The sequence below is a fragment of the Leopardus geoffroyi genome, chromosome E2 (assembly GCF_018350155.1).
Source record: "Leopardus geoffroyi isolate Oge1 chromosome E2, O.geoffroyi_Oge1_pat1.0, whole genome shotgun sequence".
NCBI lineage: Eukaryota > Metazoa > Chordata > Mammalia > Carnivora > Felidae > Leopardus > Leopardus geoffroyi.
The window spans coordinates 17,024,408-17,148,221 of NC_059335.1; the positions used below are offsets into that span (position 1 = coordinate 17,024,408).

The 123,814-nt window shown below is 37.6% G+C and overlaps 2 protein-coding genes and 1 long non-coding RNA gene across 14 annotated transcripts; 1 reads left to right on the forward strand and 2 right to left on the reverse strand.

Annotated features, from left to right (window-relative positions):
- Positions 1-2,899: 2,899 nt before the first annotated feature.
- Positions 2,900-30,767, reverse strand: ZFP14 (ZFP14 zinc finger protein). 8 transcript variants are annotated; one of them, XR_006702272.1, is made up of 6 exons: positions 27,947-28,693; positions 25,108-25,193; positions 21,491-21,617; positions 20,344-20,442; positions 3,553-8,245; positions 2,900-3,202 (listed from the first exon to the last, which is right to left on the reverse strand). XR_006702272.1 is itself a non-coding variant. In XM_045441069.1 (5 exons), exons 2-5 carry the CDS (start codon positions 25,114-25,116, stop codon positions 6,879-6,881), a joined length of 1,599 nt encoding a protein of 532 aa, XP_045297025.1. In that variant the 5' UTR covers positions 25,117-25,193; positions 30,720-30,767; the 3' UTR covers positions 2,900-6,878. The 8 variants fall into 8 exon arrangements, 7 of the variants coding, with proteins under 7 accessions (XP_045297025.1, XP_045297024.1, XP_045297022.1 ...); XM_045441069.1 differs by lacking the exon at positions 27,947-28,693 and adding an exon at positions 30,720-30,767 and having other exon boundaries at positions 2,900-8,245; positions 20,344-20,439; XM_045441068.1 differs by lacking the exon at positions 27,947-28,693 and adding an exon at positions 30,720-30,767 and having other exon boundaries at positions 2,900-8,245.
- A 21-nt stretch (positions 30,768-30,788) lies between these two features.
- Positions 30,789-42,217, forward strand: LOC123578324. The gene is made up of 3 exons (XR_006702313.1): positions 30,789-31,032; positions 31,320-31,375; positions 41,615-42,217. It is a non-coding gene; the product is annotated as an uncharacterized LOC123578324 (long non-coding RNA).
- Positions 42,218-46,953: 4,736 nt separating this feature from the next.
- Positions 46,954-116,868, reverse strand: ZFP82 (ZFP82 zinc finger protein). 5 transcript variants are annotated; one of them, XM_045441122.1, is made up of 6 exons: positions 116,450-116,598; positions 102,850-102,920; positions 99,840-99,966; positions 99,455-99,553; positions 88,160-89,174; positions 46,954-48,868 (listed from the first exon to the last, which is right to left on the reverse strand). In XM_045441122.1, exons 2-6 carry the CDS (start codon positions 102,856-102,858, stop codon positions 47,755-47,757), a joined length of 2,364 nt encoding a protein of 787 aa, XP_045297078.1. In that variant the 5' UTR covers positions 102,859-102,920; positions 116,450-116,598; the 3' UTR covers positions 46,954-47,754. The 5 variants fall into 5 exon arrangements, with proteins under 5 accessions (XP_045297078.1, XP_045297075.1, XP_045297074.1 ...); XM_045441119.1 differs by lacking the exons at positions 88,160-89,174; positions 99,455-99,553; positions 99,840-99,966; positions 102,850-102,920; positions 116,450-116,598 and adding exons at positions 59,730-59,822; positions 61,410-61,536; positions 61,696-61,774; positions 62,850-62,929; positions 70,326-71,162 and having other exon boundaries at positions 46,954-49,112; XM_045441118.1 differs by lacking the exons at positions 88,160-89,174; positions 99,455-99,553; positions 99,840-99,966; positions 102,850-102,920; positions 116,450-116,598 and adding exons at positions 59,730-59,822; positions 61,410-61,536; positions 62,850-62,929; positions 70,326-71,162 and having other exon boundaries at positions 46,954-49,112.
- Between the last annotated feature and the right edge of the window lie 6,946 nt (positions 116,869-123,814).

Sequence of the window (123,814 nt, forward strand, 5' to 3'; positions counted from 1 at the left end):
GCTCTGGCGACTCCGTTCTGCTAATCCTCTGGCGGTTTTCTGAGTTATTTAGGCAGATGTAGGTGGAATCTAAGTGATCAGCAGGACGCGCGGTGAGCCCAGCGTCCTCCTACGCCGCCATCTTCCCTCCTCCCTCCACGATGAGGACTTTAAAAGCCAAGACTGAAGGTTTTTGTTGCAGGTCAGTATTTACCTCAAAAAACCAAATAGGGACCAGAGAATGTATTGGTTCTGAATGTATTGGTTACTGCAGAGAAATAGTAACATTTGGGATACTGAAGAGGTAGAAGTCTTAAGACTATACACCTGAATAATGGAAAGGTAGAAGAACCTATTGTCTTAAAAAATGTGATCTAAAAGACAAGATTTTTAGAGAGGAGGGACATCTTTCCTGTAGTTGAGATTTGACCTTAAGACTTGCTTCAATAGAGACACAAGAACTTAGGGAATTGATAAGAATCAATTAAAAAAAAAAAAAAAACCTGAATATGGGAGGCACCAGGGGCTCAAGTAGATTGAGCATCCAACTTTGGCTCAGGTCATGAGTTCGGCTCATGAGTTCGACTCATAGTTCATGAGTTCAAGCCCTGCATCAAGCTCTCTGCTGTCAGCGCAGAGCCCACTTTGGATCCTCTGTTTACCTCTCTCTGCCCCTCCCCCGCTGTACTCTCTCAAAAATAAACACTAAAAAAAAAAAAAAAAAAAAAAAAAAGAAATCTGAATATTGAATATTTAATAAGTGCTTCCAGATAGTTGGTTTTCATTTCTTTTCAAATGTCTTTATCAAAATCTCCTGCTCCTCCTACTTCAGATGAAACATAGAGTAAGAAGATAACCACCAAAATACTCTGGGATATATAGTTTGTAGCTTAGCAAATAAGTCTGGCTTAAATTTTGTGTATTGTGTGTGCACCAAAACCCAGGATGATGGCTTAAATCTGAAGTGGGCACTGGATAATAAAATGCTCAACTGTTGAGAGAGACAAGCTGGGCACAGCCATATGAAACAAACAAAACACTTCCCATAACAGTATAATAATGACATGTTTGTTTCTATCCTTTGGTGTAATAGGATATTTTCACTTGTTTCCTTTTCCAATAATACTTTTGAACTGCTTTAGACATTATCTTTCTTATATTTTGGTAAAACAGAATACAGGCAAAACATAAAATTCATTTTGACTTATAGCTCTGCTCTTATCAAGCCCATATTCTTGGTGCCAGGCCAATGTGATGACATCAAATACCCACTCAACAAAAAATCTTTTGAGCATGGACTGTATAGGACTTTACTTGCAAGCAACAGCACATTTTCAGACTTGTAGATGATCTCTGGGACCCTGGAATGTCCTGCCTGAGAGGAGTTTCTTTGTTTGCTTGGGAGCTTTGGCCACCAGATAGTCTAGCAGTGTGAGTTACGATGGGGCTTTGGGACACATCACATCAGTTGTGACCTCTGAAGGAACTGGAGACTAAAGGTATGAGCTCAAACCTTCAGAAGGAGCTGGAGACTAAAGATCAGCCTCATGGGAAGAATGTAATTGAGCCCCAGGAAAAACTCTGGCAACCAAAGGCTCAGGCAAGCTTTCCTGTGGGAATTATCATGTCATAACCAGGAAGAGGTAATGCCATCTCTGACTCCACAGGGAGAGGATGACTGGAAGCTCCACATTTGGATCCCTCCCACAGTTTTCCCTGCACGTCTCTTCCTGCACATCATATTAGCTGATTCTAATTTGTACCTTTTCACTGTAAGAAAAATCATAAGTGCACTGTTTTCCTGAGTTCTGTGAGTTGTTCTACTGAATTACTGAACCTAAGAGTGGTCATAGGAAGCCCTGAATTTGTCAGGAAATTTGTATAATTCATCACATCAGAAAATTAAAGAAGAAACACATGTTCACACCAATGGATATTTAATGGCTTCTGGCAATGGCAGGGATTAAGTAAAAGAGGGACTGAGTGAAATTAGTTATGTATAACAAAGACTATTTATATCAAGAAGCATTACACTAAATGTTTAAATAGATACATGGTTTCCATTAAATTGAAAAAATGAGAGAATGTATCCCCCCACTAATACTCAACTTTATTCTGAAAATACCAGCTACTGCTATGAGAAATGTAAATAAAATAAATATAAATATTGAGGGGACTTATTTCTATTTGCAAATACCATGACCACATGGCAGAAAACATAAGACTAAATATAAATAAAAAGAGTAAGATTATCTGGTAAGGTTGAAAATAAAACTATATCTAAATTTAAAATGTTAGCAAAATAATGAATGCCATAACATAGTTATAACACAAGACACCTTGGTAGAAAACAATTCCAATATTTGTAAATGTGTAGTACCTGGAATATCTTACAAATCATGAAAAATCAATGAGATAATCCCAAAGAAATAGAAAAAAACGCATGAATAAAAAAAGCACTGTAAGAAAAACGATTGGCCAATAAACATATATGAAAAAGATGCTCAACTCACTTAAAAATTTTTTTTGTGTTCACTTTTGATAGCGAGAGAGACAGAGCACAAGCTGGGAGGGACAGAGAGAGGGAGACACAAAATCCAAAGCAAGCTCCAGGCTCTGAGCTGTCAGCAGAGCCCAGCACAGGGTTTGAACTCATGGACCATGAGATCATGACCTGAGCCAAAGTCGGACGCTTAACCATCTGAGCCACCCAGGTGCCCAACTCATTTGTAATCAGAGAATTAAATGTTGAAACCAGTAACAGAAGAAAATATGGATGCCCATTTCAATGATCAGAGGGATTCAAAATTAGTGCAGTGTTGGAGAATAATAAGAATGTATGGCTGACAGTGAACAATTTCACTTCTAGATACGCACCTTAGATTCCTACACCCATTAAAGAAATCAGAAAATACACAAATGATATTCAATATAGCATTTTTATTACAACTGAAAATGGTTTATGTCCTAATCACTATTTAACAGACTATTTAATCATGTTTAATATATACATATCAAGGACCAAGCTATAATCTTCTACATTCTACAGAAAAGCACTAATCCTCAATTCAAGCAGGAAGCTTTTCAGAATATGATGTGAGCTGCAAAGAAAAGTGTCCTTCCTTACCTCCTCCCGACACAATCACTCACCATAATGTCTGAAATGATGTCCTTGAAGACATTCATTGTGGTAATGGAAGCATCTACCAAAGTGGTTCACATTCTAAAGATGGTAAGAGATACTGGGAATGAGAATTCTACAATGAATTAAGTTTGAGATACCCTGTGTTAAATAATCATCTCTTTACTATATCTTTTGACAAACTGATAATGTGTATTTGGATTTCCCCAAAGGTAGATTTTTTAATGCCTTGCTGAATTTACACATTTTCCCGAGAAATTGTTTTTTTCTCCAAATACCAAGGACTACTATTCCCCAAAACAAGCTTATGGAGAATGTTGGATTAAGACCCTACACTCTGTTAAACATTGGTCCCCTGGAGATATCAGATACTTGGGAAAGGCAACACATGGATTAGTCAAGACAGATTTTGTAATAAATTCTAAATATACCTTATTTAGAATTAAGATGGGTAGAATCTTCATAAACGAAGTTGGTCTAGATTTTGCTTTTTAGGAGCGATCTTCATCTAGGTTTGTTATCAGGATTAACTGTGCGGAATTAATTGGTAGAATTTTGTGAAAGATTATCTATTCTTTAAAGCTTTTACCTATACAACTACCAGAGTTTTTTCTTAAACAGGGTGTTCATATACACACATTTGCTTGTTGGTCTATTTGAGTCAACTGTCCTAACAGAATCCTACAGCAAAAAATAAGTAACCCTTTTGTATTTATGTACTAGAATACATATAGCACATATATACAGTATTACCTTTATAATTAAAACAAATTTTTCTTGATAATCTGTAGCTATGCCACCTTTGTTAATATTCTAAATGTATTATCTTTCATTTTTTCTTAATTAGATCCTCCAGAACCTAGTCATTATTAACATTGGTTAAAATCTACTATTGTCTAATCCTTAATTTCTATTTTTAGTTGTGCTCTGCTTCTCTTGTGTAGGTTTTATTTTTTTCTGTTTCTGGTTTCTTGACATAAATACTTACTCATTCCCTTAACACATTTACTTATCTGACAGGCGTAGATAAGGTGAAAATGATGAAGACTGGCCCCACAAACGAAATTTCCTTAATGAATTAAAGGGGACGAATTTCTCACCAAACAGAATTCTGGTGACATCTGACAAGTTTAGATACACACATCTCATCAACAATCATTTCTAAGTCTATAAATTTCGGTTTTGATTTTAAACATTTTATTATGGAAGTTTTCAAACACATTAAAGAAGTAGAAAATAGAAAATATTAGAACAATGACCCCCTCCCCCCCCCAAAAAAAAACAAACCACTACCCTTCAGTAATTAACATTTTACTACTCTACTTCCCAACTCTCTGTGCCAATTCTTTTTCTTTTGCTGGAGTCTTCTAATGCAAATGCAGTATCTTACCATTTCATAAATATAGAAGTATGTATCTCTAACACTTAGAACCTTTTATTTTTTAATAACCACAATAACATTATCCCTAACAAAATGAGTATTTCTAAATATTATCTAATACTCAGTGTGTGTCCACATTTTCCCCAGTGTCTCCAAAATGTCTTTTTACATTTTGTGTAAACTAGGTCCAAGTAATGCCCATGTACTGAATTTAGTTGATAGGTCTCTTAGGTCTCTTTTAATCAATTAACAGTTGCCCTTACCTTTTCTTTTTCATATCACTCATTAAGTTGAAGAAATCAGATCATTTATTTTGTAGAATTTTACAGTTCTGGGTCTGCTTGGCTGCTTCCTTCTGGTGCCATTTACTTTGTTCAGCTATTCCCCAAATTCTTGTTTTAAAGAATTTGATTTAAAGGTTTGCTTTCTTCAGTTCATTGTTTTGGCAGTAAGGCTTTGTAGGTGGTGGTGTGTACTTCCTATTGCATTTTATCAGGAGGTGGATATTGTCTGATGGTCCCACTTTTATAGAGGTTAAAATTGATCAAAGGGCTCAGAGGTGGTCAGCTTGATAAATCCATTGTAAAGTTCTCACTATAAAATATTTCACTCAATAGTGTTAATATCCACTGAAGATCATTTTCTGGACCCATTATTCTACTAGGGAACTAGAAAATAGTGATTTTTCTAATCCTATCATTCTGTTTATTTGTAATGATTATTTAAAAAAACAAACAAACCCTTTTAATTTGATGAGCTTTTGGTGGCCCTGAAACTTGGTCCACATGGAAAAAGCAAAAGAAGTGCTCATTTTTCTCCTTATCAATTTTCAGGATGAGTTGGTACCCAAGCATCTTCCATTGCTGACCAAACTGTGTAGCTGTAACCAAGTAAACTATCAAACTACTAGGGGGATCGTGTCAAAAGACCCAACTCCCACTGGTTGAAGATGGGGCAATTTGATCAAACAGAAAACTGACTACAAAGGAAATGTTTTTTCTTTTATACAAGAGTTTTACACACACACATGCACACACGATATTAAACTTCCAACTGGTGAGTTTCCTGCCATCTTTTTAATAATTTCAAATTCATCTTTAACAGTGGTCAAACAACAGGGATCGCAAAACATTTACTTTCTGGAATTTATTATGGGAAACTAATTTCGTATTTTTTCTGATCCTTCAACAGTTGTAATCTTAACCTCACCTTCATGAAATTCATAAGGTTTCTTTTAAGCATGAAATTACTGATGCAGCTCAAATGCTCAAATGATGAAGAACTTCTCACTTTCCATATAACGTCCTAGATTTTATCTGGAATAAATTATCTTAAGTTTAATTAAGTGCTGAGCAGTGACATGAGGCATTTCTACATTTACTACTTGTATAGTATATTTTTTCATATGAATTCACTAATACTAATGATAACGACTATAGATAATATTTACAGAAAACATGCTATGTGGCTGCTATTTTTCCAAGCATTAACTAATTAATCCTCAAGACAATCCTGTCACACAATGTTGGCAGGCTGACTCTGAAATGGTTCCCACATTGTGGTATTCATACTCTTGTGTAATCCTCTATGATCTCTACCCTTGAGTGTGGGGTAGCCTAGTAACTTGGTTCTAATCAGTAGAGGACAGCAAAGGTGTCATTTTGGTGATTAGATCACATACGATTATAGCTTCTGTGATGCTAGCAGGCTCTACCACATTCTTGACTTGCACACTTAAATAGCAGCCATTTGAAGAAGCCCATGTAGCATGGAACTAAGGTCAGCCTTCAACCAACAGCCAACTAGAAACTGTGGACCTCAGTGCAATAGCTGACAACCATGTGAGGCTGAAAGTGGATCCCTTCCCCTGTTAGACCTTCAGATGAGACCCAACCCTGGCTAAACCTTTAGTTTAGCTTTGTGAGACCCTAAAGGAGAAGCCCCAACTAAGTTATGTCCAGACACCTGACCTATAGAAATTGTGAGATAATAAGTATTATTTTAAGCTACTAGGTTTGTGGTAATTTATTATACAGCAATAAATAACTAATATACATAGGTACTATTATCACCATTTTACAAGTGAGCAAAATGAGGCACAGAAGTTTAAGTACCTTGTCCAATAACACACTGGTAATAAAGTGGTGAAATGGGATAATGACAGATAAGGCTAAAGTTTTTCCTACATTCATTGTATTATTCCCTCAAATGAATTTGCCAAAGATAAACATCTGAAAGGTGATGGAAGGCTTTTAAAGCAACATTTTTTTCCCAATAATATAAAATTTCTTACACTTAGTTGAAGCATGAAACAAATTTCTCAAAAATGAATTTTCTGATATTGTTACATAATGTACAATTGAAGGCCTTCTTGTTTTAAACTCCATTATGAATTTTCTGATGTTGAGTAAGGTGTGAATGTTGTCTAAAGGCCTTCTTACATTCCTTACATTTGTAGGGTTTCTCCCCAGTATGAATTCTCTGGTGTTGAGTAAGGAATGAATAAAGTCTAAAAGCCTTACCACATTCCTTACATTCATAAGGTTTCTCACCCGTATGAATACTCTGATGCTGAGTAAGTTGTGAGAGCAGTCTAAAAGGTTTTCTACATTCCTTACATTCATAGGGTTTCTCACCGGTATGAATACTCTGATGTTGGGTAAGTTGTGAGAGCAATCTAAAGGCCTTCCCACACTCTTCACATTCATACGGTCTCTCACCAATATGAATGCTCTGATGTGAAATAAGTTGTGAGTAACTACTAAAGGTCTTCCAGCATTCCATACATTCATAGGGTTTCTCACGAGTATGGATTCTCTGATGGCGAACAAGTTGCTGCCTTAGTCTAAAAGTCTTTCCACATTCCTTACATTCATAGGGTTTCTCACCAGTATGAATACTCTGATGGACAGTAAGTTGTTGGCATATTCTAAAAGCCTTTCCACATTCCTTACATTCATAAGGTTTCTCACCAAAATGAATTTTCTGATGTACTCTAAGGTCTGGACCACATACAAAGGCTTTCCCACATTCCTTACACTCATAGAGCTTCTCAGCAGTATGAAGTCTCTGATGTCGAGTAAGATGTGTACACTGCCTAAACGTCTTCCCACATGCCTTACATTCATAGGGTTTCTCACCAGTGTGAATTCTCTGATGTCGAGCAAGTTGCTGATGCACTCTGAAGGCTTTTCCACACTCCTTACATTCATAGGGCTTTTCACCAGTGTGAAGCCTCTGATGTTGAGTAAGTTCTTGGAGCACTGTAAAGGCCTTCCCACATTCCTTACATTCATACGGCTTCTCACCAGTATGAAGTTTGTGATGTCGGATAAGGTGTGCACGCTGTCTAAATGCCTGCCCGCATTCCTTACATTTATAAGGTTTCTCACCAGTATGAATTCTCAGGTGTTGACTAAGTGTTGAGCGGCGAATAAAGGTCTTCCTACATTCCTTACATTCATACAACTTTTCTCCATTTTGAATTCTCTGATATTCAGCAAGAAAATTATGCTTTTTGTAAGTGGTCATTTTTTCAGAAGTAATTTTCACTTGCCCAAAATATCCCTCTTGTGGTTCCTTTTGCCCCTCAATCTTGCCTTTGCATTCCCAATCATTTCTAAAAAGGGAGTCCTGAAGACTGTAACTTTTAATTCTTTCCATTATCTCCCACTGGAATGAATATATTTCATAAATGTCCTTTTCTGGAGATAAAGTATTGGTCCTGTATCTGGACTCCAAATCTGAAAGAAAACAAGAAAGCAAACATACACTGTTTTCTTGTGACAGAAGAAAGCAAGCTTCTATAGAGAAATAAAAGGCACCTAAAATAACGCCTATTACAAGTGAATGGATTAGATATCTCTCAAACAGGCATTTCTGCTACAATACCACATATGTGTACTGAAAAAACCCCTTATCTTCTGCAAAATTACACACCAAAAAGTTAAGAGCTTATGAAGAAAACAGGGCTGGAGAAGACCACTCAAGCCTATGCAACTTTATTGGCAGAGCACCAACAAATATAATAATTGATATCTTAAGAGATAACTCAAAAGGCAGCTCAACATGGCTGAAGGCCACTTCATGGATACTAAAATGCCCCAAAATAAAGTGGAAATGCTGGATTTCAAGTGCTGAGACATTGCAGTGGGGGGGGGGGGGGGGGGGGGGGGGAGGGGGGAGGGGAGCCCTGAGCCAGTGAGGCTACCATTGAGGTGGGAATAAAGTAAAATGTAACCTGTCTTCACCTAGAAGCCATGCAAGATTGATGGTATGTATCTCTGGGGAGACAGCCCTTGGTGCAGACACTTACTAATATTCTTCATGTAGAGGTGAAAGGGCATCCAAAAATAAAGCATCAAGTTGAAGGCTTTTGCCTTTCCTGCTGAATGCTGTAAGTCTACTTCTATTCTGGCTTCATTCAAGTAGGAAAATTGCCTGTGAACCAACTAACTTTCATATTATACTGTTATTCCCTATTTCATATCACTATTAAGCTAATTTGTATTGTGCGTTATTAATTATATTGTGGAACAGACTGTATTCTCCTACATTTAAAAAAAAAAATGGTAAAGGAAACACAGAGAACAGAGTCCAGGATTGGAGGTAAGCCTGGTGATTAGGGACACAAGTTAAATCAGAGTAAGAATCACCTGAAGATTTCTTAAAACTATACATACAGAGGTATTTTTTTAATATATATATTTTTAACATTTATTTATTTTTGAGAGACAGAGACAGACCCTGAGTGGGGGAGGGGCAGAAAGAGGGAGACACAGAATCTGAAGTAGGCTCCAGGCTCAGAGCTGGCAGCACAGAGCCTGACACGGGGCTCAAATTCACAAACCGTGAGATCATGACCTGAGCTGATGTCGGATGCCTAACCGATTGAGCCACCCAGGCACCCCTCACAGGTATTTTTAAAGGAATGAAACCTAATCTGCAGGATTGAGTCCTGGGAATGTTTTGCTTTGTACTTATTTATATTCTCCAGCAAATGATTCAAATGCTCATCAATATTTGAGTCTCTCTACTTAAATGTTTTTAATGACTTCTCTTTAGAATTAGAATCAAATATAAATACCTGAGCAGAAATAATAAGACTTCTGCTATCAAAACTCCTCTCTCATTTGGCTGTTCATGCCACAAGCCTCTTTTCAGCTCACAAAAGGTACTACCACTGTCCCCATTGAATAGGACCATTCACAGGTTGTTCCCAACTGCATGGTTGGCTTCCCTTCATCATCAGGTCTCAATCAACAATCACTTCAGAAAAGCTATTCCTGCTGATCCTGTTTAAAACTATGCACTTTACACTCTATCCCAGCAAAGCGTTGCTCTTCTTTTTCCCAATTTTGGAATATTTATTAATTTTCTCATTTGTTATTCCATTAGTTTCTTACCCCTAAGCTTCCTTAGCGGTAGAAGTAATCTCTAAGTTCATTTACCATTAAATAACAAACCCCATTCAAGAAACAAAACAGATGAACATATGGGAAGGGAGAAAAAAAGAGGAGAGGGAAACAAACCACGAGAGACTCTTAACGACAGAGAACAAACTGAGGGGTGATGGAGGGAGCTGGGGGATGGACTAGATGGGTGATAGGTATTAAAGAGGGTACTTGTTATGATGAGAACTGGGTGTAGTATGCAAGTGATGAATCACACTGAATTCTACTTCCAAAACCAATATTGCACTGTATGTTAACTAAAATTTAAATAAAAAGTAAAAGATATATAAATAAATAACCCCAAATACACAATAAATGTTACTCATTTAATTCCCATAACTACATAATCACTAACAGATATGTGTATCTGTTTCTAATCTTTTATTTATGTATTATCTTTTTGATGTTTATTTATTTTGGTAGAGGGAAAGGGTGAGCAAGGGAGGGGCAGAGAGAGAGGGAAATAGAGAGAATCCCAAGCAGGCTCTGCACTGACAGATGCAGGGCTCGAACCTACGAACTATAAGATGATGACCTGAGCAGAAATCAAGAGTCGGACACTTAACCTACTAAGCCACACAGGCGCCCCTCTAATCTTTTAAAATGTACTACAATAGGGGTGCCTGGCTGGCTCAGTTGGTGGAGCATGTGACTCTTGATCTCAGAGTTGTGAATTTGAGACCCATGTCGGGAAGAGAGTTTACTTAAAAAAAAAAGTACAATGATTTACTTATCTCTGCTAGAGTTTATACTATTATCAATGCTACATTTGCTCAAATTTTTGTTTCTTCATACCTCTTCTAGGTGCTCCTTCCCATTCCTACATACCCAAAGCAATTTTTGTACTTCCTAGAAAACTATCTCAAATATTAAAAAAAAAATTTTTTTTAATGTTTATTTATTTCTGAGACAGAGAGAGACAGAGCATGAGTGGGGGAGGGGCAGACAGAGAGGGAGACACAGAATCTGAAGCAGGCTCCAGGCTCTGAGTTGTCAGCACAGAGCACGATGCAGGGCTCAAACTCACAAACCGTGAGATCATGACCTGAGCTGAAGTCGGGGTCAGGGCTCAACCGACTGAGCCACCCAGGCGCCACTCAAATATTTTTTAATCACACTAACAGTGAAAGGCTTATGAATTCCTGAACAAAAAGGCATGGGCAGATATTGAGTATAGCAGAATGACTGTCAAATATGGAATGGTACCTGGGATCACCTGAGTGCAAAAGAGTAAAAAATAAAGGCTATGTTGGATAAAGGTCCAAAGACAGTGATCCAGATGGGGGACTTGCATGAGAAAATCTAAATGTTGAATGAAGTAAGCAAAGATATGGGGAGATGTGGGATAGGAGAGATAAGAAACTTTTTTTCTGTGACTACAGTACAAATCTATAAAACTGCTGGGATGGCTCAAACAAAAGTCTGATCACTGTGAACCAAAATAAGAAATAATACAATCATAAAACCAAGAGTCATCTTCACACTTCAAGTTAAAAAAAAACAAAACAAAACCCTTTACCAAGTAAAGAAAATTGTAGACTATCTAGAAAATAATATTGAAAATACTAGATTACCAAGAATCTACAAAATATACTATAGATCTTAGAAGAATTCATCAATGCATTTAGATTCTTAGAATAAAGAAAAGAAATATGAGTATCCCAGTCAAAAGTTAGAAAAAGAACAAAAAAGTATACGAAGGAACTCAGAGGAGGAAATACAATAAAAGCAAAATTTCATTGATTAGATAACAGAAAAAAATGAAATTAACACAAATTAAAAACCTAGGTTGTTTGAAAAAAGTCAGTGAAACCTATTAACCATTTGCTAAAAAAAAAATTTTTTTAAATGAAGCCACTCAAACAAAGTAAAAAACAGCAACTAGGTATTCAGGAACAACTCAGCATGGGTGTCTCTCATTTTTGCACATCGTGCAAGAAGTATTAACTGCCTTTGTTCTGGACTATCTTTTTTTTTTTAATTTTTTTTTTTTCAACGTTTATTTATTTTTGGGACAGAGAGAGACAGAGCATGAACGGGGGAGGGGCAGAGAGAGAGGGAGACACAGAATCGGAAACAGGCTCCAGGCTCTAAGCCATCAGCCCAGAGCCTGACGTGGGGCTCGAACTCACGGACCGCGAGATCGTGACCTGGCTGAAGTCGGTCGCTTAACCGACTGCGCCACCCAGGCGCCCCTGGACTATCTTTTAAAGAATGTTTGTATAACCAACAACCTTGGAAGGTAGGGATAGTATTTCTCTCTGGATCAATAGGCAGGTTTGCTAACTGTTCAATATAATAAAGGTAGTGTCTCCCTCAGAGCAAAGGTCACTCATGCTTATCGCCCATTATTAAAGATTTGGGTTCTCTACCTTCAGGGTTCTTCTCTTATGCAGCTCACTGCATGTTCAAGTATCCTTCTAGACCCATGCACATCACTCCCATGGGGTTTGTGGGCAAAATAGGAATGATGCAAATATGTTGATGTTCATGCCATTTGTTGTGCTGTTTTATTGTTGAGCAATAAAATCCTCATCTTTGGTTTAGGACTCTTGTATCTTTTGCCAGCATCCATGACACTGCAGCAGGCTAACTTGTTAGCTTGCATGTAGGGTAAAATTGTAGATGCTTCACAGTTCTTGACACTAACAAATAATTAACAAAACAGAATATTTTGAAAATCATAAGGAACTACCATGCCAATAAAGGGTAATTTTCTTTCAAAATGTTTTTAAGTTTTTATTTATTTATTTGAGAGAGAGAGAGAGAGACAGCATGAACAGGGGAGGAGCAGAGAGAGGGAGAGAAAGAATATCAAGCAGGCTCTGCCCTGTCAGTGCAGAGCTTGACACAGGGCTCGAACCCACAAACTGCGAGATCATGACCTGAGCCAAAATCAAGAGCTCAACACTCAACCAACTGAGTCATTCAGGTGCCCTTAAAGGATAATTTTCTAAGGCAATATAAAGCAATCAAAGACCTAAAAACTACTCTGAAAATTATAAAAACTTTAGAAAGCACAGAGCCCAATTATAAAATGGCCCAGAACATTACAAAAAAGAATAAATTCCAAGTTATTTTAAAGTGAGTTTAAAAATGAAACAAAAACCTAGTAAACTATATGTCAATATCACTTACAAAAATTCATTCAAAAACACCTACAGCACATGAAAGAAAATACAGAACTAACTGTGGCTTATTTTAGGAATGCAAGGGCAGTTCAATACTAGGAAATCTAAAATAATTTATCATAATAATTATTCTAAGGATAAAAAATCATGTAATTGTTTCTACAGACAATGGAAAGGTATCTCACATAATTCAGCACTCATTCCTTATTTTTAAAGCACTCAAAATAACAGGAACGTATAGTTACTTCCTTAACATGATAAAATATATTTCTTTACCAGAAAGCTAGATTTAGCTTAGTGAGGAAACACTGGGGACATGAAGAGACTTTGAAACTATTCTTTTTTTTTTTTTTAAAGTAGGTTTCCATAATTTGGCTATTGTTGAATGGATAAAGAAATTGTCATTTATATACACAATGGAATACTATGTGGCAATGAGAAAGAATGAAATATGGCCTTTTGTAGCAACGTGGATGGAACTAGAGAGTGTTAGGCTAAGTAAAATAAGTCATACGGAGAAAGACAGATACCATATGTTTTCACTCTTATGTGGATCCTGAGAAACTTAACAGAAGACCATGGGGGAGGGGAAGGAAAAAAAAAAAAAGGGTTAGAGAGGGAGGGAGCCAAAACGTAAGAGACTCTTAAAAACTGAGAACTGAGGGTTGATGGGGGGTGGGGGGGGGGGTGGGTGATGGGTATTGAGGAGGGCACCTGTTGGGATGAGCCCTGGGTGTTGTATGGAAACCAATTTGACAATAAATTTCATATTTAAAATAAATAAATAAATAGATAAATAGATAAATAAATAAATAAATAAAATTAAAAATTAAAAATTAAAAAAAAAAGTCATCTGTCTTAACTTTGGATAATCATCCTAATCATCCTGGCCTTCTTGCTTTTCCTCAAACACAAAACTTCCAACTCCCAACCCAAGGCTGTTACATTTGCTGTTCTATCAGAACTTTTTTTTTTTTAATGTTTGTTTATTTTTGAGAGAGGGTGAAAGAGAGACAGAGCGTTAAGTGGTGGAGGGGCAAAGAGAGAGAGGAAGAGTCAGAATCCGAAGCAGGCTCTAGGCTCTGAGTTGTTAGCACAGAGCCTGACGTGACGTGGGGCTCGAACTCACAACTGTGAGATCATGACCTGAACCAAAGTCAGACGCCGAACTGACTGAGCCACCCAGATGCCCCTAGATCTGCTTTTGCTTTAGATATTCCTATAACCTGAGTTCTTTTTCATGTCTCCACTCAACTATTGCCTCCTCAAAAAGCCTAACCAGCCTAAAATAAACCTGTCTACACCTGCTAATTTCTATTCCCTTACTCTTCTCACTTTTTTAAGCTTGAGAGAGAGAGAGCACATGCACACAGGCGGTGGAGGGGAGGGGAGAGAGAGAATCCTAAGTAGCCTCTGTGCTGTCAGTGCAGAGCCTGATGCACGGCTCCATCTCCAGAGTGAGACACTTAACCAACTGAGTCTCCCAAGAGCCCCTCACTTTTCTTAATAATACTTGTCACCACCTAATATTATTTATTCATTTACTTGTTTACTTAATGTCCTACTCCTGTTAAAACATAAACTGACTGCTGGAACCTATCATTCTTGTTCACAATTGTTCCACTGGTGTCCAGCACAGTGCTAAATTGGGTACTCAATGAACGAATACATTTTTAGGCAACCAAAGACATTTAAACTAATCAAAACAGAACCTGGAAAGAAACTGGATCCTATATAGATAGATATTGCTATGGACTGAATTGTGTCCTTCTAAAGTTATACACTAAAGCCCTAACCAGCCAATGTGACTGTATTTGGCAATAGTGCTTTTAGAGGTAATTAAGGTTAAATGAAGTCATCAGGCTCCTAATCCAATAGGACTGGTGGCCTTGTTAAGAGATCTGTCTCTCTCTCTCTCTCTCTCTCTGGCATATGAGGACAATATGAGAAGGGATGATCTGCAAGCCGGGAAGACAGCCCTTACTGGAGCACCCAAATGCTAATCTCAGATTTCCAGCCTCCACAACTATAGGAAAGCAAGTTTCTGTTGTTTAAATCACCCCATCTATTGTATTTTGTTATGGCAGCTGAAGTTAATACAACAGATTCAGATATAAATGAATTATAATCACTGATCATAAAAAAGAGTAGCCCCTCTCTTTGTTTAAATCTTTTACTCATCATCCCTAATGGGACATTTTTGTTTACTTCTTAGTTTAAAATAACTGTAGATTCTTAGGAGGCTACAAAGAAATAACAGCAAAGTCTCACGCAACCTTCACCCAGCCTCTCTCAATGTTAACGTTTTACATAACTATAGAATAATAGTCAAACCAAGAATTAACACTGGTATAATCCATAGAGCTCATTTAGATTTCACCAGTTATACACGCCCTTGTGTGTATGTAGAGTTGACCCCTGAATAATGCCGGGTTAGGGATGCCAACTCCCCATGCAATTGAAAATCTGAGTAAACTTTTGACTCCCCAGAAACAACTAATAGCCTAGTGTTGACCAGAAGCCTTACTGATACAGTAAACATTTGATTAACACATATTTTATATGTGATAGTATATACCGTATTCTTATGATAAAATGAGCTAGAAAATGTTAAGAGAAACATAAGGGGGGCGCCTGGGTGGCGCAGTCGGTTAAGCGTCCGACTTCAGCCAGGTCACGATCTCGCGGTCCGTGAGTTCGAGCCCCGCGTCAGGCTCTGGGCTGATGGCTCAGAGCCTGGAGCCTGTTTCCGATTCTGTGTCTCCCTCTCTCTCTGCCCCTCCCCTGTTCATGCTCTGTCTCTCTCTGTCCCAAAAATAAATAAATGTTGGAAAAAAAAAAAAGAGAAACATAAGGAAGAAAAACATGGAAGAGAAAATCCATTTATAATATTGTACTATATTTATTGGAAAAAATCCATGTATAAGTGGACCCACACAGTTCAAATGCATATTGTTCAAGGCTCAACTGTATATGGTCCTATGCAATTTAAAAATTTTATCATGAAGGGTGGGTGCCTGGGTGGCACAGTTAAATGTCTGCCTTCAACTCAGGTCATGACCTCACAGTTTGTGAGTTGGAGCCCCGTGTCGGGTTCTCTGCTGTCCTAGGAGAGTCTGCTTCAGATCCTTTGTCCCCCTCTCTCTTTGCCCCTTCCCCACCACCCACCAATAAAAAAAAAAAACTTAAAAAATTTATCATACATAAACTTGAATAATCACCATCACAAACAAGATACTCACTGTACCATAACCACAAGACTCCCTTGTGTTACTCCTTTATGGCCCTAAACACCCCTTCACTTTTCTATATCCTAACCCTTGGCAATGATTAATTCATTTTCATCTCTACAATTTAAAACAAAATTTTTTTTAAATGTTTATTCATATTTATTTTTGACAGAGAGAGAGAGACAAAGCATGAGTGGGGGAGGGGCAGAGAGAGAGGAAGACACAGAATCAGAAGCAGGCTCCAGACTCTGAGCTGTCAGCACAGAGCCTGACACGGGGCTTGAACTCACAGAACACGAGATCATGACCTGAGCCGAAGTTGGACACTCAACCGACTGAGCCACCCAGGCGCCCCTCTACAATTTTGATATTTCATAAATGTTACATAATTAAGGTCATGTGGTATATAAGTTTTTGTGATTGGTTTTTCTCACTCAGCATAATTACCTTGAGATTCACAATTACCTTGAGGTTCACTTAAGCTATCGCGTCTATCAATAGTTTCTTTTTATTGCTGAGCATTATTCCATGGTATAGATGTAACTTTTACCCATTCTTATTTGGGTTATCATTATGGTGTTGAATTGTAGTATATATTGTTCCTTTGTTGGATATGTTTTCTCGTTATTTTCTCTCAGTCTGTGACTTATCTATTTTTATTGGTATAATTTTTTTACTGGTATATTAAAGTTTTCAATTTGGATAAGGTCTGATTTGTCAATTTTTTATTTTTATGGTTATTGCCTTTACCTAAGAAGCCTTTGCTTACTACTAAGTCATTCTCCTAGTTTTCCTCTAAAAGTTTTCCTCTAAAAGCTTTATATTTAGCTTTCATATATGTTTTAAAGGTGATTTTTAATTTTTTCTACTAATTCCTACACCCAACATGGGGCTCAAATCCCAAGATCAAGAGTCACATGCTTCTCCAACTGAACTAGCCAGGCACCCTTAGCTTTCATATTTTTTATATAAAATTTATATTTAGTTTTAAAACTTTTTATTTTTTATATTTAACTTTTTTTGAGAGAGACAGTGAGCGAGCATGTGAAATTTGGGGAGAGGAGCAGAAGGAGAGAGAAAGAGAATTTCAAGCAGGCTCCACGCTTAGCACAAACAATGATGCGGGGTTCAATTCCACGACCCTGGGATCATGACCTGAGCTGAAATCAATGGTCAGATGCTCAACCGACTGAGCCACCTGGCACCCGTATAGTTAACTTCTATATCTGGCTTTTCTTTTAAAAAATTTTTTTTAACATTTATTTATTTTTGAGAGACAGAGAGAGACAGAGCATGAGCAGAGGACAGGCAGAGAGAGAGGGAGACACAGAATCCAAAGCAGGTTCCAGGCTCCAAGCTGTCAGCACAGAGCCCAACATGGGGCTCGAACCCACAAACCATGAGATCATGACCTGAGCTGAAGTCCTGAGCTGAAGTTGGACGCTTAACCGACGGCACCCTATATCTGGCTTTTTATATTTTTTATGTTTAGTTTTTACATTTAAGTCTAAAATGCATCCTAAATTAATTTTTTTAAGTTTATTTCTTTATTTTGAGAGAGAGAGAGTGCATGAGCTGGGAAGGGACAGAGAGAGATGGAGACAGAGAAACACAAGCAGGCCCTGTGCTGTCAGCACACAGCCTGATGCAGGGCTCAAACTCAAAACTGCGAGATCATGACCTGAACTGAAATCAAGAGTCAGACGCTTAATAGACTGAGCCACTCAGGCACCCCCATCTTAAATTAATTTTCGAATGAAGTAGGGGTCAAGACTTGTTTTCCTGGTTATTCCAGCACAATTTGTTGAAAAAAAATTTCCTTTCCTCAAAAGGAAAAAAATAAATGGTCTTTTAAGTATGTGTCAGTTCCACCTCTAGGATCTCTGTTCTGTCCTGTTTGTTGATCTAATACTTATCTTCTACTTATACCTTATCTAATACTCAATGTCTTGATTACCATAGTTATATAATAAATCTTAAAGTATCTTGAAGTCATGTAGTCTAAGTCCTATAACATATTCCTCCTTTTCCAAGATTACTTTAGAAATGCTAAGTCCATTGTTTTGCCATATAGATTTTGGAATCAGATTCTTAAAATCTATAAAATTGACATTTTAACAATACTGAGTTTTCTCATCCCCAAAAAGGTCTCTCTTCATTTCAGGTCTTTCTCTTAGGAATGTTCCATGACTTTTAGCATAGAGGTCTTACATGTTTTATCAAATTTATTCCCTAGTATTTTGGTTGACACTATTGTAAACTGACTTAATTTGCTTGCAATTTTTTAATTGACTTAATTTACCTTACTTTCCTAATTTTTTCACTACCAGCATATAAAAATATAATTGATTTTTGTATATTAACCTTGCATCTTGTGATCTTACTGTGATCATTTATTACTTTGAGTACTTGTTTTGATTCGTTAGGATTTTCTATGTATACAATCATGCAATATCCAAAGAGAGTTTAACTTCTTTTTTATTTTATGTCTCTTATTTTTCTTGTTGTATTGCAATGCTAGGACCTTCAATACAGTGTTAAGCAGATATGGGAAACGTAGGCACTCTTGCCTTGCTCCCAATCTTAGGTGGGAATTCTTTAATCAAGTATGATGAAGTTTATAATGTAGTAATTTTTTTTAGCAGTATTTTTTGAGGAAGATCCCTTCAGTTTTTGGTTTCCTGAGAATTTTTATCATGAATGGATGTTGAATTTTGTTATATACTATTTTTACATCTATGGACACGATCACATGGTTTCCTTCATTTCTGTTAATACAGCGAATTACACATAATTTTTTTTACATTAATTCTAGAATGTTAAACCAAGCTTGCATTCCTGGAATAAACCGTACTTGATCATTTTTATATATTACTGAATATGATTTACTAATATTTTCTTATGATTTTACATCTATGTTCATGAAGGATAATAAGTCTGCAATTTTTCCCCCCTTAGTGATTTCCTTGTCAGGACACACTGTAACATTTATGCTATTCTCAGAAAATGAGTTGAGAGCTCTTTCCTCTTATGAAGGACTTTGTTAACATTGCTGGTACTTCTTCCTTAAATATTTAATAGAATTCACCAGTGAAGCCATGTGAGCCTGGTGTTTTCTTTGTGGAAAGATTTCTGATTATGAATTAAATTATTTTAATAGATATAAAGTTACTTGTATTTTTTTTCTTGTGTCAGTTCTGGTAATTACGTTTTTCAAGGAATTTTTCCATTTCACTTAAGATGTCCATTTTATTGGCATAAAATTATTCATGGTATTCTTTTATTATTCTTTTAATGGCTACAGGATGTGAAGCAACAACTATTACTCTTTCATTCCTAGTGTTAAAAACTGATGTTGTGTTTCTTTTTTTCTTTTTTTTAGAACATGTGTTGCCAAAGTGAGCACTTTGTTTCTAAATGAGTCAAGCTAGGTATTTACCAATTTTGTTGATCTTTTCAAGAAATCAACTTTTGGCTTTATTAATTTTCTTCTACTTTTTCTATCTTATTGATTTCACCTCATATTTATTATCATCTTTTTTTCTTCCATTGAGAATAGCTGCTCTCTTTGTAGTAGGAGAAAAATATGAGAGATGAGAAGAGTTGTAATACAGGTCAACAGGCAGCTCCTTTGGAGTCTAGTCTTAAAAGATTTTCATTTGGGAGCGCCTGGATAGCTCAGTTCGTTAAGCGTCCGACTTCAGCTCAAGTCATGATCTCATGGTTCACGAGTTTGAGCCCCATGTTGGGCTCTGTGCTGACAGCTCAGAGCCTGGAGCTTGCTTTGGATTTTGTGTCTCCCTCTCTCTCTGCCCTCCCCTGCGTGTACTCTGTCTCTCTCTTTCTCTCTCAAAAATAAATAAACATAAAAAAAAAAAAAAAGATTTTAATTTGTTTCCCAGGTCTCAGGTCTTTTCTCCATAGGCCATGGGCTCTCAAAGAGAGATTTCCAACAACCTCTCAAGGCTAACAGGTTTAGCTATTACCTGTAATAATTAATTCCCCATCCTGCTCAGCCCTCACTCACCAGGGTAGTGTCTTCTGGTCCCTTCCCTTATAACCATCCAGGGCTCCTTCCCTTCATCCAATAAGGTAATCACATCTGGTTTAGAAATGGAAGGTTCTGCTTAAAAGGTAATGTGACATGAAACTGTAAGTCCAAAAGTCAGGTTCAAATTTGGTTAAATTTGTCATTAATTACAGATCAAAATGGTACTTTATAGAGCCTAAGAGCGAAGAAATGCAAGGGAGTTGAAGAACACTCATATTAGGGTAACCTTAGGAATAGATGGTTAAGAACAGGCCTTAATATCATTTAAACTCATACAAACTCTCTTGAGAGGCAGTAAGAATCTGGATCCAGACTGCCTGAATTCAAATCCTGCCTTTGTTACTGTGTTACCTCAGCAAATTATTAACCTCTTATGCCTAAGCCTTCTCATCTGAAATGAGGATAATGATAGTATATTTCTTACAGAGTTGTGATAATTAATTAATAATGCACAATACTAAGAATAGTATCTAAGCACAAGTATATGCAGTTATATGTGTATATACATATAATATGTGAGTGTATTAACTTTTTTATCATTATCAATTTGCTGAAAGGAGAGTATCTTCCTGACACATCTTCTGATCCTTTACAGGATTATCCATTCAATGTTAAGTGCAAAGTTCTTAGATTTTAAATTTCAACCACAAAGCATGTAGAACTGAATATCTCTGTTACAAGAAACAGAATGCATTTACTCGAAGTTTGTGAATCCATTTCGTGCTGTATAAGTTCTAAGGCTCCCCTGGTTTTTAGACAGACTCCAAACCCCTGTGTTTAGGTATTCTTCTTGCAGGTGGATTAGGAAAGAGTGTTGAGCATTTGTATCAAATCTGGGCTCAAATATAATATAAAATCTGATTTCTTGGACAATGCTTCTGTTGCAAGCAATCCAGAATTCAAACCCAGTCCCTTGGATATCAGTGAAACAAGGAAATTACAGAGACTGGAGAAAATATGAAGGATATAGCAGGATGAAAGCGATGAAGTGGCCTATTTCCAAACTAACAAAGCTGAAACCATTCCTTTGGAACACAGAGAAAAAAAATGTCTTGTTTCTCAAATCATAGTCCTGAAATTGGCAGAAGAGAAAATCAACGTAATTTGGGATAAATAGCCTTACCTAGTGAGATGAAATTACTATAATTCTCCCACATCACATCCCTATATAAGTCTCTTTGAGCCGAGTCCAGGAATTCCCATTCTTCCTGTGAGAAGTCTATGGCCACATCCCTGAATGTCACTGAACCCTGAAAAAAACACAAACAGAAACAAAAAACACCTCATGTATTACCTGTGAAAATAAATGAAATATTTCTTAAAAGAAAAGAGGACTTAAAAGATCGAGGACTGCAATGCAGAGAAGGGGCCACATAACAAGCAAATAGTGTAGGGCTAAAAATGTATGTATAGGGAACAGTAAGAAAATTGGTATCACTGAAGCACAGTGCTATGTGTCTTGAATAGTCCTGTGGTTGAAGATAAGATTAATTTTCTACCCCAAAATATCTGGAAATGAATAAAATGACCCAAAAAAAGTCCCAATTAAATGAAACAGTATACACAAGCCTTCAGCAAGCTATGTGTCTCCACCACAAATTCATGGAAAATATGTCTTCCACCTTCTTTGCCCTTTAATGATCATGAAAAAAATATTGATAAAAACTGCTCCCAAACGTACAACAATACCTCTTCTAAGAAAACAGACTCAAGTTAATCATAAAGTCAGATTTTCCCTATAAGGACCAATTCTTTTTTTTTTTTAATGTTTTTATTTATTTTTGAGACAGAGAGAGACAGAGCATGAGCAGCGGAGGGGCAGAGAGAGAGGGAGACACAGAATCTGAAGCAGGCTCCAGGCTCTGAGCTGTCAGCACAGAGCCCAACGCAGGGCTCGAACTCATGGAGTGTGAGATCATGACCTGAGCTAAAGCTGGACGCTCAACCGACTGAGCCACCCAGGTGCCCCAAGGACCAATTCTTTAGTAAACTTTAAAATAATTGCTACATGTCAGTCCACATTTTTAATATATCAGATTCAACCATTCTCTTTTCCTATTCAGATATTTTATTTCAATACAATTTCAAAAATCTTCCTTAGCTCTCACAGCCTACATTGTCTATTACTTATGCACCTAGATGACCTTACTCTTTATCATCTACCACCCCTCACCGAACACCCTTCCTCATTCCTAGTTAGAGGACACTGAACCATGATGATATCACCCTGGACCAGTGTTTTCACTAAGGCATGATTTTACTCCCCAGAAGACAACTGACCATGTATGGAGGCAGTTTTGGTCATCACAACTGGGGGGAAAGGGTGTGAGTGTTACAGGCATCTAGTTGGTAAAGGCCAGGGATACTCTGAGACAGCCCCCACAATAAAAGATTCTCTGGCTCAAAATATTAATAGTCCCAAGGTTGAGAAACCTTGATCTAAACCAGTACATCCTATAAAACTACACAAGGAACTTTGCTCCTGGTATTCTTCTCTCAGGGTTTACAGGAGATGATTCTTGATCTCTCTATTCGCAGTTCTGCTGATTACTTCTGAATCACAGGCACTGGCGAGGGAGAGATCCCTTGCCCTAATCAGTATGAGGTGGCTCAATACCGGATGCTGGACAGATGAGATTGACAGCATTTATTAGACATGTATACTCACAGCCTGGGGTAGGAGGGCACCACACATCATGCAGGGCCACACAGGGGTTGTACTCAGGAATGGAGTGAACAAGCAGGGTGTGCGGGAGGCAGGCTTTGTAGTAAAAAAGAGGGTAAGGTGTCCCTGATTCCCACAGAATGTGATTGGCTTGTCTGAATAATTCTGTGTGCTGGCAGGAAGGTGAAACCCTTTACAGTGAGAACCAGGAAGGGTTTAGGTCATCTGCCTGATAGGAAAACTAGCTGTGGGGAGTCTTTTCTGCTCTGACAAGAGCAGGGAACTCACATTTAGGCCTCTGGAGCCCTGATAAAGGTATCAGGTCGGCACATGAAATTTTATGCCTTACAATACAAGGCCCCAATTACAGCCCTGACCTAATCCACCCAATCCGAAAAGCCTTTCATACCATAAGATCTCAACACATACAGAGACTGAGACCAATCAATGCTAAGCCTCATCATATGTACTTGGAAAACAACTCTGTGGAGAAATCTGGAGTTTTCCCTGTAAACAAATAGGACCAAATTCTCTTTCATCAAACCACAGATCTTCAGAGAAAATTCAAAACAAGGATCTCTCACTTAATATCAATAACCCATCCCTGAATATCAGACATTCTAATACTACATCATCAAACAGGTGCCTATTTTCCCATCACTTAGAAGCAAAGAATTACACTGCATTATAAATCAATTCCAAGTCTCCAACTAGCCTCCATTTCCCTCCAGTATAGAATTATAGTACACATGGGTTACTGAGCACACATCTTTTGTATTTTGTCTCTTTTACTGAATTCACTTTTCTCACTTGCTTTGTTTCTTTCCCCACAATTTCTTCAATACTTTCCCAACTTTTTAGAAACTCATTTTATACTACACAGGGGCTACATGTTAAGTGCACTATGAAAATGCATTTCTTTTTTTTTTTTTAATTTTTTTTTTTAATGTTTTATTCATTTTTGAGACAGAGAGAGACACAGCATGAACGGGGGAGGGGCAGAGAGAGAGGGAGACACAGAATCAGAAACAGGCTCCAGGCTCTGAGCCATCAGCCCAGAGCCCGACGCGGGGCTCGAACTCACGGACCGCGAGATCGTGACCTGGCTGAAGTCGGACGCTTAACCGACTGCGCCACCCAGGCGCCCCTGAAAATGCATTTCTAACAAGAACATAACAACGGGATGTCTCACACTCAGTATGCTGTTCTGACACCTCCTTTATCACCAGCAGCACCAGATACACACATCCTCTTTAATGATATCTGTATGCATCTCAAAACATCTGCAGATGGTTCTAACAGTCTAGCAACTATGTTTGAAATATAACGAGACTCTCCTACACATTATTTTTCGTTAAAAAAAAGGCGGCACTGAACTATATAATTTCACTTACACAAAGTTCTAAAAATGGCAAATTCATTTACGGTGTTAGAAGTCAGGACAGTGGTTGTATCTGAGCTGGGTGGGTAGGGAGTGACTGAAGGAGGGGGCATCTGAGTTACTTGTAATATTCTCTTTCTCAACCTGAGTGCTGACAGCATAGATGTGCTCAATTTATGATAATTCATTCAGCTACACACTTATGATTCATGCACTTTCCTCTATGTATGTTATATGCCAATAAAAAGTTCAAAAAACTTTGAAAAGATGTCAAATTGTGTATTGGGGACACAAATTTTTCCTACATAAAACCAGACTAAAAATCATTGTATTCAGAGAAATAAACTTACTCTGAAGTTTAAATATTAAAATCAAAAGCTGTTTATTGGGAAATGTTAACAAGGGGACATTCTGCAGAGAATGCCTGCATTTTTCTCAAGGCATTTCACTTTTGCTTGCTCATGGCTCTTGACAGATTTTGTAGTAGCTAGGAGACAGTTCACATCAGTGGAAAAAATGGAAGGGCATATAGAAAGGACACTGGGCTGTCGGTCCCCAATCCTCACAGGAATGACAGCACGTTCTTGGATGGAGTTCTTTAAATAAGAAGTTTCAAGATAAGGAACAAGTGTGTACACATGACCTAGAGATCAACAATATTTCAAAAAGGAAAAAAAAAAAAAACATAACTTACATGGGCCATGGTTTCAAAATGCAAGAACTGGTCAGTCCTTTTCAAGATTTCTCTTTGGAGAACCGCAGAGTCCAGATAAGCCAGATCTGGAAGAAAAAGAGGCCATGAAACCAAATGTACCTCAGAGATTCCAAAAGGACTTAATGTTAATGTGAGCTTTTTCCTTTCCATTCCTACTTCTTAACTACTCCCCACTAGTCTACTCACCCTGATCCCATACCCACAAAACCTGGAGGAGAGTAGAAGTCTGAAGAAATCCAAGCCCTGAAGGAACCCAGCTGAACAATAATGGATTTGATGTAAAAGCCCAAACACTTCTGAGGACTTGTGACCAGTTTCCTATCTAGTAATGTGGATCTGGTCCTGACATCGGACTCCTCCTCCCTCCAGTACAAATTTTCAGGGCTGAGAAAACGCGATACCATCCATATACGGCCTCTTGAGCCCTCCAGGATCCTGTCTGAACTTCCTAAATACGAAGACTGAAAACCACAGACTGAGCCTGGCAGCTGCCACCACTGTAAAACTGCACTGGCCTTTCCCCAGCCAAGACCACTCACTACTCTGTTTCCCAATCAGGACCTCTCATACCATGACAGCCTGTGCACGTTCCCCCTCTCTTTCAGTATCCAAGGTGGAGACAAGGGGATCCCTGATCACTGCAGTCAGTCAACCACCACCATTCATTGAGAACTGTTACGTGCTGGGTGCTTCATATATATCACCTGATGACCCTCAGCACTGCTCTGCAATGTAGTCTCATCTCTCAAGAGATGAGGAAACTAATGCTCAGGGGGAAATCGTTTGCCCAAAGTCACAGCTATCAAGTGGCAAAGCTTTGTTTTGAGTCCACATTTCTCTAACTAAAACACTACCTTTCAACTTTAGGTTTTTGCCTCTCAAGACTAGATTTCTATTTCATTGAGAGGAACCTGACCAAGGGCAACTCAATAAAAAATAGAAATAACCTTTCAAAAGATATTAAACCTCACTACTAATTACGAAGATGTATATAAAACAAAAAACAATTTATTTTTACAGTGACATGACTGGAAGGTCTCAAAGACTGATGATGTCCCTTATTAGCAAGGTCATGAGAAAAATGGACACTACCTTGGCCCAAATTTAGAACTATGTGAGGCAGCATTTAAATGTTATAACTATATAAACCCTGTGAACCAGTTCCCAGAGCTTCACTTAAGACTACAGGAACTACTCCTAGAGTGCCTGGGTGGCTCAGTTGGTTGAGCGTCTAACTTCGGCTCAGGTCATGATCTCATGGTTCATGAGTTTGAGTCCCACATCGGGCTCTGCACTGGCAGTGTGGAGCCTGCCTAGGATTGGGCACCTGGGTGGCTCAATCAGTTAAGCGTTCAACTTCGGCACAGGTCATTATCTCACAGTTTCGTGAATTCGAGCCCCACGTTGGGCTTTGTGCTGACAGCGTGGAGCCTGGAGCCTGCTTCGAATTCTGTGTATCCCTCACTCTCTGCTCCTCCCCCGCTTGCACTCTCTCTCTCTCAAATATAAATAAACATTACCCAAAAAATAAAGGAACTACTCACACATGTACATGAAGATGTCTGCAGAGATATGCTGACAGATAAGGTTTACAATGAATAAAAGCTGAAAAGAATCTAACTGGGAAAATTATTAAACAGTAGTGCATCTACACCACTGAAAACTAGGCAAATATTAAAGAGTGATGATGTTGGGTGCCTGGGTGGCTCAATCAGTTAAGCGTCCAACTTTGGCTCAGGTCATGATCTTGCGGTCTGTGAGTTCAAGCCCTGCGTCGGGCTCTGTGCTGACAGCCTGGAGCCTGCCTCAGATTCTGTATCCCTCTCTCTCTGCCCTTCCCCCGCTCATGCTCTGTCTCTCTCTCTGTCAAAAATAAACCTTAAAAAAAAATTTTTTTAAAGTGATAATGTTGCCCTAATTTTGATGAAATGGGTGAAACCAGTGTGTTTATAAAAAAATTCCAACATCTGTAGTATTACACTATTTTGACAGAAAAAATCACATGTATGCCTAGGAGAAACACTTAAAATGTTTACAGTAAGAGCCAGCAACACACACCACCACATTAAACATATTAAAGCACATAAATACTCCAAATAAGGAAAAGATTTTCTCATTTCAAGGTTTTCTTTCAGTCTTCTGTTGACCTGAGAAAAAAAAACTCAGGATATTCTAAGAACAGCTGTTTTTCCTGAGTGACTTCTTTTTTACTTCACCTTTTAATTCATGAACCAAGTCTATGACTGAATTTGCCCATGTATGCTGGAGTACTATCTAGAAATCAATGGTAAGAAGTCCCTGACTGATGTATTTTAAGTACTGACAGCTGTCTCATCACTGCTTCCTTTCATATCTTAGAAATGACTTCATTTTGCTTCTGAGCCAATCCACTAGGCTAAGATGCCTATGAAGCCTCCAACAACTATTGTATTTCCTTGCCCTACTAGTCTGACTTTGCATAAATCATCATTAAAATAAAAACTGTGAGACATTAACTACACTGGAATTAAAATAAAATTTTAAAAAAACCTATGTGACAAATCTTTTTTTTATAAATTCTTTTTTTTCATGTTTCAGTTTTTTTTTTAAGTTTGTTTATTTTTGAGGAAGAAGGGGGGAGAGAGAGAGAGAGAGACAGCACAAGCAGGAGAGACACAGAATTCGAAGCAGACTCCAGGCTCTGAGCTGTTAGCACTGAGCCCAACTCGGGGCTGAAAGCCACACACCATGAGACCATGACCTGAACCAAAGTCAGACACTCAACCAAATAAGCCACCCAGGCGCCCCAGCATAAATCTTACTGTAGGAAATCCATTACCTCCAGACCTCATAGCTTCAGTATAATCTGGACAAAACTTGATGATTCTGGCTGTCATCAGATTAATATCTCTTCCTTCAATCATGAAAGGTTACTGAGTAAGGCAGGAAGAATTTTTTTAAGTATGCATAATGATGAGACTTGGTATACTGTTATAATTACTAAAATGGGCTTTGGTGTGACACTTCCAGGATATAAATCTCAGCTCTGATAGTTATTAACTGTGTGATCTTGGACATGTTACTTAACTTTTCAGCCTTAGTCGCCTCCTATAAAAAAAAAAGTTGATAATTATAAATTCTATCTCAAAGGGTCATTATAAGAATTAAATAAGACACTACATATAAGAAAGCACTTAAAGTAGCAAATAAACATTAAATAAAAGTCAGCTATAGCACTGAAGATGAAGAATACTATATACTCTTCTTTCCCTAATTATTAAAGAAAATTATCTTCTGCTCTTTTCTTCTTCCATAAAAAATTTGAGCTTCTCAGCCTTGCTCTTTCTTACAACGCTAGCTAATAAATTTCAAACTTCATATTGATAAGCAATTCCTCTTGATTAACAACAATTTACAAAAGGGGAGTATGTGGATGGATGAAGCAAATGTGAAAAAAATGGAATTACAACATAATAGTAACTATTAAATCTACTGAACACTTTTTATGTGTCAAGCATTATCTGAGGACTTTATTTTTTATTTTTGTAATTTTTATTTATTTTTGAGAGAGAGAGACAGAGTGCGAGGGGGGGGAAGGGCAGAGAGAGAGACGGAGACACAGAATTTTTTTTAAACGTCTCATCCGAGCTGTCAGCACAGACCCTGATGAGGGGCTGGAACTCACGAACTGATGATGACCTGAGCCGAAGTTGGACACCCAAAGACTGAGCCACCCAGGTGCCCCCTTAGGACTTTATACATATTAATTCACCTATTCAAAGCAATCCTATACAGTAGGTTCTGTCATTATCCTCTTAAAGATGAAAGAACTGTAGCACAAAGAAATGAAATAAATTACTCCGATTCACCCAGCTCTGACAGTTTTAGGACTAGAACACTGGTAATTTAGTACCATAACTAAACTGCCTCTCATAAAACCACATAAATATATGGCCTGAAACAACTCATGTTGTCAAAAACTTCAAACCATTTCTCAAATTTCTACCAGCATCTTCTGTTCCCTTCCCTTGTTAACACAGTACTCTCCCTTAAAAACCCTGTCACATTGCAACTCCTTACAAGCCTCAAAAGCGGAAAACCCTGTCACCAATTAAACCATCTCCAAACTTTCCCTGCTTGTGAATTCAGGGCAGAGGTGAAGATCAAAGACACCTAGCATATGATTCCAACTGAACTGTAATCCTCTCAACAAATCAAAGCCTAAAATAAAGCTCTGCAGTTGGCCTCCCTTCAGGAGGTTTACTTGCAAGCCATTTAAATGATTAGAAAGCAACAGCTCACAGGAGGAATTAAATGACTGCCAAATGTTCATGTGAATACCCACAGGAGAGGAGGCAGGAAGTAACCTCATCACCCCTATCATTCACTGGGAAAGAAGAGCAAAGCTCCAGGTCTACGGATAGGATATTTCCCGTGTTAAAGCCTAACCAGTTAAAGACTACCTGGAACAAGCCTGTAGAGTCCCACAAAATCAGATTTATTGATTTAAGAGAGAGAGGAAATTCCACAGGATGGGTTGGAATGCAATGGACGAGGAGAAGAAAAGCTCTTTTGTAAAGGGTTGAGTTCCAACTGAAGGACTTTGAAGAGAATGTATGGGAAGCGGGGAACAATTTCAGAATGGTTGCAGTTTCTGAGGTAAGTCTAGGAAAGGCTGGGATTAATTGGAGACTAAGTGCTATCTTGAAGGGAGGGTAGTTTAGCAATTGGGTATCTCCAGTAATAAAAATAAAAAATAGCAAAGCAAGTGTGGAGCTTCACTGTAAAACAGCTGTAATCTCTCAAAGAGGGAGTTGTGATCGCATTTTACAGTTGCTGCATGAAATAATAATTTCTATTTTGCAGCTGGCTTTATCTGTCTCCTATCTCCCAGCCTGTTTAATGCAAATGCTTTTTCTCTTTTCAGTCCGCACTGATTTTTATTCTTTCTCAGGAGACTCAAAGGTTTTAAACCATGCACAGAAAAATAAAAGTTACATTTCACGGAACAAAGAAATACAAATTCGTCCTGATATACTTTAGATAGACAAATAGATATAGACATAAAAATGGTTATTTCCTCTTTCTCTCCTTCCTAAAGATCAGCAGGATTGGGGGAAAAAAGACGGGGAATCTTGAGACACTGAGCCTTTTTGGAACTCAGCCCGACCTGGCTAACTCAGAACACACCCCCGCTATCACACTTGCTCCCACCATCACCACGCACATAACCCGATGGAAATTAAAGAGGGAGCCGGGAGGTAAAGCTCAGCCTTCAGAGAAAGGCCGAGTACAAAGGCCACGTATGGAATCCGTCTCCGAATTTCCTTTACGAGGGAGCTCTGATTAAGCTGTGGTTCTGAGAGCAGCAGTTCTCGAAACCGTCTTTTTGTTGGGGGCCTTCACTCTGGGGTTCATGCATCTAACTCGAAGCCATTCTGGGCCGAGAAATCTGTGCGGCCCTTAAGCGGAAAGGGAAAGGACGCCTCAGGGCACCCAATGCCCAGTAGCGTCACAAATTCCACAGTCACTGCAACCCAGTTCACACAGAAGCCCGCGCCACCCCCGCGCCGCCCCCGCGCCCATTTCCTCAATGCACGCGACCAACTCACCTCTCGGAGCCGACACCAGCAAGAAAGCCGGAAGGAAACTACGAGCAGAGGCCTGTGGGAAATGTAGTCTTCGGTAGGGAGGGGAGGGCCCGCCCCCGCCCCAACTTGTTGCTCGGAGTGCGCAAGCGCGAATGCCTGCGGGAGAGCGCTAGATCGCGGGGCGGCATTTAGGGTTTGACGGTGGGCTACTAGGGGAGGGGCTTCAAGGCTGCCCAGGAATGGACGAAGCGAGTTCTGCGAGCCCGTTTTGTGTTTGTAGCTGAGGAAGCCCTAGTATGGCTTAGAATGCACTTGGCACCAACAAGCACATAATGTATGTACTAGGGGCGCAGCAGATGCTTAGTATATATGCTCAAATATATATGCATCAAGTACTCAATAAAAATATCCCAGAACTAAAACAGAACCAGGATATAACAGAACCGGGAGCAGGACGACACGGAATGGTCCCCCGTGCTAGCTCGCTCTCCCGCCTTCCATTCCTTCCTCCTCTCGGTTTTTCGCCTTCCTGCAGTTGTGAAGATGTTGTTCTATAAATTGTTAGGTTAAGATGGTTGATAAAATTGTTCCCCACCTTATCGGCCGTTTCTTTTTCTCCAGCTTCAGTTGCCAGCCATCAGTTGCCTTCCCGAAGCAGACAATCCTTCTTTGGTGAGGTCAGTAGTAGTCTAATGCTGTGTCAGAATGTGTAAATCATTCACCTCACTTCATTTCATTACTAGGCATTTTATCAAATCAGATCATAAGAAGATGGGTGAGTACAGTACAATAAGATAGTTTAAGAGAAAATGACACATCCACGTAACTTTTATTACACCATATTGTTATAATTGTTCTATTTCATTATTGTTGTTAATCTCTTACTGTGCCTAAATTATAAATTAAGCTTTATTATAGGTATGTATGTATAGAAAAAAAGCAGTCTATATGGGGCTTACTATCCACCCTTTTGGTCATCACCTGAGGGTCTTGAAATGTGTCCTCTGAGGATAAGGGTGGGGAGACTATAAGGTGTGTCTATTACTGTTTTCCCTTTAGTTCTATCAAGTTTTGCTTCAAGTATTTTTGAGCTATGTATATGTGTGTGTGTGTATATATATATATATATATATATATATATATACATATATACGTATATATATATATATACATATATACATATATATATAGTCTTCCTGATGAAGAAGACTGAAAAGTGAACATTAGGAAAAGTATCTTCAGATGTGTTTCTCAGGTGACTAATAATTGAATTTGTTACGTCCTGGGTTTGGTTCAGGAAATAAATGGAATAAGCCCACCAGGATTTATCCATCATTGTAGCATCCTCCCATTTCAAATGTTTTGATACAGTAGTTCTCTCAAGAATATAAGACTTGGGACGCCTGGGTGGCTCAGTTGGTTAAGTGTCCAACTTCAGCTCAGGTCATGGTCTCATGGTCCGTGGGTTCAAGCTCCTCTTTGGGCTTTGTGCTGATAGCTCAGAGCCTGGAGCCTGCTTCTGATTCTGTGTCTCCCTCTCTTCTCTGTCTCTCCCGCTCGTGCTCTATCTCTGTCTCTCTCAAAAATAAATAAATGTTAAAAAAAAAAAAGAATATAAGACTTTACAAATTATTTGACAATGTCAAGGCCAATCTTATTAAGTCCCACTTTGCAAATAGGAAAATATATGTGAAGTAGAAGATACATGAAAATACAAATTCTATTTCTCCCTTTAGTTCATTCAGTTTTTATCATGTATTTTTAAGCCTGTTAAATAGTGTATACACATTTATGATTGTGTGTGTTCCCAATGAATTGACCCTTCTATTATGAAATATTTCTCTATGTCTCTTGTCTTTAAAAAAATTTTTTTTAACGTTTATTCCTTTTTGAGAGACAGAGACATAGCATGAACGGCGGGAGGATCAGAGAGAGGGAGACACAGAATCTGAAGCAGGCTCCAGGCCCTGAGCTGTCAGCACAGGTCTTAAACCCAGAGACTGTGAGATCATGACCTGAGCCTCAGTCAGACATTGTACTGACTGAGCCACCCAGGTGTCTCTCTGTATCTCTTGTCTTAATGTCTATTTTGTCTAGTATCAGTCAGTCACTATAGTTTTCTTATGCTTACTGTTTGGCTAATATATCTTTTTCCATTTTTTTTCTTGAACCTACCTGTGATTTTATATTTAATATACATTTCTGATAGATATCATGTAATTTGGGTTTTACATTTGTTACCCAGTATGACAGTCTCTTGGATTTTCATTGAAATACTTAGTCCATTTATATTTATGTTATTATTAACTTGGTTGGATTTATGTTTACTATTTGGTTGATACCTATTTACCACATTTTTTTATTAACTACTTTCCTGTCTTTTTTGGAGAATTGATCATTTTTTCTGATAGATTTGAATTCTTCTGTTGGCACTCAGCTATACCTTTATGCATCTTGTTAGAGGTTGCTCTAGGGATTAAAATATGCATTCTTATTTAAACATAGTTTACCTAGAATTAATATTGTACCACTCCATGTAAAATATGAGAACCTTGTAAACAATATCATTTCATTTATACTTCTTATTCTTTGTCCTACTGTTGGCATACATATTTCAGCTACATACATTCCATTATTTTGGTTTAAACAGTTATATATTTTAATAACTTATAAAGAAGGAAGCATATGTTATATTTATCCACATATTGACTATATCTGATGTTCTTCCTTCCTGTTGAGACTGTATTTTCATCTGAAGTCAGTTTTCTTTAACCTGAAGAGTTTCCTTTACCAGAACTGCAGTTCTGCTAGTTAAAATCTAAATATCCATTTATCTGAAAATGTCTTTATTTCATCTTCATTATAAAAGCATATTTTCTCTGGAAATAGAATTCTGAGTTGACCTATTTTTCTTTAGTTTTTCCAGATGTTATTCTATTGTCTTTTGGCTACTATTGTTTCGTCTTTTTTTTACATTATCAGAATTTTATTTTATTTTTTAATTTCAGGAATAGAGTGTAATGATTCATGACTTACATATAACACCCAGTGTACATCCCAACAAGTGTCCTCCTTAATGTCCCTCACCTCTTTAGCCTTTACCCAACCCAACATCCTGTCAGCAACCCTGTTTGTTCTCTGTATTTGAGAGTATCTTATGGTTTGTCTCCCCCTCTGTTTTTATATTATTTTTGTTTCCTTTCCCTGATCTTCATTTGTTCTGTCTTAAATTCCACATATGAGTGAAATCATATGGTATTTGTCTTTCTCTGACTGACTTATTTTGCTCAACATAATACACTCTAGTTCCAGCCACATTGTTGCAAATGGCAAGATTTCATTCTTTTTGATAGCAGAGTAATATTCCATTACACATACACACACACATACACACACACACACACGCACGCACGCACACACGCACACACACCACATCTTCTTTATCCATTCATCAGTCAATGGATATTTGGGCTCTTTCCATACTTTGGCTATTGTCAATAGTGCTTCTATAAACATTGGGGTGCCATGTGCCCCTTCAAATCAGCATTTATGTATCCTTTGGATAATAGTAGTGCAATTGCTGGGTCATAGGGTAGTTCTATTTTTAATTTTTTGAGGAACCTGCATACTTTTTTCCAAAGTGGATGCACCAGTTTGCATTCCTACCAGCAATGCAAAAGGATTCCTTTTTTCTCCACATCCTTGCCAACATCTGTTGTTGCCTGAGTTGTTAATGTTAGCCATTCTGACAAGTGTGCAGTGGTATCTCATTGTGGTTTTCATTAGTATTTCTCTGATGATGAGTGTTGTTGAGCATTTTTTCTTGTGTCTGTTAGCCATCTGGATGTCTTCTTTGGAAAAGTGTCTATTCATGTCTTTTGCCCATTTCTTCACTGGATTATTTGTTTTTTGGGTGTTGAGTGTGATACGTTCTTTATAGATTTTGGATACTAACCCTGTATCTGATATGTCCTTTGCGAATATCTTCTCCCATTCTGTTGTTTGCCTTTTAGTTTTGCTGATTGTTTCCTTCACTGTGCAGAAGATTTTTATTTTGATGAAGTCTCAGTAGTTCATTTTTGCTTCTGTTTCCCTTGCCTCTGGAGACATGTCAAGTAAGAAGTTGCTGCAGCCAAGATCAAGGAGGTTGTTGCCTATTTTCTCCTCTAGGATTTAAAAAAAATGTTTTTTAATGTTTATTTATTTTTAAGAGAGAGAGAGAGAGACAAAGTGCAAGCAGGGGAGGGGCAGAGAGAGAGGGAGACACAGAATCCAAAGCAGCCTCCAGGCTCTGAGCTGTCAGCTCCAACCCATGAAATATGAGATCATGACCTGAGGCAAAGTCAGATACTTAACTGACTGAGCCACGCACGTGCCCCTCTCCTCTAGGATTTTAATGGCTTCCCGTCGTATGTTTAGGTCTTTTATCCATTTTGAGTTTATTTTTGCGTATGGTGTAAGAAAGTGGCCCAGGTTCATTCTTCTGCATCTCACTGTCCAGTTTTCCAAACACCATTTGTGAAAGAGACTGTCTTTTTCCATTGGATATTCTTTTCTGCTTTGTCAAAGATTAGTTGACTATACATTTCTGAGTCCATTTCTGGGTTCTCTATTTTGTTTCATTGATCTATATGTCTGATCTTGTGCCAGTACCATAATGTCTTGATGATTACAGCTTTGTAATACAGCTTGAAGTCCAGAATTGTGATGCCTCCAGCTTTGGTTTTCTTTTTCAGGATTGCTTTGGCTACTCATGGTCTTTTGTGGTTCCATACATATTTTAGGATTGTTTCCTCTAGCTCAGTGAAGAATGCTGGTGTTATTTTGATAGGGATTGCTGGCTACTATTGTTTCTAATTAAGTCAGCATTATTCATGTTTTTGGTCCCCAATATTTTATGTATTATTTTTCTCTGTCTGATTATAAGATTTTCTATTTATTGAATTTTGGTGGTTTTGGTCATAGTTTTGTTCTACCACACTCTGTCAGTACTCTCATTCTAGAACTCTAGTTATGAGTATTGTTCCATAGGTACCTCTGTATTTTTTCAATGTTTTTACTTTTTTGTATTTCAGATTGGATTATTATTGACCTATCATGGTGATCACTGACTGTTTCTTCTGATGCCTCCCATCTGTTCTTATGCTTATTCAGTGAAATTTTCATTTCAGTTTTTTTCAGTTATAAAACTTGCATTTTCAGTTCTATTTTATACATACTGATTTTCTGCTGAGGTTCCAGTTGTTGACTCAAAATGAACAAATCTTTTAGAATCTCTAAGAAAGACAGTTTTTTAACATTTATTTATTTTTGAGAGACAGAGAGGGGGGAGGGGCAGGGAAAGAAGGAGATACAGAATCCAAGGCAGGCTCCAGGCTCTGAGCAAGCTATCAGCATGGAGCCCAACATGGGGCTTGAACCCACAAACATGAGATCATGACCTGAGTCACAGTTGGATACTGAACAGACTGAGCCACCCAGGAACACCTGTGGAGAGATGTTTTTAAGATGCTGTAAACATCTGTTTTTCATCAGGTTTTCACTGCTACTTTTAGCATCCATTGATGATTCTTACCAGATCAATTATTATTGTGATGGTTGATTATTGGTGATAATCTAATTCCGCCATTCCTTCCACATTAGTAATTTGGTGTTTTACTATAAAGCATGTTTCATGGGTTCCTATTTTAGCCACTGGGTTATTAAATGGTTTTACTTAATCTGTTACTATTATGACATATTGTTATACTCAGATTATCCCATATTTGGCCAGTGGGAACTCCTTCAGACTGCCACTGTGATCTTTTGACATTGCAATCACTTTTCGAGCACTTCCCTACTTTCTGTCTCCACACAATGTTCCAAAACCATCATGTGTTTTCTCTGCTCAGTGCTTGTATATGCTATTTCCCCAAGTTCCTTGGATCTGGGTGCTGGATATTCTCACTGGTACTGGGATGTCATTTCTTTTTTGTCCTCTCTGCTAGAAAACACACACACACACACACACACACACACACACACACACCTCTGTATGTATTTCTATATTTATCTATTTAAAAATATCATGGGGGCAACCTGGCTGGCTCAGTTGGTAGAGCATCTGACTCTACATTGATCTTGGGGTGGTAAGTTGGAGTCCCATTTTGGGTGTAGGGATTACTTTAAAAATGCACAAAAATATGACTTTATAGTGATACCTCCAATTTCAACCCAACACCTCAGGGTTCATCTAGCCTCCTTCTTTCCATATTGCAATTACCTTCTCCAGCAGTGATAAGCTTTTCTCCCGTTATATTAGCTTAATCCCATAATATATTTACTTTTTTGCTTGTTTCTACAATATATGAAGTAGTAGTTTCAGAATTGCTAATCTATATCATTGTGCAAATCAATCCTACTAGCTAGTTATTTGTTTATGGTTGTTTTTTGTTTTGTTTTGTTTCTGTTTTGGGCTGAGCGAATAGGGTCAAGTTGTCGTTCAAAAATTGCTTGGGTTAGGAGCACCTGACTGGCTCATTTGGTAGAGCATGTGGCTCTTGATCTTGGGGTCATTAGTTCAAGCCCCTGTTGGGCTTTAAAAAAAGAGCTTACTTTTTAAAAAAGCTGCTTTGGGCACCTGGGTGGCTCGGTTGAGTGTCAGACTTTGGCTCACGTCGTGATCTCAATTCATGAGTTTGAGCCCTGCATGAGGCTCGCCGCTGTCAGGGCAAAGCCCACTTTGGATCCTCTGTCCTCCCCTCTTTTCTTTTTTTTTTTTTTTTTTTCAATTTTTTTTTTCAACGTTTATTTATTTTTGGGACAGAGAGAGACAGAGCATGAACGGGGGAGGGGCAGAGAGAGAGGGAGACACAGAATCGGAAACAGGCTCCAGGCTCTGAGCCATCAGCCCAGAGCCTGACGCGGAGCTGGAACTCACGGACCGCGAGATCGTGACCTGGCCGAAGTCAGACGCTTAACCGACTGCGCCACCCAGGCGCCCCTCCTCCCCCCTTTTCTATTCCTCCCCCCGCTCATGTTATCTCTCTCAAAAATAAACATTAAAAAATAAAGCTTTAAAAAAAGTTTCTTGGGTTAGCTTTTTCCCCTGTAGTGTGGGGAAATATTTGTTTCTGCTTATATTCCAATGTAGGGTCTGTCTTCTCTTTATGTAAACATATACAACATTAACATGGTTCCCAAAGTGAAAAATATATAGAAAGGTATACTTAGAGAAGTGTTACTTCCTCATCCCTTCATGTATTAAAATTTCCTATATTTTTGGGTCCCTTATAGACTTTCTGTTCTATTCCACTGGTCTGTTCCTGCATGAGTACCACATCATTTTGATTATTTAGGGACGTTTTAGTACTTTTAAATATCTGGTAGGACTAGGACACCTTGGTAGCTTTTCTTTCTCAGTCTTAACCTGGCTATTCTTGCATAAAATCTGTACTGCTACCACTACAGATACTGTATATATGTCAGATGAAATGACCAACTGAATTGTCTCCCTCTAGTAATTCTCCTTCCCAATATCTTTTCTCTTCATGGCCCTTATCAGAATCTGAAGTTTTCTTAGTTAGGTACTTACTGGTTTTCTGCTTCCCAGATTTTCCTGAAGATTGGGGATCTTGTCTTCAGTATCCACTAGCATATTGTCAAAGGCTTGAGCACTCCATGGCATTATGCACAAGCACTTTGTACATATTTTTTCCATTTAGCTATTCTGGAGGGTGTATACTTACCACATTGTGCCTTTAATTTTTCCACTTTCTTAATAATGAACTTGAGCAACTTTTGATATCTTTATTGGCCATTTGGATACACACTTTTTTTGAAGTGCTTATATGAGTTTTTTTTTCCCATTTCCTATTTTATTTTCTGTCGTTTATTGATCTATAGGGATTCTTTATATATTGTGGATGAGTCAGTCAAATATATTATATATATATTTATTTAATATTTTATTAACATTTTGTCTATATATGATTAAATATTTTACATTTATGACATAAATGTATATATTCATATTAACATATATTAACATATACTATATTGTATATTATATATATATATAATATATTCTCTGTGACTTTTTTCACTTTCTTGTGTTTTTTGATGAAATAGATTCTTAAATTTAATACAGTAAAATTTATCATTTTTCCCCATATGGTTAATGCTTTTTGTATTCTGTTTAAGAACTCTTTACTATCTCAGCATTATCAACAATAGCCAAATTATGGAGAGAGCCTAAATGCCCATTGACTGATGAATAGATGAGGAAGATGTGGTATTTGTATGCGATGGAATATTACTCAGTCATCAACAAGAATGAAATCTTGCCATTTGCAACCATGTGGATGGAGCTAGAGTATATTATGCCAAGCGAAATAAGTCAGTCAGAAAAAGACAAATACCATATGATTTCATTCATATGTGGAATTTAAGAAACAAAACAGATGAACGTATGGAAAGGGGAAAAGAAGAAAAAAGAGAAAGATAGGGGAACAAACCACAGGAGACTCTTAATGACAGAGAACAAACTGAGGGTTTGATGGAGGGAGGTGGGTAGGGGATGGGCTAGATGGGTGATGGGTAATAAGGAGGACACTAGTTGTGATGAGCCCTGGTGAACTGAGTAATTCAGCAATTACTCAGTTCTACTCAATTCTACTCCTGAAGCCAATATTGCACTGTATGTTAACTGACTAGAATTTAAATTAAAAAAAAAAAAAAAAGAAAAGAAATCTTTGCTACCTCAAGCCCAGAAAGATATTTTATATTTCTTTTGCTTTACATTTTACAATTAGGTCACTATTGTATCTGGAATTTATGTTTGTAGTGTGATGTAAGGGCCAAGATTCATTTTTTATGAATATAGCTATGCAGTTGACCCAGTGCTACTTATTGAAAAGACCACTATGTCCCAACCATAATGCAGAGGAACCTTTGTCGTAAATCAGATGACCACATATATGTAGGTGTATTTCAAGGCCATTTATTTTGTTCCATTGGTCTGTTTGTTCATTCTTGTGCCAAAACCATACTGCCTTAATGACCAAAGTACTACTTTCACATTAACAAATTCAAGGACAAAAATATTATATCAATGTGTCAAAATAGCATCTGATAATATTCAGCAGGCATTTCTAAACTTTTTAAAAATGTTTTTTTATTTATTTTGAGAGACAGCGAGTAGGGGAGGGGGAGAGAGAGAGGAGAGAATTCCAAGCAGCGCAGAGCTCTTTGTGGGGCTTGAACTCACGAACCATGAGATCATGACTTGAGCCGAAATCAAGAACCAGACGCTCAACCTACTGAGCCACTCAGGTGTTCCATGTTCTCCACTTATTTAAAAAAAAAAAAATTTAATCTTTATTTTTTGAGAGAGAGAGAGAGAGAGAGAGAGAGAGAGAAAGCATGAGTGGAGGAGGGGCAGAGAGAGAGGGAGACATAGAATCCAAGGCAGGCTGCAGGATCTGAGCTGTCAGCACAGAGCCCAATGCGGGGCTCGAACCCACGAACTGTGAGATCATGACCTGAGCCAAAGTTGGACGCTCAACTGACTGAGCCACCAAGGCACCCCTCTCAGCAGGCATTTCTAATAAAGAAGTTAATAAGGAACTGAAGGAAACAATTGAGCCACAACAAAGTCTGTTTACCTCCAAACTAAAACAAACATTATACTAAGAGATTTCCATTAAATAGGTGAAAACAACTATATCCCTATCACCACTAATCCTAAATCCTATTTTGGAGATTCTTTCTATTAGATTAATAAAATAATCGCTAAAAATATTCAGAAAAAACCCAAAATTATATCTATTTGCAGTTGACATAACTGATAGCCTAGAAAACCAAGGGTCTTGTAAAAAATTAAGATTATTGGGTAATAATGAAAGCTATGATTGCATCCACATTTAAATTTTTTAAATTTTAATATGATAGTATCACCATAAATACACATACAGCCACAATCTGGGGAGGCTAAGGTTCGTTATTTATAATACTAGGTAAAGGATTATTATCTAGAATATTATTTTTAAGAATCCCACAATTCTTTTATATTTTTTTAACAAAGGAACAGGACATGAATTGGTAAATTATAATGTTTAACAATAAACAGATGTGAAAAGATGCTCAACTCACTATAAAGCACATACCAGAAGTAGGATTACAAGGAAATAATACTTTATTGGGTGAAGGGGTTGTAAATTGGCAAGACAATGATGTTCTCACTTCTTTTTTTTAGAAAGAGAGAGAGAGAGAGCATGCGTGAACAGGGGAGAGGGGCAGAGGGAGAGAATCTTAAGCAGATGGAGCCTGACATGGGGCTCAATCCCACAACCCTGGAATCATAACCTGAGCTGAAATCGAGTCAGATGCTCAACCCACTGAGCCACTCAGGTGTCCCATGTTCTCCACTTCTTTAAAACAATGTTTTTTAATGTTTTTGAGAGAGAGAGAGCATGAGTAGGGGAGGGGCAGAGAGACAGGGAGACACAGAATCTGAAGCAGGCTCCAGGCTCTGAGCTGTCAGCACAGAGCCCGACATGGGGCTGGAACTCATGCACCGCAAGATCATGACCTGAGCTGAAGTCAGACACTCAACCAACTGAGCCACCCAGGTGCCTCTTCCCATGTTCTCCACTTCTATGGCACTATCTAGTGAAGTTGAAAATGAATATAACCTTTGACTGAGCAGTCCCACTTTTTGATAAATACCTCAGAGAAATTCTTGTTTATGGATAGCAAGAAACACACAGGTAAGTCAGTAGGATTTTTCAGCAAGAAATTATAGTCTATACATATATTTATAGAAAGAATAGGGGGAAGGATTTTCTATTCTATTGAAAAGTATCATTTTAAATTAAAAAAAAAGAGCGAGCAGCTGACTGGATAACATAATTTGAATTGCTTTCCTTGCCAAACAGATAACTGTACACCTGTCATAATGCTGACATTTCCATCCTTGAGCCACTCCTTCTGGTTATAGCAGCATCTGCCAAAGTGGAATTACATCCGCAGTAGGTATTCAGAATGGGAGTTCTGTATACTAAAGTTTGAGATACACTGGTCAGATAAAATGAAACTTTTTGGATAGTCTTTTGTTAGGCACTTAATGTGAATTTTTTTCCCCCTCAAGAAATATAGTATACAGAGTTCCCAGCCTTGTTTGGCTATACAATAATTTTCCCATTATCATTAAAGTACTAGTGTTTCGTGGAACATACTTTCAGAAATTTTGAGTTAATGTACAGTCTCCAGAAGACCCCTGTTAGCATGAAAACGATACCAGGCAGGAGAAACATACTGACCCATTAGCAAAAACTAATTTTGTTATAGCACTTAAAATACTTTTTGTGTTAAAATATTGTGTGTATTGTTTGAAATCATGAGTGGGTCTATTCTAGGTGAGTGATTATCCAATGATATCTGCCCAATCTGAACAAAATGTACCTGGAAGTACAAGTCTTAATTTATAACTATAGTGACATTACAGAGGTTTGGTAGAAAATAAAGTGTAATAATACTCATTTTTGTTTTGTGGAAGGTAATAATTTTTGTGTTGAATCCCCATTTTTCATATCTGTTGTTCACTCCTTTTTTAAAGCTGATGAAGCTAAGATGAATTAGAATATGAGAAACAACCTAAAAGATATTGAGGTAAATAATGCCATTTTTTTCCAACATTGTTACATTGCTCAAGTTAGAAACCTAAAATCTGGATACTTAATTAAATCACAACAGGTCAGGTTCCTGGATATTCCTGGTAAATTGTTTTATGTTTTATAATTTTTTTAATTAAAAAAAAGTTTATTTTTTTATTTTTGAGAGAGAGAGAGACAGAGTGTGAGCAGGGGAGGGGCAGAGAGAGAGGGAGACAGAGAATCTGAAGCAGGCTCCAGGCTCTGAGCTGTCAGCAAAGCCCGACACGGGGCTTGAACTCACAAACTGTGAGATCATGACCTGAGCTGAAGTCAGACGCCTAACTGACTAAGCCACCCAGGTGCTCCTATAATTGTTTGAACAGACCATTAAGTTCGCTGAACTTTATTTGGGATGTTTGTATGTGTCTTAAGTGATACTGGTCCAGATTTTGCTTTCTAGGGGCTATTCGCATTTTATTATTGGGATGTTAGCCTTATAGAATGATCTAGCAAAATTTTGTTAGAGGCTCTCTATTCTTTAAAACTTTTTATTGCCTGCAAAACTGTTGATTCTAGTTTTTAAAAACAATCATAACTACAATATTTTTCTTTGCTTATATATCTGTTTGGGTTTTCTATAGTATCTTGAGTCAACTTTAATGATTTAGTTTTCTCCAGATAATTCATTCTCTGTATTTTTATAGATATTGAAATATATGTATATGGTAATACATATAACTTTAAAATTTTTAATTCTCCTTGATATATATAGCTGTTTAACCTTTCTCATATATAAAGTTGAAACGGAGTCTTTTTTTCCTCAATAACTGCCAATTCTGTATTAATGGCCTTTTCAAAGACAACATCCTTGGATAAGGATTTTATTAGCTATTTCATTAATTTCTACTTTAGTGTATGAATTACTTTGTGGTACTTAGTTTAAAAAAATTATTAAAAAACTATTTTATGGTTCAAGCTAATGTGTTTTTCCCCCCAATTTTAAAAATCAACTGTTAGGGGCACCTAGGTGGCTCAGTTGGTTAATAAGCATCCGTCTCATGATCTCACGGGTTGTGAGTTCAAGCCCCACATGGGGCTCTGCACTGACACTGTGCAGCCTGCTTGGGATTCTCTCTCTCTCCCACTGCCCCTCTCCCCCCTCTCTCAAAAATAAATAAACAAAAATCAACTGCCTGTTATACAACAGGTACTATAAGTGTGGGGACAGAATGGTAAAGAAGACAAACACTAGTTCCTCAGTACAAGTTTTCTTTTTTTTTAATATATGAAATTTATTGTCAAATTGGTTTCCATACAACACCCAGTGCTCATCCCAAAAGGTGCCCTCTTCAATACCCATCACCTACCCTCCCCTCCCTCCCACCCCCATCAACCCTCAGTTTGTTCTCAGTTTTTTTTTTTTTTAATGTTTATTTATTTTTGAGAGAGAGAGAGACAGAGCATGGACAGGGGAGGGGCAGAGAGAGAGGGAGACACACAGAATCTGAAGCGGGCTCCAGGCTCCGAGCTGTCAGCACAGAGCCTAACACGGGGCTCGAACTCATGGACCGTGAGATCATGACCTGAGCCGAAGTCGGACGCTTAACCGACTGAGCCACCCAGGCACCCCTGTTCTCAGTTTTTAAGAGTCTCTTATGCTTTGGCTCTCTCCCACTCTAACCTCTTTTTTTTTTTTTTTTCCTTCCCCTCCCCCATGGGTTTCTGTTAAGTTTCTCAGGATCCACATAAGAGTGAAAACATATGGTATCTGTCTTTCTCTGTATGGCTTATTTCACTTAGCATCACATTCTCCAGTTCCATCCACGTTGCTACAAAGGGCCATATTTCGTTCTTTCTCATTGCCACGTAGTACTCCATTGTGTATATAAACCACAATTTCTTTATCCATTCATCAGTTGATGGACATTTAGGCTCTTTCCATAATTTGGCTATTGTTGAGAGTGCTGCTATAAACATTGGGGTACAAGTGCCCCTATGCATCAGCACTCCTGTATCCCTTGGGTAAATTCCTAGCAGTGCTACTGCTGGGTCATAGGGTAGCTCTATTTTTAATTTTCTGAGGAACCTCCACACTGCTTTCCAGAGTGGCTGCACCAGTTTGCATTCCCACCAACAGTGCAAGAGGGTTCCCTCAGTCCAAGTTTTCTAAATGCATTAAGGTTATTTCTTAACAAGTAGACTTTTGGTGATTTCCCAAAAACTTTTATTTGTAGGCATCATTATCATTTATCACTAAGTGGTCTAAAATTTCAGATTTGATTTTCTACTTAGGGAAAGCTTTATTATGGATATTTTCAAATATATGCAAAGGTAGTAAGAATAGCACAACGACTCAATGTACCCATTATCCAGCTTCAACATTTAGCAGTTGCCCATCTTATTTCATCTGTTCCTGCCACCCTCCCTCCCTCCATTTACTTATTTAGTTATTTATTTATGAGAGTGAGTGAGCAGGGGTGGAGGGACAGAATCCTAAGCAGGCTCAAGTCAAACTCAAGAGACATCTGACTAAGCCATCAAAGCACCCTTTTCCTGAAGTATTTTAAAGCAAGGCATAGACATGATGTGATTTCACCCTTGAATACTTCAGTATGAATCTCTAATGTATAAGGACTTACACATAATAATTGGTGATGATGCCATCATCATGCCTAAAAAATGAATAATTGCTTAATATAACTTAATATCCACTTAGATTTACATTTTCAAAACAATGTAAACAATGTTTTCATTTGTCCAAATCAGGATTGTATTTAATGTATTTTATTTTCTGTAATTATGCTCTGGCATTTGGAGACTTGGTCCTGGAGAGACTGCCCTTCCCAGGGGTAGCAAATTCCTAGAGATAGCAAACAACTCTTTTGATCAAACCCACCAAGCCAAAGCCCCAACTGTTTCATCAAACTCTCACACACCAAGCCAATATTCCTCCTGCACAAATCACCCCAGGGCCAGATACCAGACAACTAGGGACCACTCATATACCTCAGAACCTCCAAAATTATTAAGACCATCCAGGGGCACCTGGATGGTTCAGTCTGTGAAGCATCTGACTTGATTTTGGCTCAGGTCATGATCTCACAGGTTCATGAGTTCGAGCCCTGCCATCAGGCTCCTCACACTAATATTGTGGAGCCAGCTTAGGATTCTCCCTCTCCCCCTCCTGCACACACACTCTCTCAAAATAAATAAACTTAAAAAAAAAAAAAAAAAGAAATGTTAAAAAAAAACAACACTATCCATTCCATTCCCAAACTTCCTCAGTGTACTTACCCAGTGTCACCCATTCTTTGGAGAAAACCTCAGCAAAGGCTCTGTGCCATGCTCTGCCCTTTCCCCACTTCTGCCTTCCAACATAACTGGGTATTTCCCTATGTGGCCCTGTGGGCATGCTGTTGCCTCCTGTTTTTAGAGATCTTTGAGTCTAAACTTCTTCCTTCATGACAATCATTTCTATATCTGCATGTTGTACCATAATTGATTAAAACAAATCCTGGGTACATTTTAAAACAAGGATTCCAATACATTCCATACACTGTATTTAATTGATATGTCTCTTAAGTCTCTTTTAATTTGCAACATTGTTTTGTCTTAACCTATATTGGTTAAGAACCAAGACCATTTATTCTGTGGAATTTTGTACATTCTGGGTTTGGTTGTTTGCTTCTTTGTGTCATTAATTTGTTCCTTTATTCCCCAAGTTTCCTGTAACCTGGTAATTAGATTTAGAGACCCACTTTTACTTCTGAGTTAACATTTGGGGTAAGAACACTTAACAGATGATACTACATATAGCCACTGCACAAGCAAGATGCACATAGCGGGGCTGATCTAATTGAGATGTTGATGTAATGTAATGTAAATGTAGGTTCTGTCATTCTGATCCATTAAAAAATTCCTATCAATCTTTTTCACTAATGATCTTTGCTTCCATTGATATCACCCCCAAGATCCAGTATTTCAGAAATTAAAGAGTGATTTTTCAAATTCTGTCATTCCTTCAATCTTTATTAACTAGGGTTCTCTAATAATAATAAAGAACTTTACTTCACCAACTTTTGGTTGTCTTATATAGGTCATAAAGGAAAGACAAAATAAATGCTCCACTTTTCCCCTTTATTTATCAATAAGTACCCTAATATGCTTCATAACTGACCAGTGCATTTGGTCAGGAAAAAAGGAAGCTATTAAAAGCTTTTGTCATGACAAAAGGACATAGGAACCAATTTGAGGGGATTCTCACTAATGAAAGACAGGACAACCAGAACACAAAAAAAGGCTACAATGTATTTTTAAAAATCATCACAGAAGTTATAATACAAGTAATTTTTAATTTCCAAAGTTTCTTTTTACATTATTCTTTGTTAATTTTAAGTTAAATTTAGACTTGGGCCAGAGAATGTAGACTGTAGAATATCTGCTTTTTTATGAACAAATTGAAAAACAATTTCTCACTTCCACTATTTTAAAAAGAGTAAGTTATCTGAAGTTAAATAAGGGTGAGTGTTGGTGGAAGGCATTTCTATATTCTTTGTGCCCATAGTCTTTCATATGAATTTTCAAAGGAGTAATACTAATGATAATAATAAAACAAAATTTAGTGGCTTAAAACAACAATCATTTTATTATATCTCATGATCTTGTGGGTCAGGAATTTGGGCAGGGACTCAGTTGATAGATTCTTCTGTTTTATATGGTATCAACTGAAGTCACTCAGTGGGTACTCAGCTGCTGGGTGGTCTGGAGGATCCAACACTATTTCACTTAAATGTCTGGCGTCTTGGTAGGCATGTGTGGAAGACTGGGCTCAGAAGGGTGCCTCTTCCTTTCTTTGTGGTCTTAGGGCTTCTCTATGTGGTCTCCTCAGCAGAGCAGACAGACTTTTTAACAGAATTCAGAGCCTAAGCTTAAAGGAGCACTCCAAGAGATGAAGTAAAATCTACCAGTAAAGCCTGGAAACTGGCACAGCAGTACTTCTACTAGTCAAAGTAGTCTTGGTCTGCCCATCCTCAAGGAGAACGGATGTGGATTCCAGATTTTGATGGGGGGAAAGGGGGAATGTGAAACAATTTGCAACAATTTTTATTCTGCCACAGTATTGTATTACCATTTTACAAATGAAAAAATTATAGCACAGAGCAGTTAAGCATCTTGTCAATATAATACAAGTAGGAAAGTGATGGGACAGAGATAAGTGTCTCCCACATTTGTCACACTGATTAGGATTAGTTTTTAGAGTAAGTGTAAAGTTTATCAGGTTTAAGTGATGGTGGAATACATTAAATTAACATATTCTTTTAATGATATAAAACCTCTTAAGTCAATTGCCTGTATGAAGGAAGCAAAAAGGATTAATTACTATATTCATAGAGAATTCTATAATACAGGATTGAAAAACTATCTTATATTTTTACATTATGAATTTTTAGATGATGGGTAAGGTGTGAATGTTGTCTAAAGGCCTTCTTACATTCCTTACATTCATAAGGTTTCTCACCAGAATGAATTCTCAGATGCTGAATAAGGGATGAATTAAGTCTAAAGGCCTTCCTACATTCCTTACATTCAAAGGGTTTTTCACCAGTATGAATGCTCTGATGTAAAGTAAGTTTTTGGCGCAATCTAAAGGCCTTCCCACATTCCTTACATTTATAGGGTTTCTCACCAATATGAATACTCTGATGTTGTGTAAGTTGTGAGAGCAATCTAAAAGCCTTCCCACATTCCTTGCAGTCATAAGGTTTAACACCAATATGGATACTTTGGTGTGAAATAAGTTGTGAGTAACGACTAAAGGCCTTCCAACATTCCTTACATTCATAAGGTTTCTCACCAGTATGAATTCTGTGATGAAGAATAAGATGATAACCACGACTGAAGGTCTTTCCACATTCCTTACATTCATAGGGTTTCTCACCAGTATGAATTCTCTGGTGCAGTGTTAGTTGCTGTCTCACTCTGAAAGCTTTCCCACATTCCTTACATTCATAGGGTTTCTCACCAGTATGAAGTTTGTGATGTACTCTAAGGCCAGAGCCACACAAAAAGGCCTTCCCACATTCTTTACATTCGTAGAGTTTGTCAGCAATATTAAGCTTCTGATGTCGAGTGAGATGTGCATACTGTCTAAAGGCTTTTCCACATTCTGTGCATACATAGGGTTTCTCACCAGTATGAATCCTCTGATGGAGAGTAAGTTGTCCTCGCACTCTGAAGGCTTTCCCGCATTCTTTACATTCATAGGGCTTTTCGCCAATATGAATTTTCTGATGTACTCTAAGGTCTGGGCCACATATAAAAGATTCTCCACATTCTTTACATTCATAGAGTTTTTCACCAGAATGAAGTCTCTGATGTCGAGTAAGGTGTGCAGTCTGTCTAAAGGCCATTCCACACTCCTTACATTCATAGGGTTTTTCACCAGTATGAATTCTGTGATGAAAAGTAAGCTGTTGGCGTACTCTAAAGGCCTTTCCACATTCTTTGCATTCATAGGGTTTCTCCACAAAATGAATTCTCTGATGTGAAGTTAGAGATGTACGTTTTTGATAAGAGGACACTTTTTGAGATGTAATTTTCACTTGACTGAAATATTCCTCCTGTCCTTCAAATTTTCTTTTAGACTCCCAGTCACTTTTTAAAATTAGGCCCTTAAGGCCATGATTTTTAATTCTTTCCATTATCTTCCACTGAGGTAAGTTTATTTCATAAATGTCATTTTCTGAAGATAACTTCTTGGTCTCATACCTGGTCTCTAAATCTGAAAGAAAATAAGAGAGCAAACACATAGTTTCCTTTTTTAAAAGAAGTAAAATTTCTACAGTAGAAATAATAGACAACTAAAGTAATACTCAATGAAATTCTGAAAATATGCAAGTTGAAAAAAAAGCATACAGTAACACTAGGGAAAATGAAAGTTCATGTTAAGAAAGTAAGACTGGTGGGGTGCATGGGTGGCTCTGTCGATTAAGCGTTCGACTCTTGGTTTTGGCTCAGGTCATGATCTCATGGTTTGTGAGATTGAGCCCTGCATGGGGCTCTGTGCTGACAGTGGAGCCTGCTTGGGATTCTCTCACTCTCTCTCTCTCTCTCTCTCTCTCTCTCTCTCAAAATAAACAAATAAATAAACTAAAAAAGAAGAAACAAAGTGAGGCTGGTGATTAGTAAGTCAGTGGGTATCAAGCTGAGATGTGGAGTAGAAGTCACAGGAACTTGTTATAAATATTGAGGTTTAGACACTACCTAAACCACCTGGATCAGATTCTACAGTCCTGGTCAGTCCAATGTTTAATATTCTCCACACAGTTCTGATGGAAATGAAAGGTTAAGAATTCATCCTTAACTTTTTTCAACAACTTCTCTTTATTCTTAGAATAAAATCAAACTTGCTGTGGTTAAAAGACCTCCACTTACCTATAACACATCATCTCAGTCTCCTCTATTTTCCACAAATCTGCTTGGGCTCTTTGAATAGCTGGTTACTTCTCATCCTGAGGTCTTAGTTTAAAAGTTATTCCTTTAAGGCTGACTCTAAACCTATGTTGTTGGGGCACCCAGGTTGCTCAGTCAGTTAAGCATCTGAGTCTTAATTTGGCTCGGGTCATGATCTCCCAGTTCATGAGTTCGAGCCCCGCATCGGGCTATGCACTGACATATAATATATGTGTATTACATATCAACATATATCTGGGTTGAAATTATATATTTATTAATTTTTCCAATTGTTTCTCTGCTTTTCTTACCCCTAAACTTCTTCAACGGCAGAAACAATTTCTACTCTCTGTTAAATAATACATGCATAGCACATAATGAGTTTTACTCTTTCAATTCCCACGGTTATATACTCATTTGGAACATATTTCTGTCTCTAATCTCTCACATATTATAACAATGATTAAATATTCCCTTTATTAATCCAAGCTAGTCTAGTTAAACATATAAATGGAAAATGATGGTTATATATTCCTATATATCCTTTTATTGCTTAAAGCCCTTATCTATGTCCATTCCTTACTTCATGTAGCTGTGAGTTATTTTTTGTCTCCACAACACAATAAAAGTGCTGAAGAGTTCTATTCACTTAATTTCTCTTTAAGCTTATTCTGTTATTCATCCATTTTATAAATGCTCAACTAGTTTTGTTCCTTCATCCCCTTACTCAAGTCTCCTTTCCGTTCCTTCAGAGGCAAAGCTATTCCTTTATTTCCTAGAAATGTGTACCAGTGATTTTCCAAACAGGAAAACATGTTTATACCTTACTGAAGTTCTTATGAAATACTTAGCAAAGAAAAAGATGTGAGGGGCGCCTGGGTGGCTCAGTCGGTTAAGCGGCCGACTTCAGCTCAGGTCACGATCTCGCGGTCCGTGAGTTCGAGCCCCGCGTCGGGCTCTGGGCTGATGGCTCAGAGTCTGGAGCCTGCTTCCGATTCTGTGTCTCCCTCTCTCTCTGCCCCTCCCCCGTTCATGCTCTGTCTCTCTCTGTCTCAAAAATAAATAAAACGTTAAAAAATAAAAATAAAAATAAAAAAAGAAAAAGATGTGATATGTAAGAAACTCACTAAAAGGGTGAGTCACAATGGGTCTTGCAGTCACTTGAGTATGAAAAATTTGCTAACAAAGTTCATGTTGGATATAGAGAGAAGATGGTAAACCAGTGGGAGAAATAGCCAGAGAAATATTTAAGTGCTGAATGAGTTATGTATGAGAGAGAAAAAGGAGGATGTTTCAGTTATTATAATATGGTCTGTGTAAAAAAGTTGAAATCATATCAACATTTTCTATTGAAGCTAGAAATAATAAAATTTTAAAAAGCCAAAAATAAACCCACTTGAAATTTTAAAGTCTATATTAAATAACTTTTAGATCAATAGGGAAATAAGTTCCAAAACGTATTTTTGTAGTTTAGAAAATGGTAATAATTTAAAAATCAACATTAAATTAGTATCTATAAAATATAAGCACAGCGCTTAGAAAAAAATTTGAAAACTTTACATATTTACAACAATAAACATGAGAGAAAAAATTAATTAAAAATCAAAGAAATTGGAAAAAGAATAAAGTAAACTGAAGCAAAGCAGAAGGAATAAATTAATCAGTATAAATGCATAACTAGTCAGAAAACAGAAAAAAAGAACTAATACATAAAGCAAAAGCCTTCTTTAAAAAAACAAATCAGGGGTGTCTGCTTGGCTCGGTTAGTTAAGCGACTGACTCTTGATTTAGGCTTAGGTCATGATCTCATGGTTGGTGGGTTTTAGCTCTGTGTCAGGCTCTGTGCTGACAGTATGGAGCCTGCTTGGGATTCTCTCTCTCTGTCCCTTCTCCACTTGCATGCTCTGTTTCTCTCTCTCTCAAAATAAATAAATAAACTTAAAAAAATCAGCAAAACAGCTAAAGCGTTAGTTAATATAAAGAAAACAGCAAGGGGATGCCTGTGTGGCTCAAGTCAGTTAAGTGTCAGACTTCAGCTCAGGTCAAGATCTCAAGGCTCGTGGATTAGAGCCCCAAGTTGGGCTCTGTGCTGACAGCTCAAAGTCTGGAGCCTGCTTCAGAGTCTGTGTGTGTCTCTCTCTCTGCTCCTCCCCTGCTCATGCTCTCTCTCTCTCTTTCTCTCTCTCTCTCAAAAATAAACATTAAACAAATTAAAAAAAAAAAAGAAAACAGCAATAAACCACATAGAAATAAGAAATGGCAAAGTGAAAATAACCACGAAAACAGAGGCCAGCTGAAAAAAGATTATTTTGCTAATAAATTTTAAAACATACCTAAAATGAATAATTTTCTAGGAAAATATAATTTACCAAAACTGACCACAGAAGAGATACAATGTTTAAACATGAATTTCCAGGGGGCCTGGGGGGCTCAGTCAGTTAAGCGTCCGACTTCGGCTCAGGTCATGATCTCGCGGTCCGTGAGTTCGAGCCCCGCCTCAGGCTCTGTGCTGACAGCTCAGAGCCTGGAGCCTGTTTCAGATTCTGTGTCTCCCTCTCTCTATGACCCTCTCTCTGTTCATGCTCTCTCTCTGTCTCAAAAATAAATAAATGTTAAAAAAAAAAATTTAAACATTAATTTCCATAGAGCAAATAGAGAATGGGGTGAGACTTACCACTCCTTCTCCTAGGAAAGAAGCTTTAAAGAATAGACCATCTAAATTCTATTAAGAGTAGACTATCTAATTTGCAAATGACATATCAAAGGGCTAGTATCCAAAATCTATAAAGAGCTCACCAAACTCCACACCCGAAAAACAAATAACCCAGTGAAGAAATGGGCAGAAAACATGAATAGGCACTTCTCTAAAGAAGACATCCAGATGGCCAACAGGCACATGAAAAGATGTTCAAAGTCGCTCCTTATCAGGGAAATACAAATCAAAACCACACTCAGATATCACCTCACGCCAGTCAGGGTGGCCAAAATAAACAAATCAGGAGACTATAGATGCTGGAGAGGATGTGGAGAAACGGGAACCTCTTGCACTGTTGGTGGGAATGCAAATTGGTGCAGCCGCTCTGGAAAGCAGTGTGGAGGTTCCTCAGAAAATTAAAAATAGACCTACCCTATGACCCAGCAATAGCACTGCTAGGAATTTACCCAAGGGATACAGGAGTACTGATGCATAGGGACACTTGTACCCCAATGTTTATAGCAGCACTCTCAACAATAGCCAAATTGTGGAAAGAGCCTAAATGTCCATCAACTGATGAATGGATAAAGAAATTGTGGTTTATATACACAATGGAATACTACGTGGCAATGAGAAAGAATGAAATATGGCCTTTTGTAGCAACGTGGATGGAACTGGAGAGTGTGATGCTAAGTGAAATAAGCCATACAGAGAAAGACAGATACCATATGGTTTCACTCTTATGTGGATCTTGAGAAACTTAACAGAATCCCATGGGGGAGGGCAAGGGAAAAAAAAAAAAGAAGAGGTTAGAGTGGGAGAGAGCCAAAGCATAAGAGACTGTTAAAAACTGAGAACAAACTGAGGGTTGATGGGGGGTGGGAGGGAGGGTGGGTGATGGGTATTGAGGAGGGCACCTTTTGGGATGAGCACTGGGTGTTGTATGGAAACCAATTTGACAATAAATTTCATATATTGAAAAAAAAAAAAAGAGTAGACTATCTAAATTCTATTAAGACTGAGAACTAAGAAAAAGGAGGACTTCCAAACTATTTTCATAGAGTAATACTGTACTAAATAAAGATCACTCGTAAAAAGAAAACTACATACCAATTTTTTGAAAACTGATATAAAAATTCTAAAACATCTAATAAAACAGCATATTGAAAACCTAGTGTTATTTATTCAAAGAATGTTAGAGTGGTCCAATATGAAGAAATATATTAAGACAAATCAACACACAGGAGTGCCTGAATGGCTCAGTAGGTTAAGCATCCAACTCTTGATTTTGGCACAGGTCCTGATCTCAGGCCCTGGGGTCAGGCTTGTGGGGTCAGCCTCTGCACTGACAGCGCAGAGCTGGCTTGGGATTCTCTCTCCCTCTCTCCCCTTCCTGCGTGCATGCTCTTTCTCTCTCTCTCTCAAAATAAACTTAAAAAATAAATAAATAAACGTATTAATAGGGCTGCGGGGTTTGGGGGGAACCACAAGATCAACTTCAGAGATTCTGAAAGGCAACTAAAATAGGAACCATTCCTGATTTAAAGGAATAGCACAATAAAATAGAAATGATTACTTCCCTAAAATGATAAAATATATATTAAAGGCAGCTTTTGAGTTATTAGCCAATACACTTAAATATCAGAAAAAAGCTAGAAGTAGAAAAATTTAAGAGGAGGTAAAATTGTATTTCCAGATGATATGATTACATAATTGGAACACTTAAAAGGTTTAAATAATATAAATGGTAACAGAATTTAGGTAGGGTAGTAGGATATAAAATCAAAATACAAAAACTAATAGCTTTAATATATATGTTTAACAATAAAATATAATGCAGAAAAGAAGATTCTAGTCAGGTAGTAAACTGAAAATATATACATAACCTTTATGAAGGAAAACTCTGAAATACGAAGCATTTGGCATTAGATTTTCTAAAGAAATGACATGCAAAATCACAAGATGGAGATTACTCTGTACAAGGTGAGAATGGCCTACCAAGTTTATGTTCATGCTGAGAAGCTGAGCAGGTATGGATGACAATGGGTGACAACAGGATAAATACTATCTTCAAAGTGGCCATGTATATTGAATCCTGCAGATTTTCTCAGGCCAGATAGCAACTACTCCTGTCTGCCTCCACAGCAGGCAATGGACATGGGGGCTAGGGCATGAGAGAGAAAATAGTGGCTAGTCATGTCCTGGGGATATAGTCACATCCCTAGGTCTAGGTGACAAAGTACTTCTGCTTCACAAGGGAGTGTTTATTCCAAACAAGTTTAGGCCAGTTTCACTTTTTCCCTTAAGGTATCTAATTTAATTAAATAATAAACTCATGAACAACTATGAGAAGAGACTGACTCTATGAAAATGAAATTGAACACTTTGGAAAAACTGATCATAAATACATATTGTTAAAAAATCACAGCTTTCAAAAATTGTTGGCGGAGTTAGAGTAAAAGATGGGGGAAAACATGACAATCAAGAAATAGTCTGCACTCACACTTCAAGTCTGGCTCTTGTTCTATTTAAAAAAAATTAAAACTAGGACACCTGGAGGCTCAGTCAGTTAAGCGTCCAACTTCAGCTCAGGTCATGATCTCAGAGTTTGTGAGTTTGAGCCTTACATCGGGCTCTGCCTTGAGAGTCTCTTACTGTCTCTCTGCTCCTCCCCTACTCATGCTTTCTCTCTCAAAATAAATAAATAAAGTTAAAAAAAAAAGTCTATCCTCCAGAAAGCTCTTTTGTACTCTTCCCTAGTTGATCCCACCCCACACTCTTGAAGTGACCACTGATTTAATTTCAATTACAATATATTAGATTTGTTTAAAAAAATTCTTTTTAACTAGAAATAATAAACTATGCATTATGTATGTGGTTTAGATGAAAAATTAAATATGATGAGACACATTAGAAAGGCAGGCTTAGACATATCTCAACTGAATTAACAAAGATACATTTTCATGTTGAGAGTTAAAATACTTTTATGATATATATATATAAAATCTCTAGGGGCATCTTAGCAGATCATTTGGTTGAGGATCTATCTGACCAGCTTAGGTCAAGATCTCACGGTTCACGGGTTTAAGCACCACATCGTGCTCTCTGCTGTCAGCACAGAGCCTGCTTCAGATCCTCTGTCCCTATTCTCTCTGTCCCTCCTTACCCTGCACTCTCTTTTTCTCTCTCAAAAATAAATAAACATTAAAAAAATAAAATATCTAACCCATTTTTATGAATTAACAAACCAAATACCAGTCCCAATTCTATTCAACCAAAGGATTTCTATTCAATATATTAAAGACTGTTAATGAGAATACAGAAAAATATAAGAACTTTCTCTCTCTATATATAATAATTACATTTAAGTTTAATAAAAGCCTGACATCCAAGAAACTGTACTTCTGAGAATCAATTTTAAACACATTCTGAATAAGTCCACACTGAATGCTAATATTGAATAATCTTCACATTCTATTCATGACTATCTTCTTTCTTCACTGAGAAAATAGCAACAACAGAATATGCTATCTTCTCTCCACCACCTCTGACCAACCTGCCTTCATAACTACATTGTTTTCTTTTTTATACCTTATTCTCTGGATCTTATGCCCTTTCCTCCGCTCCCACCTCAAGGACACAGCTTCCACAATTATCTTCTTTCTCTATTGCATCAGTTTCCCCCACCTACAGAATCATTCTCATGAACACACAAACATGTTCTAATATATCACAAAATACACTGCTTATAACTCATATCCCCAGTGTAACTATGAATGTCATTTCCCAACTTCCTTTCATACACAATTCCTCCCAAGAATTCTTATACTGATTCTCATCACTGCCTCACCTACCCTTCTCTCGTTATGTCATTTCAATCATGTTTTCACCCAGACTTCACTGAAATCACTTGCCAGAACCTGGGATGAATTCTCCATCTCCACTGTCTACTCTCATTTTGAAACATTTTGTTTTTATGTCAGTGGCTGTTCCTTCTCTATCTCCTTTGCTATCCCTCTTTCAAAGGTCTAAATGGTGAAGTGCCCCATGAATCAATCCTCAGGCCAGTTTCCCTTGTCTGCTTTCTTCCTTCAAGCATGTCTTCCTTAAATGATCCAGTTCAGACCCATGGATTTAAATTTGAACCACAGACTCCCAGATGTACAATAGACCATAATTTCTCCCTGAGCTCCAGGTTATTCAGCTGCCTAATCAACATCTCAAAGAGAAACATATCTCAGAGTTAAAAATATCCAAAACAGAAATTCAATGTCCACCTTCCAACCTGCTCTTCTTATCTTCCCCACTTCAGTAAATTGTGCTTCTATTTACCCAGCTAACACCCTTATCTCTTCCTTTGATAGATCTTTCCCACTTAATCCACTTATGATCCTATCAGCATGTTCTTTTTGGCATTACCTTCAAACATATCACAAGTCTAAGAGCTTCTTATTACCTCCTACTGTTGCCATTGTTTTTTTGTTTTTTCTTACTGTTGCCATTCTTATCCAAACCACCATTACTTCTAGTCCAAACAGCTGAAATTGCCTCCATACTGGTCCTTCCTGCTTACATACTCAACCAGAGGGATTATTTTATTTTATTTTATTTTTAATTTAAATATATTAAATTTATTGTCAAATTGGTTTCCATACAACACCCAGTGCTCATCCCAAAAGATGCCCTCTTCAATACCCATCACCCCCCCCCCCCCCTCCTTCCCACCCCCCATCAGCCCTCAGTTTGTTCTCAGTTTTTAAGTCTCTTATGCTTTGGCTTTCTCCCACTCTAACCTCTCTCTCTCTCTCTCTTTTTTTTTTCCTTCCCCTCCCCCATGGGTTCCTGTTAAGTTTCTCAGGATCCACATAAGAATGAAAACATACGGTATCTGTCTTTCTCTGTATGGCTTATTTCACTTAGCATAACACTCTCCAGTTCTATCCATGTTGCTACAAAGGGCCATATTTCATTCTCTCTCATTGCCATGTAGTACTGCATTGTGTATATAAACCACAATTTCTTTATCCATTCATTAGTTGATGGACATTTAGGCTCTTTCCATAATTTGGCTATTGTTGAGAGTGCTTCTATAAACATTGGGGTACAAGTGCCCCTATGCATCAGTACTCCTGTATCCCTTGGGTAAATTCCTAGCAATGCCACTGCTGGGTCATAGGGTAGGTCTATTTTTAATTTTTTGAGGAACCTCCACACTGTTTTCCAGAGCGGCTGCACCAGTTTGCATTCCAGAGGGATCATTTTAGATTATATAGCAGGCTATAGCTTCCAATTTCTCTTAATGATTATATTACTTGACCTTTGCCTAACTCTGATCTCATCTTTTGTTACTTTCTTTTCCCTTCCTCCTCCTCTAGCCATAATGGTCTTCTTTTTACTCCTCAAACATGCAAAGCTATCTTCCTCCTTAGGCCTTTTCTGTTGGCTCAGAATGCTCTTGCCCTAGAGAATCACATGGCTTGAGGCTCACATCTCTCCTCAAATACCACCTCCTCAAAAAAGCCTTCTCTCATTTATCTGCTCTTCTGTATGCAAGTTATACTTCAATAAAAGTTACTTGAAGGAAGAAAGAAACAAAGCAAGAAAAGAAAATGAAAGAAAAAAATGATCTTGTTTAAGATGTCTAATTTTGAGTCAAGAGTTGTCATTTTGGCTGAATACTTCCTGATTAAACTTACATTATCTTACTCATTTGGAAACTCTGCATTTCATTGTTTTTTTTTTTTTTCAGCATTAATAACTGTAAATGTCATTTAATTACCTAAGTATGAAAAAGAAAGTAAGTTAGGATTGGGACAAAAAGCATGTTTTTCCTTCCTGTGGTGGAGAGTGAGTCAGAACATATAACATTATAGATAGTGTAGGCACTGAAATGGCCCTGTTACAACAAGAACTTTTAGCCTAAAATGAGTCTCCTCAGCCAGACCTGAATGTACAGACAGCAAAATACAGAATGACAACATATACCTCTCTATATAAAGAATGTTGAGGATCTTTTTTAAAGACATTCAAAGAGAGATTAAAATAGCACAGAGGTGGAAGCTAAACCAAGGGATCATTCTTCCTATAGTCTATCACATTCATGTTTCTTCCTGATATGAAGGTAGATATATATATACACAGGGAAAAAAGCAGAGAATGAAATTCTACGATCTAAGGATCTATCTTCGAGTAATTCATATAAAACTGTGATTGCTGATAAAACATATATGTATTCTTAGAATGTCAAGTATATTCTTTTTATAGTCTTTTATTTCCCCAAAAAAGTTTTCTCAGACCATTCCTAAAGTAGCTTTCCATCCTACACCATTTTCTATTCTCTTACTTTGCTTACTTTACTTCATAGTACTCTCTTATTACCTGAAGTTATCTATCTTTATTATTTTTTTAAAGTTTATTTATTTATTTTGAGAGAGACTGGACATGTGTACGCAAGTGGGGGAGGGGCAGAAAGAATCCCAAGCAGGCTCTGTGTTGGCAGATACGGGGCTCAAACCCATGAACCGTGAGATCATGACCTGAGGCTGAAACCAAGAGTCGGACACTTAACTGAGCCGCCCTGGTGCCCCCTAAAATTGTATTTCCTATTTATTTATAGTTACTATGTGTCTCTTATTACAAGGTAAATTCCATGGGGGACAGAGACTCTATTGGCTTTATTTACTACTATATTGATAGTGTCTAGCACAGTGCCCAGCTCAGAGGTAGGTAGATAAGTCAATCAGTCAGTTAGTCTAACTATCTACTATTTATAAATACAAAAGAAGAAAGCAGCTGAATCAAAATATAGATAGAATGGTTGTCATCAGGGAACAAAGAGAGCACCTCTCCACCCATGCCCCCTTCAAAGAGGAGGAAAATTTGAAAGAACAACAGCAACAACAACAAAAGAGTGGTAAATGGATAAATAAATAGTTCTATATGTATCCCCTGCTAAGACCTTAACTTGTTCCTCAGGTCTTAGACCTTTTTCTTTCAGGCCCTAGACCTTAATTTTTTAATTTTTTTAAAGACTTTATTTTTAAGTAATCTCTACACCCAACGTGGGGCTCAAACTTACAACTGCAAGATCAAGAGTCATATGCTCTACCGACTAAGCCAGCCAGGCACCCCAGGCCTTGGATCTTTAAAGAGGACTTTCTAAACAACAGCAGTAGAGTGTGCCTCTTCCCTAACTAGTTGTGTGGTTTCCTCTGGTGATGGCTTCCCCCTGCTTAATTGGGGCTCACTCACCTGCATATCGTCTCCTTCCTTTCCTCACAACTTTCCAGGGCTCCTTTCCTTGCTCCAACAAGGAAATCACCTCTGGCTTAGAAATGAAGCATCCTGATTAGAAGAAATGAAATGTAAGGTGATATGGAAATAAAAAATAAATTCAAAGTTACTTTGATTCAATCTTGGCTAACTTCTTAATAAACTACAGGTCAGATGGTAATTGATAAAGCCTTTAGAACAAAGAAGGGCAAGATAGCTAGAAAACATTCATATTAAGGTTACATAATAAATAGATTAATTTATATTCATACAAATAATCCTTCTTGAGGCAAGTGGTTGAGAGCACAGACTGCCCAAGTTCAAATCCTGTCTCTGCCACACATCCTAGTTTTAAGAATAGTAATTGTACCCTTCATACACAATTGTTGTGACAGTTATATTAACATACACCTATATCTAAACACTGCCTAGGCTACATACTAAGCACTATATACACCCTTGTCCCTTGAACAATGCAGGTTTGAACTGCAACAGTCCACGTATATGTGGATTTTTTTTGATAAATAAGTACTGTAAATGTATTTTCTCTTCTTTATGCTTTTCTTAACATTTTTTTTCCTCTAGCTTACTTTATTTTAAGAATACAGTATACAATACATATAACATACAAAATATGTGTTAATCAACTTTATGTTATCAGTAAAACTTGTGATCAATAGTAGGCTATTAGTTAAGCTTTGGGGAGTCAAAAGTTACATGCAGATTTTTGACTGCATAGGGGATTGGCATCCCTAACTCCTATGTTGTTCAAGGGTCGAATGTATTTTATTAGCTATTATTATTTATTGTCATTGTTATTTTGCTGAGGGGAAAACAAGAAGTTTCCAGAAGCATTTATTGTTATTTCTTATGATATTAATATAATGTTAAATGCAAAGTTCTTGGATTTTTAATTTTTAATCATGAAAGTAGGTAAAAGTGAATATGTTTATTAACAAAAGGAATGAGTTGTCTTGAATTGTAAATAAATCCTGTTGATCCAACTTAACACTACAAAGATTATCTGTTCTTTTGGTAGATTAAAACCAAGATACATGGTCTAGCTATTTTCCTAATAGGTATACCAACAAATAACAAAACACCTATAGCAATTCTGAGTTCACATACAAAGTGAAACCTGATTTCTTTTTTTTTTTCAGTTTATTTATTTATTTTGGAAGAGAGACAGCATGCATACACAAGCGGGGTGGGGGTGGGGGGCAGAGAGAGAAACGGAGAGAGAGAATCCCAAGCAGGCTCCGCGATAACAGCATGGGGCTTGAACTCACGAACCGTGATATCATGACCTGAGCAGAAATCAAGAGTAAGACACTTGAATGACTCAGCCACCCAGGTACCCTGGAAACCTGATTTCTTTGACACTAGTAAGACTGTATTCAAATCCACCCTTTTTTCATCAATAAGGAAGGCCTAAAGGCCACTTAAGAATGAGGAAGATGGCACATTAAAAAAAAAAAAAAAGAATAAGGAAGATGAATATGCCTAACAGAGGTGTTCACTTTCAAACAAATAAAGTTCAAACCATTTACCTGAGAATAGGGAGCAGAAATTTAGATAGCTTCTTGAAAGATATTACTGAAATTTCCAGAGAAAAAAGCAGAAATTACAGAAAACATGTCTACAGGCGGATGACCTTACCCAGTGAGACCAAGTTGCTGTAATTCTCCAACATTACATCTCTGTACAAGTCCCTCTGTTCCAGGTCCAGGTATTCCCACTCCTCCTGAGAGAAGACTATGGACACATCACTGAACATCAGTGATCTCTGCAATGACAAACCATATAATACAATTGAAATTAAAGAAAATTTGTTTTAAGATGGAAGAGATACTGCAGGAAATGGACCATATGGCAAACAAAAAGGCTTGGGCTGGAAGCCTTTAATATAGTGAGTTAGGAAATGAGTGTGCCTGAAGCAGCATGCCTATGTGCTCTTGAAGAATCCTGTTGCTATAGGTGCAGCCTCTTGAATACTCTGGCGTATCTTGATCATCCAAACATGTCTGGGAAAGAAAAAAATCAGTTTTCCAATTAAATGAAATATTGTATATAAGCCTGTGCCTGTTACATGTCTCCCTCATAAAGTCTCAAGAAATGTAGTTCTTCCACCCTTTCCCTTTAAAGAACAGATTTTTAAAAAGTTTCCTTATAATATTTCTATGTTAGAAAAGGATATGAATAATTTATTCCAAGTTCATCATTGAATCAGATCATATCATAAGCATTTTTCCATTTATGACAGATTCTTTAATGAAGTCTAAAAAATTGTATAATAGTCTGTGTGAGGGCTATATGAGACTTTATCATTCTTCCATTTTGGTCTATACAAAATATTTAAGGTTCTCCTCAGTTGTAAAGGTCTATAAACTATGTATCTGCATGATTTTCCTACTTATCATTTTCCATCACTCACTGTATACATTCCTTGTTCCTGACTTAGAGGATATGGATGTAGATTCTGGATACTGGTGATCCAGAATCACAGAGATGTCATTCTAGACCAGCATATCCTGTTCAACTACAAATGGAACCCTGATCCTAGTATATAACTCTTAGGGATTCCTAGGGAAGGTCCTTGATCTCTTTGCATGCAAGACCCAATTATATCTGTACCCCATCCTAAAAGCCTCACAAAGCAAGTGAGCTCACCATATGTTGAGGCTGAGGCCAACCAACAGCAAATCTTATCTTACATACTTGGAAAACTCAAATCCAGAAACATTCAGTTTCCCCATGAGTAGTCAAATGCGCTCATCCTCTTTCATCAACTCACAAAGATGGTCAAACATCCCCCTCAAGCGATTTCACTTCTGCCCCACTGCAGCTCTTAGCAAAAGATTGAGCACACATAGGAGATGCTAAATGATTTTTTTTTTCAATGAATACACGAATAATGACTGGCAAAAAGAGGACTCATAGGACAGGTGTTGTGCTAAATAGCCTCATCCCTCACTGGATTTGGAGGACTGGGAGAAGATTCCTAGATGGGACTCTGATAGGTAGGAAGTTTCAGGATAAAGAAATGTTCATAGGACATTAACATGACTGTATTTTCAGGAGAAAGAAACAGTAACTTACATGGGCCATGGTTTAGAAACTCAAGAACTGGTCAGTCTTCCTTGGAGTTTACTTGCCTGGAGGGTTCACAGAGGCCAGAGCTAGGGGGAAGAAAAGAAAGCCATGAGATGAGATAGTCCTCAGAACTCACAAAATGGCTGGAGTTAATGTCCTTTTCCCCTCCCTTGAACTTCTCTCTCTCTCTCTCTCTCTCTCTCACACACACACACACACACACACACTGAGGGAGATTTGAGGGCATCTGGAAAATCTAATCCCTCCTCGAAAATTCCAGGGCTGATAAAGGGCCACATCATCTAAACAAGAATATCTTTCAAAGCTTTGCAGGCTTGCTTGGATTCATCAGATACAAAGAGAGAAATTCCTAAGTCCCAACCCTGGCAGTCATTAACCACTGTCAAACTGCTGCACTGGCAACCCTACCAGCCTGCCAGGCTGTACAATAACTTCCAGAATCTTCTGGGCTCATCACTTTTTCAATCAGAATCAACCACACTGCTTTCCTACATGTCTTTATTTACCATTCTCTTTCTTACAACCTAGGCTGAAAAGGTGTGGATACATGCTCTCAACAGGTAGACAACACATAACTATTTCAAAGACTTCCATAGGATAGGCATTTTATATACAGTAAGTGGATCCTTAGGATTGCTATGTAGTATAATAATTATCTATGCAATGGACCAGAATATTTACAATAAAAGTAAAACCACTTGCAGAAATTCAGTTAAGTAGCAAAGCTGAATTTGGATTCCTCATTTTTCTAACCAAAGTCAGCTCTTAATCAACTCTAGTTCTGGTCTCTGAAACCCAGAATTTCTTGTTCCAATGGGAGAAACATGAGCATGCAGGACTCATTAAAAAATAGAAATAACGGGGCTCCTGGGTGGCTCAGTGGGTTAAGCATCCAGCTCTTGATTTTGTTTGGTTCAGGCCATGATCTCACGGTTTGTGAGTTCCAGCCCCAAGTTGGACTCTGCGCTGACAGTGCCGAGCCTGCTTGAGATTCCTTCTCTTTCCCTCTCTCTCTGCCTCTCCCCCGCTCATGCTTTTTCTCTCTCTTTCCTTCTCTCTCAAAATAAATAAATAAACCTAAAAAAATAGAAATAACATGTGAAACCACCAAAAGACATTAAATCTCACTTTGGGAGTACTTATGCCCATATTAGCAAGTTTGTAAGGAAATGAATACTCTAACCTGCAGATTGTGTAAATTTAAAATTATGTCCAAGCAGGGAGCACCTGGGTGGCTCAGTAGGTTAAGCATCTGACTTCAGCTCAGGTCATGATCTTGTGGTTTGTGAGTTCGAGCCCCGCATCTGGCTCTGTGCTGGCAGCTCAGAGCCTGGAGCCTGCTTCAGATTCTGTGTCTCCCTCTCTCTCTGTCCCTCCCCAACTCATGCTCTATCTCTCTTAAAAATAAACATTCATTAAAAAAAATTATGTCCCAGCAGCATTTAAAACATGCAAATCTTCTGACTCAGAAATTCTACTCTGGGGATTAAAGAAAATAATTGTATATATGTACAAGATGTAAGAATGTAGTGACAGACATTATTTATAATGGAAAAAAGCTGGAAAGAATCTAAAAATCCTTCAGTAGAAAATAGATTAAATAAATTATAAAGCACCCACAGAATGAAAAAGCTTGTCACTTAAAAAATGATAATACAGACTTTTAATTGGAAAGATGGAAATATGTTTACTACATGCTGCTGAGTGAAGAATGCAGGTGACAACAGTTGTGAGTACTGTGATCCTGTTATAGCAGGGCAAAAAAGATATATATATATTTGTGCATGTGCATGATAATCACAAAATCTAAGCTTTTAAAAATATATAAGGACATACAAAATATTCAAGATAAAATATTCTTCAATAAAATAAAATAAAATGGACATTATGAATACATTAGTAAAGTATAATTAAGCATCTGACTCTTGATTTCGGGTCAGGTCATGATCCAAGGGTCGTGAGATCAATCCTGTTGGACTCCGTGCTGAGCATGGAGCCTGCTTAAGATTCTCTTTCTTTCCCGTTGCCTCCCTCTCCCCTGCTTGTGTTCACACACTCTCTCTCTAAAATTAAAAAAAAAAAAAAAGATCTGCAAAGATTGCTAATTTCCCCATTTTGATCTTAGTTTTCTTCTTTTTGCTTATATTTACTTTATAATTTTATATGGCAATATATACTCTGGAAAGATATTTTTGAAATTTTGTAAATGGGAAGCTTTTCTTCAAATAGGTGAAAAAGACTCACTTCTGAAGCAGTCACCTCTTGAACTTGGAGGAAAAAGGCTACTATATATTTTTCTTCTAGCTCCCAATAGCTGACCCAACTCTATGATTTTTAAGTTTGTTCATGTATGTTGAAGTTTTGCCTAGAAAAAAATGGTTAAACACCCCCATCTAATGCCTTGTTTCTCTGCTGCTGCCTTTCTTAACTTCTGTACTAATGCATTGATCTTGCTTCTGAACCAGTCATTTTAGCCATGATGCCCTCCAAAGAGGTGCTGAATCTTTTGCCCTGTTGGTCTCACTTTGCATCAACATCATGAGAATAAAAACCATAAGGCATAACACCTCTTACATACAGTCCATTTACCTATACAGAAATCCTCTGGATTTGGCATTTTTTGGTTACAACCTGATAAAGCTTGCTATAATCAGATAATGTATCTTCTTCCCAGGAATTCCCAAGCTAACTTCTTCAGTGACCTTTATCACACTTAGTCTAATTCCTATACAGTTTTATCTATGTTGATAGATAATATTTTTTTTTTATTTTTATTTAAAAAAAAATTTTTTTTTCAACGTTTATTTATTTTTGGGACAGAGAGAGACAGAGCATGAACGGGGGAGGGGCAGAGAGAGAGGGAGACACAGAATCGGAAACAGGCTCCAGGCTCTGAGCCATCAGCCCAGAGCCCGACGCGGGGCTCGAACTCACGGACCGCGAGATCGTGACCTGGTCGAAGTCGGACGCCTAACCGACTGCGCCACCCAGGCGCCCCGATAGATAATAATTTAAGAATCAACCCTGTTATGTGGATCCTGAGAAACTTAACAGAAGACCATGAGGGAGGGGAAGGGGAAAAAAAAAAAAAAAAAAAAAGGTTAGAGAGGGAGGGAGCCAAAACATAAGAGACAATTAAAAACTGAGAACTGAAAGTTGATGGGGGGTGGGAGGGAGAGGAGGGTGGGTGATGGGTACTGAGGAGGACACCTGTTGGGATGAGCACTGGGTGTTGTATGGAAACCAATTTGACAATAAATTTCATATTAAAAAAAAAAATCAACTTGTCATTTTAGTCAGTCTTTCACCCTCAGAGTACTAGCATAGGATCAAGCATATTGTGAGTACTTTATAAAATGTCTAATAATTCAACCTAGAAATTCCATTTCTAGGAATTTATCCCTGGAAAATTTTTATAGAAGTATACAAGGAGATATATACAAGGAAGTTCATCAAGGAATACTTTCTAACCAAAAGTCAGAAAACCTAACAGTAAGGCAACCAGCTAAATAAATTAGGTTCTACAATATGATGGCATATTATGTAATTATTAATAATAATGGTACTGGTTCATATTAATTCATGAAGAAAGATATCCATGATAAACTTCCAAGTGCAATAGGCAGACCAAAAAGAATATCCACAATGGTGGGAAGTGACTGACTCTCACATATGAAGAACACAGGCTTTGTTGTCAGGATCCAGAATATGAATCTGAGGTTTGATGTTATCAACTGGGAGACTTCAGGCATGTTAGTTTTCAGTGCCACTGCTTCCTCTTAGATAAACTGGAGAATAGTAACAGTGTATACCTTATAAGGTTATTGTAAAGGTTAAGTAATATAATACATATAAAGCACTTAAAATACTTTATTACAAGCAATAAATAAAATGAAAAAATTACATGCCCGTTATTCCATGTGTTTAAAAAAGTATCTTTAGTAAAAGCATTTTAATTATTTGGTAAATTATCTTTAATAATTTTACTTTTAATTTAATTTTATTTTTGAGAGTGAGCATGAACAAGGGAGGGGCAGAGAGAGAGGGAGACAGAGAATCCCAAGCAGGCTCCACACTGTGAGCGCAGAGCCTGATGCAGGGCTTGAACCCATGAACCATGAGATCATGACCTGAGCCGAAATTGAGAGTTGGATGCTTAACCAACTGAGCCACCCAAGCGTCCCTTTAATAATTTTAATACTAGGATGCCCTTTCTCCTTTCTCTTATAGTGAGATTTTCAGGACTCCTCTTTCTTACAACATTAGTAAATTTTAGAACTGTTTGAGAATGTAATTCTTCTTAATAAATAATATTAGCAAAAAAGATTCATAAAAATCAAGAAGTAGAACAAAGTCCCTTTTGCTCTCTAGTCCTAGCAGTTCCAAAGAAACACCACTTGGCATCATAAAACTCAAGAAATTTGATAAGGTATCATATTGAACACATTAACACATTAAAAACATTTGATCAAGTTCTTCTGTATAACATGCCTGAATTATTTATCATTACTACCACGTTCCACTGTTATTATAAATCTCTACTTAGGAGCAACCTTGAACCACAAAAAAAAAAAAAAAAAAAAAAAAAAAAAACACACAACACCTCAATTCTGAAAAGATATCTTACTTGATATTTGTTGCCCTGATAAATGTTTCCATAATCCTAAAAGGTATAAAGTCTTGAAAAAAATTTCAGATTAGAGGGAAACCACTGTACTCTCCTTTACTCTGTACAAACAGCAATATAATAAATCTTATGACTGTGCTGGATTTCTTTTCAAAATGTTGGAGAGTATCTCCTTAAATAATCAATTTTTGTAATTCTATTTTACGAAATAAACATATGTACACAAGCGCACAGAAAAAAGATTTGGAAAAACAAACATCAAAGTACCAATATTCATTAACTCTGTATGATGGGACTATGAACAAATTAAATGTTCTTCTTTATAAGTTCCTTAGGTCTGCATATTTTTCTTGTTTATAATAAACCTGCATTAATTCTATCATCAGAAACAAAAACTATTTTCAAACAAAATAAAAAAGAGTTGAGGAGAGGAACTACCTTTTAGTTGTTAAGAGAAAGGAGTCTATAGGACTGTGAAATGAGTAAGTTCCTCAAAAAAAAAAAAATCAGTATGGCAGAAATAAATAACACTCATCAGTTTTTTTTTACTGTTCTTCACCAAAACAAGGTGCTGCCTTCACCTTATTCTGTGACTGAACACAATCAAGGTAAGCAGCATTCTTTTTTATTTTTTTTAACATTTATTTATTTTTGAGAGACAGAGAGAGACAGAGTATGAGCAGGGGAGGGACAGAGAGAGAGGGAAACACAGAATTCGAAGCAGGCTGCAGGCTCCAAGCTGTCAGCACAGAGCCGGACACGGGGCTCAAACACACAAACCTCAAGATCATGACCTGAGCAGAAGTCAGAAGTTTAACCAACTGAGCCACCCAGGCACCCCACGGTAAGCAGCATTCTTAAATTCAGTAAAAATACACCAAAGCAGACAGGAGTATTTGGTACACAATAGAGGCTTTCTCTCTGTGTTTCTCCACTGCATAACTAATTATAGTTTCACATTAGATATAATCCTTGCAAAATTTCTACAAATCCCTAGTTTACTAAAAGGGATTCATCTGTAATTAAAATTTTCCTGAGTCATCTTGTTCAAAACTATGACTATTGCTTAAAATTTATCATTTACAGGGCACCTGGGTGGCTCAGTAAGTTGGGCATCCAACTCTTGACTTCAGCTCAGGTCATGATCTCATGGTTCGGAAGCACCATGTCAGGCTCCACTGCTTGTGATTCTCTCTCTCCATTCTCTCTCTCTTTCAAAAATAAATAAATAGACTTTAAAAATTTTTTTTAATTTTTTCCTTCTCATGATTCACATGTTTAATGACATAAAATTGCATCACAGGGATGGAGTGTGACTTAAGAATTTCCTATTGTTAGACACTAATTTTATTTGTTATCTCAAAGTACATTCTCAGATATTAGCCTTTGACTCTAGGCCAGTAGATCTAAATCTTTTTAGGATCATGTTTGAAAATCTCATTAAATTATGGACTTCCTCCCCATAAAAATGACATATTAACAAATATCTACAACAACTTAAATACAACTTCAAGGAGTTTCTGGTTCCCTGAAAGCTCCAAATGTATTTAAATTACCTCTGGTTAAGAATTTCTGTTCTAGACCATTTGAGCATCTCATTTTTTTTTTTTTTAAACCAAGAAATCCCCATCACAGTTAGCTTGGTATTTTCATTTTTCCTGATCTATTGGAGGTGGGTGGGGAATTGCCCAAAATCACATTAACAAATAGCTAATGTTTATTAAATACTTATCAAGTGTCAGGAGCTGTTCTAAGAGCTTTACACTTAAAAAGAAAGCTCATAGAAGTAATGGGAAGTATCTGTCAAATGGACAAGTGCATATAGGCACTAGGTAGGTAGCCTAAGTATTAACTCAATCGACAGGAAATTTAAAAAGGAAGCAAATGTTCCCATGCCCTAAAAAATAAAAATGCATTTCATATTATATGAGGAAATACCCACTCACCTTGACCTTAACTTTTTAAAATGGACAAGAGCATTCCTTCTCCTCCTCCTCCTCAGAGCCCTTTCCTTAGGGTTTGACAAGATTGAGGAAGAAGGGAATCTTAGGACAACAGGCCTTTCTTGGAGCCCAGCCCAGCAATTAGGGCACGCCACGACCCCATCTGTCCCCACCAACCACCCACACATAAACCGAGTAAAGAGGGAGAATATTGTTGACCCTTCCTAGTATTAGAAAAAGGCCAAAGTCACGGTTGTGGGAGGCAGGCGGCGGGAATCGGACTTCTGGGCAGTTTCCCGGAAGAAACTCGGTGGTTCTGAAACCTGCAGCTGGACCCCTCAGAGCTGTGTGTGTGTGTGTGTGTGTGCGCGCGCGTGTGTCCGCGCGCGCATCCGAAGATGTAGTGGGTGGGGGCACCCCCAGGAACCTGCCTGCGAGGCACGTTCTTTTCTAACATTCTCATCCCAAGATCGGGTATGAGCCTTTTCGCTGGCGCTCAGCTATCTGTCTGGGAGCTTTTTCTCTGCCGCCGGGCGCGTGCGGCTAGAGGGCAGAAGATCAGCTGCGACGCCAGGGTCGGAGTCACATAGTCCACGGTCACGCAACCTTCCGTCACACAAGAGGATCTGCATCCAATTCAGCCACACAAATGCCATCACTCACTAGTTCCGACCTCACAGCCACACACAGTCCTGATGCCACACTCGGGCCCCGTCACGCCCACGGTCACCCAGATACACAACCACACACACCACTGCCGTTCTCACGCACACTCGGGCCTGAGGTGAGAGGCTCGCCACACTCTGCGGTACTGCAGCGCCTCCCTTCTGTCTCCTAATCTCCAGGCCAGGCGGCAACGCCTTTCCGACCCTCTGAACCGGGACTGCTCACCTTGGGTGTCGCACCTGCCTCACGGTGATGCTCAGTGTAAGCGAGAATGGGACGGAACCTGCAAGTACACAGCCCCCGGGGCTTAACGGGCCGCGCGCGGAGGCTGCTGGGAGCTCGCTCTGTAGGCACTGAGTGCGCCGGCGCCGCCAGCCTCGGGGAGCGGAGCTTCCACCCCGCCCGCTCGCCGCGTGAGGCGGAGATCTAGGCGAGCTCCTGAGCGGGCGGCGTTCCCGGCTCTTTGTCCCAAGAAAGTCCCGGCAGGTCCTGGAGCGTGGCGGGAACCAACAACCGGCGTATTAAAGGGGGGATATGCATAAATGTGACTCTCCCTACCGCCTACTCGATGGCACTGTGTGTCTATCTTTGGAGTGGTTCTGGGTACGACTTTCTCATTGGGTGTGGCTGGTTTGTGTTTGTGAAGTGCTACTTCGAGGACCGGAATGTGGTTTGTGAGGGAGATTTTGACTGGATTGTGTGTCAGACTGTACAGGACTAAGAATGTTGTGTTGGCCTGCGAGGTAATGGGTCTGTGAACGTGTCTGTAATTGACTCTGAACATTTAGGTGGCACGGTTCTGATAGATACGTTTTCCCCAGGCCTTCCCTGCAGACCTTGGATGGGAGTCCCTCAGTGTGTGCCTGATTGTGGCGTGTGTGTGTGTGTGTGTGTGTGTGTGTGTGTGTGCGCGCGCGCGCGCGCGCTTCTGGTGTGTTCCTGCGGGACTGTGACGATGTGGAATGATTGGATGAGACCAAAAGCCTCACTCGCCTCAATTTTGAAATGAGAAAGGAATGTTGCATTTTCAAGAAGCATCATCTTTACTGAAGCATTTGGTGAAAAAAACTGATTTTTCTGGAAAATTGTGTATTTACATTTAATCACAGGTTTATTATGGAGAATATAAATAAACATAGCTTTAAACATAAGATTTCAAAGGAAAATCCTGTCCTGGAATAGTTTATTTGCTCCTTCCCCAGATTTCCAGAATAGGCTGTTCCTCTTAATGTTAAGGGGACTTTGTTGGGAGGATTTAAGAAGGCCCAGACTAAGAAAAAACATCTTGGGGCCCCTGAGTGGCTCAGTTAAGCATCTGACTCTTGATGCAGGTCATGATCTCTCGGTTTGTGAGATGGAGCCCCACACTGGGCTCTGTGCTGACAGTGCTGAGCCTGCTTGGGATTCTCTGTCTCTTCCTCTCTCTCTCTCTGCCCCTCCCCTGCTCATGCTTGATCTCTCTCAAAAATAAATGTTAAAAGAAAAAAACATCTTTACCTAAAAGAGAAGCACTATGGCTAGAGCAGACAACCCAGGATTAGGGAGTCAAATATCTTGGGTTCTAGATCAGACACTCTTCTCTTTGTTAAAGGAAGGCAAGAAACTTAAGACTCAAAGCATTCATTCATGCTGACATTACTAATTCAAATGTAATGTTACAAGGTTTTATTCTTACCTTTTATATTTGTTTTTTTCCTCTAATAATCTCTCTCTAGAAATCCTGGTTCCTAGTAATATTAACATATTTATATAGTTGCAGTAGTCTAGAATGGCCATAAAATAGTTTAAAATTGTGATGCCAATATTATTATTACTAAAAATAAAACTAGTAAATAAAATTTTAGATTGTAGTTATTCTAAAGCAGGGGTTGACAAATTACAAATCTGGCCTGCCACGTATATGGCTAGTGAGTAAAGAATGATATCTTTAAAATGGTTTTAAAAAATCGAAAAAGAAGAATATTTTGTGACGTGTAAAAAATCATGCATTTCAAACTTCAGTGTCTATAAATAGTTTTACTGGAACATAGCCATGTTCATTTATTCATTGTCTATGGCTGCATTTAAGCTACAAGGGCAGGATTGACTAGTTATGCAGACTGGCTTGCAGAGCTTAAAATACAGTCAATTCCCATTATTCGCAGTAGTTCTATAAAGTTATTGCAAACACTGAATTAGCAAACCATTTCTCCTAAAGGAAATACGGGGTTTCCTGCAAGTATCAGATGACATTTTCTTCAACCAACCAATACATACCTTGTTTTATGTGCTTCAACACATAAGTAGAAAATTTGTGTTTTCTTGTGAGCCTAGAAGATAAATCCAACTTACCTTATGAAAGAATTTTCCTATTTTTCTGTTCAGGAAACCAGCTGCTTTTTTTTTTCTTTAACATTTATTTATTTATTTTTTGAGACACAGAGAGAGAGAGAGCACAAGTGAGGTACAGGCAGAGAGAGAGGGAGACACAGAATCCAAAGCAGACTCCAGGTTCTGAGCTGTCAGCACAGAGCCCAATGCAGGGCCTCAAACCCACGAACTGTGAGATCATGACCTGAGCCGAAATAAGATCCTTAACTGACTGAGCCACCCAGGTGCCCCTAGGAAACCAGCTGCTTTCTTACCTGTGTTTCTCCTCTGATGGAGGTATACCAATATGAATAAAAAATAATTTGATACCTCTGCTCTTATAAGGACCAGCTATTTTTCCTCTGATAAAACTGATTTCTCAACCTAAGTACCATTCCTGGCCAAGTGATTCATAAACAAACACGTAATCTCAATCTACTCAGGAATATGAGTGCAGAGTAAAGTTCTGTATATATGTAACCACGCATGGGTGGTATGATGTCACTGAGGAAGATAGAAAATTCTTTAGCCTGGGACTGGGGATTTTAGGTTGATGGTGGTGGATTTCAGCAATTGATTTCTGAGCTAACATAGCATACTGTCCATTTAGAGCTATTTAAATCATCCTCCCTTCTTTGGAGATTCACTGGAGAGGGCTGACAACTGGCCATACTTTGTGTTCAATCATAAATATTGTTACCACTCTGCTTCCCATATATTTTAATACTAAGAGAAACCACATTTCTTATCTTATAGATGAGGTTTGTGATCAAAATTCCTGTGTCCCTCCAAGAGGTGCAGGTACCCAATCAAGACTGAAAGAGCCACATTCAGGAACATAATGAGGTGTGTGTGATGGGTACAATCTCTGTCTTCTTTATAACTAAATTATCAATAGATTTTGGTTGAAACATATATTTAAAAAAAACAACAACTTGGCTTAGGAAACCCTAAAGCAAGCCTTCAAATTCATTGTTTTTTGTTTTTATTCTCTTAGAACACTTCTGCACATTTTCTTTCTATCCTCTGTATTTAATTCTTTGTGGAGTGCCTCCTTTGTTAAAATGATAGCTTTGAAGAGGTACTTATGCATTGTAACTTGGTGGGATAGAAAACACTTAAAGCCACTCAAAAGAAACTTTATAGGAATGTCACATAGATTTCAGAAATGTGGTATTGCTAAATTCCATCTTTCCTCCTGTTACTCTTCTGTGATAATAATTTGGGGTTCTCCTTGTCACAATCTATACAAATTCAGAAATTCTGAACTGGGCATTGAAAGAAGATAACACAGAAAAGGATTTTTTTTTTTTTTTAATGTCATAATCTACATGAGGGAAGAGGGCTGGTAGCAGTCCTTTGGCGTTTAGCTCCCGTTGGTTTGCATTCATTATCAAACATTTAATGTTTATGAAAGATCTATCCCTACGTGCAAAGGTGTTTTTTATTAGTTTGGCAACACTGAGCTTGTGTTTATTCATTTTTTTATTAAAAAAATATTTTTAATGTTTATTTATTTTTGAAAGAGGGAGAGACAGGGCGTGAGCAGGGCAGAGACAGAGGGAGACACAGATCCAAAGCAGGCTCCAGGCTCTGAGCTGTCAGCACAGAGCCCTACTACGTGGGACTCGAACTCATGAACAACAAAATCATGACCTGAGCTGAAGTCAGACGCTTAACCGACTGTGCCACCCAGGCGCCCTGCAGCCACTTTAAAAAACAGTCTGGAAGTCCCCCACACTGTTAAAGGTATAAAACGTATAACCCAGCAATTTCACTCTTAGCTATATATGCCCAAGAGAAAGAGAAATATATGTCCACAGAAACATTTCATGAATGTTCAGAGCAACATTAATAACCATAGCCAAAAAGTGGAAATGACCTAGATGTCCAGCAACAAATGTGTGGATAAATTAAGCATGGTATATCCATACAACAGGGTATTTATTATTCAGCCATAAAAAGGATGAAGTACTGACACATGCAAGGGATGAGCCTTGAAAACATGCTATGTGAAAGAAACCAGACACAAAAGACAACATATTATATAATTACATTTATATTAAATGTATAGAACAGGCGAATTCATAAAGACAGAAAATAGGTAAATGGTTGCCTAGTGTTGGAAGGTATGGGGAAAACAATCCCAAGTAGTTAAAGAACTGTCTTTGAAGTCTCAAAAAAAAAAAGGTAGGTGTAAACACAGAATACAGTAGTAAATATGGTATAAACATAGGATATAATAGTACTTCCTTATCTGGGGGGGGGGGTATACTTCCAAGACCCTTCCCAGTGGATACCTAAACCTACAGATAGTACCAAATCCTATGTAGACTATGTTTTTTTCTATACAGACATAGTTATGATAAAATGTAATTTATACATTAGACTCAGTAAGAGATTAACAATAACAACTAATAATAAAATAGAACAATTAGAACAATATACTCTAATAAAAGTTATATGAATGTGGTCTCTCTCAAAATATCTATTATACTGTACTCACCCTTCTTGTGATGATGTGAAATGATAAAATCTCTACATGAGGAGATGCAGTAAGGTGACTGACATAGGCATTATGATGCAGTGTCTGGCTAACACTGACCTTCTGACCATACATCAGGAGGAGGATCATCTACTTCTGGACCACAGTTGACCACAGATGACTGAAACCATGGAAAGCAAAACTGTGGATAAGGTGGGGGGGGGGGGGGAGGGACTATTTTATCACAGAATAGTCAAAATGAATGGACTGTATTGAACAATAATATGGATGAACCCTGGCAATCTAATGTTAAAAGAAAAAAATTTATATTCCTTAAGGTTCTATGGAACATGAAAGCCATTTCATAAAGTGAAATTTAACAAGAAAATAAAAATGGATTAAAGTAATCTTATCCTAGAGTTCTTAAGTTCCCAAATCATAAATTCTTCTAAAATAAGGAATTTTAATAATTTAAACTTTATGGATTATAAGGGAATATGATTTATCACTGTAGATTCCATATACAACTGATTATACTATAAGAACCTGAGCTAAATGGATATCTTTTTCCAAAGGAAATTTAAACTGCATGATAGTATGCAACAACAGAATTAAGTTCCTTGTATTCCTTATTATGGATTCTTTACAATTTCTACTTATGTGACCATGTTAAAAGTTAGAAAGTTTATGAAAATAGTCTATTTCACTTTTAATGTTAATTTTTCTCCCTAAATTTTGACGTGAGGTAGTTTGAAGCCAACCTGGAATAGTGATGCTTAATGAGATTATAAATTTTGACCATGACCAAAAGGAATATTCATTAAAATAGTATGTGTATCTCAAATATCACAATCTATGGGAGAAGCAAATAAAATTTAATTTACTCTTACCTCTGAGATGGTTTTATATATATATAAACTACTTTTCAAAAAATGTTTATTTAAAAATTTTTTTTAAGTTTATTTATTTATTTTTGAGAGAGAGACAGAGAGAGTGAGCAGGGGAAGGGCAGAGAGAGAGAGAGAGAGGGAGAGAGAATCCCAAGCAGGCTCCACGCTGTCAGCATAGAGCCCAATGTGAGGCTCAAACTCACAAACTGAGATCGTGACCTGAGGCCAAAACCAAGAGTTGGACACTTAACCAACTGGGCCACCAAGGCACCCCTACTTATTTATTTCATTTTTAGAGACAGAGATAATCCAAGTGGGGGAAGGGCAGAGAGGGAAACAGAGAATCCCAAGCAGGCTTTGCACTGTTAGTGTGAGGGGCCTTATGCAGGGCTCAAACTCATGAACCCCTGAGATCACTACCTAAGCTGAAATCAAGAGTCAGATGCTTAACCTACTGGGCCCCTCAGAAGCCCCCCACTTTTTTTTAAGTTTATTTATCTATTTTGAGAGAGACAGAAAGAACACCAATGAGGGAAGAGCAGAGAGAGAGGGAGAGAGAGAATCCCAAGCAAGTTTCGTACTGTCAGCACAGAGATTGATGCAGGGTTTGATCTCACAAGTGTTAGGTTATGACCTGAACCAAAATCAAGAGTTGGATGCTCAACTGACTGAGCCACCCAGGCACCCGAGCATCTTTTTTATTCACGGCTCAACCCTGAATTCTTTCCATTCATTTCTTAAAAATGTTTTATTCATTTTTGAGACAGAGAGAGACAGGGGCGGGACAGAGAGAGAGCGAGACACAGAATCCAAAGCAGGCTCCAGGCTCTGAGCTGTCAGCCCAGAGCCTGACGTGGGGCTCGAACTCACAAACCACGAGATCATGACCTGAGCCGAAGTTGGATGCTCAGCCTACTGAGCCACCCAGGTGCCCCTCTTTCCATTCATTTAAAAACCAAAGAGGGGCGCCTGGGTGGCGCAGTCGGTTAAGCGTCCGACTTCAGCCAGGTCACGATCTCGCGGTCCGTGAGTTCAAGCCCCGCGTCAGGCTCTGGGCTGATGGCTCAGAGCCTGGAGCCTGTTTCCGATTCTGTGTCTCCCTCTCTCTCTGCCCCTCCCCCGTTCATGCTCTGTCTCTCTCTGTCCCAAAAATAAATAAACGTTGAAAAAAAAAAGTTTAAAAACCAAAGAGATAAAATTTTCTGACCCTGACTTAGGAAATATTTTTCAGGCAGGATGCAAAAAGCATGAACTGTGAAAGAAGGAAAATAATTTGGATTTTATCAAAACTAAAACATTTTGATCCAGATGGCCAACCGACACATGAAAAAATGTTCAACTTCACTCATCATCAGGGAAATACAAATCAAAACCACAATGAGGAGTGCCTGGGTGGCTCAGTCAGTTAAGCATCTGACTTCAGCTCAGCTCATGATCTCACAGCTTGTGAGTTCAAGCCCCGCATCAGGTTCTGTGCTGATAGCTCGGAGCCTGGAGCCTGCTTCGGATTCTGTGTCTCCCTCTCTCTCTCTCTGCCCCTCCCCTGCTCACACTCTGTCTGTTTCTCTCTCTCAAAAAACAAATAAACATTAAAAAAAACTAAAAAAAAACAAAAATAAATCAAAACCACAATGAGATACCACCTTACACCTGTCAGAATGGCTAACATTAACAACTCAGGCCAAAACATGTTGGCGAGGATGTGGAGAAAGAGTATTTCTTTTGCATTGTTGGTGGGAATGCAAGCTGGTGCAGCCACTCTGGAAAACAGAATGGAGGTTCCTAAAAAAACTAAAAATAGAACTACCCTACGACCCAGCAATTGCACTACTAGGCATTTATCCAAGGGATACAGGTATGCTGTTTCAAAGGGGCACATGCACCCCAATGTTTATAGCAGCACTATCAACAATAGCCAAAGTGTGGAAAGAGCCCAAATGTCCATCAATGAATGAACGGATAAAGAAGATGTGGTATATATATATACAATGGAGTATCACTCGGCAATCAAAAAGAATGAAATCTTGCTATTTGCAACTACATGGATGGAACTGGAGGGTATTATGCTAAGTGAAATTAGTCAGAGAAAGACAAAAATCATATGAATTCACTCCTATGATGACTTTAAGAGACAAAACAGATGAACATAAGGGAAGGGAAACAAAAATAATATAAAAACAGGGAGGGGGACAAAACATAAGAGACTCATAAATATGGAGAACAAACTGAGGGTTACTGGAGGGGGTGTGGGAGGGGGGATGGGCTAAATGGGTAAGGGACATTAAGGAATCTACTTCTGAAATCATTGTTGTACTATATGCTAACTAATTTGGATGTAAATTAAAAAAAAACACAAAAAACACAAAAAACAAAACTAAAACATTTTGGAGCACCTGGGTGGCTCAGTCAGTTAAGCATCCGACTCTTGATTTCAGCTCAGGTCAAGATCTCTCAGTTGGTGGGTTCAAGCCCCGCACTGGGCTCTGTGCTGAGAGTGCGGAGCCTGCTTGGGATTCTTTCTCTACCCCTCTCTGCCCCTCCCCTACTCAAGCTTGCACTCTCTTTCTCTCAAAATAAATAAATAAACTTAAAAAAAACAAACAAACTAAAACCTTTTGCTGTTCAAAAACCATTGTTAAGAAAATGAAAAGGCAAAGCATAGATTGGCAGAAAATATTTGCAACACATATACCTAATAAAGGAGTTATATGTTGAATAAACAAATAATTATTTTTCTAATTTTTAATTTTATTATTATTTTTTAAAATTTACATCCAAATTAGTTAGCCTTTAGTGCAACAGCGATTTCAGGAGTAGATTCCATGTATATGTATATATATGTAGTTTGGATAACAAGCATGTTTCCAGAACGAATTATGCTCGCAAACCAAGGTTTTACTGTATTTGAAGTGATGGAAATGTTTTATATCATGATTATGGTAACAGTTACATGATTGTATACACTTGTCAAAACTCATAAAATTGTACACTTAAATATTGGTGAATTTATAAATTTTACCTCAATAAAGCTGGGTAAACAAAAAACAAAAGGAGTAACAAAGATTCCAGAAAAATAATGACTGCAGCAACACAAGTTTTGAATCATAAGATGGAGCAATCAGATAGCAAAACCAAAAACCTGTTGACAACATTTAAGCAGAACCCCAGTACCTCAGAATGTGACTATATTTGGAGGTGGGGCCTTTAAAGAGGTAATAAAATTAGAATGATGGGATTTGGGTGGCACATAATCCAAGGAGAGATGCCTCCGGAAAAGACTGGTTGACATCTTGATGTTGGACTAACAGCCTCCAGAACCAGGAGAAAATAAATTTCTATTACTTAAGCCATCCAGTCTGTTATGACATTCTAACAAACCCATACAGATAAACCCCCAAACATAAGCAAATGGGGGAAAAATAAAAAACAACACATTACCCTGTATGGTGAATCTGTGACTAAAGGAGAGATCAAAAGAAATTACTAGAATCTTATCACAGAGAGGCAAAGGAATAAAAAACAATATAGGAATTATGGGGAGAAATGTAAAAAAAAAAAAAAAACCAAACATTGACTATTGAAAAAAATTTTTTAATGTTTATTTTTGAGAGACAGAAAGAGTGAGAGTTGGGGAGGGGCAGAGAAAGAGGGAGACACAATCCAAAGCAGGCTCTAGGCTCTGAGCTATCAGCACAGAGCCAGATGTGGGGTTTGAATTCAAGGACCATGAGATCATGACCTGAGACGAAGTCGGTTACTTAACTGACTGAGCCATCCAGGTGCCCCAAACATTGACTATTTAAAATAGTAATGTCCATCAGGTTAAAAAAAAGATAATAAAAATATAAAGAACAATAATTTACACTGGGAGGTGGGTGGATAAATGTAGCTAAAGAACCCAAAGTAATTTCTATTGGTACAGGAATGAGTAAAGATGTGAACTGTTTTGGACCTTAATAGGTTTTAGTATGTATGGTATTTTCTGAGGTAATACTTAGAAAGGCTCAGAAATAGTATATAGAATTTCCAAACTAGTAGAGGTAAGAAACAAAATGGTAATTTTTTTAAATCCTGAAGAAAACCAGTTAGAAAGGAACATAGAACTGGCAAGATCAACTGAAAAGCACAAATGAGAATGGCAGATTTATAGCCAAATAGATTAGTAATTACACCGAATAAAAATGGACCTAGTACTCTATTTGAAACACAAATAGATTGTCAGGTTGGGTTAAAATATTTTATATTGTGTTTACAAAGCACATCTATAGTTTAAGGACACAAAAAGATTAAAATTAAACATGGGAAAATTACATCATGTAGACAATAAACAAGAAAGTTCATGTAATTGTACTATTAGCACACAATAGAAATTTTAAGACAGGATGCATTATTAGACATGCCTTTCTTGAAGTTCTTATAATTACCTTGTCTGAGGTAGTTATCTTGCAAGTGTTACTTTTTCATGCTCCTCTCCCCTTATATTCATACCATAAACTATAAGCAAGTTTCAGCATACTCTGAAAAGAACAATTATAAAGTCAAGCCTAAATATCAAGAACATCACCAAATTTTGACACTTTGATGAAGAATAATGTAGAGAATAAATGAAGGGATGTTTTCACCAGTGGACATAACAGTGATTCTAATAAAATGTAAAGTGAGACTATAACTTGGCTATTTGGAGTTCCTCATGACCATGGGCAGCAGACCAAAGGCTGGGGTGAGAGGAAGCGTTAATGTCTGCTGGGCTGATTGATCCTGGCTATCAAGGGATGTGAAATTTCCAAATGAAACATGAATAATACTCAAAGATTTCCTAGGGTCAACTCTTATCCCTATCATTTCCCGTTGTAAAAACAAGCAAATAAACACTCCCCCCCCCCAAACCAGAAAACCTATAAAGAAAACTATAACCAACAAAGATTCTGATCTTTAATGAAAGGTTTGGATAACTTTAACCATAAAAACTTCCCAGTTTGCTAATTAAAAGGGAATGTGTCACAACTATTATTTACAGAAAGGAAGGCTGGAACATCTACCTAACTTATATATAGTTAGATATTATTATTACATTCCTTCTTTCCTCTTAAAAATTTTTTTAAGGTTTATTCATTTTTCAGAGACAGAGAGAGGCAAAGTGTGAGTGGGGGAAGGGCAGAGAGAAAGGTAGACACAGAATCTGAAGCAGGCTCTAGGCTTCCAGCAGTCAGCACAGAGCCCTTTTATGTAGGTTGTTACAACTTAGAAAAAAGGTTACAGAATGTCTACACAGGATCCTGACAGATAGAAGGTATAAACATTACCCAACACAATTTTGGTTGAATGAGGAATGGCTCATGAATAAATGAGGAATGAGTAATGTTATTTTAGATGAGGTTTTAATGCTCAGTTACAGGAAGAATGAGGTATATTGATGGGATGCCATCTTGTGAACACTGGTCATTCATTTGGCTGTACAGTATTTGTGCACCCTTGCTATGATGGTTAACACCCATCTTTAAGAAGCCGAGGCTGATTCTCACTAAACTGAAAATGCGTTTTAGTCTCTCCAGCAGCTAATGTACAAGGATGGAACATAGGCTTCAGCACTCCAACACACCCATCTCAGGGGTGCCTGGGTGGCTTCATCAGTTAAGCAACCAACTTCAGCTAGGGACATGATCTCATGGTTCGTGAGTTTGAGCCCTGTGACGGGCTCTGTGCTGATAGCTCAGAGCCTGGAGCCTACTTCAGATTCTGTGTCTCCCTCTCACTCCACCCCCCCCCCCCCGCCACCCCCCACTTGTGCTCTGTTGCTCTCTCAAAAATAAAAAAAGAAAAACAAAAAAACACCCATCTCAGAACAGCAAGGTGATGATATAAAGGAACAAGGATGGGAGATTCCATCTGGGTGATGGGTAACCCCATGTACACAGGTGGCACTAGCAGGAACATCCAGAGTCCATGTTGTCAGTAGTGTAAGCTGGCAATTCTGTCCAGCAGCAGCAGCAGCCAGCAGCAGCAGCCAGCAGCAGCAGCAGCAGCAGCAGCAGCAGCAGCAGCAGCAGCAGCAGGAATGACCTCACGAGTTCTGTGTCATCATGTGCAGCAATGTTCTTGGTTCTGTATCTTTGTTCCTTAGCACTCTAAGATTTTCTATGAGCCACTCAATATTCTTTGAATGAATTTCTTATCTACTCCAATTTTAAAAAGGTAGAACATATGGACTGTAACCATTGTGTTTCCATTAAAATTAGAAATAAAACAAAGATGGCTACAGTAGAAACTTCTGTGGGTGATAATTAATTTTCTACACTTGATTTCTGGACTAACTGAGAAACAGACTTTTTGTTAGGGATGCTTTACTGAAAGAGGCAGCTCGAAACTGCACATCCTAATACTTCATTTAAACTTAGGTATTGGGAGACATAACAAGCAGAGGACTGGGCCTGTAGAGTAGTTACAGAGAATCATAGTCTGACCCAGGGAACATGAGAAATTCAGGGTCAAATGGGGGGGGGGAGGGGGGATATTCATGTGTTTTAACACATTTCACCAAAGCAATAAATCATTTCTCTTATGACACACAAATAAGAGTAGAGATGAAAACAACAAAGAGAAATTAATCTAAAAAACCAACCCTTCAGTCTGTTAAAATGGGGAAAATACAGTGAAAAAAAAAATTCTTGCCCAACAGCCACTGTCCTCATGTCTACAACATGAAAAAAGGTGAAATAGGTATACTGAGATATCCCTTTATATGCAGATTATCAAAGATCAAAAGAATCTATCATTTTATAATCAATACCTAATAAAAGATACTAAATTTCAGATTATTACTAGCATATTTTAAGTATTGTGAAACATTACATCATGAAGATATTAGAGTGTAAAGAGATAAAAAGTTGCCAAAGACATTTTGAGACATACCTGTATTAATGAATATCCATTCAAAGTCAATTCAATGTGAATTCATTTTGAAATACTCTATTTAAATTGAATAAAATTTAAAATATAACCCTTATTAGTCTTTTTATTGGAACCGGATAAAATAATTTAAAATCTAATAAGCATTTGCTTTTGTTTTTTTTTCATTAAAAAAATTTGTTTTTAAGTTTACTTATTTTGAGAGAGAGAGAGAGAAGCAAGCATGGTAGGGGCAGAGACAGAGAGAATCCCAAGCAGGCTCTGCACTGTCAGCGCAGAGCCCGATGCGGGACTCCAACACAAACTGCGAGGTCATGACCTGATTTGAAGTCGGACACTTAACTGACTGAGCCACCCAGGTGCCCCCTTTTTTTCTTAAATGTTTAACGTTTATTTAATTTTGAGAGAGAGAGACAGAGGGTGAGCGGGGGAAGGGACAGACAGACAGGGAGACACAGAATCCAAAGCAGGCTCCAGGCTCTGAGTTGTCAGCACAGAGCCTGATGCAGGGCTTGAACTCACCAACCGCGAGATCATGACCTGAGCTGAAGTTGGACGTTTAACCGACTGAGCCACTCAGGCACCCTGTCTTTATTTCTAAATAAAAATTATATATTAACAATATACATATCTCTATTTCCAAGTAATAAGTTACTAAAAAGTATAAGTCAAAGATTGCTGGAAAATAGAGCACAGAAATAGATTTGAGAATATGAGCATTTAATATATGAGTATTTTAATACAGTAGGAGAAAGATGAATATTTCAATTATTGGTTCTGGCATAATTGGTCTTATTTCTGAATGGAAACAAAACCAACATCCTGTATTACACCATATACAATAATGAATCCCAGATGGATTAAAATGGTAAAGTCTGTGTGTGTATACACACCCACGTATGTGAAAAACTGTACACTCTGTCCCTTTATCCTCTTCCCTCTGAAAGTTTCTATAAGCAATACCTTCCTAAGAAACAGAAAACATTGGAAATGGTTTGGAAAACCTATTTTACGGAAATAAAATAGACAAAAATATAAAATGTTTATTGAAGCATTACTTTTATTATTTTTTTTTAAAGTTTTTTAAAGTTTATTTTGAGGGGCGCCTGAGTGGCTCAGTCAGTTAAGTGTCTGACTCTTGGTTTCAGCTCAGTTCATGATCTCATGGTTCATGGGTTCGAGCCCCACATTGGGCTCCATGCTGTCAGTTCAGAGCCTGCTTGGGAGCCTCTCTCTCCCTCTCTCTCTGGCCCTCCCTGCTTGTACTCTCTCAAAATAAATAAACTTAAAAAAAAAAAAAAGTTTGAGAGAGAGCGCACACGCAGGGGAGGGGCAGAGAGAGAGAGAGAGAGAGAGAGAGAGAGAGAACGAATCCCAAGCAGGATCCACGCTGTCAGTGTAGAGACTGACTCAGGGCTCAAACTCACAAACCATGAGATCATGACCTGAGCCAAAAACAAGAGTCAGACACTTAACCAACTGAGCCATCCAGGTGCCCTGAATGAAGCACTGCTTTCAAACAGCAGAGAGGAAACAGTCTGAAATATTGCATGAATAGTTGAGTTGGTATTGGTACAAACATACTTGGGTATAAAATATACTGTAACCATTTAAAAAAATAAGTTAAATCATCATTTACTGACTAGGGAAATTCAAAATTTAAAAGGCATGTTTAAACTATCATCCATTTTTGGTAAAAATATACTGATTTGTGTTAACATTTAAACATAAAGAAATATATGGGGGATATACACAAGGTTTGAACATTACTCAGAAGTAAATCAGCAGAGAGGGAGTGAGGAATAGCAAAAGCCATAGCTTTTTTTTTTTTAGTATTGCTTCATTGGTTTGAATGCAAATGCATTACCTCTGTAATTTTATTTCATTTTATTTTTTAAAAGTTTTTATTTCTTTTAGTAATTTCCCTACCCAACGTGGGGCTCGAACTCATAGCCCTGAGATCAAGAGTCGAATGCTCTTCCCATCGAGCTAGCCAGGCATCCCATTTCCTCTATAATTTTAGATGAAGAACTTAATGAATGACTTAAACTCCTATGTCGCTCATTCTGCTTTTCTTAAGTTGATTATAAAATATTTTACAGGCATAAGCCTGGAACAAAATAACTCAATGTTTAAAAAAAAAAAACCTTAACCTACTAACATGGGATCTAAGAAAAAAGGAAGTGAGGAATGGAAGAACAGACCTGTAATTTTGGGTATATGGGAATTTCCTTCCAAGAATGGAATCCATCCAATGCAGGAAGCTGCTTGCTGAGCATGAAAATTGAGGCATAGAAAAGATCTATTTCAAAACACTAATCTACCTAAACAAAGCTAAAATGTGGGACATTTGCTTAACTTCAGGATTCTTAATCTAAGACTTTTAGTAGCCTTCCACACTCTTCCACAATGGCAGAGTTAAGTAGTTGCTACAGAAATAGTATGGCCAACAGGGCTAAAATATTTACTATCTGGCCCTTTATGGAAAGTCTGCTAACTTTTCATCTAGAACACAATACAGAATTCCAATGACATGTTTGCTGCTAGTGCAAAAATGTGATGCTCAGGCTATTTTTCCTCTTCATAGGCCATTTAAAAATTTTCAGTTGTATGTGTATATATTTATCAACAATAGGATATTGTTGTTACATATAAAATAGATTTTTTTTTAATTTTTTTTTAACGTTTATTTATTTTTGGGACAGAGAGAGACAGAGCATGAACGGGGGAGGGGCAGAGAGAGAGGGAGACACAGAATCGAAAACAGGCTCCAGGCTCTGAGCCATCAGCCCAGAGCCCGACGCGGGGCTCGAACTCACGGACCGCGAGATCGTGACCTGGCTGAAGTCGGACGCTTAACCGACTGCGCCACCCAGGCGCCCCTAAAATAGATTTTTTAATTTGACATGATGCTTAGAATAAAGAACTGCATGTAGAAAATATTGGGGTGGAATAAGTCTTTAAAAAAAATCCTTACACTTGGAGTTTAGTTATGTCTGGAAATATTTTAAATATTAAATATTTAAGGGATTTGTACTATTAAAAACTCCTCCTCCAAGCCTTCTGCACATCCACAGCTTTAGGGTCCAGAACAAAAGGAACTTATGGCCTATTTGTGCAGTAAATACATCTTTGGTACTCATGGTGTCTTTAAAGATAAATCTGAGCTACCATTTAAAAATCAAGAGCTATTAGGGCACCTGGGTAGCTCAGTCGGTTGGGTGTCTGACTTTGGTTCAAGTCATGATCTCGCCGTTCATGGGTTCAAGCCCCAAGCCCCAGGCTCACTGCTGTCAGCCTATCAGCATAGAATCCACATTGGATCCTCGGTCCCCCTTCTCTGCCCCTCCCTCACTTGCACTCTCTCAAAAATAAACATTAAAATAAATAAAAATCAAGAGCTATCACACACTAAAAAAAAAAAAAAAAAAGATCCAGACTCTCGAAAAGTCACAAGAGCTGGCAAAATGAGGCCTGCATTTCCTCACATCAGTTAGTTAGAACTGGGCACTGGGTATCCTCCTTAGCTACTGCTGCAACCAGGTTCATTTGTACTATTTTAATAGGTACCACTGTTTGCTAGTTTCTTTAGTATGCTCACATATATCTTCATGGATACTAAAAATGAGCTTCTGTTTTTAGGTGTCCTAATATTATTCTAACATCAAGGTTATATTTGGGTGGTTATGAGATGTCTACCTCTATATAACAATTCCTTAGATACTTGATAATGTTTTGCCTGAAAAAAATTTTTGGTTTGGTGCTTTATTAGTAGTAATAGCTACTATATCACACTAAATTTCCCCTTTTCTGTGTTTTTATAATTATGAGGCTTCTGAGAGTTCTGAGTCAATACTGTATTCATTTTTATTTTCCTAAAAAATAATTTTGTTTAGGTTTTCAAATATACCAGAAAGCACTGTATTTAACATTTTATTAACTATTTTAAGTAATCTCTACACTCAATGTGGGGCTTGAACTTACAACCTCGAGACCAAGAGTCACATGCTACACCAACTGAGCCAGCCAGGCACTCCTACAATAACATTTAAAATCATTAACTATAAGGTTTCTCTTTGTGTGTGTATTAATTTTTCAAATATAATGCTGTTTCTTTTCACACTTTTTCATTTTTCATCCATGTTGCAAATGGTTTGTCTACATTCTTGTTTTTGCATTAGGTATTGCATGATGTAGCAAAAAGGATGCTAGTCTGAATAAAGTTCTTTCCACACATTACTTTCCCCATCAACACCTAGGATAATTTCATGTTCCATAGGAAGTGATGATGGAAAATTTTCTGAATTCATTACCTGTGTCTTTCTTCGACTATATATCCTGCCTGACGTTCAGCAAGGTCTGCAGAAACTGTTTTTCAGCAAATAATACTAATGGCAATGATGAATAAAATAATGACCAACATTCAGCGAATATTTATTATATGACAGGCAGAATTCTAAGCACTTTATGCATCTTAATTTATTTGATCCTCACACAAAATTTTGAGGTAGGTATTATCATTATCCCGTTTTAGTTTCCACTGAGACAAATATGTATAAAAACGTAGAAAAATGGTCAGGAGGCATAAATACTAAACAGATAATGACTATCCTTCAGAAAGGGAAATGGATACATTTCCATACAATGGATATTTGTAATGTTTAAATCTTTTAAAAGGAAAATATGTTCATGCACTATTTCTGCAATTAAAATACATGATATAAAGATATGCCTATGGAGAATTTCCATTAGGGTACTGTGTGTAATGGCAGAAACTCTGGGAAATGTCTATCAGTAGGAATTTGATAAAATGATATCACAGCAACATACGGAAACACCACGAAGCTATGAAGGGATCTCTATTTACTGTGTGGAAAGTTGTTCGTCAATGTTTTTACAAGAAATCCGAAGTTTTGTAAATAACAAAAAGAATAAGCCATCTTTGAATAAAGAGGTCACTTATTCCAGGTATTAAAGGTATTTTACAAACTGTGATGGAAACAGGTGGACTTTATAGTCATATAAATTTAAGATGGGTTAAAATATTAAGAATATAACAAGTATAGACAAATTAGGGGGAAAAACAAAAATGTCAGGATTATATTTCATCATGAATTCTGAGGTTTAAAATAAGGTTAGAAAGGTGTCAAAAGTGCTGTGATTTTCAGTATTTGCTAGCTTGAATGATCTGATGTCAAAAGAAATATAAGCTTTTATTAAAGGACTTCCAAAATATATTCTACTCATAGGGTGTTTCTCCTACATGATTTTTCTCAGGCTGAATAAGCTGGAGTCAACAAATAAGATGTTTCTACATTATTCTATTTAAAGGGATTATTATCAAGACAAATTCTCTAATGTTGAATAATTGAACTGTAATTAGAAGCCTTCCTACAGATTTCAGACCTTCTATGGTTTATCACCAGTACAAATTTTGATGCTGAATAAGTTGTGAGCCATAATTAAATGTCTTCCCACATTCTCTATATTCATAGGGTTTCTCACCAGTATGAATTCTATGATGACTAATAAGTTGTGAACTCTGAGAATACGCTTTCCCACATATCTTACACTCATAGGGCTTCTCACCAGTATGAATTCTCTGATGTCTAGTAAGATCTGAACCAGAACGAAAAGCCTTTTCACATTCCTTACATTCATAGGGTTTCTCACCTGTATGAATTCTCTGATGTTTGATAAGTTGGGAGCTCTGACTAAAGGCATTGCCACATTCCTTACATTCATAGGGTTTCTCCCCTGTATGAATTCTTTGATGTTGAGTAAAGTTTGAGCCACTACTAAAGGCCTTCCCACATTCTTTACATTCATAGGGCTTTTCACCAGTGTGAATTCTCTGATGTCGAGTGAAGTTTGAGCCACTACTAAAGGCCTTTCCACATTCCTTACATTCGTAGGGTTTCTCACCAGTGTGAATTCTGTGATGTCGAGTAAGGTCTGAACCACAAATAAATGTTTTCCCACATTCCTTACATTCAAAGGGTTTCTTGCCAGTATGAATTTTCTGATGATGACTGAGTCTTGAGGGATGTCTAAAGGCTTTTCCACATTCCTTACATTCATAGGGCTTCTCAATGGTATGAATTATTTGATGTGTAGTAAGCTGTGAGTCATGTCTAAAGGCTTTCCTATATTCCTTAGTTCCACAGTATTTCTCTTTATTTTTGATGATTTGCTGTAATGTAAAGGATGGATGCTGACTGAATGTAGGCATGCCTTCATGGGTGAATATCAGTTGACCAAAGTGTCGCTCCTGAGAACCATGTTGTTTCTCAAACTGGCCATTACATTCCCAATCATCTCTGAAACTAGAGCACTGAAGGTCATGTCTTGTAAGTCTTTCCATTAACTCCCACTGCGCTGACTCTATTTCATAAATCTCCTTCTTCAGAAATAATTTCTTGGTCTCACATCTTGATTCCAGGACTGAAAGAAAATATGAAAGTAATCACTCATATTTTTTGTTTGGGAGAAATAAAACTTCAGTTAAAATGGGAGAATTAAACCAAACTTGAAAAAAAATAGATGAGAATAAGGACAGATCATATAGTAAGATGAGGGCAGTAAGTAAGCCAATGATTTCCAAACATTGCTATTGATCAGAATTATTTAGGGGAGCTTGCTGAACATACAGAAAACTTAGTCTTATCTCCCTTGTTACAAAATGACTCTAATCATAAATACACATATAAAACTTCAGAGCATATGCACACATACCTGTAAGAGCACCCCACAACATGAACTACAAAATAAGGGAAATGATTACCTACTTAATAGAGTTATTATCAGGATTAAATGAGTATAAGATAACATTCCCAGGGGTTGGCAAACTATGGCCTGCAGCACTGTAACAATTTTTATAAGTAAAGTTTTATTGGAACATAGCTACACTTATTTGTTTACATATTGTCTATGACTGCTTTTGAGCTACAATGGCAGAAGTGAGTAGTTGCAACAGAGACCACATCGACTATAAATTTAAGATATTTATTATCTGGCCTTTTAGGAAAATGGTTTGCCAGTTCCCAGTTAGATCTATGTTGTCCATTACAGTATCCATGAGCATATGTATCTATTTAAATTTAACATAATTAAAATTACATAAAAATTCAAATTTAATTCAATAGCACTGTAATTTCCAGTGTTCAATAGCCAATTGTGGTTAGTGTTGGAAATAACAGACATAGAACATTTCCACATCATCACTGAAAGTTTTATTAGACAGCACTGTCCTCAATTCTGTAACTGGAAACCCAGGGTCTCTTTAACAAATAAGGAAATTGAGAGTGGCAATCCAGATGGCAGGAATGAATAAATCTAGCATGAGTGGCAGACAGTGAGGATTCTTTTGTGGCTAAATATGGAATATGCTTGGAGTTTGATAAAAACACTTTTTGGCTTGGAACTCTGTGATGCTGATCTTAGGAGAAAAGAGGAAAGGACTTAAAAAGAACATAAACACTATAGTAGTGATGACCAACTGACAGGAAGAGCATTTGTAGGTTTAAAGAGAAGGTAGAGGATATAAAAGCAGTGTTCTGCTATTGAACAATCAGTTACCAGAATCAGTTGTGAATTTTTGAACACACAGCTAATTACAAGCTTTGTTTTCTTGGGCAAAGTAGTTCATTTTTCTTAGCCCTCAATTCTCTGTCTACTCTTATAATCATTGGGGGAACTGTAAATAATATATGAGAAGTATTTGGCATAAATGTTTAATATTTGAGAGATAATACAAAAGAATTTCTATATTAAAATGGGGATATTAGGCAAGTGCAGTGTTTTGAAGACCACACTATGGGAAAATCTCAAGCCAAAAAAGTGAAAAGTATTCTAGTACCATCTTTTCTCTTTCTCTCATATAATTATTCAGCAAATACTGCCTAATCTTGCTCCTAAATATATCTTAACACTCTTCCTCCTATCTTCAATATCTAATACACGTATCTCTTTGAACTATCAGGATAGTGTCTTTCTTATCTAGTTTCCCCACCTGAGGTAGGCAATCTTGAATCCATCCTTAATGGCAGTTCTCTTACAACAAAAGCCAAACTCTTGAACAAGGTATACAAAGCTCTGAATGATCTAATTGCTGCCTGCCTCTTCAGACAAATCTCAGGCTATGCTCCCTTTGGATTGCTGAGCTCCATCCACGCTGGCCCTATTTTGCAGTTCTTTGATGCTCTCAGCTTTTAGTCCCTCTTAATAGTCTTTCCAGGTACTTTTCCTTATGTCTAGTAGGTGGTTTTGTTGTTGTTGTTTACTCTTGGCCTTGGTAACTATTGCCCATTTTCCAAATCTGCACTTAAAGGTCATACTTTTTGAGGCCTTTCCTGGCTGCATGACCAAATTATACTCTCCTTGTAGTCACACTTTAAGCACTCTGTTGTCCTCAACAGGATTTTCATAATTTGTAATTATATATTGACTTAGCTTCACTTACTATCTTTTTCACTGAATAGGTGTTAAGTTCTGTGAAGGAAATGTCCATAGTCTTCATCAGTGTGTACCTAACTCTAAGCACAGTATCTGGTATATACTGGAAGATCAACAAATATTTATTAACTGACTCAATAAGCAAGTATTTAAATGTATACTCCTTAAAAAATTCCTCTAGAAGGACACACTCTTTTCAAACACAGCACAGTGAATATATGCATTTACTACTGTTCCTTCATGAAGTCCCACTAAAGTGATAGTGATGAGATTAAATGAAAGAAGAAACTCCACAAAGACAAAGAATAGGAAAGAGCAGCAACAAAATTTTTGAAGCCACCGTAGATGTAATGGTAACAAATAATTTGTTAACCATAAACACACTGAAACTCAGGTTATAGATTAGTCTTATTGTAGAATCATTATTTCTAAGAACTGCAATCAACAGGTACCTTTGAAAGCAGGGTGCAGGAGGGGCTGCAAAAAGTTAAGATTAATTGAAATCTGTACGAAACAGACGCCAGAATCTCAAACCTACCCCATACACCTGATACATACGACTCAGTAAACTTTCAGAATCTGGCAGTCAAGCTCATTTTATTGACTCCCAGAAAGAAAGTAGAGGATTCAATTCTGGAGAAAACCAGTCCAAGAGAAAATATCTGATAGGTGGTATCAGCCAACGAACTGTTCTAGGAAGATCACTCTACAGTGACTACCACCAATAAATATACACTTCTTCAGACACAAATGAGAGGTCAAGCCAGCTTTTTAAAAATATATTTTTTAATTAAAAAAAAAAAGTTTTTATTTTTAGAGAGTGTGTACAAGCAGGGCAGAGAGAGGGAGAGAGAATCCCAATTAGGCTCTGTGCTGTCAGAGTGGAGCCTGATGCACAGCTCAAGCCTATGAACTGTGTGATCATGACCTGAGAGAAAATCAAGAGTCCGATGCTTAACTGACTGAACCACCCAGGCACCCTCATATCAGCTTTTTAATACCACAGTTTTATATGGGCAGACAGCCTTAAATCACTAGTAGTTTCAGGAAAATCTTAAACATGAGAGATTAAAATGGACAAAGGAGGGGCGCCTGGGTGGCTCAGTTGGTTAAGCATCTGACTTCAGTTCGGGTCATGATCTCGTGGTTCGTGGGTTCGAGCCCCACATCGGGCTCTGTGCTGACTGCTCAGGGCCTGGAGCCTGCTTCGAGTTCTGTGTCTCCCTCTCTCTCTGCCCCTCCCCACTCACACACTGTCTCTCGCTCTCAAAAAATAAATAAAAAATTAAAAAAATAAATAAAATGGACAATGGAAAAAAAAAACAACTCAGGAAAGACAACCAATGGAGAAAAATTCAAAAGAAGAATGCTTCCAAAAATATATAATACATATCTCATAAGAGAATAATGTCAGAAAAAATGTTGAAAGAAAAATCTTTTATAAAAATTAATATGAGAATTAGAACTTAATAAATTCTCACAGAAAGTATAAGAAATAAAAAATAGAAAAAAAATAATTCTAGAGCTAAGACAAGAAATTTAAGATCTGAATTATGAGTGTTCAATCATTCAAAAAAGTTAATGAGCCCATTAAATGTGTCAGACATGGTGCCAGACACTAGAAATAAAAAGTGAACAGGGGCATTAGGGTGGCTCAGTTGGTTAAGTGTCTGACTCTTGGTTTAGGCTCAGGTCATGATCTCACTGTTCGTGGGTTCAAGCCCTGCATTGGGCTCTGCCCTGGCAGTGCAGAGCCTGCTTGGGATTCTCTTTCTCTTTCTCTTCCCCTTCCTGGCTTGAGCAAACGTGTGGGAGATCTCTCTCTCTCTCTCTCTCTCTCTCTCTCTCTCTCTCTCAAAATAAACATTAAAAAAAAAAAGCAAACATTCAAAGTTTGAAACACAGAGAATAGAGAAGACAACATAGAATAATCAAGAAAATAATACAAGAAAATTTCAGAGATTTTTGTTTCCAGAATGAAATGTCTCAGTGAGTGCCCAAATGAAAGAATAAAATCAACATCATGCTATCTCTACTTGAAATATTAGCAAATTATAAAGATAAATTCTAAAAGCTTCCAAAGAGATTAAATAGATCACATGAAATAATTAAGAACCTGAATGAGTTTTGGATTTCTGAACAACACTAGATGCTAGATTTTAAAAATCTGTGGAGCAATGCCTTCAAAACTTTGAATTTCAGTTTTTCAACCTAAAATTACATCTCCAGTCAAACTATCAGTGAAATTGAAGGGTGAACGGGAAACATTTTCAGACATATAAGGATTCAGAAAATACACTAGTTTTTAAAGATTTTATTTTTTAAAATTATCTCTACACCCAATGTGGCGCTCCAACTTACAACTCTGCGATCAAGAGTTTCATGCTCCACCGACTGAGCCAGCCAGACAGCCCCACAAAATACACTATTTATTTTTCTTGCATACTTTCCTTGGTTGCTTTTGGAAGGTGTGTGTCAGAATAATAAAGGGATAAACCAAGAAAGAGGAAGGAAAGAGATCCAACAGTCAAGACAAAGGTATCCAAGATATCCACATAGAGAATCAAAAGAAATTCAAAGGAACATGGTAAAGGGAATCAATGGGATGATAATGAAGAGAAATTCTAAAATGATAGCTATGCATGTCTCAACTGGGGCAGAACAGAGGGTTAGAGGAGAAATGTCTCTTAAAAAATAAACCAGTTACCTGATGTGTCTGAAGAGAGTTAGATTATTGAGAGATACTCAGAAAACTCAGCAATTCTCAATTAAGACAAGGATTAATTGCATAGAAAAGAACAAGTCCTAAAAGAAGTGAAATGTGACTACAGAGCTCAGAAATGAAAGCCATTTCATTGTCATGAAGCAAGCTGAATAATACTTTAAAAATTGTGATATAATTATATTTGGAGGATGAAAAAAGGTATAAACTAAATCTTCAAATTCCACAGTGAAAAGTCAATCATCATGAAAACTAGAATTCATGAAAAAAAATTCTCAGAGGGGAAAAGATAGAAAAGGTGACAAAAAAGTGGTGGGAGTCATAGGAAAGGAAAAGTATATGGGCAATAAAATAAATGTAAGATATGAGTTCTGGAAGGAGAACTTGGGGATGATGCAGAGCTAACAACAAAACTAATTTCCAGGGTTGAAGAAACCTCTGAGTAAAAAGAAGTTCCCTTCTGTGTTGAGCACAATTTATGAGGAGTTTTAACCAGATGTACCTTGGTAGAATTTCTGAGGTTAAAAAAAAAAAAAAAGAAAGAAAAAGAAAACTCCACAGAAGTAAAAATCTGATGAATCAGGTTGTATCTTACATATTTGTTTGATGTTGCCCCCAACAAATTTTCTAAAGTTTTGAATTAGTTATCAACATTGAGCTATCAGATTTAATATGAAAATCTGGATTTCTGACTTTCCTTGAAAGACATTATGTGGAAGCACTGGGCCAGAATTGGCACAGACAGCTGTCTCCTAGACTTAACTAGTGTTTACCCCTCTAACATGGTATATAAATTGTCTCATTAGCCAGTCTTCCCACCACTGTCATATCTCATAGGGACCTTCAAGCGAGTCTCAGTTGCCATCTACATTTACAGTATTGCCTTTCTTAATTTCACCTTCATTCCTGGTAGGTTTTTGCTGGATTTGTAAATCTGGGTTAACAGTTTTTTAGCACAATAAAATTTTATTCCACTTTATTCTGGCCTCCATGGTTTACAAAGAGAGAAATCCAGTCATTCAAATAATTGTTTCCCTATAAGTAATGCATTATTTTTCTGTGGTTCTTTCATTACCTTTTTGGTCATCCATTTGCAGCGATTTGATTATGATGTGTCTGGGTATGGATTTCTTTGTGTTTATCTTGTTTGGGGTGGCTGAGCCTTTTGAACTGATATATCTTTCACCAAATTTGGTAAGCCATCATTTCTTCAAATACTTTTTCCAGTTCTGAACTTTCTCCTTCTGGGACTTCAAGGACATGAATGTTAAAACTCTGTTGTCTCACATGTCCCTGAAGCTATAGATTCTTTTTAAGTTTTTGATCTTTATTCTGGTATTTATGTGAACTAGTTTGGCTCATCTTTAAGTTCACCAATTTTTCTCTGTTATTTCCATTCTATTGAGCTTATGCAGTAGTTTTAAAACTTTTGGCCACTATATTTTCTAGTTCTAAAATTTCCATTTCTTTTATACCTTCTGTATTTTAATTGGAATTTTTGCTATGTAGTTTATGGATTCTGTATATATATTTTATATATTACCTCCTTATCAGATATATGATTTGCATACATTTTCTCCCATTCTGTAGGTTTTTTCATTTTGTTGACCATTTCCTTTGCTGTGCAGATTTTGAGTTTGATGTAGTCCCACTCATTTATTTTTGCTTTTGCTGTCTTTATTTTGTTGTCAAATCCAAAAAATTGCCAAGGATCTAAGAGCTTACTGCCTACATTTTCTTCTAGGAATTTTGTGGTTTCAAGTCTTATTTATGTTCAGGTCCTTAATCCATTTTGGGCTGATTTTTGTATATGATGTAAGATAGTGGTCCAGTTTCATTCTTTCGTATGTGGCTGTCCAGTTTTCCCAAAACCATTTATTGAAGAGACTGTCCTTTCCCCACTGTATATTCTTGGATTCGTTGTTAAAAATTAATTAACCATACATGTGTGGGTTTAATTCTGGGCTCTCTATTTTGTTCCATTGATTGATGCATCCGTTTTTATGCTGTTTTGATTTTGATACCTTTTAATATAGTTTGAAATCAGGAAGTGTGATGCTTCCAAGACTGTTTTGGCTATTTGCGTCTTTCATGGTTCTAGACAATTTTATGATTGTTCTATTTCTATAAAAGGCACCACTGGAATTTTGATAGGGATTGCATTGAATCTGTAACTTGCTTTGGGTAGTGTCTATTTAGTTGTGTTTTTTCCATTTCTTTCATCAATGTCTTCTAGTTTTCAGTGTACAGGTCTTTCACCTCATTGGCTAAATTTATTCCTAGGTATTTTATTCTTTTTGATGCAATTGTAAAAGGGATTTTCTCAATTTCTCTTCTGAATGTTCATTGTTAGTGTATAGAAATGCAATCGTTTATTTATTTATTTATTTATTTATTTATTTATTTATTTAGAGCTAGAGCTCGCAAGTGGGACAGGGGCAGAGAGAGAGTAAGATAATTCCAACCGGGCCCCGTGCTGTCAGCCCAGAGTCCAACGTGTGGCTCAATTCCACGAATTGTGAGATCATGACCTGAGCCAAAATCCAGAATCAGATGCTTAACAGACTGAGACACTCAGGTGTCTCTGCAACTGATTTTTATATATTGATTTTGTATCCTGGACCTTCACTGAATTCATTTATTAATTTTAATAGTTTTTAGTGGAGTCTTTAAAGTTTTGTATATATAATATCATGTCATCTGCAAACATAGATGGTTTTATTTCTTCCTTTCTAATTTAGATGCCTTTTCTTTCTTTTTCTTGTCTAATTATTCTAAGGCTTCTAGTACTGTTTAATAAGTGGTGAGAGTAGGCATCCTTGTCTTATTCTTGATCTTAGAAGAAAAGCTTTCAGTTGAGTATGTTAGCTGTAGGCTTACATATATGGACTTTATTACGCTGAGGTATATTCCCCTATATACCCACTTTGTTGAGAGTTTTATTCATGGATGGATGTTGAAAAAGACATTTTTAATGAAACTTTACTTAATGTAAATTTTTTAATTCATATGGAAGACAAAGTAAAACCAAGCGCTTCTGAAGGAAAGGGTGGAGAGTTCTCTCACCAGAGATCAGGACTTTTTATAAAAGTAAGAGCAATTAGGGGCACCTGGGCGGCTCAGTCGGTTAAGCGCCCAACTTTGGCTGAGGTCATGATCTTGTGGTTTGTGAGTTCGAGCCCTGCGTTGGGCTCTGTGCTGACAGCTCAGAGCCTGGAGCCTGCTTCAGATTCTGTGTCTCCCTCTCTCTCTGAACCTCCCCTGCTCACAGTGTTTCTGTCTCTCAAAAATAAATAAACATTAAAAAAAAAAAAGGCAAGGCATAAAATAATACATATTATAGTATGATTACATGTCTATAAAATTCACACCCAGCTAAAACTAAACTATATATTGCGGATGGCACTCTTAGTAAAACTATGAAAGGACACAAAGATCTTGTGGACACAAAGAGATCTGTGCTGGTAGTGTTGTAGTTTTTTACCTGGGTAATGGTTACATGAAAGTTCATTTCATAACTGTTTAAATGTCCACCTGCAGCTTGTTACATTATTTTTAATAATTTCCAATAAAAAGAATGACAATATATTAACTTCTGCTAGGCATATCTATCTCCGTAGGCATAAGTAGACAGACAGATACAAGAAAAAGAAGCTGACATACAAACTAACATAAATCAGAACTTGTTATTGAACAGGCAGATAAAACAAAGATGAAGTAAGCTAAATGATGAAAGGGTGCTAAATTGTGTGTGTGCGTGCGTGTAGGGGGGAAGGAGGTTAATGGATTTGGACTCTTAATTTATACTTTATTGAAAAAGGAACTAAAAATGGATTTAAATGGTATAAAACAAATCGCAGAAAACTAAAAAACAACAAAAATTTATAAAATTCATCACAATAATCATTTAAGGAGCTGACTACAAACACATTACAACATACACATTAAAGACACCAATGCAAATTAAAATTAAAAAGTAAAAGCACCTTCTAGAAATGGGTACATAGATATTCTTATTACATAAAGTCCATAAAATTTGAAAAAATAAGGATAGTAGTAGGTAAAAAGGGCAAAATTTAGTAGTGAACAAGTTAAAGAGCACCATTAAGATGAAAATGTCCACTCTCACTAGTACTCACTATAATGACATGAAAACAATCCAGTATACCAAGAAATTGTAAAATTTATTAGAGATGATAATGGCATTAAAATTGTGTAAGGGAAAAAAATGTCCATATTTTTTACAACTACAAATTGAGATTATGCAAAGGTGAAATGACGTCAAATCTCCGGTTTATTTGAAAATACTTGACCAACCAGGATAAGATAAAGCACTGGCCTCCTGGCTCCTGCTCCCTGAACACAGCCAATGCACACCTGCTTCAGGGCCCTGGAATGTTTGGCTTCCACCCTCTGTAATGTTCTTCCTTCCACTAACCACATACAATGATTTACTGTTGTACTTCTTCACGTTTCTGTCCAAATGTCACTTAACTGGAAAAGTTAGTCTTACCCCATCATATAAGATAGTATCCTCTACGCTCTTCCTCTACTTTGTTTTTCTTATTAGCACTGTTACATGACCTATATATTCATTTATTTTTATATCTCTCTCAGCACTAGAAGGTAAGCTCCAGGGATAGAGATTTTGCATGTTCTGTTCACTGCTGTAATATCAGTGTTAAGAATAGTGCTGGGCATACAACAGGTCCTCAATAAACATATACTGAATGAATCAATGTGCTGTCCTGTTTTAACTCGTTCATATCAAGTTTTGTTTATCTTTGCTAGCTTTAAGTTCTCAATGGAGGTACAGAGCCTTTATTTCCAACATTCTATCTAAAGTTAACGACATGCACACTCATGTATCTATGTGGATATAGTATCTGTGTGGATCAACTTCTCTTCTATATCCTTAGCCCTCATTTTTTCTGAGCTCCCTATTTTAACCTCTTTTATGATGGTTCTACTTTATAGAAGCTATATATATAGGTGTGTTCTAGTACTCCTATTAAGCTCTAAATTCTGAAATTGCTTATTCCTTTTTTTAATCTCTGCAGTACCTCTGAGAGTACCTCACACATTCAAAAATCAGTAAATGTTTGTTCTAAGTATGAATGAATCAATGACTGTATGAGTACTTCATCTAAAACATCCTAAAGAAAATAAGCCTTTGGCAATGTAAAAAAAAAAAAAAAAAAAATGACAGGAGACAGTGATGCTTCTTTAAGACTAAATACAAAAGAGGATGAGAAAGTGATAAGAAATTAGATCCAAAATATGGATAGAAAGGAATATCATTAGAGAGCGTAGAGGAGGGCACTGGCTGGTTAGAATTGGGCAATTACAAGAGGAAATGGAAAGAAGTATAAGCGAAGAAAAGCAGGTAGAGTGTGTTAAGTAAGAGGAAAAGGTAAGGTCATTTGAAAGTTCATGCTGAAAGGCTTACTTTTGTACAATAGGCCTAAGGGGAGATTCCCAGAGAGCACCTCAAAGGTGCAGTCTCTCCAATGACCAACTGAGTAATTACCTGACGAGCTTCACTTACCTGGCCACTGGTCTCTTGTTAGTTCTCTGTCAACCAACCAGGGCTCCTTCCCCTGCTCCAAAAAGGAGATCACATCTGGTTTAGAAACAGAATGTCCTGCTTATAAAAGAAGTAAGGAGGTAAGTTTATGATGAGAATATACCAGTATTCAAATTCAGTCCCTTCATTAAGAAAAGATCAAAGAAAGGTAGATCAGATTTATGAAACAACATAGGACTTGAAACTCCCCCATATCTCAGTGTAGCTTCTTTGTTCTAACACTACAATATTAAAAACATTCTTCTAAGAACAGGATGTAGAAATACCTACTTGAAAGGCAGGTATTTCACATGGGAGAAAACAGAGCTTCTGACGGCAGAATCTGATTATGGACAGACGTCCTTACCCATTGAAACCAGGTGGCTGTAATTCTCCAACATCACATCTCTGTATAAATCTTTCTGATCATCATTCAGGCATTCCCACTCCTCCTGAGAGAAGTCTATGGACACATCACTGAACATCACTGATTCCTGGAACAACAACCATGTATATGACTTGATTAATAAAAAGAAATGTTTTATATTTTTGTTTTTGTTTTGTTTTTGGTGAAGGAAAGAGAGAAGAAAAGAATAAAGGGAGAAGTGAAAAATAGCAAGCATATAGAGTGGGGCTGGATGTTTCGGACGCAAGTGGAGGACCGTAAACAAATAAGCAGGACTGAATCTTGTGTTTCCATGTTTATTCTGTTTCCCCCAGACAAAATTAGGAAGGTACAAAATCCAGCTAAGAGGGGCATCCCAATTAAGTGAAATAGTATATACAAATGGCTAGCATAATCCTTGCCATTCAGTACATATAAGCTTTTTTTCTCTACTTGCCCTACAGTAAGTCACCAACACATGTGAGCCTCTTTCTTTCTCTTCTTTTCCCAAGTAGCTAAGAGTAAAATTTCAGAATAAGGGATAAAGAGAAGACATTAAAACCATCCAGAGGAGAGCAGATCATATAAAAGACATCAAGAATCAGAGAGGCAATGAGGTTCTCAAGAACACTACTAAAAACAAGAAATGGTAAGAATAATTCTTCAATATGCTGATAGAGAAAAGAAATTCTCACCTACATTCCATAACTAAACTATCATTCTGTTGTGAGGGTTGAAAAAAGACATTTCTAGACATAAAAGGACCTCATAATTTCTTAGGAAAGTACCAGAAGATGTGCTCCACCAAAAAGAAGGAAGTAAACCAGAAGAGAACAAGACGTAGTATTCAAGAAATCTGTGAATTAACACAGGAGAACAGTGAAGGAAAATCTCAGGAAAACCACAAAAATGGAAGCCTTGGGAAAACTATGCAGTACTCTAGAGAGTAACAGGACCAGGTGGGAGCAGGGTGAAAAAGGGAATGGAGATGGCAGTCTCTGTACTCAAAACGAATTAATGTGTTTGATCAGATGGAAAAAATGGACAATGAAGGAAATGGGGGAAAAAAAAGCAATTAACCGCAGGAAAAATGAAAGGCTGTAATAGAATGGAGCTATGAGCTGGCTCATCAGTAAGCAATATTTGCAGTCATAATATTGTGTACACTACTAATTTGACAAAAAAAATTGTAATATGATTAATAACTATCAGAGGAAATGAAGGGTGCGATACAAGAATATACAATGTCCCTTCCACTTTGTAGTAAGTCAAGAGAGTAAAATTGATTCATCAAAAGATAGCAATTAAACCATATTCAAGACAGTTGAAGGCAATCACCTTTTGGGAGTGGGTGATGGGGCAAGATTAGAATAGCACTACTTTACTTGCAAAATGTGTAAAATGACTTTAAAAAATATTTTATCTTAGAAAATTAAATTTGCATAAAATTCAAGACTGATCCTTTCTCATGTCACACTATTATATAGTAAGAGTTAATTCCTTGTTACAACAATTTATTTTTTAAGAAAAAAAATGTTTTTTAATTTATTTAGGCAATCTCCATACTCAACATGGGGCTTGAACTCAACCCCAAGATCAAGAGCTCCTCTGACTAAGCCAGCCAGGTGCACCTTAATAAATTCTTTTCATTAGCATATTTTTTTCACTGAATACTATTCTATCACATGGATATAAAACAAGTTTTCTTTTGTTTTCAGATATTGATGTTAAAGTAATTTTTAAATCCCTAATACTGGCCCAATTTTACTTATAACTACCCATTGCTCAACAGTGAATTCCCTTTGTTCCTGAGATATAGGAAGGTGACGGAAAATGATCCAAATTCACACAATGGCATTACTGAAGTCTATTTATTATGGATGATCTGTTAAGATATAGGTGTCAGAGCTTTGTACTAACTATGAGTCATACCCCCAAACCTGAAAGGCTCATACACCAGGAGATCTTCCATGTGCTAAGAATGATATCAATCAAAACCATTCCACATATTTTCTTCTTGGAAACCCTAGGTCTGTGATGATCAGGCCTTTTCCCTATGAGGTGCCCCTAATTATTTATCTCCATCTCATCAAATCACTGTCCAAGCAAATTAGATTCATTAACAAATGGGGAACACATTTCTATTCTTTTTGGCAGAAGTCTAAGAAGATCTGAAGGACTTACTAAATGAATTTGTAAACGTTGCTTAAAAGAAGAGGGAACTGGGAAGGACACTGGGTTTTTATGAAGAAATGAGGGTCAGGTTCCTGAATGGACCATGTAAAAGTTTTTTTTTTGGAGCCTGGCCTCAATCAGACCATTTTTACGTTATGTAATTAACAATCTCTTTGTGAGAACAAACAAGGATTCTTGATGGAATCCATAAGAATTTTCTGAAGGATTTATAATCTAAGACCTCTTCACAGAAACTTGTTAACCAACAACTTGGCTGGCCCTTAACCATTACCCGTAATTTGAGAGTGTAAAAATCTTTAACCAGACCTTGTTTCTTTTTTCCAACAATGGTTATAGAACCAATTCTTTTTTCTATAAATATCTCCACCAAGAGAGAAATTTTTGAATTCACTTATTGAAGATCTTTCTCTTTAGAGCAAGATTAAGAGAACTTTAGCACAGCTTTTAACTAAACTGTCTGAAAAAGTTTTTGGTTTTTTTTTTTTCAACGTTTATTTATTTTTGGGACAGAGAGAGACAGAGCATGAACGGGGGAGGGGCAGAGAGAGAGGGAGACACAGAATTGGAAACAGGCTCCAGGCTCTGAGCCATCAGCCCAGAGCCTGACGCGGGGCTCGAACTCCCGGACCGCGAGATCGTGACCTGGCTGAAGTCGGACGCTTAACTGACTGTGCCACCCAGGCGCCCCTTTGGTTTTTTTTTTAAACATCAAAAATATCATGATGAAGAAGGCAAATGTTTACATGTACTAGGGGTAAAAATAACTCTCTTTGAGCAAAAGGAAAGAGCATCTCACCTGAGCCATGGCTTTGGTATTTGCAGAAAAAGATCAGTCTTCCTCTGGGATCCTTTTGGAAAAGGGCAGAACTGGGGAAGGCAAAAGAAGCTACATAAGATCCCACTTGGTGCATAGCTCCCAGATGATCATTTCCCTCTGTTCACCCCACACAAATACAAATAAAAAAGGGGTATCAGTGAGAAAAATGGGCAAATCTTTCATTATTCCCTACTCCAGAGACCTCAGGCTTTAAAGTAGGATAGATTTCAGCAATCTAATATGGGTTTGGAGAATATAGTATACATATATACACATCTACACACAAAGATATAATTTTTTTACACAACTGATTGCATATTATATACACTGTTATACACATTTCTATTTTTACTTAATGTATCTTTAAAAAAAATTTTTTTTAACGTTTATTTATTTTTGAGACAGAGCATGAACGGGGGAGGGTCAGAAAGAGAAGGAGACACAGAATCTGAAGCAGGCTCCATCCAGGCTCTGAGCTGTCAGCACAGAGCCTGACGCGGGGCGAAGCAGGCTCCATCCAGGCTCTGAGCTGTCAGCACAGAGCCTGACGCGGGGCACGAACTCACGGACCACGAGATCATGACCTGCAGATGCTAAACGCTTAACCGCTTAACCGACTGAGCCACCCAGGCGCCCCTTTACATAATGTATCTTGAACTGGAACGTAACTTGTACCCACAGAGCTGAAATTCCCTTAGCTACATTGTATTTCATTAAACGGATACACTTTTATTTAACCAATCTGCGGCCCATGACCCTTTGGGGCTGTTTCTTGTCTTCTACTATTACAAACAATGCTGTAATAAATATCCTTGTAGAGGTGCCTAGGTGGCTCAGTCAGTTTAATGTCTGACTCTTGATTTTGGCTCAGGTCATGATTTGATGGCTCCTGAGTTCCAGCTCCAAGTCTGGCTCTGCACTGATAGTGCAGAGCCTGCTTGGGATTCTCTCTCTCCCTCCCTCTCTCTCTGCCCCTCCCCTGCTTGTGCACACACACTCACTCTCTCTCTCTCAAGATAAACTTAAAAAAAATCCTTGCATATATATCATTTTACCTTTATACGAATTCCAAATAACTCCTAAAAGTTGATCATATACATTTTAGTTTGGATATACATTTGTCTAAACAGTTTTTAATGATCCTGTTTTGTACAATCAAATCCTGTGTCCTGACCAAGAAATAACTGGTTTGATGAACCAGATCCTCTAATCTTGCACAGTTTGAGACAATTTTTTGGATTAATGAATCTTAAGAAAACTGAAACCCAGGAAAGCGAACACAGCAATATTACAAAAACTTTAGGAAGATGATTAATTCACGTAACAATGGGAAGAAATTAAAAAGTATAGAAATAATGTAGAAATGGACTAAATCCATATCACTGATGCTTTAGAATAGCTTTTAACTGTAAGTGTAGTAATAAAATTTGTAATAATTGTATACATGATATGTGCTTAAGATGTTTAAAATGACCCAAAGAACATTATACTAAAATACTAATAGATGTCTAAATTGTTTAAGAGGAGTAACTTAATTTGAGATCGATGTTGAAATGTTTCATAAAATATGTTCTTTTTGTTTATTAGATACAGGAATATAATAAACTGAGCATTATAAAGGGCAGTGAACATACCTATGTACAAAACTCCTTGATGATTAAACAATTTATCAATAACTGTATGTAAAAGTGACCACCCAGGACAAAGAACCTTGTTATCAATTATTTAATGGATACATCTACCCCTAGCACTTATTGCATTCCACTAAGGGTATGTGTGTGTGTATATATATATATATATATATATATATATATATATATTTTTTTTTTTTTTTTTTTTTTTTCAGGAAATGAAAACCAAGGTAATCCACAAATGTCTCTTCTTTAAAACCTGAAAGCACTCCTTTAATATTTTTATTATTATTACTATTTATTAAGCTCTTAGTTTGTTTTTCAAATCGACCAACATAATCTATTATGTGCCAGGCACTGTGCTATATACTAAAGAATCAACAATAATCCGGAAAGACTTGGAAACAACTCCTTCTCCCATACTTCTCACTTTAAAGTCCCCTTTTCTGGTCTCTCCTAACTGGTCTTTCCTTGGTTAAAGGGACAATCTCAAGTGCTGCACCTTCCAAGTCAAATGAGCAAGGAACCCCCCCCCCCCCCGCCGCCTTTTTTTAATTTTAGAGACAGAGTACACACACAAGCAGGGGAGAGGGGCAGAGGGAGAAAGAATCTTAAGTGGGGTCCACACTCAGCATGAGCGGAGTCCAACACTGGGCTCAATTCCATAACCCTGGGATTATGACCTGAGCCACAATCAAGAGTTGGACCTTCAACTGACTGAGCCACCCAGGTGACGTGGTCAGGAAACATTCTTATTTCAATAGCTCCATATTATGTCTGTTACATTCCCAACCCTCTTCATCTTTGCTCCTAGAGTATATCATCTCCAGCTGAATTCTTGCATCTGGGGAATCTGCCCTTTCCTTCTTCTTTTATTTTTTTTTAAGTTTATTTATTTTTGAGAGAGAGAGAGAGAGAGAGAGAGAGAGAACATGAGCACAAGCACAGGAGAGACAGAGAGGAGAGACAGAATCCCAAGCAGGCTCCACGCTATCAGCGCAGATCCCAGTGTGGGGCTCGAACTCACCAACTGTGAGATCATGACCTGAGCTGAAACCAAGAGTTGGACACTCAACCAACTGTGCCACCTAGGTGCCCCTGACCCTTCCTTTTAAAACCAATAATCTCTGTGGCCAAGACTGTAGTATGTTTACAAAATGACCACATGTTGGGTATGGAGCACCGCCAAAAGATACCATTACAGACAAGAGAGCCCTCTGAAATCTACTAAATAAAATTTTTGAGAATTTTGCACTCTTCTAAATAAGCAGTCTTTTAATAAAAATATGTTTTAAATTATTTCCAACATTATCCTGAAAATTTCTTGTATAGTAAGAATTGTATTTGTTAGTAAAAGAGACCTGAAAAGCACTTTAATTTTTCTGATATAACGAGAAGGCTAGATGTAGGTAGTGGTTGCCCTTGGCCTCCATGGTTGTTTTTGACACAATATCTATCATCCAATTAAAAAATGCTAGATAGGGGTGCCTGGGTGGCTCAGTCGGTTAAGCGTCCGACTTCGGCTCAGGTCATGATCTCACGGTCTGTGAGTTCGAGCCCCACGTCGGGCTCTGTGCTGACAGCTCAGAGCCTGGAGCCTGCTTCAGATTCTGTGTGTCTCTCTCTCTCTGACCCTCCCCCATTCATGCTCTGTCTCTCTCTGTCTCAAAAATAAATAAACATTTAAAAAAATTAAAAAAAATTAAAAATGCTAGATATGCTCAGAGATAAAGCCAGAAAACAGAACCATGGACAATTCAGATATTAGAGTTGGCAAACAATTTAAAATAGCTTTAAAATAGTTTTAAAATGTTAAAAACAACCAAAATATAAGGAAATGGGTAAGATAAAGAAATTAAACAGAACTGAAATCTGTAAAAAAGAACCAAATAGACAACCTACATCAGTAAATGAGGAAATTAAGAAATTAGGGCACCTGGCTGGCTTAGGCACAAGAACACATGATTCTTGATCTCAGGGCCGTGACTTTGAGCCCCACATTGGATATAGAGATTACCAAATAAATAAATAAACTAAGAAGAAAGGAAGGAAGGAAGGAAGGAAGGAAGGAAGGAAGGAAGGAAGGAAGGAAGGAAGGAAGGAAGGAAATTAAGAGAATTACTGAACTCAGAGGCACCTGGGTGGCTAAGTCAGTTAAGTGTCCAACTTCAGCTCAGGTCATGATCTCGTGGTTAGTGGGTTGAAGTCCCACATCGGGCTTCACGCTGACTGCAGGGAGCCTGCTTCAGATTCTGTATCCCTCTCTCTCTGCCCCCTCCCCCGCTCTCCAAAACAAATAAACATTAAAAAAAATTAAAAAGAAAAAAGAATTAATGAACTGCAAGACAAGTCAAAAACAAACAAACAAAAAAATCCACATGAAGTAGAAAAAAAGAACAGAAAGAACAGAAGTGAGTATAAGACAAAAGGGACACAGTCCAAAGATTTACCATATATGTAAGTGGAGTGTCTGAGGAATAAAAGAGATTGGAGAGTAATAATTGTCTGAACTGATTAACTGATTAAAAGCCTCAACAAGAGTTTCAAGCTCAGCAAACCTGAAGAATAATAAATAAAAAGGAAAACACAGAAAACAAAAAGCAGAACCACAACCCGAGAAAAAAGTTTTGAAAGTACCCAGAAGAAAAAATGTTACCAATACCACTGATGAAAATGAGAGGGATAACACAAATGAACAAAATCAAGAATGAAAACGTGAACATCATTATAGATGTCACAGACATTAAAAACATAATAACACTAATAACTTCATGCTCTTAAATTTGAAAGCTTAGATGAAACAAATTCTTTTAAAAACATGCCAAAATGGACAAAACAGACAAAAAAACCTGAAACATCTGAAGAGGTAAATTGATTCCACAGTTTAAAATCTTCCTATCAAGAAAAGTTCAGGCCCAGATAGCTTCACCAGTGAATTCTTCCAAATTTAAGGAAAACCTTTAATCTTACACATAGTGAATAGAAAAACACAGGGAATTCTTCTTAATTCATTTTATGAGGCTAATATGAGACTGATATCAAAACAAAGACATAAAATGAAAATTATGGGCCAATATTTCTCATGAACATACATGCAGAAGTTCATTAGCAGATCTAACCCAGTGAAATTGTTAAAAAGTTTAATACTTTATGGGCAAGTAAGATTTATTTCAGGAATGATAGGTTGGTTCAAGGTATGAAACTTAAGATAATTTACCACATTGATAATAATAGTAAAAAAAATCCTCTCAAAAGACACAGAAAATGCAATTGCTAAATTCAGCCCCCATTAATGTAAAAATCTTAGCGAATGAGAACTTCCAACTTGATAAATAGCATCTACAGTAGGTGTTCTGTAGATGCTAGATACAAGGACAATATACAAAAAAAAAAAAAAAATTGTACTTCTAGCAATAAACAACTGGAAAAAAAAATTAAATACCACTGACAATGTCAAATACCCAGGCACAAATATAATAAAAGATGTGCATTGAAAACTACAACAAATCATTGAGAGAAATTAAAGACCTTAACAAATGTAGACATATACTATATTTATTAATTGGAAGATTCAATATTGATAGGATGTCAATTCTCCCCAAATTAACATATAGATTCACAAACAAAACCCCAGCAAGGATTTTTTATTTTTGGTGAGAATTAACAAGTTGATTCTGACATCCAAGGGACTTACAACAGCCAAGACAATCTTAAAAAAGAAAAGAAACAAGGTTGGAGAACTAATACTATAGATGTCAAGACAGTGGCATTGATAAAAAATAAAATAAAATAAAATAAAATAAAATAAAATAAAATAAAATAAAATAAAACAAAACAGAATTACAGTCCAGAAAGAGGATGACAGTATATATCACCTGATTTATGATAAAAGCTTCTAGCATTTCAGATGTGCAAAGATGGTGTTTTCAATAAATACCATACACAAAAACTAATTCAAGATGGACAACAGACTTAAATATGAATGCTAAATCTATAAGAAAACATAGAATATCTGCAGGAACTTGGAAATATAAAGATTTCTTTTCAAGATATGAAAAAAGCACTAATCATAAAAAACAAAGGGCTAAAAACCTGCTAGGAAAATGGGAGAAGACATATACATAGGCATAAGAAAGTACTCAAAAATGATGCCATGTTGAAAGGACACAGGAGCTAACTTGGAGTTCCTAATGGCCAAATCTGGGACAATTTGAGCAACAAATTATATAACAATAATAATGGATTAAAACTCATAGAACAAAATAAGTATCCATTAGTTAATAAACAAGTAATTGAATAAACACATTAGGAATAATGGACAGCTTTTTACAGAATTTAATAAATATAGAAGGAATGATGGAAAGAGACAAACACCACTAGGCATACACCACAGTAATAGTTGTTACAGACAAGAATTATCAATGGGTGAAAGTATGATGAGAACAGTATTTTTTTAAGTTTACTTATTTAAGCAATCTCTACCCCTAACATGAGGCTCAAACACATGACCCTGAATCCAGAGTCACATGGTCTTATGACTGAGCCAGCCAGGCACCCCCATGAGAACAGTAGTTTTGCATAGTCTCTAAAGCATCTCCCCACAAGATACTTATTAACTAAAAAGAGAAAAATAGTTTTACAAGGAAGAAACCTGGCAGATACCATCTCAACCAAGTGATCATAGTTAACATTACCAGTAATGAGATATACTGGTATCATTATATGATACATTGAGAAGAACAGAAACACTATTTCTGTGATCTTTTAGCCAAAAATGCATAGTCTAAATTTAACCATGAGGAAAAAGCAGACAAATCCAAATTGAAAGACAAGAAAACTGGCCAGTACCCTTCAGAAGTATCAACGTCATGAAAGATGAAAAGAACTAAAGAACTATGTCTGATGGGAAGAGACAAGACAACTAAATCAATGATGTATTTTATATTGGGTCCTGGAACAGAAAAGGGCACTGATAGGACAATTAGCAAAATTTAAGTAAGGTTTGTAAATTAGTCAAAAATCTTATTTCTGTGTAAATTTCCTGATTTTCATCATTGCACCATGGGCACCTGAGTGAAGAATACATAGGAATTCGGGGAGCCTGGGTGGCTCAGACAGCTAAGTGTCCAACTTCAGCTCAGGTCATGATCTTGCAGTTCGTGGGTTTAAGCTCCACACTGGGCTCCATGCTGACTGTGTGAAGCCTGCTTGGGATTCTTTCTTTCTCTCCATCGCTCTCTGCCCCTCCCCCACTTGCACACTCTCTCTCAAAATAAATAATACACTTAAGGGGATGCCTGGGTGGCTCAGTCAGTTAAGCATAGGACTTTGGCTCAGGTCATGATCTCATGATTTGTGGGTTCAAGCCCTGCATCTGCCTCTGTGCTGACAACTGACAGCCTGGAGCCTGCTTCAGATTCTGAATCTTCCTCACCCTCTGTCCCTCCCAGACTCACGCGTGCTCGCTCTCTCTCTCAAAAATAAATAGCATTAAAAAAATTAAAAAATAATAAACTTTAAAAAAGAATATATAGGAATTCTTTAAACTACATTTACAATATGAAAATAAAAAGTTGTCTTTAAATGAAGACAAAAAATTTTTAAGGGCAGTGAGTGAAAAGACCTGAACAGACACTTTAAAAAACAGGATAACTTCTGGGACGCAGCAGAGGCAGTCATAAGAGGAAAGTATATAGCAATCTAGGCCATCCTAAAGAAGGTAGAAAGATCCCAGATACACAACCTAACCTTATGCCTTAAAGAGCTGGAAAAAGAACAGGAAATAAAACCCAAAACCAGCAGAAGACAGGAAATAATAAAGATTAGAGCAGAAATTAATGTTATCAAAACCAAAAAAGCAGAACAGATCAATGAAACCAGAAGCTGATTCTTTGAAAGAATTAACAAAATTGATAAACCACTAGCCAGTTTGATCAAAAAGAAAAAGGAAAGGACCCAAAAAAATGAAATCAAGAACGAAAGAGGAGCGATCACAACCAACATAGCAGAAATAAAAACAATAATAAGAGAATACTATCAGCAATTATATGCCAATAAAATGGGCAACCTGGAAGAAATGGACAAATTCCTAGAAACACATATACTACCAAAACTGAAACAGGAAGAGAGAGAGGCAAACCATAAGAGACTCTTAAAAACTGAGAATAAACTGAGGGTTGATGGGGGGTGGGAGGAAGAGGAAAGTGGGTGATGGGCATTGAGGAGGGCACCTGTTAGGATGAGCACTGGGTGTTGCATGCAAACCAATTTCACAATAAATTTCATATTAAAAAATAATAAATAAAATAAAACTCAAATGCTATAAACTCTGAAAAAAAAAAACCTGAAACAGGAAGAAATAGAAAATTTGAACAGACCCATAACCAGTAAAGAAATCAAATTAGTAATAAAAAACCTCCCAAGAAACAAGAGTCCAGGGCCAGATGGCTTTCCAGGGGAATTCTACCAAACATTTATGGAAGAGTTAACACCTATTCTCTTGAAGCTGTTCCAAAAAACAGACATGGAAGGAAAACTTCCAAACTCATTCTATGAAGTCAGCATTACCTTGATTCCCAAACTAGACAGAGATCCCACTAAAAAGGAGAACTACAGACCAATTTCCCTGATGAACATGGATGCAAAAATCAACAAGATATTAGCCAACCGGATCCAACAATACATTAAAAAAATTATTCACCATGACCAAGTGGGATTTATACCTGGGATGCAGGGCTGGTTCAATATCCGCAAAACAATTAACGTGATTCATCACATCACTAAAAGAAAGGACAAGAACCATATGATCCTCTCAATAGGTGCAGAGAAAGCATTTGACAAAATACAGCATTCTTTCTTGATAAAAACCCTCAAGAAAGTAGGGATAGAAGGATCATACTTCGAGGTCATAAAAGCCATATATGAAAGACCCAACACTGATACCACCCTCATTGGGGAAAAACTGAGAGCTTTTCTCCTAAGGTCAGTAACAAGACAGGGATGTCCACTCTCGCCACTGTTATTCAACATAGTATTGGAAGTCTTAGCCTCTGCAATCGGACAAAACAAAGAAATAAAAGGCATCCAAATCGGCCAGGAGGAGGTCAAACTTTCACTCTTTGCAGATGACATGACACTGTATATGGAAAACCCTAAAGATTCCACCAAAAAACTGCTAGAACTGATTCATGAAGTGAGCAAAGTTGCAGGATATAAAAATCAATATACAGAAATCAGTTGCATTCCTATACACCAACAATGAAGCAAAAGAAACAGAAATCAAGGAATTGATCCCATTGACAGTTGCACCAAAAACCATAAAATACCTAGGAATAAATCTAACCAAAGAGGTGAAAATCTATACGCTGAAAACTATAGAAAGCTTATGACAGAAATTGAAGAAGACATAAAAAAATGGAAAAAGATTCCATGCTCCTGGATAGGAAGAACAAACATTGTTAAAATGTCAATACTACCCACAGCAATCTACATATTCAATGCAATCCCTATCAAAATAACACCAGCATTCTTCACAGAGCTAGAACAAACAATCCTAAAGTTTGTATAGAATGCGAAAAGACCCCAAACAGCCAAAGCAATCTTGAAAAAGAAAGCCAAAGCAGGAGGCATCACAATCCCGGACTTCAAGCTATACTACAAAGCTGTAATCATCAAGACAGTATGGTACTGGCACAAGAACAGACACTCAGATCAATGGAACTGAATAGAGAACCCAGAAATGGACCTACAAACATATGGCCAACTAATCTTTGACAAAGCAGGAAAGAATGTCCAATGGAATAAAGACAGTCTCTTCAGCAAGTGGTGCTGGGAAAACTGGACAGTGACATGCCAAAGAATGAACCTGGACCCTTTCTTACACCATACACAAAAATAAACTCAAAATGGATGAAAGACCTAAATGTAAGACAGGAAGCCATCAAATTCCTCAAGGAGAAAGCAGGCAAAACCTCTTTGATCTTGCCCGCAGCAACTTCTTACTCAACACGTCTCCAGAGGCAAGGGAAACAAAAGAAAAAAGAACTACTGGGACCTCATCAAAATAAAAAGCTTCTGCACAGCGAAGGAAACAATCAGCAAAACTAAAAGGTAACCAACAGAATGGGAGAAGATATTTGCAAATGACATATCAGATAAAGGGTTAGTATCCAAAATCTATAACGAACTTATCAAACTCAACACCCAAAACACAAATAATCCAGTGAAGACATGGGCAAAAGACATGAATAGACACTTCTCCAAAGAAGACATCCAGATGGGCAACCGACACATGAAAAAATGCTCAACATCACCCATCATCAGGGAAATACAAATCAGAACCACAATGAGATACCATCTTACACCTGTCAGAATGGCTAACATTAACAACTCAGGCAAAAACAGATGTTGGTGAGGATGTGGAGAAAGAGGATCTATCTCTTTTGCACTGCCAGTGGGAATGCAAGCTGGTGCAGCCGCTCTGGAAAACAGTATGGAAGTTCCTCAAAAAGTTAAACATAGAAATACCCTACGACCCTTGGTGCAGCCACTCTGGAAAGCAGTGTGGAGGTTCCTCAGAAAATTAAAAATAGACCTACCCTATGACCCAGCAATAGCACTGCTAGGAATTTACCCAAGGGATACAGGAGTACTGATGCATAGGGGTACTTGTACCCCAATGTTTATAGCAGCACTCTCAACAATAGCCAAATTATGGAAAGAGCCTAAATGTCCATCAACTGATGAATGGATAAAGAAATTGTGGTTTATATACACAATGGAGTACTACGTGGCAATGAGAAAGAATGAAATATAGCCCTTTGTAGCAACGTGGATGGAACTGGAGAGTGTGATGCTAAGTGAAATAAGCCATACAGAGAAAGACAGATACCATATGGTTTCACTCTTATGTGGATCCTGAGAAACTCAACAGAAACCCATGGAGGAGGGGAAAGAAAAAAAAAAAAAAAGAGGTTAGAGTGGGAGAGAGCCAAAGCATAAGAGACTCTTAAAAACTGAGAACAAACTGAGGGTTGATGGGGGGTGGAAGGGAGGAGAGGGTGGGTGATGGGTATTGAGGAGGGCACCTTTTGGGATGAGCACTGGGTGTTGTATGGAAACCAATTTGACAAAAAATTTCATATATTGAAAAAAATAAAATAAAAAATAAAATAAAATAAAATAAAATAAAATAAAATAAAATAAAATAGAAATACCCTACGACCCAGCAATTGCACTAGTAGGTATTTATCCATGGGCTACAGGTGTGCTGTTTCGAAGGGACACATGCACATGGAAAGAGCCCAAATGTCCATCGATGGATGAATGGATAAAGAAGATGTGGTATATATATACAATGGAGTATTACTCAGCAATCAAAAAGAATGAAATCTTGCCATTTGCAACTAAATGAATGGAACTGGAGGGTATTATCGTAAGTGAAATTAGTCAGAGAAAGACAAAAATCACATGACTTCACTCATATGAGGACTTTAAGAGACAAAACAGATGAACATAAGGGAAGGGAAACAAAATATAAAAACAGGGAGGGGGACAAAACAGAAGAGACTCATAAATATGGAGAACAAACAGAGGGTTACTGGAGGAGGGATGGGCTAAATGGGTAAGGGGCATTAAGGAATCTACTCCTGAAATCATTGTTTCACTGTATGCTAACTAATTTGGATGTAAATTAAAAACAAACAAACAAACAAACAGGATATACAAGGGGCACCTGGGTGGCTTAGTCAGTAAAGCATCCAACTTCAGCTCAGGTCATGATGTTGTGGTTCCTGAGTTAGAGCCCCAAATCTGGCTTACTGCTGTCAGTGCAGAGCCTGCTTTGGATATTCTGTCTCATCTTTCTGCCTCTTTCCAGCTCATGCTCTCTCTCAAAAATAAACAAGGATTTAAAAACAAAAAATAAATTAAAAAAATAAAAAAATAAACCTTTGGAAAACACACACACACACACACACACACACACACACACACACCAGAATATCCAAATAGCCAATAAACCTGTGAAAAGATGCTGAACATCATTACCCATCAGGGAAACAAATTAAAACTGCGATGAGGAGTGCCTGGGTGGTTAAGCAACCAACTTCGGTTCAGGTCATGATCTCACAGCTCGTGAGTTTGAGCCCCACGTGGGGGCTGTGCCCTCAGCAAAGAGCCTGCTTGGAATTCTCACTTTCTCCTCTCTGCCCCTCCCCTACTTGTGCTTTCTCGCTCTCAAAATAAATAACCTTAAAAAAAAAAAAAAAAAAAAAACTGTCATGAAATTCCACTACATAACCACCAGAATAATTAAAAGACTGGCAATCTCAACAGAGCCAATGTGGAGCAACTCTCATACGTTGCTGGATGGATTGGTACAACCACATGAGAAATTGGTAGAATCTATTAAACAAATGCCCACCATATTATCTAGCAATTCCACTCCTAAATATTTAGCCAAGAGAAAAGCATTTACATGTTCACCAAAAACAGAGAATGTTCATAGCAGCAATACAATCTGTAACAGCCAAAAAATGTAAACTATCAAATGTCCATCAACAGTGTAAGCAATTAATACATTGCAATACATCCCCATGTAATGACAACTGAGTACAACTACAGTGGACAACTTGGACGAATCTCAGACATAATGTGGAAGAAGCCAGGCATAAAAGAGCACATGCTATACAATTCCATTCATATGTGGAGTTCAAGAATGGGTAAAATTAATGGCGATAGACTTCTGAACAGTGATTGTGGGAGAAATAACTGGGAAGGGGCATGAGGGAACCTTCTGGGGTGCTGGCCATGTTCTTTATGTTGCTTTAGGAAATTGTGTTACAGCTGTATACTTGGGATTTGTGCACTTTATGCTCTATCTCCTAAAGATGTTTTTTAAAACTTTGAGAATCATGTTTTGGTAGAAACATGGAGCAATGAGAAGTTTCAAACATTGCTGTGCAAGCATAAATGTGCACACCCACTTAGGTAATTATTTTGGTACTACTGAGTAAAGTGTAGGATATCATATGAGCCAGCAATTCCACTGTCAGGTAGAGAAACTCATGCACATGTATCCGCTGTAAAAGAATGCTGTGGCAGCGCTGTGTATAAAGTCGGAAACTAGAAACAATTCAAACACCCATCATTAATTGAAGGGATGAATAACAAGGGTATACTTCAAAGGATGTAATGCAAAGAAAACAAATGAACCACTACTATATTTAATATGACAATTGTCTAAAACATAGTTGTACAAATAAGCAAAATAAAAGACAAAAGACCATATGATAGCATTTGCAAAAGTTTTAAAACGAGGGAAAACCATAGTATAATGTGTAGGTATACAACCTAAGTGAAAAAACCTCATATATTTATCCAGTCACCCAAAACATAATCACACGACCACCACGGGGACAGACAGCTAGCGGTAACCCATAACCAAAGCAACAGGGCCAACACCCTGGGCCTCAACGGTCACATAAGCACAACCACACATTTACCAAGAGGACATTCAGTCACAACCGCACTGACACAGGCACCACAAGCCCGCAGATGGTCGCACAGTCACAATCACACTATCCACAGATAAAACCACATAGAATTCACAAGTACCCCCAACTGTACTCTGCAGCACACAGTCACAGAGTCGCACAATCACACGCCCTGACGGGAACAAACACTATTATTACATCTACCGAGTCACAAGCTCCCCACACCTTCACACACAATGCCGCACGTGGTCCCAATCACTCACTCTCTCCCTTTCTCTCTCACACAAACACCACCGAGTCACATCCAGTCACACCAGAACAGTGACGAGCTCCCAGACCATGCTGCACACGGGTAATCACTGGAAGGACACACCACAGGAACAGCTAGTCACAACCACACGGTCATTCACTACATACTACCAGCCAGACACAATCACACAACTTCAATCTTACCTCCTCCGCCGTACAGAGCCGAGCCTCCGGCCCCGCCCTCTCCTAGGGAGCCTCACCCCAGGCCTTCCAAGCTTCCAAAACAGCGGTACCCTCCACAGCGCTGCAACAGTTGTGGGTGCAGACCTGAGGGTACCGCCAGCGCGTGACTTGGAGGCTGAATTCACGCGAGAATCACAACGATGCCGAGGAGTCCTCTGGGAAATGTAGTCAGAAACTTACCTGTGGCAGGCAAGATGGCTCCCAGTCGCCAGAATTTGTCAGGGGTTAGCTGAGGCCCTGCTTAAAGGATTGCGCCCCCTCATGGAACCGCGCACTGGAGGCCTCACAAAGGCTGGCACGGCCTTAGGCAGTGGCTTCCAAAAGCTACTCTGACGTGTTTGAAATGGAGTTCCTTCTCCGGCCCACCCTCCTATCCTCAGGAGTTGTACGGACTCAGAAAGAGGAGGGCTAGTTTGGTTTAGGTAAGATAATTCGCACCATTGAGCCTTCTGGGAAATGTAGTTCGGAGCAGGGAGAGCGTTGGATGGACCCTTTGAAATTCGTCTTGATTCTTCACTGCCTGCGCCTGGCTACACCCCAGAGACTTCTTGGGAGGGTCATTGCGCCCAAGGAGCGCGCAGACTTCTTTGGTCTCTTTTTCGGCCTTTGTTCAGGCGGGAGTTTGGCGTGGGGCTCCTCTGTGCAAACGAGTTGTGGGATCTGAGCTTCTGAGACTTAAAGCTAGGGTGACCGAAAGGGAGGAGACTGGAAACCTGCAACGGGATTGGGGAGGTCCAAGGGGAGGAATTGCTAAACGTGAAACGGGTTTGGAAACGCCAAAAGGGAGGGGTTTGCGACGTTGCAAAGGGGGCTGGTATTATTCTGTGCTATTGATTTGTGTGTGAAAGTCAGGGCCTGAGGAGAGTGATGGGGTAGCGAGTCAGCCTTTGCGGGAAGCAAGTAATGGGATTCCAGGTGTGTGTGATTTAAGGTGTTGGGGGGTCGTGGGGACAGAGAGAAACAGTACTCAGGATTTTGTGTCTGGGTGTGTAATTGGTAATTTAAATAAATATCATTGTATAACTGGGATTGTATTTTGGAGATAATCTCTGAGCCACAATAATAAAACAGTAACAAGGATAGATTTTCCTAGAATGTGTTTTTTCTTTAAAATATTTTTAAATGTTTATTTATTTTTGACAGAGAGAGAGAGACAGAGCATGAGCGGGGGAGGGGCAGAGAGAGAGAGAGAGACAGAATCTGAAACAGGCTCCAGGCTCCCAACGGTCAGCACTGGGCCCCACGCAGGGGGCCCCACGCGCGGCTCGAACTCATGACCTGAGCCGAATTCGGACGCTCAACCGACTGAACCACTCAGGCACCCCTGTTTTTTTAAGTATTTTGGTGGGAGAAAGTTTACATAATTGAGCTGATAAGTGAGTTAAAGCCTGACTTTTGGGTAAAACCAGTAGCATTGTTATGGAATTGAAATAAAATTAGCATTGTTCTCTTAAAAGAAAAGTATTTGAAAAGGACTTTTTTTTTGTTTATTTATTTTTAATTTTTTTTTAACGTTTATTCATTTGGGGGAGGGGCAGAAAGAGAGACATACACCTAGAATCCGAAGCAAGCTCCAGGCTCTGAGCTGTCAGCATAGAAGACTGCTTGGGGCGCAAACCCATGGACGGGGAGTTCATGACCTGAGCTGAAGTGGGCCCTTAAGAGACTCAGCCACCAGGCGTCCCTGTTGTTTTTGTTTTTGTTTTTTAAATGAACTGCTTGCTCTACTTAAAGTACAGACCTCGGAGACATAGCAGTTCAGTCTTCTGTGTTCTTTTAATGTCCTTGTGATGGGATATAGGTCTAAAGGAGCTGATTTGTGAAATCCTGGGCTAAGAAATAAAGCATGAAGGTAGTGTGGACCATTGCAATAGCAGAGAAGTAAATTAGTGTCATTCCCATTTTATGAAGAGAAAAACTTGGCTTAGAAAAAGGAATATAAGTTTATAGTTCCTTAAGGAGCCTACTCAGACAAACTAATTTAGTAATTCCCTCCGCTTACCCTCAGACCAGGTGGATTTTATTAGGTGTAAAAATAGATTGTTCCTAATTGCAAAGATGCTTTATCCAGGTATGTTACTACAGTTACTTTTAACATTATTTTGTTTTGTCTTTTAAATATTTGTTTGCTTGTTTGTTTATAGTTTTGAGAGAAACAGTGGGGAAGGGAGAGAGAGAATCCCAAACAGGCTAAGTGCTGTCAGCGCAGAGCCCCCTGCCAGACTGGATCTTACTAACCAGGAGAGCATGACCCGAGGCAAAATCAAGAGTCAGGTGCTTAACCAACTGAGACACCCAGGCGCCTGTAAACATTTTATTTTTAAGTAATCTACACCCAACATGGGCACAAACTCACAACCCAGAGATCAAGAGTTGTATAGTCCACTGACTAAACCAGCCAGGCACCCAACATAATTTTAAATAAAAAGGAGAATGTAAGGTAGTTGGGTCTAAAATTCCTGTAAGTTTTATATATACAAACAAAAACTTAGAATAGGATAAAATTCTTCAGGATAATCTTAGCAAAAAATAAATCCTATTTAAGAAAAAGTTTAAAACCCTATGAGGATACACAAAAAAAAAAGACTTAAATGAAAAATTATACCATATTCTTGAATAGAAATCCTTTATTATAAAAAATGTCATTTAAATTAATTTATGAATTTAACGTGATCCCATTGAAAATAATATCTTTCTCTAGATAGGTAGGGGTTATTTTAAAGTTCAAATGGAGGGGCACCTGACTGGCTCATTTGGAAGAGCATGTAACTCTTGATCTCAGGGTCATTAGTTTGAGCCCCATGTTGGGTGTAGAGATTACTTAAATAAGTATTTAAAAAATAAAGGTCAGGGTGCCTGGGTGGCTCATTGGTTAAGCGTCTGACTTCAGCTCAGGTCATGATTTCAACGTTCGTGGGTTTGAGCCCCACATCAGTCTCTATGCGGACAGATAGTTCAGACCCTGGAGCCTGCTTCGGATTCTGTGTCTCCTCTCTCTCTCTGCCCTATACCACTTGTACTCTCTCTCTCTCTCTCTCAAAAATAACATTAAAAAAAAAGTTCAAATGTAAAAACAAAGGCAAGAACAGACAATCTAATTGGAAGAAAAAAAGCAGTGTGGGGCATATGGGACTAGTCTTATAACAAAACATATGCTAAAACTTCAAAATTTAAATAATACGGGATTGTCATCTGAATGGACAGACCAGTGGAACAAAATAGAGAATCTAAAAATAGAACTAAATGAAGGATTCTAGTGTATGGTGAATGGGGCATCTCAAATCAGTTGGGAAAAAGATGGACTTTTCAATAAAGGTAATAGGGACAATTTGATTTTCTAGAAAGAAGAGGATGGATTATGCCATGTACTGAATCCAGAATTAATTCCAAATGGGTCAAAATTTAAAATTGAAACAAAAAACTTAAATTACAAAGACTGAAAACTTGAGTGAATTACTTTATAAACATGGAGGAGAGAAAGCCTTTCTAAACTTCAAAAACTAAAAATCAAAACATAGAAGATTAATTATCCCTACTACATGAAAAAAAAGTTAAAGTGACAAACTGGAAACATATTTGCATTTTGTGTTACAAACAAATGACTAAGCTCCCTAATGTATTAGGAGCACCAAAAAAAAAAAAAAAAAAAAAAAAAAAAAAAAAGATTTAAAGAAAGACTAACAACCCAATAAGAATGGAAAAGAGATTAACAAACAAAACATAGAACATAGTCCCATGTTCTCAAATATGTGAAAATACGCCCAATCTCATTCACAATCAGATAAATTCCACTAGACATATATGGAGATATTTATTCTTACGGACTAGAATGGCAAAAATTCCCCAAAGATGAAAACCTTTATTGTTAGAGGGACTGCAGATTGTTACAAACTTTTTGAAAGACAATTTGGCAACATCTTTCAAAATTCCAATTGCATTTAACTTTCACTGAGCAATCCCCTCTGGGATTTTATCCTACAGTTATGATGATGTATATCCAATATTATACATATAACAGTCTTCACAATGCAAAATATTGATAATTAGCCATAAATAAGCCATTGAACATAGTGCAACACTATGTAATTGGAGAGAAAACTGAGAACACTGTCTATGGCTTGATACAAAAAGCCTCCGAAATATATTAAATAAAAACAAAAAGAAGATGCAAACCTTATGTTATAATATTCTACTTTTTGTATAACAAAGGGGAGGAGTGCATATGAATAAATATTTGTGTTTGCATGAAGAACTGAAATTTGCAAAAGAAACTAGTAAAAGTGATTTCTGTGGCAGCCATTGGTGGCAAGAGGGTGGGTAGCGACAAAGAAAGGAGTAATTTTTCACTGGGACATACTCTTTATTTTTTATTTACTTAAAAAAATGTTTATTTATTTTGAGAGAGAGCGTGCTCGTGAGCAGGGGAGGGGCAGAGAGAAAAAGGGAGAGAGAGAATCCCAAGCAGGCACCACACTGTCCGCGCAGAGCCTGATGCAGGGCTCAATTCCGTGAACCATGAGATCATGACCCGAGCCAAAATCAAGAGACAGACATTCAACCAACTGAGCCACCCAGGTGCTCTGGGACATACTCTATACATAAGCTTTCATTTATTGTCACCTTTACATGAGAAAGAAGAGTTGACTTCTTCACATTCTTTCCAAAAACATCACAACTGCATTCTTGACAATTTCCTTGGCTTCCTTGAGACCACTCTTTCATTTTTCTAATTCTAATCCTCTGATCACTAAAACAAATAACAACAGCAACAGAAATATCCATGAATTGTTTTTCCACTTGTCTTTTTTATTTTTTTATATGAAAAAAATTTGTTTTAACGTTTGAGAGAGAAAGAGACAGACCTTGAGCAGCAGAGGGCAGAGAGAGGAGACACAGAATCTGAAGCAGGTTCCAGGCTCTGAGCTGTCAGCACTGAGCCCCCTGTGGAGCTTGAACTCACAAACTGGGAGATCGTGACCTGAGCCAAAGTCTGACGCTTAACTGACTGAGCCACCTAGGTACCCCTTTCCACTTGCCTTTTTAAAGTTAGGATTCTGTCATTGGCCATCTCCTCTTATGTGTACTTTGTTTTGTTTTCTTTTGTTTTTCAGCAACCATATCCATATCATAGCTTTGGCAATATTTACTGGCTCATGAGCATCAAATTTGTTTCCATTCTAGGACTATCTTTTTTTTTTTTTTTTTGAAATTTACCATTTCAACCATTTTTATTTTTTTTAATTTTTTTAAATTTTATTTTTTATTTTTTTAAATTTATATCCAAATTAGTTAGCATATAGTGAAACAATGATTTCAGGAGTAGATTCCTTCGTGCCCCTCACCCATTTAGCCCATCTCCCCTCCCCACAACCCCTCCAGTAACCCTCACTTTGTTCTCCATATTTATGAGTCTCTTCTGTTTTGTCCCCCTCCCTGTTTTTATATTATTTTTGTTTCCCTTCCCTTATGTTCATCTGTTTTGTCTCTTAAAGTGAAGTCATGTGATTTTTGTCTTTCTCTGACTCATTTCACTTAGCATAATACCCTCCAGTTCCATGCACGTAGTTGCAAATGGCAAGATTTCATTCTTTTTGATTGCTGAGTAATAGTCCATTACATATATGTATGTACCACATCTTCTTTATCCATTCATCCATCGATGGACATTTGGGCTCTTTCCATACTTTGGCTATTGTTGATAGTGCTGCTATAAACATTGGGGTGCATGTGTCCCTTCGAAACAGCACACCTGTATCCCGTGGATAAATGCCTAGTAGTGCAGTTGCTGGGTCGTAGGGTAGTTCTATTTTTAGTTTTTGGAGGAACCTCCGTGCTGTTTTCCAGAATGGCTGCGCCAGCTTGCATTCCCATCAACCATTTTTAAATGTACAGTTCAGTGGCATTAGTACATTCACATTATTATATTAGCATCACCACTATCCATCCCCAGAAATCTTTCATCACCCTAAACTTAAACTCTGTACCCATTAAACAATAATCAGCCATCTACCTTCCCTTCATCCCCTTGTAACCACTCTGCTACTTTCTGTCTCTATGAATTTGACTATAGGTTCTGCTCATGTAAATGAAACCATACAATATTTTTTTGTGTCTGGATTATTTAACTTGGCATATAATATTTTAATGGTTCATTCTTGTAGTCTGTATCAGAATTTCATTCATTTTGAAGGCTGAATAATATTTCATTGTACATTCATATCACATTTTGTTTATCCACTTATCTGTTGAAGGACATTTGAGTTGTTTTCATCTTTTGTTTATTGGGAATAATGCTTCAGTGAACATGGCTGTACAGATAAGTTTTTGAAACCCTGCTTTCAGTTCTTTTGTGTGTATACCTAGAAGTGGAAATACTGGATCGTATGATAACTGTTTAATTTTTTGAGGAACTGCCATACTGTTCTCCTCAATGGCTGCATCATTTTATATTCCTTCTGGCAGTGCACAAGGATTCCAATTTCTCCATATCCTCACCGACTCTTGTTATATTCTGGGTTTTTTTCTTTAGATAACAGCCATCCTAATGGGTGTGAAGGGTGTCTCATTGTAGTTTCGGTTTGCATTTCTTTGATGACTAATAATGTTAAGCATCTTTTTGTGTACTCATTTTTTAATTGAGTTGTTTGTTTTATTGTATTGAATTATAGTTCTTTATACATTTTGATCAGATACATGATTCACAAATATTTTCTCCCATTCTGTAGATTACCTTTTCACCCTGTTTATAGTATCCTTTTTTGCACAAAAGTTTTTAATTTTGAGGAAGTCCAATTTGTTTGTTTTGTTGCCTATGCTTTCTTTTAGTGTCATGTTCAGGAAATCGTTGCCAAATTCAGTGTCATGAAGATTTTCCCTCATATTTTCTTTTTTTTTTTTTTTTTTTTTTTTTTAAATTTTTTTTTCAACGTTTATTTATTTTTGGGACAGAGAGAGACAGAGCATGAACGGGGGAGGGGCAGAGAGAGAGGGAGACACAGAATCGGAAACAGGCTCCAGGCTCCAAGCCATCAGCCCAGAGCCCGATGCGGGGCTCGAACTCACGGACCGCGAGATCGTGACCTGGCTGAAGTCGGGCGCTTAACCGACTGCGCCACCCAGGCGCCCCCCTCATATTTTCTTTTAATAATTTTATAGTTTTAGTTCTTTTGTTTAGGTCTTATATCCCTTTTCAGTTAATTTTTTTATGTGGTGTAAAGTAAGGGTCTAACTTCATTATTTTGCATGTGAATATCCAGTTTTCCCAGCACCATTAGATTATTTCCAAGCTTATGCTAACATATTTGTAATAGATATCCTGGTTGTTTT

Excerpts from the sequence above, each read along its gene's own strand:
- ZFP82 (XM_045441122.1), bottom strand. Across the intron at positions 89,175-99,454 it reads AACAAGAGACCAGTGGCCAG|TCCTGGAATCAAGATGTGAG; the intron begins GTAAGTGAAGCT and ends ATTTTCTTTCAG. Across the intron at positions 48,869-88,159 it reads CTTATTCAGCATCAAAATTT|AATTCATTTTGTGGAGAAAC; the intron begins GTACTGGTGATA and ends TTCACATCAGAG.
- ZFP14 (XM_045441063.1), bottom strand. The coding sequence starts at position 28,031 with ATGATTGAAGGAAGAGATATTAATCTGATGACAGCCAGAATCATCAAG. Across the intron at positions 21,618-25,107 it reads ATTTTGAAACCATGGCCCAT|GGTTCAGTGACATTCAGGGA; the intron begins GTAAGTTATGTT and ends TGTTTTTTTCAG. Across the intron at positions 8,246-20,343 it reads GACCAGAAGACACTACCCTG|ATTTGGAGTCCAGATACAGG; the intron begins GTGAGTGAGGGC and ends GTTTTCTTTCAG.